The sequence below is a fragment of the Colossoma macropomum genome, unplaced genomic scaffold, assembly GCF_904425465.1.
Source record: "Colossoma macropomum unplaced genomic scaffold, Colossoma_macropomum, whole genome shotgun sequence".
Taxonomy (NCBI): domain Eukaryota; kingdom Metazoa; phylum Chordata; class Actinopteri; order Characiformes; family Serrasalmidae; genus Colossoma; species Colossoma macropomum.
This window is the reverse complement of record NW_023494803.1, coordinates 20,476,364-20,600,257: the sequence shown is the minus strand read 5'-3', so window position 1 is coordinate 20,600,257 and position 123,894 is coordinate 20,476,364. Positions and strand designations below refer to the sequence as shown.

Genomic DNA, 123,894 nt, shown 5'->3' with positions numbered 1-123,894 from the left:
CAGGATTTCTCCTGACAAATATCATCTGCAACGGATCATATTTCTTCCACTGTTCTTCGTTACGTTTTGTTTTGACATTGTAATAGTTACTCTTTGTTCACCCTCCCCTTTCAGTTTTTGCACCAATGTTGCATTGTCTGATATGCCCTGATCTGGAGGAGACCACTGTGGAATAATAGAGTCTCTTTCTGAGAATTTATGGGCCTCCTCATGTCGTTCTGAGGTCTGTGTTCTGGTAATATCTTCATATTTGTCCGTTCTTGTCTTTGCAGAAATTTGCATTACATCAAGCAACAGCAGGTTTGAACAGAGATGGAGTCAGTTCACACGTTTTCGTTGAATTCTGCTTCACACTAAAAACAAGGTATATCAAAACATAATATAATATAATATAAATACATTAGAATCCCATTATTTTTTGTTCAATATAAGTGTTTCGGAAATAACAAGAATTTATTAAATGCCAATCTGTATAAATTCTGATGATAGTAAATTCTCGTCGTTATCTGCCTCAAGATTTGATTACCACTTTTGAAATATTCCCAGTGTTTTGCAGCTTTCTCAGCTATTGTGGAAGGTTTTTACAAATTATTGAAAACCTATGTTGGAGTACTGGCATTACATTAAAATAACTGTACACCATTATCTGCAGTCAAATTGATTCCGTAGTAGTGAAAGCAGTTCTTCTAATTTGCTGGGATCTGAGCTCAGACCCGGTGATAAAACAGAACTTTTATGGCCAGTTGCACAACTTGAGAACCCGCTGCTAGTTTAATGATTGAAATCAGATTTTTGTTGTTTACTGTATTGATTTAACTAGACAAAATCTCCTTTCTCTTCTTACGTTCTTACACACTTTTTAAGGCATGACCTTTAGAACATCTGACGGTATCTTGTGGTGTAATGAATTAGCTAATCAATCCAAAAGAAAACCTTTTTTTGTAGCATCATTAAACCTTTTTGTACTAAACTGCTTAAGAAGTGATCAGTTATAAACAAAGGACTCTTGCCATGTAGGAGCTAACTTTACAGGTTATACTCTCTAATGTAAACTATACACACTACAATTGCTACTGCCTCATTTAAATATTTATCATATTTTTGTGGTCAGTGAGGAGGAAACTGACCATACAAATAAGCTGAAATATTGCCGTACATCTGGACTCTATAAAAAGTTAATGATCAAATATCAAGCATTTTGTTACAGTAAACAGATCAAAAATGGATTTAAAAGGCAGTGCAAACTTTTTAAGCAAGTCGTCTCTTTTACTACTTCCTAAACACTAAACACTCGCAATAAAAATGACTTATAGCGTACGGCTTTACTCGCTCTTGCATCACAGCCCTCTGTGGACGCGCACTTCATGCAGGGAAATGAAGTCAACAATTTATAAAGACTTCCAAAGGGACGCCACACATACATACACACCCACATAGACACAGAGTTCTGCTCATATTTACTCTTAAAAATAAAGGTTCCTTAATGGCTCTTGGCTTGGATGTACAGTTTGAGGAAAACATCTTGAATCGCTATAGCATTTATAAGGTTCTTTGCACTTTTTAAAAGGTTCTTCCTCTCATTGACAAAAATGGTTCTTTAAGGAACTTTAGGGAAAAGAGAACCGAAAGTGCTTGTTCTATGGCACCGCTCCAAAGAAGCCTTTTGGGCCCCTTCATTTTTAAGAGTGTAGAGCTTTTCATGGAGCTGATGGATTATGGAGCCTATAATGCAGTACGACTTCTTTGCCAGTGCTGGACATTACCCTCCCCTCCCTCTTCTAGCTGGAATTCAGAATCACCTGGAAACTTCCTGAATACTTGCTGGCGAAAAAACGAGACAAAACACAAACCCAATAATGATTCCGGAACCGTGGGTTGAGACAGACAGTCACTAAGGGTTCACTTTCATATGGATGTCTGGGAAAACAGATTAGCCGCAGGAGCCCGTTTTTTTTTTTTTTTTTTAATCAATAAACTTCTTTTTCTTTAATAAAATCATCTGTACAAAAAATGACAAGGTGATGAAAAGGGGTGAAATAAAAAAAACAAATGAGGATACAATGTGTGCTTAATTTTGGCTTTGAAATTTATATAGATATACATTTTTACATATACTACTAAATAATATTTCCAAAAGAGAAAAAAATACATAGCAGTTTAAAGATAATTTACAATTGAATTATGTACACTCTTTATATCTTACACACACACACACACACACACACACATATATATATGCACATAGTGCAATGTCAATGTTCGAACATGATTCCTGTATTTAAGACAACCGCTGTCAAGGACATTTAGTAGATTTCTGTTTGGTTTTTGTATGATGGCTTCATTTTCACCATACATTTTACAAAAAAAAATAAAAAATCTCAAAAAGGCAGGCACTTGAGATAAAGGTCATGCATGCAAATTAAGGCCAGCACCTTTTTGTTACCTTCCTTATAAAAACAAATTAAAAATAATCATCTATATTTATAGAGCACTTTTCATACCAGTGAAATTGTTGCTAATAATACCAAAACCTCATGATTTTTCTGTCTACATTTTTCTACATGTTTGAAAACGCCAGGTGCCCTTTATGTTTTTGTGTAAACACTTCATGACTAATGAACCAATAAGAATGGCACAAAATTACTTGGAATGAAATCTTCTGCATGACTGTGCATTGAAAGTTAACATTTTTAGTTGCAATAGTAATGTTAACTTTAATCTTTGTTCCTTGCTTTAGCAGCGTCCATCTCATCTTTGAAACATAATCCATAATAAATGGGATACAATAAATTAAAACAGATGTTGTTAGATCATTATGAGGATCATTATGAGGTGGTGGTAATTTTTGCATGTACAGAAAAGATGCTGAAACGTGGCGGTTCTGCAGGGTTGAAAGCACTTGGCCTGATAATTCAAAGCACGTACTGTTCTAGAAGTCTCCAAAAGGTTCTTAAGTAAAGCACCAGGACACAAAAAAAGAACAGTCAGCTCTTAAGAGCCAATAAACTCCTAAGCACAGCAACAGTCATAAAGACCACTTAAAGGCTACAGCTTATTCCAGGCTTCTGGGCTAAAAGGCTGAGTTCCACAAATGAAGATGCTACTTGTAACAGAAATTTTATTATGGTCTGGGTTGTTAATGCAGCCTCTGTGAGTCCAGTTAGAAGTAATTGCCACTGCGAGTATGCTACAGGAAAGTACGATGACCACCAAAAGTTTGGGGACACCTAGCTTTTAAATTTTTTTTTTTCCTTTCTCCATGCAGATGAGCTTTTAATTTGTAACAACATATTAAAGACTAACCAGGTTTATTCTGAGGAAAACAATGTCAGAAAAGGGATATCAATATTACTAGTATTTGAATAATCAACCAATTATTCCATGTACAGCACAGATTATTAAAAACTGGAGCCTTTTTTATCTCAGGCTTCATTAAAAATACCTTAAAACATTAGGTGGTAAAAAGTGTTCATCAGGCTGTTTCATGTCATAAGAGAGACCGGTTGGTCTGTGCATTTTGCCAACTAATTATTGCTTATTCAATGAAAATGTAAATTTTATTCTAGGGTTTTGCAAATTGAGTTTAATTAAATAATGGTGATAGCCATATCATATGTGTACAGTACTGTGCAAAACGCAAAGACCATCTTTTAATTTATATAATTTCCAGTTCCAAAATGGCCAGTACAGGTAATTCATTTTTGAGTATTTTTGAATATATCTAAATATTTCAATAATTAAATATATTTTTTCAGTATTTAGTGTGTTCACTCTTTGCCTGTATTAGAGTTTCCATTCTTTTCAGGAGACTTGCTTTCAGTTTTTACAAAGAAATCTGCAAGGATATTTTTCTACACCTCCAAAGTTCAGTCTTAGGAGTTGGTTGCACTTCCTGCTTCTCATGACCCCAGTAATCTCACGCATTCAGTGATGTTGAGGTCTGGACTTTGGAGTGGTCTGTCTGTTGTCCTGAGAACACCAGCAGCTTCTTTGTTTGTTTTGCAGATTTTCTTATCTCCCATTTTCTCTTAAACTTCAGTTTTAGAAACTCCTGTTTTTTCCTTTGACTTCCCTCTTCCTTATGCAAGTAGATTATTATTTATCTAATCTTCTCAGAAATATCTCCTGAAAATGAAGAATTTGCATTGAACAGCTGTTTTGAAATTCTTTGACTTTTGCACAGGACTGTATGTTTTTTGCTACCTAAGAAATAATATCCCATAATAAATATCATATAATATCATAATGTCATACCCCACACATTTTCTCACCTGGCTGTAGTCAGCACTGATCAGCACTCATTCCAGGTGTTCAAACCATCTTTGATCCACACAAGTTTCAATATGTGCAAACAATAGTTTGGAAACAACAACTGGTAAATCGTTATTAATGCAAAGCTTACTCTTAATATCAAGAGGAACACTTGATAAAAGCAAAATATGCTCAGAGTATTAGTATAAAACTGTTTTATTTAAAAAAAAATCCTTTGTAGGCATTTTTTCATACTTTTACAAATTCACACTGCTAAAGCTTTGACATGTATAGGGGTACAGCTGACCTTGAGTGGAACAGCTGATTAGTACTAAGGTTTAGAAAAATGATAAAGAGTCCGTCTTTTCTTATCCTGAGCATATCTTATCTTTCTAGATATAAGAGGGGGCAAGGCTCAAGGCGACGTCTCAGTACCTTCAGCCCATGGTTATAAAAAAAAGTCTCTTAAGCTGATGTTTGATGCCTATGTAAGCTTTATAGATAGGACTGTAACTCTTAGAATCATTGTGCTGGCTAAAATGCCTCTGGGGCAAAATCTCCATGCTTGGATTGCAGTTTTATTATGTTCAATAAACAGTGAACAGCGGTTAAACCTAGGCCACAGTATTATCCAGCTCTTTTCATGCCATTACCCTTAACAACACTGACAAACTGTAACAAACAATATTTTTTCAGACAAAAAGAATTTTCATCTGAGCGTCATTACCGAAATAAATGGAAAAGGCATGAGCGAGTCCTCAAACTGTACGGAGAAGGCCCGAACTCATGGTCATCATACGATGTGCCCACTGCCCGTTTGTTCTGGAATGCTAATTCTAGTTTATAATGCCACCATGGGCAATATGAGCCACTTTTGTTGGAATTCACAGAGAACCAATTCAGAACCGAAGCAGAGTAGTGAAGGGAAAATATATATATATATATATATATATATATATATATATATATATATAAAGCCATCTCTGGTATTGATTACAAATCTGCTTTGTATTTCCTTATAGAGGCAAAAAGTCAAGGATGTTGAACAAACAGTAAGTAGTAAAACATTCCTGCCTCCGACACATAGATAACATGAACATCTAAACAGAGAAGACTGCAGTATTCAGAGCCACCGCACACTGAAATGAGATCCACTAGTCACCCTTCATCTATAAATTCCAGTATGCTTAAAAAAAAAGCTGTGTGCAGATTTCAGTGATGCTGTTTTTTTTAGAAGTTGATACATCACCAAAAATCAGAATTCCCTTAACCCAAATGGGGTTGATCAGCTAAGACATTTGAATAGTTTTGCACTGGAGCTCAGAGGCTAACAAGTAATGGAAGCTTACAGCCCACCAGTTAGCATTGTTCAAGCTTAATGCCTAAATCATCACATGCCTACCTCAAACCATGTTGAGCAAAATCAGACAGACTTACTTATGTGGTTTCTTACACTGCATGACATACAGTTATCGACTAATTAGCATCTTGCAAACTGCAAGCAAAAACCATCACACTAGGCACTTGCCTCAAACTGTGTGACTGTCCATTTTTACACATAACAGTATGTTGTACAGTATCAGAAACTACATAATAAAGTCTACCTGAGAACGAATCAACATGGTTTAAGATGAGTAGAGGATCTTTTAGTCATGCAGTATAATTAGCGCTTGTAAGTTTCTATGAGATTAGCTTTATAGCTCCAGTCAGGCCAAGCACCAAATGGTCATTTAGTGGGGCAATGCCCCACCAACCAATTAAATCCATATGCTTGAGGCAAAAAAAGCATATAGAACGGAAATTAAACTTCGTACGCTGCACTGTTTACCTTGCACACCTGTTATAAAAGGCTCGATTAACATTGAAGGCATGCGTCACTTTGTACTGGCTGCATTTTAGGGATGTGCTGTATGTTGTGAGAAGATAAATTAACAGATTTCCTTGATTCTCACCTAAAGATCGCGAGGACCATTGCCATACAGATCTATCGTGGATTTTTTTTTTCTTTTGTGTAGATGCACTACCCCTGCACCCACATAGTTTTCAATGCCCCACTCAGTTTAGTTCTGGCGCTGAGCCTGACTCCAGTGCAAAACTAAAGAAGAAAACTTGTATAAGGCATCCAAACCCAGTTTAAATAGGTTCGCTCACCTTGATTCTACTTATTTGCTTTTTTTGTTTGTGTGTGGGTTCCAGCTCCGTGTCATCATCGTATACCTCTTAACAGGTATACAATGTGTGGAATGAGTTTGAGGGAGTATTTATTCTAATTTGAGATGTGGTGTAATGGTAAAAAAGGGTTTCTGCAGATAAAAAGGGGAAAGCAAACAGACCTCCACATACAGTTAGCCCTGGCGTGAGGGGTGTCACACAGAAAAGCTCCAGAATGCCAAGAATCATTTTGATTTTGGCTCTCTAACCTCTTTCACAGAGTAAGGTCTGAGGTCATAGAGTACAGTGAAGCCATCTATCTCTTACACATTTGGACATCATGCATAACACAGCCATTCAGTCGTCTTGCAGACGCCAAATGTGGTGTCAACAATGCTTATTTCGCTGCAGCGGGCCTAGTTTCCCACTTTCACAAACCTTGAGACTTACAACTGGCCTAACGTTGGCGGTCTTATGAATGAGATGTGAAACGACTAGCTTGTGCAGCTATGTGAAGTTCGTAACAACGTATGGTTTGTGAGTTTCCTATCGTGGGCCAGTCAAACACTGTCCCCTACGCTGAGAAAAGGAAGTGAGACATCCCCTCTGGGGAGCATCAGATGTGTGTGGGTTATCTTGATATAAAATTCAGAAACTGCCATACTCAATAAATCATCAAACGAGCCTCTTGATTATAAAAACAACTCAAGCTCCACATGGAAAAGCACACTGTGTAAGACAAGCTTCAGAAAGAGTCAAAACTGCCAGCTTTCAGTCAACCATTGCCACCTCTGATTAAGGCCGCTGGCTTTGTCTCTCTCTTTCTCACATATTTTTCAAAGCTGCTACCAAATTCTTACATTTTCCTCCCATCTTAAACTTGAGCCCACTGTCACGCAAAGTGCTTAGTCTCTCGCTGACAGACGTCTGAGCTGAAAATGGTTTGACTCTTTCGCAGGCCACTGCAAGAACACTTCAACGCTCTATCGTTCCGTTTACATTATCAGGATGCTGTGTCATTTCTGGAATTCTTGGCCTTTACTCCTTTTCCGATCAAGATGTTTACTCAGTATTGAGGAATTTAAGTCTCTTGTGAAGATTTTACCCATTAGTCCTCTGCCCACTGCTCAATTACTGTTCAAATGCCCTTCAGTATGCCCTTTTACTACACTCCTCCATTCTCACAAACACACACACACACACACACACACTTACCCACGGAAGACCTCTGTTAATAGTTCAGGCACTTCAGGCTACGTTCACATTACGAGCTATATTGCACAGCTTTGCTTTGATTTGACCGTTCTCAATACAGTCACAAGGTCATGTATTGGATATGTAGGACCACATATGAAAGTGGTTCAAATCTGATTTGAAAAGATCTGATTTGCATGTTCACACTGAACTGGGAACATGAGATCTATCTCACATTTAGGCAGATAGACAGCTTTGTGCTACTTGTGCCCTGTAATGTGAATGTAGCAGCCCTATTTGAAGTGGATTAGTTTAACCTGGGAAGGTACTATAATTTACGAAGTGCTTACGAACAAGATATATGATTTTAACCCTGTATTCATTTTGAATGGCCATAGTCTAGAGTTACTTCTATAATTTGAATGGCCATAGTCCAGAGTTGACTTCTGTAATTTGCTGAACCGGGAGCTCCTTCAGTAACAGTATTCCTTTTCTAAATAATCTCATGGTAAGGTAATAACAAACCATGCTAACAGACACAGCCTATGCATTAGTTACTGTTATTGTTAGCCATTACTTATTATTGTTAGCAATAGTGTTAAATACGTAACTCATATCTGAATGATGACCTTTCATTCCTTGCTATGGTAATTTGGGGAAATTGTGCAGATACTCAAATAAGTTCAAATCCTTTTACAAAAACACATCATATAACCTCCCGTGACAAAACTAATCCAGGTCGAATAGTGCTTTTGACTCCTTTCTTTGAGCCTGGCAGTGCTTGCGTTAGGCCTCAGGAGAGGCTGCTTTGGGTTCTGAGTCCTAAGGGGCCGCAAAGTCCAGCCCCGTTCTCACGCTGCTACCTGCAACCACACTGCTCCACCACCATGTCCTCATACTGCTTGTAAACCACATTGTTGCCGGAGTCTATATAGAGGATGCTGATGGGGCTGAGTTTGGAGGGTACGCAACAACTCGGTGGCGTCGACTCTGGGTCCATAGAGTTCATGAGGGTCTGGATGATGGCATGGTTGGTGGGCTCGAGGTGTGAGCGCAGGGGAAAGTCACAGGCACCCTCGCAGTGGTATGCCTCGTAGTCCAGTGGTGCAATGATCCAGTCATCCCAGCCCAGCTCCTTGAAGTTGACGTGCAGCGGCTTTCGGCTACACCGGGTCCTCCTCCTGCCACCTCCACCTCCTCCCCCTCCTTTTGTCCCACCCCCTGCCCCGCCTCCACCTCCTCCAGCCCCGCCACCACCACCCCCTGTTCCACTGGAGCGTCCCGCTAGAGCCGTCCTCCTCTTCCGTCGCCTCCTGGGCCGGCCGCTGCCCTCAAATGTTGGGCCTGGAAGGCTCCCATTCTGAACAGCCTTCATCTTTTCACGGATCTCCCTGAATAGATTCTCTTTCCTTCGGGTGTGGGAAAAGGCCACGAGCAAGGCCCTCTCTTGGCCCCCCTGGGCTTCCCCTCCTAGGCCCAGCAATGGAGGGTACACTGCCTCATTTGTTGATTCACAAACAACAGCGACGCTAAAACATACAAAGTTGCTGCCTCGAGCTGTCCTGCGCTTTTTGCGACTGGCCTTCACGGTAGCGAGGATGTCAAACACATCCCATGTGGCTGAGATGGTGTCCAGAATGTCAATAGTCCGTGAGGTGAGCAGTAGAGGCCTGTCCAAGGAGCCAGGACGGGGGCAGCTGTAGAGGAGGAGGCGGTACAGGCTTCCTCCCTGGGACAATAATCTCCCAACGTCAGGCGGGGGCCTCCGCAGAACCCGCAGCTCCGCCTCCACCAGCTCCTCCATCCTAGAGAGGCCAGAGAGGTCAAAGATATAGCGCTGATGGGACCCGTCCGAAGGCTTCTCTGCAAGCAAAAAAGAAAACAATGACATATATATAAAAAAAATTATATACAGGTACGATTAACAAAAAAATTATTTTAAAATGTTTTATTAAATATTTTAAGTAATTTAGGAACAAGAAAAACTTAATGATAATAATATACTGTTATTATCTTTTAAAATATAGTAGATAATTTCTTGCCCCAAAGTTGGAAAAAATTAAATTTATTATAACTGAAAATACATTTATTATAACTGACTTTTTGAGGCTATATACCTTATACATTATACATTATACTTAGCTTTCTTTTATAGAGTTTTGGAATTGTTTTATAATATCTGTAAACAAATAGTTTTTTATCTTATTGAAAATATCGATTCCAAAATTTTTATGCATGGATCACTGGGAGGGATTTAAATAATGAACCAGCATTAATTTGATTTCAGCGGCTTACAAGAGCCAGCTGTCCGGGGGTAGAGAATCTTACATTCCTCACCCTGTTGTGAGCAGTCTACCGCATGGCCTTTTTTTCTGTTGAGAATGCCATACAGACACTGTCAGCTCCTCTCCTCGATGAGAATAACATTCGGGGGCCTGAAATGGTTTCTCCAAACGTGAGGCACGCAGCGGCGGCCCAGACCAGGTGGAGAGTGTTTGGCTGACCTGTCGGTCTGCCTCGGCCCTTGGCAGAATCTGCTAATTATGCTGATTGAGTGAGAATAGGGCTTGGCAAGACGCTCCAAAAGCACACGGCCTCCAGCAAGCCCCCTTTCCTCCCCTTCTGCTGCGCTCCACCAGAGTGAGGCTGTAAATTTAAGAGGAGTGGTAGGTGGCCTGGGGACACAATTAGATTTTAGCACTTCCAAATTGTTGAGTGCTTCAAACTGCTGTGGCCATGAGTATAATTGACTTGTGTTCCTCAAGCATCTAAGTGTTATGATCATTTTGCTAATGGACTAAAGTGACACTTGCTTGACCATCTTATGCTACAGCTGGGTGATAATCAGAATTTTAACAGATTTCACAGACATTTTGATGATCATATCAATGCTGTTTTTTGGAATTCAGCATTGTTTGTGAGTTACATGCAGTTACATTGATTACGCTTATTGGAATGCAAATGCCAAATGCTTCAACACGCAGCAACACAATCATCTAATACTGATGCATCTATTCTATCAACTCTCAGCACTTAATTGATTATTTAATGTTTTATAATCATTCCTTGCCTGTATGAATTTTGCAATAGTATTTAATAGTGTACCGTTCTTACTCTTAATTACAATGGGGAAAACCCCTCCACTCCCTTTTCCTCTATTTAACAGGTAGGTCCAGATTTTTAAATCAATGCTGAACAGAAGAGACTGTTAAACAGCAGTGACTCTGTGTGCCAAAGAAGGAGATTCGTCCCAAGCTCATATCACGCTGTGCCATCCGTGACTGAAGCAATGCAGGAGCGAGCTTTGCTAAAAGGGACCAGATCCAGCAGTCAGAGTAAAACAAGCTTCGATGTTGACATTTTGACATCCAGCTCAAGCATAGAAGCCGGAATACCGCGCAACCTGAGACGAAGTGTGCGGTTTCATGGTTAAAAGATGAAGGAGATTCTTCTAATATGAGGGGCTAGCACGAGAACCCAAGGCCAAATCTGGCTATATCGTGTCTGCTGTGTATCACGAGACAGAGCTAAGAATAATGGGTAAAAGCATCTGCTGTTGGGGTCGGCCACACAGGCCGGGACAGGAACGGGGTGTCCGATGGGAGCTGCCTCTCGGACTCTTCTTTCACGCCTGGACAAAGGGCTGCTGCTGAAATGAAGCGGTGAACAGGAGTGGGGTAATGCATCCTCTTCTAAAGCTAATATCCGCTTGCCAGACAAAACAATGACATAACCTAAAAAATGACCTGAAGAGGCAGTCTGGGAATTAGCTTTCATTCCAATCTCCCCCACACTTTGATGCAGGTCTGTGACTTGTGGGCAAATTTGTCTTCAAGTTTTTCTCAAAGAAAAAAGGCTTGTGGAGATGTGTCAAACTGATGAGGCATATAATAATACAATTGCTGAAAGATTTCCAATCATTTCTAAGAAAGAAAGTATCATAAAATTAGTATTAATTAGTACATTTCAAGCTTTTATTATGATACCAAACTGTCATTCCTTTGCATTGCTCTTTTTCACCGTTAATCACTTAAACAACAATTACTACATGCTGTGAACACAGCTGGTCGCTTCATATTGGAGAAGTTTGAGAGTATGGGTTCTGCAGTGCAGTGATTTGAGCTGTCCATCTCCATTCCCTCATTAAACAAAGGACTCAGTACCCCCTAACTTTATTTGCTTACACGCTAGAACTGGGCTGCATTTCGTAAAAACCAGCACTTTTCTGGAACGTGAGTTTGGAATCAGATGTTTCTCTTTTTATCAGCAGCACCTGGAGAGGGAAGCTTTCCAAGCATTTAGCCAAGATGCCAGGAGAGCTTTATTTATCACACATGGTGCAAATTCGACACATTTGACTTCATGTTCCTGATGTGTTATTTGAAGTAGGCCGTTTTAAAAGCATTCCCATCTGGAAATGAACATTTCAATGAAACAGGCAACTATTTTTTACTCATAAAAATGTCAGAAAGTCGGCAAAACATTATGATACTATCTCCAACAAAGACATATTTGCGCTATCCTAATAAAAATCTGGCTTATTTGCACAAAATGTTGATACCACATATAGACCTACTGCATTATTTGGATTATTCGGCAGTATCCCTTACTGCTAGACCTGTTTCCTGTCCATAACGTACATTCTTTAAAAAGATGGTTCTTCAAGCGTTCTTTAGTAAGGGCAGTGGTTCTGTTTAGAGCCACTTCTAGAGTTCCTATATAGAACGATTCTTAAATGGTACTTAACATGGTGAAACAGTTCTTCAGGTTAATAGAGGATGTGCGGTATATGAAAATTGTTCTATGTAGCACCAAAAGGGGTTCTGCTGTTGTTATGATGTCAAGCTTGTAACAACAAAAGAACCCTTTTTGTGCTATATAGAAGCATATACAACAAATTCTTTATCAATCTGAAGAACAGTTTCACCATGGAAAGAACCATTTCAGCATGCCAACAGTTCTACATAGAACTCATAGTTCTGTATAGAACCATTGCCTTTAATAAAAACCCTTGAAGAACCAAATGCAACTGGCACATTTGCACATTTCCAGCACAGCGCTGAATTGACTTTTCCAGTGTTCATTTGTGTCCAATTGGATGTGAATGCTAAAGATGCAACTGAATGACTGAATAAATACTGTATTCAATAAAATACAGTATTGATTAAATTAGTTTTGCATTTAGTTCGGATATTTTGTCAGCCTATATGTTTCCCCAAAGCGTTCAACACTGTAGGTGCTAATTTAATACTGTAAAAATGAATTCAGTCCCTAAGTAATTAATAGGGTTAATAGAGAAGAACTGCACCAGGCTAGTTTTTAAATGACTTTAAAATGAAGTTACTGGACCAAGCCACGTCCACAGACATAGAACTTGTCCCTCACATCCCACTGAGCCACCCTCAGCTCTATCACCCACCTTGCCGCTGCTCTATGAAGCTGGTCACTGTGTTGGCGTGTCTCCTGAAGCGGGCCAGGCTGCCGTTGGCCCCTCGTCGGTCCAGCTCGGATAAAGTCCTGTACAGGGCCATCATGTATGCTGGGATATGGACGGAGGTCCCGTTCCGCAGAGGCTGCTCCCGCGCGAGGCGCGCATCCAGCGCCGCAGCCTCACAAACGCTCGCGAAGCACAGGGCGAAGCAGAGGAAGAAGGGAGCGCCACTCTTCCTGCGATTCATTTTCACTGCTCTCTGGGAGAAAGATTGGGGAAAAGTTGGACGTGCCGTGATGACTTTGGAAACTCCCCCTTTTTTTGCTCTTTAGATAGTGTTAATATTTTGACTCACAGTCCGCCTGTTGCGCCTCAGCGCCAACAGCGCCCCTACAGGCCAAACAAGAGAACTGCAACTCCTCCTGACTGACACTCAACGGCTTGTATTGACAAACAGCTGTTTTTCTCCCAAACAGGTCATACACACAGGGGGTGAGCAGTGAGGTTAGCTTTACACCTTCAAGAGTTCTCTAGTAAAGGGTAAAGCATGGGTTCTAGATAGAACTATTCATGCTTAAATGGTTCTTTGCATAGTGAAATTGTTCTTCAGATTGAATATGTTGTACATGGTTCTTTATATAACCTTTTTGAAAATGGTTCCATATATCACAAAATGGGCTTCTGCTATTGTTATGATGTCAAGCATATTTTTAAAATGGTTCTGTATAGAACCACATAGCTACAACACACTAGGAAATCCAGCAGCAAAACCAGCATATGTTGTGTTTTGGTGCTGGTATGCTGGTCAACCATCATGACCATGCTGGGTTTGCCGGCTAAACCGGAACCAGACTAGCACTAGATTAGTTTAGACCATGAAATGCTTGTTGGTCCGTTCTGGTGGTTTTTTTTTCAGCAGGGCATTTTCCATCAATCTGAGGAACCATTTCTCCATACAGAGTCATTTAAGCATGAAATGGTTCTAAATAGAACCACTGCCTTTACTAAAGAACGCTTTAAGAACCAATATCTTCCTAAGTTTCTTTTTAATTGCGTTTTTGAGAAAGGTCCCCAGAAAAGGTCTGTCAGATTCATGACGGTCCTAAACCGCAGAACTGTTGACTCCTTTGTGATCTCGAGTGTGTGTAGATTCTGGTCTTACCTAAGAACGAATCCTAGACAAGAAAACACTGGTGAATATCAGAGTCTTCGAGAGAACTGCGTAAGAGGGTTTTAAGAAGACATTTCTTCTTAAGAACGGTTGTTGAATGAGGCCTCGTGTTTTTTTAAGTGTGTGGGTTTAAGTTCCTTCTATAAATAACCGTGAAGATGCTGGAGAATGTCACTGAGGAGTTTGTCACTTTTTTCTGTCGCCTCATTTTTCATTAGTCGAACGGGGAACAGACAGTTTCTATAAATGCTGGAGTTACGTTTTGTCGTCGCCGCTGGCGCCATAGGCCCTGGTTTACTGTTCACGAGTCGCCATCTACCGTCGAGAAGGGACATTACACCTTCCAGCCGTGAAGCTTAATGATGATTGAAGGCGACGTGTCGATACAGAGTGAGTTTCCCTGTCTGGTCTCACTGTACTGAAATGATAGATTATGGTGAAGATTTGGTAATGTGAGAATCCATTAAAAGAGGAAGCTCCACCGATTTTTTAAAATTAAACGGTTAAAGGGGAATTCCACTGATTTTTCAAAATTTCCACATAACTAAATTGTCAAGATGTGAACAAAATCGTTCAGAGTGTCAGAACTGTTCACAGTGGCTGTGGAAACAGGCATTCAAACTGTAAAATGCCTCTAAAACTACTTTGAGTTATGTAGAATATTGTTACATGAAATGGTTACAAATATGTTTTTTGATGCCTGAGACTTTTATTTATTATAATTTTAAATAGGTTTTGGCCTAAAATGTATTTTCTCCAAAGAAAACTTATTTTTTGCACACTATTTTCCTATAACATATAAGAACTCTGAAGATATAAATAGATACACTGGCTGTTTTGGACAGTAGATAAAATGACTATATTTGCATAACCCCTGGTTTCTGACACCACCTCTGTAAAGAAATCCTAGTCAGTTTTTCTGTAATCAAATTAAATTTCACATCAAAACAGCTCAACAGTTGAATTAGACCTATGTAGAATTTTGGTAAAAAGGGATGGAATTCCCCTTTAAGCTACATACAGAGACTGAGAGGCAGTGATCTGCTGCTGCCACTGTTCAGGAAACGTGAAACTTGTATGATTGTCTTTTAATCCAAAAAAATCATGAATTTGAGGGACAAACTACACACAACAACTCATATTAGTTATGTTGAATTTAATTGTCAGCAGATATCACAGTAAGCATTGTCACACAGTTTACAAGCTTTCAACTTTCAGTTATACAGTGTTGGAAAGGTAGGACAAGAATCCAGTTACATCAAGCCGATCCAGACCAAAAAGTGAGGCATCCCTGCATTCCCAAAGCCCAGTATTCCCCCATTGAAATTTTCTTGGAAACCAGTGTTCCCATGTTTCAGTGCAATGCATACTCAATCATCTTCCTTTAACATGACAATAAGAGCAACATCAATACATCTGATGTACTGATGTACTGTCAATGTAACATGCTTGTTACTTGTTAGCTACCAAACTATGCCTCGATGATAAGGCGATGTAATTGGATATTAACAATGGCTATAAAGTAACCCCATGATTATGCTTCAGAGGCAATAATTGCAGTGTTGAGAAAGAGACCTAATATGTAAAGGTAATGTTTACTAAAAAAATACGTACAGGTAATGTTTACTAAAAAATATGTACAGGTAATGTTTACTAAAAAATATGTACAGGTAATGTTTACTAAAAAATATGAACAGGTAACGATTTACTCTATTTTACAATGGATTATTAAGGGGCACTCGTAAGCCGATTAATCTAATGGTAGATTAAATTTTCAACTGTCTCTGCTGCAGATTTCCCAGAGTGCGACATATTGACTGAGGAAAATTCTCAGCATAGATGTGCAGATGTTATAAAAATATAATATTTAATGGTTTCCTACAGGCATCTAGTATTTATTTGAGGATGAAATTTGAAGTTTTTTTCTTTGAATCATTGTACTTCAGATAAAGGTTAGATTTTTTTTGCTAATATTTTGTTTAAAAGATGAGAAGTATAAGCAATAAAGGATGTCTTTTTACCAGGAGTGACAATATTTGTGGAGGGCACTGTAGCTGCAACATCAACTTGGTGTAATTACAAAATGTCATCATATGATTATGATCTGAAGCAGCTCAAAAAAGTGGGTAAGCTATTTTTAGGATGGTTTAATTCAGTGGTCTCCAACTCTGGTCCTGGAGAGCCACTTTCCTGCAGAGTTTAGTTCCAACCTAAGCTGCCCCACATCTCACTTAACTCTAATACATCTGATCTGGCCAATCAGGGACTTGGGAAGAGATTGATTAGCTGGAACAGGTGTGGCAGATTGTGATAGGACTCTGCAGGAAGGTAGCTGTCCAGGACCAGAGCTGAAGACCACTGTCTATCAATGGCTTTGTCAGTGGATCTTGCGCTGCATTGGATAAAAATAAGAGGGGTCATAGAGTTAGCTCCATTGATTCCAGTGACAGGAAACACAGAAAACCAGGAGTGGTTGTCATCACTTGTCTTGCATACATGTAAAGATTTTTCACGACATAATCCTTATGCCTTTCTTTTCGTAATGGTTCCGGATGTACTCTGCAATCGCGTTCTCATCATTCATTTCTTTTTTCCAAAGCAAAATGTAACATTTTGGAGCAAAATGACAACCCAGGATGCCATAACCAGAAACCAAAATGGCCGAGGCTTCGATGGCTCTCTCATGCTTCCCATGTTCTTGTATGTATATGGGAATAAAAAGGATCCACACCACCAAATAGATGAGCATGCTAATCGTGATAAACCTGGCATTCTTATACAAATCTGGCAGTTTCCTTCCTTTGTACGCAAAGAAGAAACACATGATACAAAGGAGTGCAATGTACGCCTGTGTGGCCACAAACAATTCGGAGGATCCCTCATTACATCCAAGTATGACACGGCCTTCATTATTCTTACCAGTTCTGGAAGGTGGCCACAGTACTAGCCAAAACGCACACATGACTACCTGCACACTAACACAGGCCATCACCACTACAACAGGCTGATTGACACGCTTTAGCCAGACACCAAGCTTGAGCTTAAAGCTGAAGCCCACAGAGATCTGCAGCAGGTTGGCTAGGATGCAGGAGGCACATATGGTGAAGGACAAGCTGAAGATGGGCAGTCCTGCCCTGCAATTGACATCTGTAGGCTCCCCCAGGAAAAAGAAAGGGCTGATGAAGCAAGCCAGAACAGAAAAGAGTGCGGGGAAACAGAGCGAACCACCAGCAGCCCTCACGATAGGGGTGTGACTGTACATGACAAATAAAACAGTGACAATTAACGTGACAATCAAGCCTATAGTGGAGAATACAGCCAGAGTAATACTGAAGCCGTCTGTCCATTGCAGGAAGTCTGTCATGCACTGTGAATTATTTTGCGAGTCTTGACATGGTTGACAACTTATGCCTGTGGATTTTAGAAGTTAAGTTAGTTTCAGAGAAATAAAGTTAACATAAAGACTAGGTGCAGACTAGTGCATCGTTCCTGTTGTGCATGATTCTTGACATAAAATTCAGATTAATGCTATGGCAGGTTTAGTGACTTGTGGTAGCCAGGCACTATGTTAAACTTGAATCATTGACTCACCGTCATCAGAGAAAAAATTGGGTTCACAATGTTTACAACCCTTGCAGCATGGCTCATCTGGATTCAATGTATAAAGTTCATATCCTGGCTCACAAGATTTAGAGCAGTTGAATCGAGTTACCTAACAAAACATCACAGAGGGACACACATACACTTTAATTATAATTCATGGTAATTCACAACGTTCTTATCAAACAGCTGTCAATTAGTGTTTGAAGCATAATGTGGCAAATAAATCCATAAAAGCTCACGCTGTTATTCTCCGGGACCACATTAACAGAGATGTTGCTTTGCCCATACATCCCAATGGTGGTAAAATTCTTTGGTGTTTCAGTTTTCCATTCTAAAATGTCATATCCAATATTTACTTCTCCTTTTTCATTCAGAGTCATGTTTGCAATATTATCCATGTAGTAACTGGCGTGCTTGATGCTTTCTGTGAGCTGAAAAGGCAGACAGTATAGTTGTGTTTTAACTAATGGTTGTGGGAATTGAAGTAACACATTCTAGTCAAGCTGCAAGAAAAAAATATTAATAACAATAACAAAGCTGTTACAGCTAGTTATCTTTTGACTTTCATGAACAGTGTTGGGGTCTTTACTCACAAAAAGTCATCCATTACCAGTGACTAATTACTCCCAAACTGTACTGAGATTACTTTACCTGTTACTTCCTACATGGTTGAAAAAGAAAGTATGTGTGTGTGTGTGTGTATATATATATATTATTTTAAATTATTTATTTTAATTATTTTTTTGTGGGTACATATTCTAAAATTCTGCTCCTAAAAATGTAAAAAGTATTCTGAATACTGCCTTTACAAAATGTAACTTGTACCGAACACTGATGTTTAATTTCTGTATTTAATCATTTCAGTTATTTCCAATACTTGTATTCCGTTACATCCCAACCCTGCATGCAAGTAATGCATGTAAGGAAGTACTTATTAAGTCAGTGACTGTAATGTGATTGTAATGTGATTTAAATTGTAATGCATCACACTACTTTGTTAAAGGAAAAGGTAATTATCTTGTACAACATTACACTTAACTCTGTTCATAGGCCAGTATGAAAGTAGTTTTAAGAGGCATTTTAACAAAAGATTGATAACTTTCTGTCATTGGTAGCATTGTTGTAGCTGTGGAAGGTACATGGTAGCAGAGTAAATTAATGTAAATATGTATAATGTATATCAGTGTACACTTTTCTTACCATCCATGCTGGAAAATGTGTGCCATTGTATTTTTGCAGCAAACTTTTAAGGCCTTGTGCAATGACATTCACTGCCATGTAAACACTGTAAGGCTCGTAAGATTCATCTTCTTTGATGAAGTCCATAAGGCACTTCTTATTAATACAGTTCTGTCCACCAGCCTGATTTACCGGATTTGATGCAAATGAGGAACAGTTTTGGTCTTGTGGTCCAGTGGAACAGAAAGGATTCTTTGATAAAAGATTGTGGAAAAAACTGGCACTCATGTTTCTTTGGTTTATGAATTGATCCATGTACTCCATAAAGCCTGGCACCTCGTTTCTTTTACAAGTGATACCGAAGATCCTCCCACATTTTGAGAGATTCTCCAGTTCAAGGATATCCTTCGAGGTGGACCATGCATCACTTGCTATCCATGTCCTGTTTAGACCAGCCTTGATAGCTTTCTTCAGGATGATCTTCGCATTGGTTTCTTTGGTGAAGAGCACAATGGCTTCAGCACGAGTTTTTGCAAGTGCGTCCTCAAGCTCAGTGAACGTAGAGTTGTTCTGTGAGAAATCTGCCGGTAGGATTACTTTGAATTCCACACATATTTTGTACTTTTTGAAATAATCAGTAAGACTCTCAGCACCATATTTTCCATATTCATCCTCACTACCAATAATTCCCACAGGCACAAAGTTGAGCTTTTGCACTAGCTGGGCAATGGCATCGGTCTGGTGTTCATCACTTGGGACAGTGCGAAAGAAAGACGGAAACTTGGACCTACTACTCAACAGCTCGCTTGTCGATGCATAACTGATCTAGAATAAGGGACAAAAAGACAGCAAGTGAAGTGGTGACTAGTCACCTGAAACGTTAATGTCAGATCTACTCTCAAGCTCTAAAGTCATGTCTGGATGTAAGAACTAATCGTTACATGCATATTTATGTTGTTTGTACTAGAACAGTGGTCACAACGATGCATTTCAACAATCCAAAGTACATCCAAAATCATCTCTCTCAGTACAGTGGCCACCAGCTCTGCTTCTAAAGATGAACAACCCTGCAGAGTTTAGCTCCAAACCCAATCCTCCACACCTGTTCCACTAATAATGGTCTTCAGAAGTCCATGATAACATGAATGAGGTATGTTTCTAAGCTTAAGGTTATTATAGTCAGTTAAAACTATTCCTAAAACAAAAACTAGCAGTATGTATGCTAGTTTATATATGCTTGTGAACTGTAATAAAAAATAAAAATGACTGTTTTCAAAAACTAAATCAAAACTATACTGTCCAGTGCAAAATTAACTAAAATTAAATGAAATTACTGATACAAAACAGTATTCATTTTTTCAGTTCTAATGAACTAATAAAAACGTCAAATCTGTAACCCTGAGTGTGTTCAATTTGGAGTTGATGAGATCTGCAGGAAGGCAGAGTAGATGAGTGTGTAGTACACAGAAAAATGTTTGGAACTAATTTTGGACAATACTACACAAGAATGTAATGATTTGAGTATGTATAGTAAAATCAAATAGGAAATTTAAAACTGTCATTTCCAAGCAACTCTCATTTACTATCTTTTGTGGAAACCACTGTCAGCGATCTAAAACTGGCACCTGGATGCTTCCGATTTGGACACATCCCCACTTATAATGACTGAACCTGAAAAGCTTAGAAATTCTAAGGCTTGTGATTTTTGGGGTTTGCTTTGTTAGAGAGCTGGTGTGGAAGGCGTTGAGAAACTTCTATTGGACTTTATTTATCTATGCCTGACCAATCTTTGCTTAATAAAATTAAAGCAATTTTTAAAATGTTGAAAATCAATCAAATCCTGACCTCATAATCAAAACTCGTATTACATGCAAAAGTTTGCATCACTGGTCAAATGCCATGTTTTGTTGATTTTCTACCTGAAAACTGGTACAAACCCAGTTCCAAAAAGTGCTGGCAGTAGAGAAAATGCAAATAAGAGTAGAGAGTAGTGATTTATAAATCTTTACCTGTAGTGTAATGAAAACAGTACAAAGACCAGATATGTAATGCTTTGCTTTAGCAACTTCATTGTTTTCTGTAAAGTTTACAATCAAATTGTATATTTACAAAAAAACAAAATATAAGCAATAAACAAATTTTTCATAAGTTCATAAGGTTTAACATCGCTTATTGTGTTTTTGTAATGTTTTCAATTTGAAACAGGTCAAACAGAATTTACTAATCACTGCTTTCTGTTTTTATTAGCATTATACTATAAGAATTATGCTGATGAATTTAACATACTAGGAAAAAATAAAACATTATAAGCCAGATTCATAAAGGCACTGCCAAATTACCTGTAATGTTAAGAGTAAACGGTGTGATGGTATGTTAGTAAATAATGGTACTGTAATTATAATGAATTAAAAAAAGGCTTGAATTCTTACCAATCAGAAATGAAATCTTACATTTTAAAATATCTTTCCTACAATTAAAAGTTGAATTTTAAGATGTTTTAATTCGATTTTTATATACTTATCAATTGTTACAATAAAAATAACATCTACTGATAAAGAACTAGTTCTTTAGTTCTTGTTTCTTTCATCATCTCCCTTTTGGCAGTCAACCGGAGCTTCACTGCTCATACATATTAATGACTATACGTCTTTAATATGTATGACCTCATTTACATGTGGGTTTTGATTGGCTCTTGCTGAGGACACAGGTGAAAATATCACCACCACTGTGACTTTATAATTAGCTCTTATTTACCGTGCCACACATTTTGAGTGGTGTAGTGCTGTTACTGCCTTGTTCTATGAATCTGGCCCAGTACGCAGCCTGTGTAAATGTTATGGCCCAGTTCATAAATTTTGCATACTGAAATGGTTCTTTGCATGGTGAAAAGGTGACTTCAGATTGATTCTACATAGCACTAAGTGTTCTACTATTGTAACAATGTCAGGCTTGTAACAATTGAAGAACCCTTTTTGGTGCTATATACAACCTTTGTACCATTCAAAAGGTTCAATAAAATCAATCGGAAGAACATTCTAATGATGCAAAGAACCATTTAAACATGCAAAGGGTTCTGTGAGTGCTCATGGTTCTATATAGAACCACTGTCTTTACTGAAGAACCCTTGAAGAACTGTCTTTCTTAAGAGTGAAGTTTAAGATTCCCTGTAGAGGATGTGTTCACATATTTTCACTTAGAAAATCAGTGAAACATGTAATTTGACCATGCTCGCCTTACCCTTTTAAAAGAGTGTACAAAAATAACTGAAAAGATAGTTATGAGGCTTTCATGCAACAGCAGCAATGTATTGATGAGAAACGCAAGCACCTTTTTGGTTTATATGTTGTAACATGTTTCACATTTTCTTACCTGTGTCATCAAGGGCAGAGCGAGCAGACGAGCCACAGCAACCGAAACCTCCGAACTGCGATCACCAATAACAGCCTTGACAGTATTATTAAGATCATTAGAAAAAAGACACTTCATATCAGGAGAGTCTCCCTCCAGCAGATTTAAACTGACACGTAGCGCCGTGGAGACAGAAGAGCAGGTGTCGTAGATTTCATATCCAATTTTCACTTCAGGTAAGAGAGAGGAATTGTTTATCTGCTCAATGGTATAGATCATTGCTTGACTGTAAAGCAGCACTTGCATATCAAGGCTTGATCTGTAAAAGAAAAGATGGTGACGCTTTATTTTGAGTGGTCCTTTTAGATGAAACAAACACTCAACAGACTCTCAGTAACATGTCAAAAACATATGAGGGTTAGGATTAGATTTTGGGTTAGGTTAAGGTTAGGGTTAGGATTAAGGCTAGGGTTAGGATTAGGGTTAGGTTTTGGGTAAGTTTGGGTTTTCGCTTAATGGAAGTAACATATTAACTTCTACTTAATGTAGCAACAGAACATCTTCAAGATATTTACCTCAATGTATTCAAATGCTTCACTACTGCTACATCACTGATATGTTGTTGATGTGTTACTGATAATCTGTTAAGAGTTTATTAATCATCTACAAAGAACCACTCCAAATAAAGTGCTACAGAAAAGGTTGTTGTGTAGGCAGTTAGAAGTTGTTGCCTGTGAATTGCACTAAGAAATTTATTACTGTTTGCAAAAACATAGTAATTATTTGTGAATTAACTTAAATAAACTGCAAAACTGCATGGGTACACCAGTGATCATCTGAATGCCATTTGATTGAAACTTATCATTAATTAATGAGAATGCAGTTTTAGTTATTGAACTCCTTTATATCAAAGTACAAATTGAGCTCCATATGATACTTACAGATCACACATCCATGTTGTAGGCTTGACCGTGTTGTTTTCGATGACTTGGTTATGTATAGGGAAAAGTCCAGCGATAACAACATCCCCAGGCACAAAAACTCTTTGTAGACCCTCTCCTATCAAGCAAGACCCATTCCTAAACAGAAAGAGAAGTTTTATCAGCATTAAAACCAACATCTTTTCTGTAATTCGGAGGCACTTTCAGTGGTCAGCACAAGCGTGTGTGTCGAATTATAAATGGCAGTGCTTGAGGCGAGAACTTTGTTTTTGCTTAGATGATAGTTGATAGTATACACAGGAATAACTTTGCATATGGTTGCGTTTGGTATTTGCATGAGTAAAAGAGATGTCCAATTGTCAATGGCCTTAATATATGAAGAGGTAACTATGAATTTCGTTGAATTTTTTTTTTTCCCCTGTTGTTCAAGAGTAAGATCCTTCCGTAACTGTGATGCTGTTATTCTATTACAGCTGATAACAGCTCAAGGAGATTTGTAACACAGAACAAAGGCAACATTTTGAATATCAAGGATAATTCCTTCTAAAATGAAAGTGCTTTTAGTTGCCGTTGGTCAAAACTTGTCTCACTACTCCAATTTTTAAACATGCTTAAAAAGTTAAATGGACATTAAAAGTTCTACAAAAAAATGATGCATGGTTGTACGGTTTTTGCCAGTGATGTTCACATTTACTGGGTATTTACATTACAGACTCCAATAAAACAGTTAGCTAATCATCAGACTCATGTGTAACCTGTAGAGAGAGAGCAGCCAACTCAATTCAAATACATCATTTCCTCATGAATGATTAAAAAGTTACCTCAATACTTTTTTGTATTTTAGTTTACTTTCAGTAGTAGTTGTACTGATATAATAATTCATGTGGAAATGATGGACAGATTTAGTTACACACAGAGAAAAACCAACACATCGATTGATATGTTATTTTAAATCAGTAATGCGTTTTCCTTTTTTTCTTAGCAGTGGGCCACCCTAATAAAATCTCTGGGTTTCACCTGACCACCCCATTCTAAAAGTCCTAGCTATGCCCCTGTTCAGGTGGGTACACTGGCCTTCAGTGTAGACTACACGACAGAAAGTACTGTGTGTAACTCCTTATCTTGTTTGTGAGAATGTGTAGGAAAATTATTTTGGATAATAGCCCCAACTGTCTAGACTGCTCTTGGTCATGTGACTTCTGACTTTAGCCACTAGCTCAGAGCAATGGGAAATATGGAGTAACAGCAGATTTTTAGGGAGCTTTTGCTTTGCGTGCTCCACATTCACACAAATATCTAAATGAATTATTTTGGCTCAAAACTCACAGTGGCAGACATAGTAGATGTGGTTATTGGATTAGATTCACTGTATTTTTTTAAGTAATTCAGATATTTTCTGTATTAAAGCACTGAGTAGGCGGCTTGGGAACACACATTGGCTAAAAGGGTCTAAGTGCCTCCATTAAGCACATTCCACATTCGCATCTATTTTGTTCTTTATTGCCTTATTTTAAATGATAAATTACGTAGAAGTCAACAACTTTTTTACCTTTTTTAGTTCATGCCCCAGTCATACATCATATAATGTAATTCTTGTTTCTCCATTATGAAAATGTAATGTAATTTACTCAAAATATTGAGCTCATAAGAGACGATTTGACCAAAAATCACCATATTTTCAGTTTTTCCAAACCAAGGCATACAGTTTGTGTTATGTGGCAACCCCAGATAGCAAGCATATCACCAAAAACTGAAAGGTTTGTAAGAGAAATGTGTGTATATAGATTTAGGTGAGCCTGTTGGGGCTTTTCTCTAAATAATGACTCGATTTATAAGTATACAATTTTTTTAAATAATAAAAAAAATTCAAGAATTGAAACTTCTCAGCCCTGCAATGGACTGGCGACCTGTCCAGGTTGTATCCTGCCTTCCGCCTAATGATAGCTGGGGTAGGCTCCAGCTCCCCCCGCGACTCAGGAGGATAAGCGGTTTAGATGATGTGTGTGTGTGTGAAACTTCTCAGTAGGCCTTCTTAAACATCACCATACAGACTGGTTTGTTTTTTTTCTGATACTTTTGTTCTAAAACAAAATGCTGAAGCTTAAGATGGGAGCAACAGTATAGAAAAAATTAAACACATAAAAAATGATTAGTAACTTGAGGAGCCCCCCAAAAAGAACACGGGGAAAAAATGACATGGGTTTTCTATAGTGTGTAAAAAAAACTCTCCTGCCTGCAAAATGACTTTTTTCTCAAATGAGTCATCACAGGATACATATCTCGAAAATTTTCTTGGGATAATTTTCTCAGGATAATTATCTCAAGCTAATTTTCTTAGAATAATTTTCTGGATGTCTTCTTTTTGACACACAGGCTATTCTCTAAACACCTTGCACTTATAGCCACTAAGTTGCCCAGAAGGCTGTGGCTGCTCTTGAATGAAAAACAAGGCCTCAGATATATTTGTGTAACCAGTTTATATCAGAAATCACTCTCTGATATAACAGTGTCTGTTGGCAAGCACTGAAACAAAGTCTTTGTATTTGAGACCAAGTTCAAAACAAAGTGCAATAACGCTCAGTTTCCATTAGAATAGTTCCAATCACAGATACACAACTTCCAGCACCCCTGAAAAATGAACAGTGGGTTTGGGGAGATAACAGTGAGGGGAACGTGTATTGGTGCCATCTACAGGGTGGAGTGGGTAATGCGCTTAAGTCTCTATATAATCGAGATAATTCTCTCAGGATAATTGAGAAAAAAAATCTCAGCTCATTTTGCAGAGAGGAGGAGGTTTTCTTTACCCATTATAGAAAATCCAATGTCACCCCCCCCCATGTCCTTTCGGGGGCTCCGTAGTAACTGATTGTGAAAGAGTGGTTATGTTTGTGTTTGAGGAACCTGTAAATGTTGTCACCAGACTATCATATACACAAATCCAGAGTCATGGCGTTGGTTCCTAATTTTAGGCAGAACAAAAAAGCTAAAAGACATCTGTTAAATGAAATTATTAAGGCACTGCATTGAGTAATATCAATATAGGATTTATATACACTAAACTGCCGAAAGTATTCGCTCGTCTACCTTCACACGCATATGAACTTGAGTGACATTCCATTCTTAATCCACAGGGTTTAATATGATGTCGGCCCACCCTTTGCAGCTATAACAGCTTCAACTCTTTTGGGAAGGCTTTCCACAAGGTTTAGGAGTGTGTTTATGGGAATTTTTGACCATTCTTCCAGAAGCGCATTTGAGAGGTCAGACACTGATGTTGGATGAGAAGGTCTGGCTCGCAGTCTCCGCTCTAATTCATCCCAAAGGTGTTCTGTCAGGTTGAGATCAGGACTCTGTGCAGGCCAGTCTTCCACACCAAACTCGCTCATCCATGTCTTTATGGACCTTGCTTTGTGCACTGGTGCGCAGTCATGTTGGAACAGGAAGGGGCCGTCCCCAAACTGTTCCCACAAAGTTGGGAGCATGAAATTTTCCAAAATCTCTTGGTCTGCTGAAGCATTAAGAGTTCCTTTCACTGGAACTAAGGGGCCGAGCCATATCCTGAAAAACGACCCCATACCATAATCCCCCCTCTACCAAACTTTACACTTGGCACAATGCAGTCAGACAAGTACCGTTCTCCTGGCAACCGCCAAACCCAGACTCGTCCATCGGATTGCCAGACGGAGAAGTGATTTGTCACTCCAGAGAACACATCTCCACTGCTCTAGAGTCCAGTGGCGGCGTGATTTACAGCACGCCATTCGACGCTTTGCATTGCGCTTGGTGATGTAAAGCTTGGATGCAGCTGCTCGGCCATGGAAACCCATTCCATGAAGCTCTCTGTGCTGTTCTTGAGCTAATCTGAAGGCCACATGAAGTTTGGAGGTCTGTAGTGATTGACTCTGCAGAAAGTTGGCAATCTCTGCGCACTATGCCTCTCAGCATCCGCTGACCCCGCTCTGTCATTTTACGTGGCCGACCACTTCGTGGCTGAGTTGCTGTCGTTCCCAATCGCTTCCACTTTGTTATATCACTGACAGTTGACTGTGGAATATTTAGTAGCGAGGCAATTCCACCACTGGGCTTGTTGCACAGGTGGCATCCTATCACGGTACCACGCTGGAATTCACTGAGCTCCTGAGAGCGACCCATTCTTTCACAAATGTTTGTACAAGCAGTCTGCATGCCTAGGTGAGCTCCTCCTCCGCTCCGGGAGAGATCAGCTGACTGTAATGTGACTGTCACATGATCAGCTCAGAGGAGGCGGAGTCTGTTCACATTGCGGCTGTTGTGTTTGCTTTTCGCTGCAGGTCCGCTGAAGCAGAACAATGCGGTAAGTTTCACAGCGGCCTTCGGTCGAAGTTTTAGCAAATGAATCTCTGTAATTGTTCGCTAAACTTAAAACGCCTTTGTTAAATCTGTGGTTTGAGCGGTTTGTTTAGTCTCCTCCTCACAGACTGAACGACCTGCGATCTGTCCTACAGCCGGATACTGCTAATGTGAAACTAGGGCTCTGCAATAAATCCGCCTGAAACTGAAATCTTCCTTTACAGGGTGATCACTTTCTTCTTGCTTTGTCTGTGTCTCGTCCATGGGGAGCATCTAGAGATCGATCAAGTTGTGTCGTAAGATTTGTTTTTTAATTCCTCTGCATTCATTATTCATTACACTTTGAAGACCAGATGAGACCTGTAACCTATATCAATGCAAATCTCTGATCCTCAGTTCCCTTGTTATATTTTAGTGTTATATTACATACTATTATATTAATGTACTATTTTGTTTATTATATATTTTTAACACATTGGTTTGTTTTGTGTGATTGTCATTGGCTGTCCTTATGTGTGTCAGTGTGCCAGAAGGCTGGCTCCACGATGGTCGGGTCAGTCCTCAGGAGGAGGTGGAGCTCACATTTGCACTCAAGCAGCAGAATGTGGACAGGCTTCAGGAGCTGCTGGCACTAGTATCAGACCCAGATTCACAACACTATGGTATTGAGTCTGTGACTTATCATAGTCTAGTCTATACTGTAAATGAGAAAAGTCTCTCTGTCATGCTCACTTTCTTTCCTTGTCCTGCTTAGGGAAGTTCCTGACCTTGGAGGAAGTAGCTTCCCTGGTGCGGCCGTCTCAGCTGACCGAGAAAGTGGTGCAAACTTGGCTGCAGACTCATGGGGTCACACGCTGTCACACAGTCCTCACTCGAGACTTCCTCCAGTGTTCGATGACCGTTCAGTAAGCTCCCTACATTGAACATTGCTGACACTTTAGCCGTAGATTACAAACACATACACAAACTCTTAGTACTTCAGTCAGAAATGACATTACAAAAAAAAATTACAGAAGAAAAAAAAAACATTCTTAACTTTGAATGGAAGTTATTGGAACAAGTGTCTTTCCGAATACTGGACCATTTGTGTTGGTCCACTTATCATGAAATGCAACACAATATGTGTATGGGTGTGTGTGTGTGTGTGTGTATGTATGTATGTATGTACATATATATATATATATATATATATATATGCCGGTGTCCAGCACAAATCACCAAACTGGACTCCAGACCTTCGGGAAAGGAGTTAACACTCCTTAAATACACAAATAAACACTCATTAATAAAATTTATTGTCCCTAATGCTGTCTAATGTAGCTAATTTATGCCACATCATATACCATATACTAGAGTTTTGCCACATCAGTTAGCATTAATTAGTAATAAGTTAGCTTGATTTTCTTCTCTCTCTAAAAGATGCTAAGCTTTAAGTACTGTTAATCTGATGGTTTTGGTGGTCTGCCACGTCTTGCCTGTTTGTTTGGAGTCCCATTTCCTCTATAACGAACTCTTGTTTTTTTTCACATATTCTTCTTTGACTTTCCCCTCCCTTATGCAGATGGATTACCTTATACCTGATCTATCTTGTTTTTACTGGAGATTAAAAATTAAGACTGGTCTTTTTTGCACAACACTGTATATCAGTGCTAATCCAACACCACAGAAATTGTTTAAATTCATTATAAATATTAAGTCTGTGTTCCATTTATTGTCGTTTGGTCTGTTAAGTAAGGAATGTGATCTGTATTTCAGGGTGGCAGAGACGTTGCTTCCTGGTGCTGAATTTCACCGCTACAGAAGGGATGGTCAGACCCTCGTGAGGTCATCGTCTCAGTACTCAGCTCATGATGACGTGTCGCAACACCTGGATTTTGGTGGGTGAATACTGTTTGACAGACATGAGTGGATTTCTGAGCTGAGGATCGTTTTACTGGTCATTCCATGAAAACACATATTGCTTAATAAACAAAGGTTGACGGTGTGTTGTGCCAAAGTAACATAGAGCTCAGTTTGATTCACTTAAGTTGACGTTTGCTAAGTAATTTAAAGTTTATTTTTTTGCCTCTCTTTTTTAGTGGGTGGTGTGCTCCGTTTTCCACCTAGAGGAAAGGAAATCAGTAAAGGCTGGACAGGAGCTAGACAATCTGCAAGGAGTTTTCACTTGGGTGTAACCCCGGCAACCCTCAGGGCTCGGTACAACCTGACCGCAGCAGATGTTGGCACAGCTGCTAACAACAGCCAGGCAGTGGCACAGGTATCAAATTGTGCATAAAAACAGTGCTTTTCACTCAGTGTAGTGTATCTAATAGGGATGCGCTGATCATGAACTTTTATGGCCAGTTGATTTCTTTACAGCCAAATTGACTTTTTTAATTCATGTTTTATTTAATTAATATTTTATTAATATTTTATTAAAATAAATCACTGTGTTTTTTCCTGAACCTCACACTGTGTGGACTAAATGAACACATGAATCACACTAGCACATTTCCAGTGTTTGCTCTTTAATAGGCCAAACTGGCATTTTCAACATGAAAAGTAAATAATAAGTCAAGTGTATTGAATAGGAATGAATATATGAGTAATATGAATGAAGTGCTAGGACAAAAACCTGTTTAGCACTTTGAGTCATGCATCGTGTGTGTAGTTTTACCTGACTTAAATTATTTAGGTTATAAAATTGCAACACAATAAACGGACCAATTGTGTGTTTGGAGAAAAAAAAAATAAACTAGCTCCAGATGTCCAAATGATTTTAACAGAGGAAAAATTATTTTTGAAATTTGTTTACATTTTTCTACCAGACGTGGTGTCAGTACAGGTGTAAAATCTTTGGCCTCACAGTATTTTGATTAGATTATGATTCTCTGGGATTTTTTTCAGTGTATTATGAAATCAGATTTTTTGAACAGATCAGTTTAATTAGATTACTTTGGTTTGTTCTAGAGTTATTTTTAAGTAACTGATTAACTGATAACTGACCCAGCCAAAAATGAAATAACTAATAAAAAAATACACCACATATATTTTTTTATTTTTACATTTGAAAATAGCCAGAGATTTATTACTGGCCATTTTACTTTGGCCAAAAATAATGCATATTTTAGGATGTATTATTAGATTTAATTTGAAAAAATTCCTAAATCAATCAATGAGTTTGATTCACCACCTTCAGAACATTGCATTGATGCATATTTGCACCCTTTTATAACAGTGTTAAGATATATATGATATGTTGAGATTATTTAATTAAACTTGAGATCACACAGAACTTGTGTACTAAACCCTGCTGTAAACTTTCCCCTATAAACATGACAGTTCTTGGAGCAGTTCTACCACCCAGCAGACCTGGCGGAGTTCATGAGTTTATTTGCAAGAGGGTTCAAGCATCTGACAGAAGTGGAGCGAGTGGTGGGGACTCAAGGAGGAGGGAAAGCTGGACTGGAGGCCAGTTTGGATGTGGAGTATATCATGAGCACCGGAGCCAACATCTCCACCTGGGTCTTCACCAACCCAGGTAGGAAGCCCTTTTTAAAGTAGCTTTGTGAATTAGAGGGTAGTTCACCTGATTTACTTTTCAAATTGAACTTTCTCCTAATGTGCTTTTCAAATCCATCTCAAGTGGATTATTTAATAGCATGCTCAGTTTGTAGTAGGTCAGTCCCAAGAAAATTTCAGCTGCCTCTTACTTGCAACTTACTCCTGATCAGGAGACCTGATACTAATTTTTGTATGAACAGGAACTACAGACATCATTAGAACTTACAAGTATTTTAATTTGACAGGGTAATGTTTTGTTTTATTTTGTTTTTTTTTGTTTTAATTTCTTGGTTGCCCAGACCAAGATTAAGCCTAAGCCTAGACTAGTTGCAATTTTTAATTGTGAAACACGATTAGCTGTGCAGGTTAGTCAAAGGCTAGGCTTAATTTGTATCCACAAAATCAGCCCATTATATTATATTATATTATATTGATGTTGTGGTGCTGCTATTGTAAGCATGGTGGCCAGTGATGTAAAGCAAAGAGATCTGCTCCTATTAAACAGTGCAAACCTTTGGTTTGAGTTATCTGGCTAACTGAGAAATTGCTTTGCATAGTACTCCCGATTTACTATGGCAAAAAAAAATATCATGAGCTGCATTCTTTCAGGTCGTCACGAGTCACAGGAGCCGTTCCTACAGTGGATGTTGCTGCTCAGCAACATGTCAGCCGTGCCCTGGGTGCACACCATCAGTTACGGAGATGATGAGGACAGCCTATCCACCTCCTACATGAATCGCATCAACAACGAGTTCATGAAGGCTGGTGTCCGAGGCATCTCAATGCTTTTTGCGTCCGGTAACACAATTAAGCACTTTTCTTGGCTTTTAATTAGAAGTGGCATTTTAATGTTCTTGAAAATTCATTAAAAATTGAGACAGAGTATTCCCATGAGTACTGTATGTGGTCCATTAGGAAAAACACATTTTGTTAGGACTTGTTCTCATGCTAGATGCATCACTCTCCATGTGTATTCTACTGCAGGGGACAGTGGGGCTGGCTGTAGGCACTTGCCCAAAGAACAAAATGTGTTCAGGCCAAGCTTTCCTGCTTCCAGGTACGTATTACTGATAAGCCTGTGTTTGTTTATTTTTTTTTTGTGAACATGCCTTATGTAACTCAAAGAGGGCCCAGTAGTTAACTCTTGCACTTACTCTTACTCTTGAGTCCAATCAAGGTTTTTATGGTGCTGAGGAAACACTTTGCCTATAGTGCTTGTAGAGCAAATTTAATTAGCATACATGAGTGACATTGACCATTTCAGGGAACTGAAAAAGGGAATTGTTACTGAAAGCAGTCCACATTTTTGCAGTAGTACAGCAATATGTACACATTTTTATAACTGTTTTGAAAGGGTTTCTGGTTTAATGTATTTGTATGAAGAACATTTAGTCATTCTTTAGTATAATATAAAATGCAGCTCATCTTCTCCAACTCTATGTTTACAGTCCATACGTGACCACAGTGGGTGGGACTTCCTTCAAGAACCCCTTCAAAGTCACCTATGAGGTTACAGACTACATCAGTGGTGGTGGCTTCAGTAATGTATTTGCAATGCCAGATTATCAGGTAAATCTCCACACAAATGCCCTGAATCAAAGACCAAAATGAGGTTATTAGGTTAAAGTTACAGCGATATTATGACAACCAATGGATAAAAAACAATGGGGATTACTGTAGGGAAAATTACTTTTATTAAAGTTCTCTTTTACTGAGTGCTTTGATAGACAAGACTATAATAAACACCTGTGGTACATAAATACATGTCAATACATGAAGAAAGGTTAGGACCAAAAGATGTCCTTTATCTGCATCTGCCCAAGATTTCATATCTGTTTACTCTTGGAGGCAATGTTTTGTCTTACTTCAGTTCACATTTTGAGATTTGAATATTTATACAGTATAGGTACAATTGCAAATAGCGATGTACCAATTCGATTTTGATTCAGTTCAGTGCATCGAGATTGGAGCTGATGCTGTCATGTATTAACATATTGGATATCGTCTATATTAAACCCAGTTTGGTTCCAGTCCCTAACTTCTTTTATGCTCTCTATTTACGGCTTCTTAAACTGACATTGTTCACAACCTGCAGCAGTGAGGGATGTTTTCAGAAGTTAATAATAAGTGATGTAAATTTCTCCATTGTGAAACCATTTGAAGAAAGAAAATGAAAACTGTCTGCACTGCCATTGTTTAGAGCCACCTTTCGTCAAAGTATGGGCACATGAAAAATGAGGGAGCAGTTATTATGCTTTGAGTCATTTTCTTCTGCTTGTTGCGAGAGGCCCTCCACCAGAAACACATACAGAATACATGTCTGCTACATTTTTCACTTGTGACTGATTAAAAAGGATAGTACCTCAAGAAACATTCTGCTTTACTGGCGGCTGTGCCACTTCTGGTTTTAAACAGGAATTGCCAGTATCAAAACTGAGAGAAAGGAGCAGGTTACTGCTCACACATTAGAGCAGTATCAGAGTGTGTTCCGGACACTATGGTACAAGTATATGAAAGTCATTCAGTGGCCAGAAACAACAGTATACTCAGATTAGATTGGAGGGCAGTAAAACTGGATCGGGACATACCGAAACTCAAACCATCAATACAGACTATATACAGAGAGTATGCTGTATTATCGGGTGAGACAAAATATACATACAGTAAATATTGGCGACATGCATGAAAAAATGGTTTTGCATTTGTTGTTTGAAGGTTAGTGCTGTGAAGGCGTTTTTGAAAGGCAAGCAGTCACTTCCTCCAGAGTCCTACTACAATGCCAGCGGAAGAGCCTACCCTGACATGGCAGCACTGTCGGACAATTACTGGGTGGTCACCAACCTGGTTCCCATCCCATGGGTGTCTGGAACCTCGGTATGTGAAAATGCATCGGAAAAAGTTGTTTGTGTCTGTGTGAGAATAATGAATTGGGAAGTGCACTGTGTTTCCTTATGTTTTTGTACATTTTTGTCATTTTAATGATGAACTACAGCTGCCTGAGGAGGAAAGGTAATAATCGAAGCCTCTATGTTTGCTCCAGGCTTCCACTCCAGTGGTGGGGGGAATTCTCTCGCTCATCAATGACCAGCGGTTCCTGAAAGGTCTTCCTTCCCTTGGCTTCCTTAATCCTCGACTGTATAAACTCCAGGGCACTGGGCTTTTTGATGTAAGAGACTCAATCCGCCAAGTATGGTAGAAAAAATTTCTGGCTCTAAAATCTGGTTGGCTGAGCCATATTTGAAACTGTTGTAAAATGCTTGGTATACATTCAAGAGGTGTCAGAGTTCAAGCGTTAATAATGTGTTAACGTGATAGATTATTGATGGCACAGTTTTTTTTAATGCCATTAACACCTTTTCAAAGTTTGACCCTTCAAACCATCCATAGTTCCAGCCTGAAGCCCAGCTACTTGCATGCTGTTGCTATGACCAGGATTCTTGTGGATCCTTTAATTAAAAAAAATAATATTTAGTAATAATAGTCTTCAAATAGACATTGAAAATTTAAGGTCATAAAACATCTGAAAATGTCTTCTTTTTACTCTTAGAGGCATTTAATTTAGGGATGTCTCGACATAGTTTAATTGGCTAAAATAACCCTTATCCAGTTTTCATCCTTTGCTGCATTTCTCAGCATTACTTGACCGAAGGCTGTGCTGATTTATAGGATCCTTCGAATGTGGCAGAGAAATGCACACATTACTCTTTTGAATTCAAAGAACTGTTTTATCATTCAAGACTTTGTCACCCTCAGTCCTTCATGTGCAGCGCATAAAATAAATAATAAAATAAATAAATAAATCGATAAAAAAGGCTGCATGTGGTGAGATGCTGTAGCACTAGAGTTCGTAATAAATTAAACATTTATTTTAAGTTTTTTACATGAAACACGTCACGTTGCTTACATCAGTAAAGCAGTCCAGGCGGAAAAGCTACTTCTAACTTAAGCACAAATGGATGGAGCTAAATTGTTGTACGCTGAGTAGGCAAATGCATGTAATTGCATTGGTTTTTGTGACATTGCTTAAACAGTTAATTCAGAATGGGTTTTTGAAGCTTAGTTTCTGTATATGGACTGAGGAGTGAACGGTACATTTTTTGTTCTAGGCCTGTTTCCGCCTCTTTGTTAAAAAAAAAAAAAAGGGAGGAAAATATAGTTTTCCACTATATGGGCCCCTTAAAAAAAGACAGTTCACAGTTGTATGGCAGTTAATTGTCAGCTAAAATTTGATCATGACAGGCTTACTGAGAAGTTCATGTCCTCTGATTGACATTGTCTGTTTAAGCTTCTCCAAACCACTCTGATAGACTTTTTAAGACCAGCTTGGTTGTATTCAAAACAGCAGAGTGCATTTTAACTGCCTTTTTGTTTGTTCTTCTTAGGTAACGGAGGGGTGCCACCTGAGTTGTCTGGATGACAAGGTCGAGGGTCAGGGGTTCTGTGCTGCTCCAGCATGGGATCCAGTGACCGGATGGGGAACGCCCAATTACCCTGCTCTACTCGCTGCTCTGGGAAAGGACTAAAGGGTAGTCTTGTTAGAACACAACCTAGAGTTTCTTAAAGTTTCACCAATGTGCTTTTACCTTGAAAACTTCAAAGACTACAGTCACGTTTCAGTACAATTTCAGATGCTTTAAGCTTTACAGCTAGACAATGTGAGGAAATTAGTTTTAATTGGTTTTCATTTTATTGACTACATTTTATTGCCATTTTATTAGTTACAAAATGCATCTTTCAAGGTGAAATCTTGATTGGTGCCCATCTTGTAGATTTTTAAAGGTCTGTTTTTAAGGTACAGTTGGTAATTAAAAGTCAAGACTGATGGTACCCATGTGGTTCTGTACCAGCTGCTTTACAGATGATTGAGCTTAAGAATCAACTGTTTCATATTGTTTCTCTTTTACATAAATATAACAATGGACATGGGTTTGGATGTTCCCAAATCTCAGGCTGTTTGATTAATGTACTGACATGTAATGACTTCAGTTAACAGGAATATTGCACTAAACCAGTAATGCACTGAAATATCATATTCTGAACTTGATTTTATACCACAGCATATAACTAGTTAAAATAACCTGATGTTTCATTGATTATATGTATGCTTTTAGTCAACATGCTGTAAAAAATATTCATCGAAAAAAAGCAATCGAAATGCCTGCACAAGAATGCAGCGCTGCCTAATTTCTGTGCAATGACTTATTTAATAAATAAAGTATTTGGATCACTTCTCCACAGAGATGGTAAAACTGAAAGCCAGTCATTCGTATACCTGGAGAAATACAAGCTAAATTGCATTCATGTTAATTGAAAAACAAAGCCATTGTGTCCTTTTTTGCTTGTGGTTTATGCCTGAAAAGAATCCGAATCATGACCTGTTGTTCATGATCATGTGTTGTTTTACTGTTGTTATGTAGGGAAAAGGCTGCTTTGAGGAAGCTTACATGCAGATACAAGTGGATGGGGTCATTTTATTTTTTCATTTTGAAAGCTAGATTATGGAATGTGGCGCTCTTCAGTTATTGTCCTAGAGCAGGGATGCCCAACCTTGGTCCTGTAATACTCCCTTTTCCGCACATTTTAGTGCTTTACCTGCTCCAACCCATCCAGTTCAGGTCAGTGAGGGGATATTAATAAGCAGGTTTATTGGGAACAGGGAAAATATTACAACGTGCAGTTCGGTCTTCAGGACCAGGGTTGGGAAACACTGTCCTAGAGGACTACGCTTATGTAGTCTTTTATTTTCTTTCCTGAAAATGAAATTAATATGAATATTTGAATTACCTTAAGTTGCACCAGGTGTGCTAATAAAGCATTTTCAGTATGAGTGGTGTAGAATAATTGATGTCTTTCACAAAAAATGTTTTATTTTGACTTTTCTCAGGGGATGAAAATGAACATGTAATCTTGAAAAGTTTTAAAAAATAAAATGAGTGCTTCTTAATACCTTTATCTAATTCTTTGTTTTTTTTTTTAATATTATGGCAAAGTTCTATAAGTCACGATCATATTCATTATATTACTGTGATACTCTAAGTAAATGCATGATGGATGACTCTTTGAATCCAAATGTTTTAACCAACTGGAGCCTTCGTAATCTTTTGCTGGGTTGAGTTTCCCTCATTCAGAGTAATTTTCTTAAAAGTGCTGGTGTTTCTACTGATCATAGAAACAGACAATCTTGAAAGTTATGATTCTTTTGGAACTTGTGTTCAAAGCAGAGTTTTCAAAACGTGGTTTGTCAGTACGTTCTGCATTTTGCTTGCACCAGTCAGAATGACATGCACCTCTGCTGCTCTGTAATGCTGATTACTTATTGTGTAAAACCGACAAAATGTTAGTTTAAACTTCCATATAGTCCATGTAGCAAACTAATGAAGGAGCTATATTCCATGCACAGAAATTATAAGTATGTAATGAGTGAAACTAAATATGCTTACACGTAATATGCTGTACACATATATATGTGTGTATGCATATATGTATATATGTGTGTATACGTTATACATACATATATATATATATATATATATATATATATATACCTCACTGTTCTCGGACCAAAATGTCATATCTCCAAAACTCTAGAGAAGGAAGTTTACACACAATGTATAGGACCATGGGTACTTTCAAATTATGTCAAAACTGAAGAATGATAAAAATGGAGATACAAGGTTATGTTTTCCAACAGCTATATATATATATATATATATATATGTATACACACAATTTATGTGTATATATATATATATATACATATGCACACGTTATATATGTATATACGTGTATATACACATGCTAATTTTTTATTTATATATATCCCATACACATTTAATATATATATATATAAATAAATGTGTGCGGTGTAATTATATATATATATATGTACATAATGTGTGCGCACACACTTTTTTATTTACATATACACACAAGCACATGATATTGTAGTGAGTGTCACCAACTATCATCTAGACGGGTGTCAATTTAATAACCTTCATGATCAACAGTAATGTTTTTGAATGTAATTTCAAATTGTGCACCTTCAGTGTACAGGGAAGATTTTGTGTTATCTACAACTCTTGAATCAAGCTTATACTTATAAAACTACTTCGGGTTTTACATTAACATGTATAAACATCACTTATCAGTACAAATGAGAACCTATATATACACATACATTTATAAAAAATGTACTGCATAAAATGTTTCAGATATTAACACAGTACAGATTCGTATACTATTCTGTACAAGATCTTCAGAGAAAATGTGTAATACTAAGTTGTATGATAAGGTGTATGGACAAAAGGTAGGAAAAAAACAAAAAAAGCTTTTTGCACACTGTGGTGCAACTTGAAATTGGATAAAATTGGTTTAATAGGTTAAACACAAATCTAACATCTCTATTATCTACATGATTTCAAAATATTTGTACAGAACAGTTATACAAAATGAGATACCTGTGGAGGATACCTCTCACAACTGGAAAAAGTTTAATAGTATCTCCTTCTCCTTGAAGAAGAGCATTCACATATATCAAATCTCAGGGAAAAACATTTCAAGACAAAAGGTAACGTCTAAAAAGTGTACAATATGCACACTTAGAAGACAACTAAAAAAAGCAATTATTTCTCTTTGTGGACATGTAACAGATACACAGATGAAAAATTAGATTCTTTGGGCTCTGGATAATGAAAGTCTTGTCTGTGGATGAAGGTCCAGAAATGCACATCTTCAAAAGAAGACATTTTCTGGAAGTAATGCATTTAAGTCCAGTTTGTACCAAGTGTCATAAGGGCTAGTTGGGCGTCAGTTCATCATTCAAATACTTACTTTGATAAAACATCAGTAGATACTCTCTCTTACAAAAAAAAATCCTCTACAAACAACACACAAAGGGTGTTTTAAAGCATTGGGTGGTGCAGTCCAGGGTCCTTTTTTGAAATGTTCCTCCATCTAGTCCACTCACTGGTTGTTCTTAGCCTTAGCGTGTGTCAAAATGTGAGACTTCAGGTTGGTTGACTGAGCAAATTTCTTATTACAGCCGTCAAACGGACAAACATAGGGTCTATCTCCAGTGTGAATACGCACATGTGTGCGCAAGTTGAAGTCCAGTGAGAAGCGCTTGCCGCAGCCCTCAAATGTACACTAAAGAGGAGAAAGAGGAGGATTTGATTAGAACAGAAGTACTGGAGTTTACAGTCTCCTAAACAATACTTCTCAATGCCAGTTCTAGGGAATCCACAAAACCTATTATTTAGCACTTCCTGTATTCCAACACGCCAAATTCATCTCACCAACCAATAGGCTGTGACAAATCATGATCACGTGTTAGAGCATGGAAAACAGGTGGTGCAGCTCTAGGTGCAGGAGGCATGACTACTGGAACTGAGAACCACTGTTGTAAGTTACGTTTAAACATCTTGTTAAGAACAAACAAAACATAAATGACGTTGAAACAAACCAAAAACCCACCTGGAAAGGCTTTTCACCAGTATGAACCAACTGGTGTCTTTTAAGCTTGGAGCTTTCAACAAACGCTTTCCCGCACTCTGCGCAAACATGAACACGCGGTCCATGGGTGTGCAAGTGCTTCCTCATTGCAGAGTTGTCTCGGAACATTTTTGTACAACCCTGAAAGATGAGATGCAATTCCTTAGAGGAAGTCTGAATTAAACAGCTTGACACCAAATGCAGTTTCTTCTCTAAAATGTTTTCTATGCCAATATTTTACTTCTCAAACTCACATTTTCTATGATTTTCTCATCACATTTGCCACGTCTGCTCAACATTGCAATTTTGTTCTCTTACACAAAAATAACACAACAATAAACTAATCAATAGACAATAAAAAGGAAATACACTAAAATAATAATGAATATAAAGGACTCAAACTGAGGAAAAACCTGACATCATCTTCCACATAAATAAAAAAAAATCTGTGACAAACTTGGCTAATAAAAAATGCTCTTAAATTTACTTTTCATGATTCATTATATACTCACTTTGTGTGGGCATGCTATCGTCCTTGGAGAGTCATCTTCCTTCATTTTCCGTGGTTTCATCCTGTTACAGTAACATACAATGCTAGAAACATTACACTATACACTTTTACCATAACAGTCAATACACTGGACTAATGTTGGTTATACTGAATAACACAGACTGAAAAAGATAACAGCACATTACCGAGCAAACTCCGCCAGCTGTTTGGGGTCTGACAGGTCAATGCCAGGAATTCCACCAGGTGGAAGCTTTTTGCCCGTCATGTACTCTGAATAGTCTGGAGGGGAGTTTTCCCCAATGATCTGCTCCTCCACCACAGTCTCATGATCAATGTCCTTTTTATCATCTGTAACAAGGACAAGAGACAATGTTAGAGAAGACAAACAGGACAACAAACAATCGCTAGCGCGCTGCAGACTGACATATCCATCCATATCTAGCCTGGGTCCAAAGTCTGAACAAATCCAAAGATCAAGTGACGAGTCCTCCATCATTAGTAGTTTGTTACATCCATCACGAGAAAAACCTTATGTATTAAACAGGCCTATGTAACTCCCATTGTCCCTTAGAATGCTAACGTTAGCATTTGTGAATTAAACTAGCTAGTTTAAATCACTTTGGTGCAAAAATGACTGAGTAAGATTTTGTACTGATTTCATGATCTGCACATCAAAAACAAGTGCTAACTGGAAATAACGGAAGCTTTAACGAATCTACTCCGCGATGTGTGTTACTCAAAGGCAACTTAAATGCAGACACGACAGAATGGGGGATTTTCCGTTTAAAAACGTTACAGTAAATAGCGGCTTCACTCGAGCGTGTAAACAAGACCGACGTGCAACCTAATCCACAACCCAGGTGAAGAAAATCTCACAGAATACGAAATAACAAACATATAATACGTGAAAAAAATGTAAAGTGTGCTCGCAGATGACCAAGATTAATTAACACCAGCTAATTTGACGCTACCAAGTATCCCTGACGACCACGTCCCATCTGGATACATTAGCTAGCAATCTAGCTAACTAGCTAACAGCAATGACAGCTCTAACAGGTCGCAGAGACGCTCAAGTTCGGTAAATCGGTTTACAAACACAAACAAGCAAAGAAAACTGCATGAGAGAAGCCGAAGAGAATTAAAAAAGAGTCCGGTTTAACGTTCTGCCCTCGCCCACAGGGGCTCATCTCTCTCCTTCTCTCAGTCTGCCTGTCTCCGTGTGGCGGTCCCTCCCCTTCCTCCCCGAGCGGACTGCGCCATCGCGGCCTGTTCGCGCTGCAGCCCGCAGCTTCAGCCCAACCCGCCGCCATCTTTCCCCGGCTACACAAACGCCATTTTTCGGGCGGCCATAATGGTCCAGAGGAACATGGCGGCGCCCATCAACACTTAAAACATGGCTTCCCATCAAAACAAAAAACATTTTCCACCGATAAGATGTGCAAAAGTGTTTTATTTGGCGCAACGAACGACCGCTCTAACAGGCCAGCCTGCGCCTTGTGCAGTGCAGCACAGGGCCTCAACCGAGGCCCTTCTTTTCAACCGAGAACAATGCCAACTAACGTGAGCTACAACCAAGAGCAGAGGAACTTTGGACATTTAAAACTCACCCGAAGCCCACATAGTAACCGAAAACTCCCCTTCGAGCGTTTTTATTTGCACTTGCTTCTGCTCCCATTTCCGCCCGCTGGCCTCCGCGGCGCCCAGGAAGCTCTTTTTGACCACTTTCTTCCCGCTCCCGCCTCCTTTCTTCAGGCGACCCGTGTTCTTGCCACCGCCGGCCACGGTCACCAGCGTCTGCTCGATGTACTCCTCCTCCGCGGCCGGGACCGGGACGGGGATGAGGATCTGGTCCTCGAAACCGTCGTTGGCATGAAGCTCCGAGTCGTCGCAGCCCACCACCTCCTCTCGGGTCTGCACCAGAATTACCTCTGGTGGTGGAGATGGTTCGGGTCGTCTGTGACCAGCGGCTGCAGAGCGATCATGGGCTGGTGCTCGTCGTCGTCTCCACCGACCACCGTCGTCTCGATGGTCTCCACTTCGATTTCGTGCAGTTCGACGATCTCGGCCGGCATTTCCGAGCCGTCGGTTTCTATGTACAGTGTTTCGCCAGACGCCATACTGGATTGTTTTCGTGCAAAACTGTTCCAACTCCGACTTGACGAGTCGATGAAGCCACTTCCACTCTCCGGCTCTCCGGCGCCTCCCCCTCCGCTAAACAACACAGGCAGCGCTGCTGCTAGCTACTAGTAATCTCGCGAGATTTTCACATCGACCCACTTTAGCGCTGGAGTTCATCTAATCCCCCAAAATATAATCAGTGCGGAGCTCCTAATGGGAACTACTTTTTCTGATAAGACAAATTCATATTTTGATTAAATGAATTGGGTTTCTTATCTATGTTAAATATCTATAAAAATAAAACCAAAGCATAAGACAAATAGATTTATCCACTTGTCTTATGCTTTGGTTTATTTTATTTCCGTATTTATCCTAGATTCTGAGAATTAAAATAGAGGGGATTCAGCTGTTGTAGGCCATCAATTGTATAACCTTTATACGCACAGATATATTTATATGTCTATAATGAAGTCAGCACTCTCAGCACAACAAGAAATTGTGTAAATCTATTGCTTTGCTGAGGCTTTTAATTTGATTGAAATTTCAGATGGTATTCTTTCTTTTAATCATTCTGTTTTTGTTATTTTCTTTTTTCCAGTTTGAAATGTAGCTGCTGTTGAGCTCGACCGAACCACACTGCAGTGCTGTCATTAGAGATGGCACAAAGCCACTTTTTCTTTTCATATTACAATATTGAAATTTTGAGTATCAGCCAATACTGATCCGATACTTTTTCTTAAAAACTACTAGGCGGTAAAACAAGCTAGTTATAATTGAAACACTTCACTAAAGATGGGGACCTAAGGGTAGGCTATCAGGTCCACACTATTCAAACAACAGAAGAAACCACCCCAGAGGAAGACGTACACGGTTAACACAGCTAACAGCATCACACAATGTGAGTGTGTGCTATTTCAGCCCAGATGTGTTACGAGATTGGAGCAGATTCATTCCTTCCCTCCCATATTAGGTCTTGTATTTTTTGCTGATTGTAGCCTGACATCTTCATGCTGTCTCTAGCTGTTATTATACGAGCGGTAAAAAATAAATAAGGGATAGTGTGCTATATGGTAATGTGGGTCAGTATGTTTGGTATTGTGGCACAGCGGTATATCATTATATGGGGCACTTGAATGATAAAGCCACTATTTTATTCAACACAGTTGCAACACTGTTTACATTATTTCCTTTTTAAATGGTGAATGTCCCAGTAATAATCAGCTGAGCTCTCCAGGCCTGATTGGTCATAACAGCTGAATCCGCTCTAGTCTGTGACGTTTAGCCCAGAACAGACGGGCTGTGTCAGCCTGGAGCGAACTGAGAGCTGAAGAGCTACAAAATCACATTTTCCTGGTTTGTGTGAAAACAGCGTCATCCTGTGGTCGTAACACAAAACTGAGGCGCTCTTTTAATCAAAATCTAAGAAAAGCGTCGGAGAGTCACTAGTGATGCTACGGCCGTATTTCTGAATCACAAGATAAAGCAGGCGACTCCCATGTGGCTCAGACTTCCATAACGATCAGATTCAGTCTTTTGCAATATCATATCGTCTCGCAAAGTAATCAGTCCACCCTTTCTCTGCTTAAGCGTCCCTCCACTTTAAACGTTTCAGTGATCGCATGAGTTTCTAACGCGCTCCCACGCCTGAATATAAGTAGCCTCGCCTGTTCGGCCCACAAGCCTATCAACTGTTTCTTCTGGCTTTGTTCAGGCACACCTTTTTCTGCACCTTATCACTGAGGGCGTGCCCGAAACGAGTCGAGAGTGAGAGGCTCACCTGAGATCATTACGCCACTGCTGGAGGTGGAAATGGGGAAGGCAGGTGGACGAGGGGACTTTGAATGGGTCTACAACGAGCAACCGCATACATGGAGAAGGAAGGAAATATTAGGTGGGTAAACCATCCCAAGAGACCCCACAGACTAGAAATAAATATACTATAGTTAGAATAAAGTATCCTGGCAGGTGTTTCAGATTCTTCACACAGTCAAATTTGAATGAACTTGTCGTTTTAGGCTAGTTAATTTGGTCTCGTCTTCTAGGTATCATTGAATGTGAAAGTCTGGAGGTTCAGCTCTGTTTTTGCTAGTTTCACTGAAGTTCTGCATCAAGTCAGTACTGAGTCGCGCTGTCACCGTCTCTGTAGACTCTTCCGCGCACTGTCACACCGGAGCTCCAAACTTTACCGGACTGGACGGATTTCACTGAAATGTTACCTTTAGAACGATAAAAACTTAAAATCGACAGGTTCTGCGCAGCGTATTTACTGACAGAGCGCCTCAGTTTTAGCCGTCGTTTCCTGTTGTGGCAGGTCAGGTACAGCAAGTTTGCCTAAGAGCAGTGATCCTCACAGCGCGTGTGCTGTGGTGAATGTGGTGCTACACTGGCTAAGTCTGTAGCCTAATTTAGCACTTTATAGTCAACCTAACCTATATTCTGTAAAACGACATTTTATGTTGGTCAGATGGGTTAAGGTTTTAGCCATAGAGTACAATAATTTTTGAACATAAAATGAATAGGTTAATAATAGTCTAGTGATTTTTTTTTTTTGTATTTTCCTTTCAGGTGAATATTTCACAAGTTCGTAAAAACTGAGCTAACAAAGTACTCGGGGCTGAAATGTGCCTTATGATAATATGTAAGTTTCCGTTTCCAGTTTATTATAACATTCAACATTTATAAAAGTATCATATTAGGAAAATAAAGTGTCCTAATCTAAAGCTCTAGCCGAGCTTTAGATTAAGACACTTTATTTTCCTAATATGATATAATATATATAATCACAAGATAAAGCAGGCGACTCCCTAAATAGTTAGCTCCAAGCTAGCACACTAACTACAAGCTAATGTGGTACAATACAGTATGTTGCATTGCTACATCCCTACAAAGCACCCGTATGGAAAACAAATATACATTGAATGTAATTATGAAAACATTTGAAAAGATGTGAACATGGACATTTTTTTATGTTCCTTATTGTTTAGATTACATTTTAGAATAAAATAAAATATATTTGAAATGTACCTTACATATAAAAAAATATATGCCCATGTGTTTATTGTGCTTAATTATTTATTTTTAGCAGATGGGTGCTTTGCACACTTGAGCTAAATCAAAAGCTGTAGGGAACTGTAATATCCGCTCTTTCCAGCTCATTTCTCCTCCTGGCTTCGCCCCGTCTCATTTAAGCAGATAGATGTAATATAAATGAACAGCAGTTTTTCCAGCCTGGTCATTTTCTGTAAACTGATTCCAGGCAAACTGTACTTTGACATGTGGAACAATTGCTGAGTAGCCCAGGTGCACCTGACAGACTTAATGGGTTTTGCCTGGAAACAGAACTGTGACGGTAAACAGTCAGGGCCACAACATTTGGTGCTAATGTGTGAGGGTCAGTAGAACAGAAAGGCCTTTAAAGCTGTTGAAGAAGCACTATTTAAGTATGTCTGTGCCTTTTTTGTGAAATATGGGCTCAATTTTGAAGAAACATTCCCCTACATCAGAAAACCTCATCAGAACTGCTTTCATATGTGATCTACTGTATCACGTAAAGCTTAGTTTTCAAAACTGACACATGAAACTTTTCGGGCTCTTCAAATATTTATAACATTTTCTTTTATTATCCCTTAAGCTTTGCAGGAGAATGAAGGAGTCAATAGGGTTCTTGTTTATAAATGACACTGAGGGTGTGGAAGCTGTTTCCACCACAACCAATTTACACCCAGGATGACAGTAATTCACCTTGGGCTGCTTCATGGTGCTTGAAGGTCATTAATAGGCTGCCCAGTGTTGCCCTGCCATTCTCAGAGAACTTGTATATGTTTGAAGAAACCTTTATCTTACGGTTCAGCAAGGTCACTTTGATAGCATAATTAAGGGAGGAAGCCGTGGGAGGTTCCTTCTGCTCAAACGCTGATCATGAGATACTTTTGTCATACTTCAGGGGCTCATATGAATGTCATCATAAAAAGGATGGCTTAACATGTGACTGAAAAAGTTGCGTTAATCATTAACTTGCTCAATGAAAATGTGTGACTGGTTGAATGATCAGCACTAAGAATAAGTGTCTGAGTTTCTAGGATATGTTTCTTTCTTTCTTTCTGTGTGAAGTTCTTAGCTGCATGCTATCAGGGTGGACGTCATGACCATTATATTGTATTTGCAAGAGGCTGGTCAGTGATCCCTTTCATGAAGGTGTACGACATTTAGTTACTCATTACACAATGATTTGACTGATGCTTACCGTCTCTGGCACGTTGGCCAATCAGTAGGTTCTTCACAGCTTAAATCTATGGGATCAATTTAAACTTTTAAAAACACAGTGTTGCTTTGCATACACTGGGTGTGGATGTGGCTAAAGAAATGTCAGCGTTGCTATGACTCAGTTGATTGTGTACATGTTATCTCTCAAGAATCCACACTTTTTTGTCACTCCAGAATGGATGTGACAGATTAGACATAGAATTGATGCTAGTCATTTGCATTATCATGCAAATAATGGTAATTAATAAGCTAAATAATAGACTATTCAGAATTTACTCATAAGACTATTGAGTCGACACTGACCGTTACTCTTTTAACTCATTCTCAGTGTTATTAGCATCTTGAGTGAACTTTTCTTTTAGAAGGAGAAGTTGTCCACCATGTGATATGGACTTCCCCGTGTGGAAGATCAGGGGAAAATGAGCGCGGGTTAATTTCACTGCAGTCAGGCCTTGTGGTAGCAAAAGTATATTGAAGTCTTTCCACCTTACCATTAGTTTGCATAAAGACTGCATGCAAATTGGAAGGGTGGGGCAAATCAAGCCACATTTCCATGGTACCAGTTTTCTAAACGATGTATTTTATACATTAGACCCAAATCTGTCTGTAAGGTACCTACCATGAGTGTCTTTTTGACAAGAATAGTCTAAGGAACAACAAGTGTGCTAATTAAAAAGAAAGGTGCATGATCAGGAGGCCTTCCTGTCTCTTGGGAAGAGCATTAGACACTGCTCGACTTCCTGTGTACTCTGTTTCAGGTGGATGTTTATCACCCATTACCATCTAGTCGCCAGGTAACTGGAATCTGAAAAATATAAATAGATATTTTTGTCTAATTTTGGACATGCTGCTGCTTTATCAAAGTTTGCATCCAACATCTTAACGTTTATTCAGATATGCATAAATAAAGCACACTAAAGGCCAATTTTGAGACCCAGATTAGACTTAAGCAAAGGCAGAAAGGCCTTTTCAGTGGACAGTCACCATCAGCATTTCAGTTTGGTCCCATAGTAGGCCAAGTAAACCCTAAATCTTTCAGATATTAAGATTTCTACAAAGTTGATCAAAGAGGTGTGCTTACAGGTTTTGATAGATTTCTCCACAATTTGTGTGATAAAATAATACTATCTTGAAGATCTGTTGTTCATACTAAAACATGTTTTTTTTTTTAGACACATTGTTGGTAATATCATAAAATGCATGTGGGTAAATTTTGCCTTAGACATGAAGGGGTATTCTGGTCTGCACCTAGACCTCATCGGTCTGACAGAATTAATCATTCAGCTCACTACGATACCCAGCATGCATTATGCAAATACATCTCTCAATCATTGGGAATCCTTAAATCACTCAATAAATCCTTACTGCTAGCCACTGATCTAGAGGCTAATGAAAACATCTGTGGTGCTAGCTAGCAATAGTAATATAGCACAAACCTTACTTTTTTCATTAAAGGAATTATTAAGACAGCTTAAGAGAAAAAAAAAACAGCCTTTCAAACAGCCAATCAAAAAGCACTTGTAGTCTTAAAAACAGTAATTCCACCTTCAAGATACATCATCAGAGAGGGGGTTTCCTAGTTTACTATACAAGAAAATCTCATTTTAGAGACTTCTGCAGCACTACTGTATTAGGCGATACAATAGATGTAGCAATGGCTATGTTTTTCATTTTAGCAGGAGTGTGCTGGTGTATTATTTATGTAAAATACTTACTGTTACTTACTCTTACTGTTTTCTCTTAACAGCAAAGTACCCGCAGATCAAGACCTTGATGGGTCCCGACCCCCAGCTGAAGTGGGTTGTGTCAGGAATGGTTCTAACCCAGATATTAGCGTGTTACCTGGTCCGTGACCTGTCTTGGAAGTGGGTGGTCTTCTGGGCATATGCCTTTGGGGGCTGCATCAACCACTCCTTGACCTTAGCCATTCACGACATCTCTCACAATGTGGCCTTTGGGAACAAGCAGGCTCGCTGGAACCGCTGGTTCGCCATGTTCGCCAACCTTCCCATTGGTCTGCCTTACTCTGCCTCCTTCAAGAAGTACCACATCGACCACCATCGCTATCTGGGAGGAGACGGGCTGGACGTGGACATCCCTACGGACCTTGAGGGCTGGTTCTTCTGCACCCCGATAAGGAAGGTACTCTGGCTCTTCCTCCAACCCTTCTTCTATGCGCTGCGGCCTCTGGTGGTGAACCCAAAACCCGTGACCAGACTGGAGATGATGAACGCAGGTGTACAGTTTGCAGTGGACATTCTCATCTACTACCTCTGGGGACTCAAGCCCATAGTGTACCTCATCGCCGGGTCTATACTGTGTATGGGCCTACATCCCATCTCTGGACACTTCATTGCTGAACACTACATGTTCTTGAAGGGCCACGAGACCTACTCGTACTACGGCCCTCTGAATTTAATCACCTTCAACGTGGGATACCACATGGAACACCATGATTTCCCCAGCATTCCTGGTAGTAAATTACCTGAGGTGAGTGTTCATCTCCATGCACTTTCCCAATACTTTCCAGTGGTTTCCTCTTGGGGCCAGATGATCTTCTCCCAGACAGTGTGGGTGAGAGCAGATTAGATGTGGTCTGACTTTTGGAAAAGAGAGAAGAGGGTCATTCCAGAGCTTTTCAGGGGATTTAAGGTTGCTGTTGTAAGTTGTTGTAATTCAAAGCAGAATGTGCCTAGTGGGAAAGGACTGTTCAATACTGAGTGCATGGATTATCCATTAAACTGACAGCTTGATATTTCCTGGAAAATGTATAATTTTTGAATGAAGATGTCTGCTTTTAAAATACTCTGTTTTAATGTCAAGGACTTGCCATGAAATATATTCAATTCAACAAATATTCACTTAGTTTAACAAGCTAAGGCCTAAACTTCAGTTCCATTGATTTTCTCCTGTAAACAATGTGTAAAGGAAGCTTTTAAGGCACGTATTTGAACTGTGATACCTTAACCATGGTATTATTTCTGTTAATATTTAAGCAGTTATGAATAACCAAAGCCCGGATGCACCCCTAGAACACTTCCTTCAGCCGGTTTATTTTGCCAGTTTCATTTTTGTAAACTCTGATATCAGTGATCGCGATAAAAGAAAGAGACACCTGTTATTGGATTACATGACTTGACTGCAAATAGTTTCCTAAATGTGGTGTAACAGTACAAGTCTTTTCTCTCCTCATTGACAGGTGAAAAGAATTGCAGCGGAGTATTATGACTCACTACCGCAGCACACCTCCTGGATACGAGTGCTCTGGGACTTTGTTTTTGACGACAGCATCGGCCCCTATGCCAGAATCAAGCGAGAATACAAACTGGCCAAACAGGAATAAACCATACCCTAGCGCATTATTATCTCAGAGCCGCTATTTAAACAGAAAAGAAGATCTGGACAAGCCTGCTAAACTGGTAGCAACACGTGTCTAAACTTTTCAGCTCAAAAACCAGGATAACAAGTTAAGAACACACATGAACTTACACTTTTGGTCAGTATAACTGTCTAATTCATAGTCCAACTAATGTAGACTATGAATATATTCTAAGTAGGGCTGAGGTGAATTCTGCATTGAAACTCTAAAATGTCTTTTCATTGATGATGCCCTGCTGTTTTGACATGTAAAATATTTTCCAAGATCTACTGTTTTCTATTATGTTCCAGCTGTTGTGACCTGTGACTGTTTTGAATAATAATTTGACCAGATGTAGGTGAAAACAGGCGCCACTCCTGGATACTTTAAGGTGTGGTGGCTGAATTAAAAAATCGTCTCGTGAGTAGTTTAAGCAGAAGTATGAGTAGTGTTGTGTTTTTATTAACTTAGGAACCAAAAAGGGCAGTCCGTAAAGATGATGCGCTAAGGCCAAATTTATTCTGATACAAAGCTTTTAAAAGGGAATTCCAGCTAGTCAGAAGAGTTGAGAATGGTGGTGATAGGAGGCTGATGTCTGAACAGTTTAATGTCTAAGGTGGGGGGGGGTGGCAGTGAATGTTAAAGGTAAAGCCAACAGCAATCCCAATGTACAACAGTGCAAAATACACATACAGTTACATTTATATTGATATCTCAAGCTTTATATGTCAGTTTTAAAACACACATATCATATAGAGGTAGTATAGAGACTCCATTTTGTTGCCTGTTACAATGGCATTTTTATTACCACTGTGTCCCTAAAGTTCTTAGTCTGATCTGTAAATATCTTGGACAAAAACTTGATAATAATAAATATGATAATTAAGAAGGAAAAAGAAAGAACTATTAATAACTTATAGCACAAGTCAACAAATCATAGATCATAGTATAGTAAATCTTTACAGGGCAGGTTACACACTTTTTTCTGACAACCATCCCACAACCCACTGAACTTGCACCAATGCTCTAAAGGCTACCTCACAGAACGATATTAGGTGATATATGTTGCCTGATACTTGAAACGTTGTTTTATGACAGAAAGGTGATATGGGTTTGGACCATTGCAGGGCTACATGCAGGGAATTGTAAGGCAAAAGAAGGCCCAAATTATTATACATTTTTTTTGGATTTACCACTTTTTTATCGCTATCAACATACTCAGAAAAAAATCAACATAAAAAACTTTGTTGACAACAGAAAAGGCTGTTAACAAAACGGTGGATGTAACAGGCACAGTCTGGCTTTTATTTTGTTTGTTTTGTTGCAAAACAAATGTCTACCTATTGAAACTTAAGGGGCATGACCCAGTAAGGAATTTGGTACTTGCTAAGCACATGCATTTACATACACAAAGACAACACTGACCTGTTAAAACTTGTGAGGGGACATTAATTTAGCAAATGACATAGCTGTATTGTTTCAAACTTTTACCAGCGCAGCCAGCTCCTGGTGCAATCCATTAATATTAATGTACTTTGCTTTCAAGTTTAAACATGTTTTGTAAATTGAAACTCCATTAATTTATCATCCTGAATATAGACAAGCAGCTCCAAGGTTATCCTTGTCACATCTCCTGTCTAATCTCAGGGTAAATTAATGGAAAACTATGAACAACATGTGGATCTTCTTATCATCATAATTAGTATTGTGAATGTTTAATAATATAAAATGTTAAATAATATAATTTATGTGATCTGAAATGTTACGAGCAGACAAAAAGAACAAATTCACAAGATATAGATTCAGTGTTATTAGTTTTATTCAAAGGTCATTTCAATGTCAACTTTTAAAATGAGTAACCTAATAGGATATACTGTAGGACCCAACATTTCAACCAATTCTTTGAGCAAATGAAGAGTTTTCAAAAACTGCCATCTCATAGGGCTATAGCTACAATTACATCTCTCAGGAGTCATTCAAAGGGCAACCGCCATCAATTATCTCACACCAAGTCAAATTCAAGCTAAAAAATCCAGTGAACTTATACACCTGTATTGGCAAAAAAAACAAACTAGAAAACTCTGATGCGGTTTGGTGACAGTTCAGCACAAGAGTGTGCTCAATGTGCTTATCAAAAACCAAAGAATGAAGAAAGTAATAAAATATAAAAGGCTGACATAAATGGTGAGCATCTTTGTATCTCTTTCTCTCTGTGTACCACCAATAATAAAATTATTTTAACAATAATAGTAATGGTCAATGACACAATAAAACAGTATAAAACAAAAATATCTTCATCAAGTTCCAACTAGTCAACTTTCTCTTTTAAGACTTGAAAGACTGAGAGCAGCAAACTGCACAGTGGGCTGAGTCTTTTAATGTTCATACAGGAGAAAATAGAAAAATTCAGTGTGAAGGTCTGTCCACCCATCCATCCATCCATCCACCCATCCATGCATACAACCACTCACTCTCACTCACTTCCATTTCTCTGCTTTCTCTTGTCCCGTTCTGTAATGCTCCTCGTTGACGCAACATTTCTGCAACCTCATAGCAACGTTTCCTTGCCGTTGCAGCTATGTTGCGAGAACATTCCTTCAAAGCGCGCCGCAGGATCTTTTCTGAACTTCCCCAAGAACCTTCTGTCAGTGATGCTTGTAAACACTATGTAGTGCCCATCCGAGTGAGTTCTCGTCTAATGGCTAAAGAAAAGAAAGAAAGATACAGTGTTGAAACTGCACTAACCTCAAGGACCATGTATTCAGTTATGGCATTCATTCTCACCATCAATGATTTCATCTTTGACTTTATGCAGTTCACGCACAACCTCCTCCAAGATCTCCTATTCGGAAACAGAAAGGAAGAATGATGACTGTTCTGATTCTGGTACTGCTGAGCTGAAGGGTAATCCCCAATTCACAGCACTCAAATGTAGTGTTGCTGTCACATCCAAAGTGTAACTTTGGATCATTTATTTGGGTCCATTCTTCATGAAATGTTCATACACTATAAAGGGCAGCTGGAGTTTTTAAAAAGTGTAAAAAAAAACAAAAACTGGGAACTCTGAGAATGATTATATTACATAAATGTGTTCATTTTTATTTAATATAATCATCATGCTTGTTATATTAAAGTCTGCCAGTATTGTACTGCTCTTTTTAAGTTCTGGTTGGAAATAGAAGTGTTTAAATCTTGAACCACCCAACAGAAAATGGTCCAATTTGACTTTCAAACAGTCACACATTTATTTACAATGGGGAAAAATGTCACTCTAAGCCTTCTGGAAGTTTTAGACACATCGGTGACTGTGAATCCCATTGGTGGTCTATCAAGGTTTCAGTTAGAAATGGAAAACAGCAGCAGCTCTAAGCCACAGCTCTTTTAAGCTTCAAATGCCCCTGTGTAACCTTGGTTGGCCTAAAAATGTTTGTAAAATGGTAATATTGCCATTAGCTTAGTGCTACATAAATATAGAAATTACACAGCAATGCTAACAGAACTTAGATTTATTATATAGGTGTTTTTTCCTCAAATTTTGACTTTTTGAATTTTTATGGTCTACATTATAGGCCTTGGTCTCAAAGTTATGATTATCCACTGGCTGATAAAAGCAATTATTTTACAGTATAATTTTATATTTTATAACTTACCTGTTTCATTCTGTCAAAGTCTCCTGACTCTGCATCACTGGTGCTGCCAATAGGTCTCACCCTGCGTAATCAACAACAGGGTCATTTTGCCACAATACATAAAAGGAAATTTGATTCAGTAAAGCTCAGAGGCTAAGGTTACACCTGTCTTTTCACTGTGACCTTGCATATCTGCTCATGCCAGAATGCATTAACTGCCAGTTGTGTACGCTCTCTACAAATTTTAGCTGCTGTGAGGTCTGATGTGAATATCCACACACTGAAGAGGTCTGGCTTGCTTTGCTACCGGATCTCATTTACATCTGGGAAAAAAATCGATCCACTATCTGGACACTGTAAACAACTTTGTTGTTCTTATATCTATCCATACACACGGATGAGAACATTTGCTGAGACTTGGTGTCTCCTATAGTAGTATGCAAAAGTTTGGGCACCCCTGACTAAGCTACATATTTTGTTGATTTTTGAAATGAAAAGAAATGCACACAATGCATGCATAATACTATATATTTGATTAACTAAAAAAAGTAGGACTTGTGGCCTTCTAGCTGTAAAGTCAGAAAATGGAAGTAACAGTGACTCATTAGAACAAGTTAAGCAGGTCAGGAATTTTCATGAGAAACTGTCAGCTGATGATTCCAAAGTATAAAAAAAGTTTATAAAAGAAATGTTTTTTAGACCCTGTGCCATTTTTCTTCATCATACAGGAAAAATAAATCTGATCTTCTATCTGACCACAGATTTGCAAGTGTCATCCATAGTCACATTTTAAGCATTGACATGTCATTTACACAAAGATTTACATAAAGATTTATAAAGACACTTTATAAGTAGCTTTATTTAAATTAAAATGTATTTCCAGAACTGCACAGTTATGCTTTTTGTGATTATGCAATTATAGTGTCAAAATGAAAAAATGTAATTTATGCATTTGTACCTCATAATAAGGCATTTGAAACTGCATTATCGAGAGAACACCAGGCTAGAAAAGGCTCAAAAATCAAATGTGAAAATGGAAACAGAACCTTTCCTCTTTACAGTTACATATTCTAACCTGATTTTTGAAAATACATTCAACCTGATTGCATTTGCTTTTTCACACACTTTCACCTGTCACTCATCCCATCAGGCCAGGACCAATAGCACTGCCTTATTAGAGAGTGCAAATGCATATAATATAAATTGCATTTTAATTAACATTTTGACATCATTATTGCAATGTTATTATGTGAAGCATAAACACACATTTCTGGAAATACATTTAATTTAAATAAAGTCACTTGTAAAGCATCTCTGTGTGAATGAAATGTCAATATTAATATAGGGGCAAAAAGAAAATTAAAATGGCAGTATTGAATCTGGATTTTCAATCTGAGGCCAAAGTTGCATCATTGCTGTCTAAAAGAAAATGGAAAAGTTACTTGGAATAAAAAACTATTTACAGTAACAAACATCTCCTACAAAGTTACTATTTTGCAGATACTTGTTTATCTTTGGACATCAATGATATATGGGATATATGGGAAATTTAAATTAAAATATTTTATGTTACATTTTCATTTTAATGCTGCTACTGATTTTCTTCCATAAGAACGAGGCTGCTGTGGTTTTGACTAAATCTGATCATGAATGGCATTAAATCTTTACATTTTCCTTACAGACTACTCGCTCTACCAGTCTTTTTATTTGATTTTCAGCAGGGGTTTAGAGCGTGCAGTGACAGTTCATCAATATTTGCACACACTATCAGCGTCCTCAGTTGTACAGCTTCCATGCAAACCCACAGCCTAAAATTTATCAGTGCCAAAACCAGATAAGAGCTAGCTTTGTTCAGGCCTCTCCAGCCTCCTGCTGATTAGGTTTTATTTTCTTAAGCAGGCCATTGATAAGATCCAGCAGTAGTTACCGATGCATGTAGACAAACAATTACATGGCTAGCTTTGTGATGTGCACATTGATTCATATAAGCATAAAGCTGAAGCCTGAGACAGAATTCAGTTGGAGCCATTCTTTCTGGAAATTGTGGTATTCTTTAACAGTATGTTGAAGAGAAAATGAATTACTCACAGAGGGACATGAAAACAAACTAATTAATATGGAACAGTATGATTTCTATCCATGCTTTAACACGGACCTTGACCCAGCAGAGGATTTGTCTGAAGAGTTTGCTCGTTCCCATGGCTTCTTCACAGCATCTGTGAAGAAAATTCCAGTCAGTTGCAAACTTTTCACCAATGTGACTGTAGTTTAGGGAATGGGATGTACTAATGGAAAACATACAAGGTGAACCAACATATCTGACGGTAGGCTTCCTTTTCAGTAGGAAAAGGCTTCAGTTTAAGCAGGAATTCTGTTTTTTGATGTTCTGAAGCATTTCTAGCTGGAAACTCAAACGTTTGCCAAGAAGAGCTCAATCAATATTTCACCGTAATGTAAGAAAAAAGACTAATCATTTGGCCAAATTACCTTCTTCCAGTGCACTTCCAGTTAATTTTTGTGGTCAATACTCTAGACTGCCATTTTTTAAAAACACTGGCTTAGGTTACAAGTGGAAGTTAATGATGCACAGCAAAATCGGGGAGGTTTACACTGAAGTCTGTGGTATCTTTCAGATTGTTATTCATTATTTTTTAAGAACTATTCTGCTTAAGGGCCAACCCAAACCAGCAAACTTCAATAGTCATGTTTCTGCAGCTTTATACTCATCATCTCCCACAAGTTCTTAAATGTCCTACATTGTTTTATAACAATACTGCCTTTGTAGCCACTTTAAATATTTCCATGTGGTCTTTCTGACATTTTTTCCATCTAGCCAAATATCTAGCCAAAAAGAATACAATACTACATTCTCAGATAGGGTTCGATTCCCTGGCTGGGTGACCAGGGTCCTTTCTGTTCAGTACGGTTAGCTCAAGTGAATCTGACTCCATCGTTTGCAGTTATTACTTACAGAATAGCTAATAATTATAGCACTTTTTTCAGACTGCTTTCATTTCATACTCCTTTTTAAATGCATTCTTCCTCAAGCTTCTCCACTTGAGATTACCTAATGGGAACTCACATTTCTAGGCTCTGATAATGGCATTTTGTATTGACCAGGAAATACTGAAACAAGATAAGGGCTGAGTCTCATCCCACATTCCCATAACGCAAGCCTTAGGAAACTCAGTGGTGCACTGAGTTCTCTCGTCAAGGAGGTGTTTCTCAAAATCTGTGAACTCTGACAGGCCACTGGCAGATGTAGAACAGAGTTAGAACAGAGAACTGAGTTCTGCTGACCTGAACCACGTGAGGCAGGTGAGCCGTTGGACTCTTCCTACAAGAAAAACACACAGAAAAATTCACACATAAACTCAACAGTACAATCAGTGTGAGAGTGTGAGAATGTGATGAAAAGCTGATTTAAGCACATACATTTTGACCTTCTTCTGGCTTCTCTGAAGCTTTCCTCCTGAAGGCAAGACACAATATATGACAACATCTCTCTGACTGAAACACAATACTGTTCATCAGGTAAGGACAAGGGGTTTGAATCTCTTCTATGCGTCATGACAACTCAGATTTAACAACAATTCTATTGGATTTAGTTTTTTTGTTACACAGTAGTGAAATATAAACAATACAACAAACTTCTCCATTATTACATTTGAAAACAGCAAAATTAAATAATTAAAATGAATTGTCATTGTAGCCTTTTTTATGATATAATTGATTATAACTGATTCCAACTTTTTAAAATCAGTGCAGTTCAGTCATCACCTCTGTGCAATATATAGCCATAGTGAGTTAGCTCCAGAGTTCTAGCACCATTTGCAAATATGGGTAAAAAAAAGTCATGAAAAAAATGGCTCACTCTAACAGGAATCTCTACTCATCTGTGACTTCTTGCCATATGAGGTGACACAGGCCAAATTTCCAGTAGATGTGTTCACAGGAGCCTACTACACACAGCTCTAGACTTTTCGGGGCCCTAAGCAGGATTTTTAAACTCCCCCAAAATCTTGCTGGCTAATGTACTGTAAAACTGGAGGCTGACTTCACAACAATGACTACCAAAAGTTGGTCTCTGCCGCACATCAGCTTTTTCACACTCGCGTGTGGAGTCAAACTGCTTATTGTTCAGTCAGATCAGCTCATATTACCAACTATTGATGTAATGAAAGTGAAATGACTGACCTTTCAGCAAATGCTGGAACACACAGGTGTCTTTGGAATTGTTTTACCACACAAAAGTGGTAAGTCACCTAAGTCACCTAGGCTCATCTTCAGACTAAAATATATCCATACGTGCTGCTAAGGAGCTGAAATGCAGCTAGCAACGGTTGCTAAGCAGTGACTGGAGGGCTAATGAAAGTGTGGAGATGGGTCTGATTGGCTCAGTCCAGTCTAGTTGTGGCACGTCCAGTTGTGCCCCTGCTCTGTAGCACGGCGCACAGCATTTGTCGTGTATTTGTGCTGGAATGTATATATAGTACATAGTATGTTATTTTGAACAAAGCCCCACTCATTCATCAATACGGGAAGATTAGAGAATAAACCAATCAAATGACACAACAGTGAGTTGATCTTGAAGCTTAAAATGGCCATATCCATTGCTGAAGTTTAAAACAATCAGAGCCGTATTGAACCTGCACAGAAGATGAAACGTTTATTTTACTTTGGTCGCATTTTGAGGTCACAACACCTCCAAAACTACAATTTGACTGCAATTCCATGAAAACAAACTATTTGGAAGGTGTGCCAAAAAAGCCTTTTCTTTAATTGGCCACAAACATGGTTCGCTAAGCTTTCCTGGAATTTGACTGAAACTGGGTTCTATGGGAGTATCTTGCGGAATCTTCTGGGAGACAAAAACTGAGCTTTTTGGCAACAAACACTCAAGATGAGTCAAAAGATGGATGAATACACAGAAAAGAATGTAATCTTCCCTGTTAAGTATTGTGGAGGATCTGTGAGGTTTTGGGACTATTTTTTCTCTGAAGGCCCCAGAAACCTTGTTAGGATAAATGGCATTATGAATTTTGGATCCAAACACACATCTAAATCCTCACAAGAGTGGTTCAATGACCACATAATCAAGCTTTGGGGTGAGCAAAAGAGGAGAAGCCAAAAGAGAATACCTAGGACCCTGGAGGATCTGAAAAGATTATGTACTGGAGAGTGGTCTTAGATTTCTGCTTTGTAGTCTCCATCTAATCAAGCTTTGTAGGAGACTCGCTGCAGTTATGGCTCAAGTGTTAGATTTAGCTAATCAATCACATTTTTTCCAGACCTTTTAACCCATTTTTACCAAGAGTGCTACTAACTGTACATATGCACTTAAAAAAAGGAAGCTAAAGGTAATGGACTCAGTCTGACCTTCGTGCTAACAGAGCGTTCATCTCCTGCATGAGCCCCTCTCCTCCTCCTCCACTTCCTCCACTGGAGCGGTTGGCATCATTCTTGGCACTGCTCTCCTCTGGCTGCAAGGTTTAAAAAGGGAGTCAGCTTACAACAGAGGAGGTCAATATAATGTTACCTGTCTGTATATTGACAGAAACTGCAGTACGTTCACATGCACACACAGTGGACACGCCCTGTAAGAGTGCAAACAATACTAAAAGTCACATCTACTGATATAGCTGATGTTTAAGTTTCATAAGGGTAAAAATCTAAGTAAATGATTAATAAATATCTCTTGTATCACCTCTCTGTTGTACATAAATTGAACTAATTTGTTACATTTTTGAAATTTCTTTCATAATAGCAAATTTACATAAAAAATAGTCCCTAATAATATTCTTTCAATGGTGTCATAGTCTATGACCACCTCTCTCTCTGCTCTTATGACATATTCACAAGCTGTATTACAGCTTCTCAAGCCTCTGGAACTGAACTTTATACCTTGTATGTGATAAAACAAGCCCAAGCCTTCAACGAATGCAGTATTTTCTAACCAGACCAAGCAAGTCACTTGTGGTCACTCACCCGTTGAACTTTGCGGAGTTTGGCCCCAGCCAGAGCCGCAGCCAGGCCTGAGGGTGCAGGAACACCGCTACCTGGGAGAGGAGGTGGGGTAGGAGGAGGCGCAGTGGCCGGAGGAGGAGGTCCAGGCGGAGGAGGAGGAGCTGGAGGACCGGCCATAGGTGCAGCAGCAGGGGGATGAAGAGGGGGAGTGGAGGAGAGCATAGAGGGATGTCCTGGAGGAAGAGGGGGACCTGTTGGAGAAGAAGAGATACATGTCAAGTGTGGAACCATAACATGGAAAAAATAAGACTTTGATGTAGCATGAAAACGTTGTTAAAGTTTCAAAATTAACCACTCACTCTCCAGTCATGTGTGGAAGCTAAGCTGCAACAACAGCCTATTTTAAAGTTATTATTTTTGTGATGTCACAAAAACCAAGATATTTACATACATCTACCTCTTCAGCTTGCAACAGATTAGCCCCACCCAGTCAAGCTGAATTATAAAGAGTGTTCGCTTTTTGAACGAGGCACAATACATGGCAGCCAATCAGAACAGAGCTCATTCACATAGCAGTATTAAAGGCACAATAACAAAAAAAACCTGTTTAACAACAGGATGAAGAGAGGATGGAAAACAGTCATATAAAAATATTTGATTGTTTTTGGTACATAAACCCACACAAACATTAAGTGGACCCAAGGGAAAAAACAAAATATTGTCTATTAAAAATGGACAAAATTAATTTAGCTGCTAAAACTGTTTTTTACCATGCGTCCTCTTTTTCCAGGACATTTGGCTTTGCTTTCATTCTCCTAGTGTCCTCTATATTGAAAACTAAAATATGGTTACCCTATTTTAGCTATGCAACATGCTTTTTATAGTTTTATAGAAATCATTCGTTCATCATTTGTTTGATATTACTTAATAACTTAAAGGGCTTTGAGGCAAGCTTGTGATGATTTAGGCATGCAGTTTACACAGTGCTAATCGATTGACACAAGCTTTTATTACTTGTTAGCTACATTAGCATCATAGCTCCAGTGCAAAACTAAACAAGCAAACTTCAGACGCCAAACATGTCTTGGCGGATCGAATACATTTGTGGTAAGAGGAAAACTGTGTAAATTAGATTTTTGAAGAAATATTCCTTTGTTGAACTTGAATGCAACGGATTCAGAGCATACAGTTGAACAAAAACATCCAAAAGACCAGCAAAGACAACAGCTGAGTCTGACAGACCATCTTATAAAATCACACATCTTTTCAAATGTTTTAGGAGTAAATTAGCACTTCTTCATATTGTATTGCATAAGTGGGACAATAGCTCTTCATGAAAAGGAGTTGGTCCCCAGGAAGGAGGAAGGTTAGGAAACACACTGAAGACCCATCACACTCATTAACAGCATATAATGCAGATGAACCAGTATTTCCAACTGGGACCCAGTACAACGACTGTATTGTTTCAGACACATTCTTCAAGCAGCGTGTAAAATCTGTGTGTGTCATCAGTCCTGCCTGGCGCAACAGCTGTGTTCAGTGTGTGCATGCAGAAGGCCTGCTGAGGCCACACACACTCAAACAGTAAATGGTAGCAGAGCACAATTTATATTAAATCAAAGCGACTGGACTCTGAGGGGCTCCCCTTATTACAATATGTTCCAACAGAATGAACAGAATATATTGCAATCTATTTTCAGTTATATAACATTTTTGTATGGGCATCAGTTCAAAAGACAAAATCAAAAGATCAAACTGATGAAAAAAATCCAATAAGGCCCCTCTTATACATACTGAAACATCTTCAATGCCCCATTTCGGGGAAAAACAAATTTTCCTTATTTTTTGTAATAAAGGAGTTTGACTGTAGTATGCAAACACTGTTAAAGTTTAAAAATGCACTAGTCCCTCCACAGCCCAAATACTGAAATTGAGAGGCAAAAATGTCCTGTTTCAAATGAATTCATTCTGTTGTGTCATGGAAACCAACATGAAATTAAAACATGGTGAAGTGCAGCTGTCAAACTTGTGAGACAATTTTGACCAAAACAGAGTTAGTTTTGGTAAGAAATCTTTAATGTTAAGCAGCGTCTCATTGTTGTTCTGTTCAATTTTACTGTAGTGTGTTTGTGCGCTGCACTGTAAGAGCATGGAGACAGAATGCAAACACAAAGGCTGAGGAAAAGGCTGTTTATCGGTGCATCTTCTTTCTGCTTACCATGTAATATTATTGTTCTATTTTCTTTGAAAGATAAAGGTACATCATTTTCGTTATCAGGGAACTGGAGCCTGCTGCCTGTCATGTTTCATAGCTACCATGAACAAAAACTATACGACTTTATTCTGTTTGCATTTACATTATATATTTAGCAAATGTAATTATTCGTAATTTATCACATTTCTTCTTTACCAGCAAAAAAGTTATCCACCTCAAGCAAGCTCACAAACCTTTATGCAAAGTTTGCTGATTCTATTTAACGTTTGCCATTTTCATCAAGTCTGTTTATATGCTATATTGTGAATTAAGTTTTTAGCTGGAGCGCATCTGATTTGTGATAAGAACTGTGAGGAAAGGTATCTGATATGTGGTCAAACTGATTTTGTATATGCTCTGTAGCCACAAGCCTGTAAAGTTTGGCATGGCATTTGCTTGACATCAGTAAAACCATGGCCGCCATGGTCAGCTCGAGTTCAGAAATGCCCACAACCAATTTGGGCGAAAAGTGCTGCTGGTGTGAACGCAGGGTAAGGGATAAAGGTCGGGAAATGGAAATGTAAATATGAATTGTTTTTAATGAAGCATATGAAAATATTTAAATATAAAACATGACAGTTTTCAGAACATGAACCCAAACAAACTCGTAAGTAAACCGCAAATAAAATGTAGAACACGTCCCCCTTAATCATCTTCACTTACTACTACCAGTCGGGTGGACTCTGATACTTACTGGTAGCCAGAGAGACAGGAGGGGGTGTCGAGGGCCTCTCAGACACAGAGGTATAAGAGGGAAGCGTGGTGTCAGTGGGGGGCGTGGCCTGATACTGTGGCTGTTGGTGGAAGGAGGAGGTGAACTGCAGCTGGTGGGCGTGGCCTTGAACTTGACCAATGTGGGAAGGCAGGGAGACAGCCTCGGAGTAGGCAGGGTAGGAGGGCTCTGGTTGGTAGCAGTAGGGGTGAGGGGGAGGAGCCCCAGATGAGGAGGTGGTCTGACGAGGCGGACCCTGTGGGGGTGGAGACTGGAAGGGGTAGCAGTCCTCCGGCTGGCTGGAGGGATGCTGCTGTGGAAGGGGGGTGGGGTCAAAGTGGGCAGGTGCTTTGGGGCGGCCGTTATTGACAGGTGGCAAAGGGAGGGCCACGGGTAACACGGGCTGCTTGAGGGGCATGGGCATGACTACAGGGGGCGAAGAGGTGGGCAACGGGGCATACATGTGGGCAGAGGACCACGTGCCGTGTTTGGGATCTGGCTGACGGGAGGAGGTGGGGGGAGAGAGGGGGATCTGCCGCACATTGCGGGCCGGCACAGGAGTGCCCCCTGGCTGCACAGGGGAGAAGGCCGAGGCCAGGGAGGTGGAGAGCTGTGAAAGCTGCTGAGCCTTTTTCTGAGCGGAGGAGTCCACCGTGCGATAGCTGCTCTCACGCTCCTGAGAGGAAGAGGAGGAGCTAGAGGAAGGAGGGGAGGGGTTGAGGCGAGTGTAGGAAGGGGGGAGAGTGTTGGCGCGATACTGCCTGTACTCTGCCGGCGGGGCATCAGACTGAGAGGCAGACACTTTAAACTGAAGGGTGGAGACTGACACACAGTGAGAGAGAGAAAGAAGGGGAGGGATGGAAACAAGTGACAACAAAAAGAGAGAAAAGTGACAGTGAGGAAAATCAAAGTAGAGAAACTGAAATTCTGTCATGAAAAAAAGATGTGAAATGCGAGCAAAGATGTGCCACATGTATGGGGTTAATTTGTGCCAAAACGTAAGCAATATATTAAGCATCACAAGGTAAAAATACATGTTGCAAATACAAATAATAAGAATTATATCACTTTTCAAGAGACAGAAGACCCTTCTATGACCATTTGGAGTCATCTGATTCCTAATTCCTGTTTTCACTGGCATTCTGCAGTCTTTGTTTTGTTTTTTCACTAAAAGAAAAGTGGATGCTGCCACTGCATGTCTGATTTTTAAAGAAATCATCATATCTTATTTAAACTAATAAGATACACATCACCCTGCATTGTCCTAATATATTTTGAAGTGTACTAGGTTCAGTTGTTAGATGTAGCTATAACATCATTTGTTTTTATAGATTTAAGTTTACTAGTTTTCAAGCTAGGATAGCTTGACTAGAAGTGTTCACAAAAGGCTAGCAGTTTAATTAAGTAATCTACCTGAGTAGCTAGCTGAATGTGAATCCCTACGTTTCCAGGGCTTTTATTCACCCACTGAAAGTCTAGAAAGCTTTATGTTTCCAGGGCCATATGTCCTCTCAGGCACTGGTAGCCCTGTTTATCCTTCTGTTAGACACAGCCTTATATTCCCAGGACCCTATGTTCCCTCATTATAATTTTCTTGGAAACAACTCTATGTTTCCATGACCCCATGTTTCCACACCATGTTTCCTCAACATGATAGTAAGACACCCATCCCTGTGATGTACTTACAAAACGTATATAGTCTGATATTATACTATATGTTCACTAAATAATATCAGAAATTGTGTTTTTGTAGATGCGGCTTCCAAATGGATTCCCTTATTAAAACACACTCTGGTTGTACATTTCAGTGAGCAAGAATGAGAATCTGTTCAATGAGAAGCAGCATTTAAATGTCTTTGCTCATTATTTTATTTGACTTTCACAATATTAATAGCATTGCAAAACAGCAAAACATTACTAGGCAGTACCAGCCTGGACCTGAAGCCAGAGTTACAATCATATATATACATATATATATATATATATATATATATTTATATATATACATATATATACATATATATAGCATGTAAGGTCCTGATGATTTGATTCACTGCTCTATTACAGAAAAAGAGAAGTTCAGTAACCAACAACTATATCGTTTACATTTCTTTAAATTTAAATTATTAAATGGGTATGGTGGGTGTGGCTAAAGGTCAGAAGACCTGTCACTCTAAAATCAGTTGACCAATACACATTAAAGGCGAACACCTTCTTCATCCATTTATATAAATGTGTCAAAACTGAGAAGAAAAAAACGGTTAGTAGTAAAGTTTGATTTTGTTAATATTTGCAACATATATTCTTATGTTTTCATACTCAAAATTTTGCTCGCAGACTTTATTATTTCACACCTTTGGTACAAAATGAGCTCCATACATGTGTGTATGTGACATGTATTATGTTCCAGCTGGCAGACTGAACTTGCACAAGAATGTGTATGGAATTATGGAACAGGTCTGTCTGAGCTGGACTGATACATGAGTTAACATGAGCAGAGAGCTAGAGCAGAGAGATAGAGAGCGAGAGAGCAGAGTGAGTGAGTGACTGATGGTCTGAAGACCTTTGGGCTGGGGGACTGAATTCTGTCTACGTGAGTTTGTCGTGTTGTGTCTCTTCCACAAGTCTGCAGGGTTCACTCCTGGTGGAATGGGGTGTTTCGCTGATTGAAAGTGGCTATACGACTGAGTTACTGTGTGTGTTTGTGTGTATAAAGTGTTTACCTGCTGAGCCAGATGTTCGTCGCTCCCGTTCCAGCTGCATCTGATGCTGCTCCATCATCTGCCTATAGAAAAAACGACAAGAAATGTTACAAAAAGAATGAACCATGCAGAGCCTATTTACACAATGTCTTTTCGTGCATCTCATATCTGGATAATGTAAAGAAACGTACACAATTTATATTTTTGAAAATATAGTTTTGTTCTCTATGTTTTGGTCTTTCATCCACATCAAAACGAGGTCCTTGGAAACACAGACTAAGGCAAATGCTTTCCAAAGTGGAGACTGTTTCTGTGTGGTCCGTAATATCAAGTTTGATTATGTTTATTGAGCTTTACTTTTTCATTAAACCACCAGTCTACATACACTAGCATTGGATACATGCAAGATTAACATTTTTGTCATTTTACATATTATAATGTGTTTATTGATTTAACAATGATTTAAACATTACAAAAAGGTATTTTTAGATTTATTTTCAATAATTTCAGAATTTTAACAAAAAAATGATAAAACATGATAAATAATATACTGTAATTATACATGTATATATTTTTTTCCGCCTTGAGATTTGATTTTCACTTTTAAAATGTGATAAATGGATTTTTTTATTTTATCATAACTTCATTCTCATTATACAGCTTTCTCTTCTTCTTCTTCTTCTTCTTCTTTAGCACTGTTCATCAGTTTAAACACATCTAACATTTCTTTATTTTTATTACTAGCTTCCTAGTGTACTACTTATTATATGAAATCTGTGAAGCTGTGCAGAACATATTAGAATTATTAGAATTATTTTATGCAGCTATCAACCAACTGCAACCATATTACTATAACCTCAAACTAAAACCTACTGAGTGGTAATGCTACTGCCACCTGGTTTCTATCATTGTTCACCATCAGATTTCTGGTTCCCATCACCAGCAACATAATAATTTTGACTTTGTAAGTTTTTCTAGAACTGAACACTTCTCCCCAAACCACTCAGAATGACTTTGTTTACATCTTAATGATTTAATTATCAGTGGAATTTCCCTTTACTACTCATAGACACTTCAGTGAAAACATGCTTAAGGTGACCGGAAATTTCAAGACCCAGTATGGGACAGAGGGGTGGGTAGGACGGTGGTGGGCTATACAATATAGTTACATTAATTAGACTACATTTTTGTCTGACACCTTTTTATACATAACTGAATAAAGAATACCTTCTTTAAATGAACACAAACACCTATTAGGTACAGAGCTGTAATTTCTACTTACACTGCTTAGAAATGCTAACTTGACTGTAATATTTCACTTACTTGTGATTTGTCTAGATTTTATCTAGCCAATACACATATTACAAACAATCAATCTGACTGATGAGTATTTTATTGTGCATGATATGTACATGTATTGCTAGCATTAATGTCCACAGATAAACAGTTTTTAAACTGTCCAAAGCAATAATCAGCAACGGAGTGCACAGATTTGTGTGTACGCTTGTGTGTGCATGTGCTGGTGAGTGCGTACTTTTTACAGTCAAGCTCAGCAGATTGCAAAACATTTGGCTGAGCTGATGTTTCAAGCTTCAGTGATTCTCTAGTGCAATACCCCCTTTAACCACTAGAGGGCAAAGGGCGATCTGCAGACTGCCATGGGAGGAGGCCTATATTCCTAAGGCTTAGAACAGACTAACAAATGATACTTCATTGCTAAATGATGACAGGAGCATTTACTTACATGAGCTGAATCAAATCAGTATCAAATCATGAGTGATTGATGCAGGGGATTCCATTTAATTTTATTGCATAGTGCTTTTTATAACAGGCACTGTCACAAAGCAGATTTACAGATATCCAGGACCAGACCCCTACTGAGCAAGCCAATGCTAACAGTAACAGGAACCTTGACAGGATTAAAACTCAGATGGGGACGCTTTTTCCTCTGGTTGACACTGGAAAGGTGAATTTTGACCAATTGTTTTCTGAGTACTAGTTCTTTGCCCGTAAAGCAAAGCCAGGAGATGTCTGATCCAAGCTCAGACATTTTGCAGTCAGATGTAGGTGTCTGCAGGCTCTGTGTTAATCTGCAGTAATTAAAAGGACATATATGTAGAGAGTGGTGACCTAAGCCTGACTGAGGAACCAGACAGGGTCTGAATTGAAGCCAAAGTGAACATTACTGAAGACTGTTACATAGTATGAGACTTTCCGCTCACCTCCTCTGGGCATCTGTGTCATCTGTCACCGGTCCATTCTGCCGATGGCCACCTGGACCTGGAAGAGAAGACAAGGAAAATTCAGTCAATCTCTCAGACGTTTCTGAGATGAAGCACTTCATTGTTTTTTGTGTCCATGTATAAATACAGTATTGTGCAAAAGTCTTAGGTAGCTAAGCAAATTGTTTAATACAATTTATCTCAGTAATGTGTTTTTGCAAAAAAGTAAAAATACTGTAAAACATTATAATGCATACAAGTAAACATATAATACAATAAACATTAAGAAGAATTTCTGTCTTCAAAAAAGTAGTTAAGATATTGTCAGTACTTGTAAAACACTGACCAACCGCATGTTTTATAATAAAGAGAGCCAATTTAGTCCTGTTTAACTGAATTTAGTGGAACATAGTATGACAAATAGTGAATAAAAATCATTGTGCTCACAGTTTTTGACAGTAATTTTTAAAAGGCGGCACTACTGGTTCTTTTTTCTCTGTTGGAACTGATCAGATATCTGAAAAAAAATACTGTGACAATGTGTATCATGAAAATTTCCTGAGGTATCGCAATATTTGCAAAAGATTTTTCCCATATTGCCCACCTCTGACCCTAAATATAGTAGATCAGCCGAAACGTTTTTTGTTATCTGAAGTTTGTTTCTTTGGTTTTGCAATGATGCTGTGATGCTAACGTGGCTAACAAGCAAAAGAAGCTTAGGTTCTCCAGTTAGCATTGTGTAAGTCACATACCTAAATCATCACACTTTCCTTAAATTAAGTTAGGGTGTTAAAGTCTCAAAGAGATGGGAGGGATGTACCGATATGTGAGGGAACTGTAGGCTGCTGCAGATATCTAATATTTTTCATCTACATATCTGCTTGTGCAACATAAACATTTCTAAAAAGTCGAAATTGGGACAACATGTACCTCTGTTACACAGAGAAGTGTAACATTTATGTCTGTAAATATAAACAAATAAATGCTGGGAATTTTGTAGTCTCTTGTGGCCACAACTGATCTTGTAACAAGAACATCTGGTGAAAACCGTGAGAAATTTTGGGGTAAATGTGGTTACAATGTGAAAAAAGTTACCCAACACAAACTGGCCCTGTGTGAAAAAGTAACTGCTCCCTTAGTTACCCTATCAACCAATTAAACAAATTACTGCCATGCCCACTGAATCATCACTTAAATAAAACCTTTCCAGTGATGTGAAGTAGGCTTAAAGGTCACTATGCCGCAATCAAAAGAATCAAAAGAAATTCTGTAGGAGATGAGATAGAAATTTACTAAAATACATCAGTCTGGAAACAGTTACAAAGCCAATTTTAAAGTTCTGGGACTCAAACCACAGTGAGAGCCATTAAAGGAAGAACAAGGGTGATTATTCCTGGAAGTGGCCGGCCTATGAAGCAAGACAACAAGCCGAAGCACAAGAGCGAGTCCACCTCCAAATGGCTCACAAGAAACAAATTTAAGGTTTTGGAGTGGCCTATTCAAAGTCCTGAACTGATCCATTGAGATGTTGTGGCAGGACCTTAAACAGGCAGTTCTTCCTCAATATCGCCCTCCAAAGTGGCTGAATTAAACCAACTCAAGAGTGGGCAAAATTCCTCCACAGTGATGTGAAAGACTGACCTCTAGTTACAGTTGCAGCTGTTGCTGTTAAAGGGGCACACCAGTTATTAAGCTTAGGGGGATATTACTTTTTCACATGGGTGAAATAAGTGTTGCAAAACATTTTTCCTTTCAATAAATAAAATGATTATTTAAAAACAGTCTTGTGATTTGTCATGTTCTCCTTGTCTCATATTACATTTGGTATGAGGATCTGAAACCATTTAGTGTGGCAAATAAGCAAAAGCAGAGGAAATCAGGAGGGGGCACATACTTTTCCATGACACTGCAGATGTGTGTTTTGTGTGCAGAGAATAAACATCACCTCTCGCAAGGGAAAAACAGTCCTGTTAGCAAACCTTGGCCAATTTAGCTAATTTGTGGGCAGATTTTAGAGGGCGTACCCTTGCTTGTGGGAGATTCTGCCGGAATCCAGCACCAATTTTTGTTGTTGTGCCGTTACGAGATCACGTCTGGCCCTGTGAGACTATAAATTCTGCAAATTAATAAAATGCAGACATTTTATTACAGTATCCCAGCATCATCTAAACATGCTGCTCTTCTGGAGTATAAATCCAAATATTGGTGTGAAATATCGGTTAAATCTAAATAAATCTAGAAGTCCATAATTTTTTTTAAAACTTTTTAAAGGACTACATTTAGGGTAAGGGGAAGATTGTGTTAATCTGACTTTGCTTAACTATTCCTTTAATTCCAGTGTAATAATATGGATGAATCATATGCAGTCAGGTCCATTAGTATTTGGACAGTGACACAATTTCTGTACACCAGCACAATGGATTTGAAATGAAGCAACAAAGATGTGACTGAAGTGTAGACTTTCAGCTTCAAAGGGGTTTAACAAAAATATTGCACTGACTATATTGTGCACTATAACACTGTCTCCATTATGCTTCCTCCATGAATATTTCAACAGTCATTTGATAGAATGGCCACCATGATGAAGGTAAGGCAAAAGTCTATCATAGCCATTAAGTATGCCTGATGTGAGGCAGACTCCTCTTAGTGCTCTATCATAATTACTTCCCATCCCATATCCCATTCTACTCTGTTATCTGATGGATGGACTGAGTAAGCAATGTTTAGAACTGTAAGCACAGCTATCAGGTTCCTCAGATGCTGTGACAGGCAGGCGCCAGTTATGTGGTGCAGTCTCACATTAAGGAGGTGGAGAGCTGTAGCTGTATCTGTGTGGTTATCTATGTGGCATGGTGTAAGTAATATGGTTATTTATGGTTAGTGACGCTGGTGTGTGTGGGTGTATAGTGTGTGAGACTGTATGTCAGGGAGAGAAGAATCATGATATTTCTTAACTAGCTGTTCTGAAGTAACAGCTTGGTCACAAGGACGGCAGCATCTTCTATCCGAGGATGCACTGTGTACATATGTCCTGAGATGAACTAAATTACCTTGATCATTCAAAAATTGAAAAATCTAATTTACACAATTTTCCCCTTTCCCCATATGCAGAGATATATTTGCTCGATGTCACTTTAGGCTTTGAGATGGTTCCTACTACTATTTTTATGAATGCAATGTATTTTTGTTAATGTTTACAGACAACAGTATGCCGGTGTCAGAAACTTCAAACATCAGACAAATCCTGGCTGTTCCACTACAGTGAGAAAAGAATCATGGGCGTTGTTTTTCGAATGAACTACATTACATGACCAAAAGTATGTGGGAACTCTAATCGGTGTGGATATTCTGGCGACATCGATTACTAACAAGTGCATGAAATCAGGCATCCAGCCTTGCTTAGAACAGAATCTCCAAAGATAAACATCAGCAGCAGAATAATTCTCTGCTGCAAACTGCCTCTGCACATAACGTCAGTTTGTCAGGGGCTTCAGGGATCGTGTTTCCATGCTAAACACAGTGGGCGAGTAGCCATACACAAGCCTAAGGTCACCAGGCGCAATAACAAGTCGCAACTGTTGCGCCACTGGATTCTGGGGCAATGTATTTGTAGATGCAGTAGAGCAGTACCTCCTCGAATGTATAATGCCTGTTAAGTTTGGCTGAGGAGGAATAATGGTCTGAGGCGGTTCTTCATGGAGTGGGCCACTTAGTTCCAGTGAAGGGAAATCTTAATGTTACACTCTTAAAACTACACTCTTGGTTCTTCAAAGGTTCTTTAGTAAAAAAAATGGTTCTTTATAGAACCATGAACAATCAAAAATAACCATCTGCATGATTAAAGGGTTCTTTGCATCATGAAAACATTCTTCAGATTGCAGATTGCTTATATGGTTCTATATAGAACATTTTTGAAAAGGGTTCTATAAAACACCAAAAAGGGTTCTTCAACTGTTACAATGTCAAGCTTGTAATAATAGAAGAACCCTTTTTGGTGCTATATAGACCCCTTTTCAAAATGTTTCTATATAGATCCATCTACAGTATGTACAGTATGTATCTACAGCATCAATCGGAAGAACCCTTTCACGATGCAAAGAATCCTTTAACCCCATGGAAAGGGTTCTTCGAATGTTTATGGTTCTATGTAGAAGAACCCTTGAAGAATCACCTTTTTAAGAGTGTATGTCAAGACTGTAATAATAGAGGAATGCTTTTTGGTGCTATACAGAACCCTTTTCAAAAAGTTCTATATAGAACCATATACAGCATGTTCTCCATCAATCTGAAGAAACATCTCATGATGCAAAGAATCATTTAATCATGGAAAGGGTTCTTTGTTCATGGTTCTATATAGAACCATTTTCTTTACTTGAAAAAACATCTTTTTGAGGTGTGTATGTCAAGCCTATAACAATAAAGGAATGCATTTGAGTGCTATATAGAATCCTCTTCAAAAAGGTTCTATGTAGAACTATATCCAGCACCTTCTCCATCAATCTGAAGAACCATCTTAAGATGTAAAGAATCCTTTAATCATGGAAAGGCTTCTTTGAATGTTCATGATTCTATATAGCACTATTTTCTTTACTAAAGAACCCTTGAAGAACCATCTTTTTTATGAGTGTACACCATACAATGACATTCTAGAGAACCGTGTGCTTTCCACTTTGTGGCAGCAGTTTGGGCAAGGTCCTATCGTGTCAGAGCATGATAATGCCCATGCACAAAGCTAGTTCCATAAAGAAATGGTTTGCCAAATTTCATTTAGAAGAAACTGACTGGCTTGAACACCTTTCTGATGAACTGGAACATCGACTGCGAGCCAGGCCTCACTGTCCAACATCAGTGCCTAACCACACTAGTGCCCTTGTGGATGAATGGAAGTGAAACTCTGTTTTAAAATCTAGTAGAGGCTATTCTAGTGAAGATGTATCCTCTCAATATTAACACCCATACATCTGGAATGAGGTGTTCAACAAGCACATGTTCGGATGTCCTTTTGTTGTATGTAGTCTATTTCTTTAAAGTAATAGCACACTATATGCAAGACTCATTGGCTCATTAGCCACTACTGCATTTGTTTGAGTGAACGGTCCCTATAACCACATATATGACAAACCTAGGCAGTCCAGCCAGGGCCCTGCAGCAGTCACTATTCTGTAATGAACACAGTATGATCTAAACCACAGGCATTTAAACAGGAAACCACAGCAAAACAAGGGGCTGCAGCACTGCTGGCTGCCGTAAATAAAACTCCACAAGCCCCTCCTCATGCAATGCACAAAGTACTGGCAATGTCTGATACTGCAAAATCTGCAAAACCTGCAATATCTGATTCCAGGAATAAAATGTCAAGGCTAGTGACACACTACCTATCCCACACCTGTCTTCCAAATCAAAACAGAATTTAAAGCTCCCAGATCAACACTGCAAAATGCTAGCATGACATTATATTGTTATATATTGTCTTTGTGATACATGTTGTAATATGTTACAAACACATTGATGAATCCTTGATGTGACATCCACTATATGTCCAAAGGTCTGCAGACACCTGCTCATCTATTTTTTCTGCTGAAATCAAGGACATTAACTAGGAATTTGCCCCCCCCCACCACAAGATGTTGGAACTTTGCTGTGAGGATTTGATTGTAATCAGCCAGAGCTCCATCACTCCAGAAAACGTAGCTCCCCTGCTCCAAAGCCCAGTCCGGGGGCTTTGTGGCCCTCTGGCTGATACTTGGCATTGGGCATTGTGATTTAAGGCTTACGTGCAGCTGCTCCAGAATGTCCCATTCTATTGGCAATGCTTTTCTATGGAGATTATACAGCTTTGTGTGCAGAATCAAACATCTGTGTCAGTAATGAGTGTACCTTAAAGCTGAATTTGCTAATTGTCTACAAAATTTTGGACGTACAATGTAGTTAAGACTGGCCTGTATTATTTTAATTAAGATTATTTAAGACTGCTAGAACATGAATTCATCTAAACAGACCAAACATTAATATGAAGCATCTAAGGTGTCCAACTTGTTAAAGGCTCATTTGCATATTGCAGCCTTCTGTAATAATAGCACCACACAGGCCAATACCTGTAATAATGATTAAACAAACAATGCACTGGTAACATATTGTGCAGCCCTAATTCATACCAGAGACCGGCAAGTCGCAGTAAAGCACTAGCAGTATCTGATCTCTATCTTTAACTGGTCCAGTTCACAAGGAATTCATCTTTTAAGAAGCAGAAAAAAACCTATTACAACTTCTATGAGGTGAAAAAAATTACCTTTCGACAGTTCCGCTGCACAGCTGAATTCATTACATAACTGTCAAGATAATGATTTAGATGAATTTCAGAGTTGCGAATGTAACCGAGATGTACTGTTCTCTAAAATTAGTAACACTAACAACATAGAGCATTAATACTTTGCCCTCATAGCCAAACACAGCTTGGACACAGTGCATGGAATTCAGACACATATTTCACGGTTGAAAAACACTCATTACTTGATGACACGACGTGTGTGAGTGAGGTTGGAGGGGGGGGGGGGGGGGGGGTGGGGGTTGTGGGTGTATGGCATGGCAGGCAGCTGTCCACCTGAGCTCCTAAATTTAGCAGATGATCTCACATCATCTGTTTCCTGAGTCAAACTAACAACAGCACAGTCGACCACAAAAAACAGAATAAGAGATTGTTTATACATAAGAACACAATTATAACATGAAGTGCACACTCGACGAAATATACACTATGTTCAAAGATTTATAGAAACCTTCTGATACAGCATGTCTTTTGAAATCAAGGGTATTAATAAGGAGTTTACTCCTCTTCTGCTGCAGTAACATCCTCTACTCTTCTGGGAAGACTTTACATTACTAGAGCATTAGTGAGGTCTGCTCCAGAGGGCACCTATTCTATTGGCAATACTTTCCAATGCAGATTACACAAGCTTTGCAATTAAACACCCGTGTCTGAATTCACCCATTAGAAGTGATTTCTGGACATATAGTGCACCTGCTTCATAACACACAGCTAAACCAGTTCCACTTGCTCAGTTTGGTTTTATCTGCCAAAAGTGCTGCTTTGTTTGGTGACTAAAAATAAGTTGGTAAATATGCATCAGGGCATTGCAATGTATCAGTCTGAAATGGCAATTCAGTGGCACTAATTTTTACATCTTATTATTGATTATAATCCACTGTAAGTATATTAGGTGTACACTGAGATCCAAAAATCTGAGACCATTTTTTCACTATTTCTAGGTCACTACTTGAGCAGATTTGTGATGTTGACCATGTTAAGGCCTTTATAGAAAAAGTTCCATGCTGGCTTGAGTCCATGCTATCATTTAAGCCAAAGGGGGAGATGCTGTACCAAATAGTAAGAAATTCTACAATTCAGGTAAATATTTCAAATATAATTTGTAATGAAAAACTTTGTATTAAATTAGAAAGAAACACAAAGTGTTCAACAGGGTCTCCCCATTGTATATGCTCTATTTTTGGTAGTAAAATTCTCAGGCAAAAAAGCTTCATGTATTGTTTTTATTGTCTATATTTCACTACTGTGTAAACAGTTCCTCCAGTCACATTTATGGATTCAGTATTTTTTAAATGTTCAAAAATAACTACATCAAATCACTTCATTTGAGATTTCATGATGCGTTAAATCATTTTTAAAGAACTGTAAGCAAATCACTGAGATTTAAACCCTTACTGGAACATAATCACTAAAAGAGCTTTACAATCATATCTAAGTCACTGCCAACATTTTCACCTCTCAAACCTGCTACAGACCTGCTATTCATGATCACACATTTGCATAAGTGCTATAAAATGTCTCTAACTAGAGACCCCTGAAAAGGAAAACACCCATTTAATTTGGTATGACTTATAAACTCTCATTTGTGGATTAGTTTCTTATTCCCAACACAGCTAAGATCAGCAGATGGATGTTGCCTTTATTTTTCTACAAGTGGAGTGAAGGAGAAATTCACATGTTTCTGGTTACTGGAGAAATGCTATTCTGAGGGGAGTCATTAGGGGGTCGTCGGTGAGAACAGCTATTATTATACATCAAAACACCACCCACTGAACTTCAGTGGCCATGGTAAGATGAGAAAACTCTTGGGCGTTATTTCCGTTGGGTGTACTCGGCAGGAGAAGCTCATAAAACATATTTTTATGTGTCTGTCACACACACGGGCAGGATGACTCTGACCTGGATTGAGATTAAACCTTGTTTCATAATCATTTCTGTGCCTTGTCTGCATTTAAAGCGTCACAGGGTGATATGATCCAGCTATAAGGCCCAAACCACCGCTACCTGACTGTCTTCTGTATGCTCTGATTACAACTGAAAGAGGAACAGAGATGTGCTGATGTACAAAATAGACTATTCCCACTCCTTCACCTCAGTCAGCAACAAATCTATACTTTCACTTCCCTGTGTCCGTTTTCTAAATTTTTGAAATACTTCTGACAATCACATGAACTCAGGCAAAGTGGAAACATGCAATTGCAGGTGCTTTTCTGCAAAATCCCAGAACATTCAAATCTGTCAACTGCAGTTGAACAGACAGACACCTGTTCTTTGGTGTTTGCATCTGTAGCCTGATCGGCTAACTCAACATTAGCCGATCAGGCTACAGCCAGTGTGCTATAGTCCCAAACACCACAGAACAGGTTTAAATTGGCTTTCTGTCACTCCAACATCAGTCACTCAACATTTGCTCTCCCAGACATTAGTTTATCATCTATACTTGTTTCAAGAGAGCACCAGTTAGTCAGAATCAGTCTGTACTGTTTGGGTCTGTAGCACTTTGGCTAAGCCAACGACAGCTTAGTTAAGAGGCCTAACGTGTCACCCATCACTGACACTGCCTAAGGGCTTCTTTTTGCTAACTGGCAATAATGTAGGCCCACTATCAAAATGCTCTGCTATCGAACTGCTATGTACCCAGTCTAGCTGTACTCTCTAACTGCTCTGTACCAAGTCCACCTGCTGTTATTTTTTATTTTGTTGTTGTTGTTTTTTTATTAATTTATTTATTTATTTAGTTATTTTATTTCTTATTTACTTATTTTTACCTTCTTATTTACTTATTTAATTTCTTACATAGTTATTTGTTTTATGTGTGTTTGCTCTTCAATATTTATTGGTCATAATTATTTAATTGCAAAACTTAAACTGGAATGTGTTTATTTAGCCCTTCAGCCGTGGAACAGAAATCTGACACGTGAAATATAGTAATCATTTTATGTGGGTATTTACTATATTCAATAGCTTTTCTGTTTGTTCACTAAGAACAGGGAAACTTGTCAAAACTATTGTTTGTGATAACAGATCGTACACTACAGATGTGGCGCATAAGGATTTGGCTGAAACCAGCAGAGGGTATGACTTCGCTCCAAAGAATCCAGTGGCATGTTTATTGTTAGGAGTGTAGCAATGATGTGTTTTTAAAATGTAAGGGGTTAAAAATGGTTTTAAACTTGTTTTTGAAATTTCAACATGCTTTATGGGCTCCAGAGTGGTTCACCTGCATCAGTCTTGTCATTGAGATTCAGTAACCGGAAGTCACAGAGAGCCTAACTGGCCTTGCTCTCTCTGAGTATTAAGTGCTGGCACTATCATCAGGAGATTTTGACTTCAATGCCCAGTGATCCCACAACCATCCATAGCTGGGAGTTCAAGATAGCATAATTGGCCTCACTCCCTCTGGGTGTGTGGGATGGCACACTCTCCCCCCTCATCGCTCAGCATTATCCTAGCCAATGCAGGTATCTGTTAGTTGACATAACAGAGTTGGCAGTTAGCATTCTCCTATGAGCGTGTTGAGCTGTCCAATTGTGTTGCATTAGCAGCTGTTCAAAAGATGTGGTGGCTGACTTCACGTCTCTGAAGAAAACTTGAGCTAGTCTTCCCTCAGCTTGGTAGCATCGTGTGATAGGAGGAGACCTAGTTAGCGTGTGAAATTGGCAATAACTAAATTGTGAAGAAAATGAGGTGAAAATAAATAAATAAACAATAAAGATGTCTAGACAGCCACCTTTATGTTTACAGGGTCTTAAATGGGTAATATTTGCTGTGACATTCCACACATAAGATGGACATTGATGTAATAGTCTACATTGATGCAAAACAGCAAATACACATTCAATACAGTCTGCATTCTGTTAAGGAGCTGCTCCTCCTTGCAGAATTGTGTTACTTCTCATGATGTATTCCCCTCATTTCTGCTGGTAAATTCCCATGGCATTATTGTCAGTTAACAAATAGCTAGTGCATGAATAAATAAGGCCTAACCGAGTAATGCTGTGGATTTCATTGCTTAAATGCCAAATTTAAAGACTAACATGATTCTGCTAAGCATATTTATACAGATTACTGTGTCACAGAGAATATTAAGACATACTGGAAGCTCTACGGAATGCCTTACAAAAGCCAGATATGTTACTTGGCATGGAAGGAGGATGCCGAGGCAAGCCAGAGTATTTTAAACACAGGAATAAGCTGCTACAGGGTAGAGTGGTAATGGCCAGCAAGCTGTAACCGCAGGTTTAAGACCCATGCGCACAATGAATCATCTGGGCCATGGCAAAGGCAAAGAGTTAATGTATCCCCAGGGGGGTTGGAAGTGTTCATAAATCTCCTCAGAACTGATCGAGGGTCAGTGTCCCATCTGTCTGTGCTGAGCTCTACACACGCATTGAAAAGACCTGACCCAGAACCTAGGGGTTTATGAATATGGTCAATATATCATTAGACTGAAACATGAGTTTCCCCATCAACCACAAGAACCATTATTAGACTTCTGCTTCATTTGTGACATACATTATATTTTAAAGTATTACCTTCACATGCTAGATAGGTGTAGCCTTATTATACTCCTCCAATCTTTTCATCCAATCATTTAGCAGGATAGCCTCAAGTTCCACAAAAAAATCTGGACAAGCAAAAAATGCAACAGGGAAGGAAAGGAATGTCTTTCAACTAGAAGTGAGTCAAGCAACATTTAATGCCTCTAAAAGCTCCCTTACAGAAAGATAATATATGAATGCACAGCCTGATGCCTAAGACACTGTTTTATGATAGTTTTACAATAAGGTTTTGGCCTAGAATATATTTTAAACTTCATTCATGGCATAGAGGTACATGCAGAGTGTTGTAAGGAAGACATATGAAATTAAAAGCAAGTGGTGATGTGCATGGCAGGACAACATGGTTTCTCTACAGTCTACTCTACAAAGACTTTTATAATTTGAAAAAAATCAACATATTAACGTTTATACCTCACAATTCTATTCAGTCAAACAGAGTAAAGTTGGCATAAATGGGCTTTGGTAACACATATTGAGTTTTTCGCCTTCATTTTGCTAGCCTACATGTCTCCACTTGTACTGGGGAAGTGGTTGGTATTGTATTTGTATGGTCTAAAATTGCACAGTGTATTCCTGGCGGAAATATTCCAAGGCATAATGTTTAAATTGACCAACAACTTACTGTCCAACTGCCACAGTGTCAGCAACACTTACTGCCAGCTTGAGTCATTAGCGTGGCAGCGGTTAGGTTTATGTCACATGGCATCAGGCAGTATCGCATGTTGGTACTGGTGCATTTTTTAAGAGTATAAGTACAAGTAAATGAGCACGGTATTGGGCTGATACCCGAAACACCTATCGATACTGATGCATCCTTATTCTCTATAATGCAGCATTTCATATCAAAACATTCTGAATGAGATTGGATTATGCAGACCCTTTGAAAAATCGATGGAATGGAAACTGGTTAAACTGGTTAATTATCAGCAGCATTAAGGATGGGGTTTAAAGTTAGGCATTGGCAGTAGTTGCAGTATAAGTTGAATTTAAAGCTATTTAGCTGAATATCAGTAAAAGACGAGGTCAGCTATGCTTCCTCTACCTAAAACTTTAAAGAATGTAAAATTTTCACTCTCATGTTTACATCACGTGATGTCTCAAATCAAGGTGGAAGGAGACCTTGATGTGTTGCTAACCGTTCAGAAATAGCACTGACAAAACAAACTCATCACGAGTCTCTAGCAGGCTCGGTGCCAGAATCCATTCAACAGTTTCCAGAACTTCACCCCCCAACTGAGGGCACCACAATAGCACCTAACCGCCATTTCATCACATTGTTAACACCAACCTCTCTCAATCGCTGTCATTTCCAAAGCAACACCTCCCACCCCACTCCACCCCAACTCATAATACTTACTGCTGAGTTTTATAACTGCTGAGCTGACCCGTCGGACTGGCCCAGGGGAGAATGGTGGTCCTAGCATGGCGCCACAGCTAACGCCCCTTGTTGGGAACTTGTAATGAATCTTTTATGATCAGTCAGGCCGGGTTAGCTCTGCTAACCCTGGGCCTAATGGTTGGGTGATAATGGTCAGAACCCAGGTGAGCACAGCCAGGCAAACACCAACTCTTCTTTTCTTTGCATGCTGAGCTGAGCTGGGATTTCCAACACCCTCATCTCCAGCTCCCATCCCAAAAAAGCATGAGAGCATGTAAGATTGGCGCTCTGAGACTGGTCGGCTCCATGGATATTTTAGCCATGCTAGTCACCAATGGGGAGACGTCAGGGAAAACTGAGTTGTGACCAGACACCCCCCTATGAGCATATAAGTAGCAGCAGCCTGAAACTAGAGAAGCCCACATGCTTTTCTTAAGTAAGAGTCAGAGCTTCCACCTGCAAGCTCAAAGAAGCACGCTCGCCTGCTGCATCACAACAGCTTCTTAAATAAAGGTCTACAGTAGCTATGCACTTCTCTTACCCCAGAAACAAAGGCTGCTGTGGGATACTTGTGTAGGGAAGATGAGCATTCTAGTGCACTGCAGATGCATTATGACCAGGCTATGTGAGTTTTCCAGTAAAATCTCCATGTTTTCTGTATTTTACAGAAGGTCAGTGTCTGCAGATCTAAGATCATGTACTGGAACATAAACAGACAGACATTCTGTGATGTAAGTGGTGCCTTAAAATCATTTACAGCTTTAAAAACTAGTAGCAGAACTTTAAGATCTTTCCTGAAAGATATTGGTTGCCAAAGCAGTTCTTTCTAAATGGGAGTGATTAAGCTCTCTTTTGTTTTTGTTAAGATCTGTGCTGCTGCGTTTTGTATGAGTTGTAGAGGCTGTACTATTCTCTTACGGAAAACATGCCACATATTCAAAGGAATATTCCACAACTTCTGTCCTCTACACCTGAATTATGCAAACGATTATCACAGACAACAATTTGATGCATTTCCCTGTAGAAAAAAAATGAAAACCTGATGTCTTGAAACTCATCTATAGTAGTAGAGCTGTAAAACAATTAGCCCCTTAAAATATTAGACTTTTTACATATTTATTATTCAGTAACTACAGGGACTTCAGTGCAAACTGGCTGAGCTATTCTCAGGTTATAGAAGTGTGTAATAAAACTCTGGGCCTGCTGGTGAACTCTGGCCATTTAAGGGGTTAAAATAATTAATCGTCATTAATTGCACTCTTTGTGCAGTAAATCACAATTAATCATTTATTTTATTTATTAAAATATTTATTAATTTATTTTATTTGCTAAAATTTGACCCTAAAGAGAGATTTGTCCATTCAAAAAGCAGTGCATTCTCGTACAGATATATAAGGGGACTAAATTAGCCTCATCAGAATGCATTTATAAACTTTTATTACCTCAATAACATTATTTTCATCATGTGAATGCAGGTTTCACATCAACTAAACAACTAAACAACTAAACATCAAATGATTTCCACGGGGTGAACAGTTTCAATTTTCATCACCGACGTCCAGTGGCTGCTTATTCTAATCGATGAATGTATTGAAAAGGTTGTGTCCCTGGTCAAACTACAGGTTATTTTCATTTTCTAAGTGAAAATAAGCTGACACATCCTCTACATAGAACAATAACCACCTCTTGAGCCTCAATCACCAGTCTCTTCCTGGGTTTTTTTAAATGTGTTCTTGAGAAAGGTCCTAAGAAAAAGTCTACGTCTGAATCATGACGCGTTCTTAAACCGCAGAACTGTTTACACCTTTGTGCTCTTGACTGTGTGTAGATTCTGTTCTTACTTAAGAACAAATCCCAAATAAGAAAACACTGGTGAACATCAGAATCCTTGTAAAAACTGCGTAAGACGTTTTAAGAAGAAATTTCTTCATAAGAATCGTTGGTGAAAATGGTTAGTAAAACATAAAAAGTTGCATAAGCAAAAGTTAAGGCATATTTAATTGATTATGCTTTATTTTCCCAGTCTGTATCATTGTGAAAATGATATATTTATGTCTGTTACATATATAGGATGTGTTATTTTCATTTACAAATTCAACAAAACGTCTAATTTGACCATAGGTGTTCAAACTTTTACATATAACTGTATATCATTTTTTCCATATATATAATCATGGTGGAATTAACTTTTATCAAGAGAGCAATCATAGAAGCTTGCCATTTAAAAGCTGTATTTGAACAACAGAACAGCACACAGTGCATGAGCAGCTGGGCTTCAGCCTGCACTGCTAGGAAAATGCATTTATAGCATTAAATCAATTAGTGCTGTAAATAATCTAACATTATTAACACTGTCTGAATTCTTTGTATAGTTCCAAACATGTGACTATATAAATGCATATACAAAACTACACAACCATCACACTCTTACAGTACAGGTCTGAGGATGAGACAGACATGAAAGATTGTCCAACCAACACAGTCATTATGATGTTTTTTTTAACTTTTGACAAAAACTCTGCCCATTAAACTACAACAATAACGCAAAATCGTCCCTCTGGTTAACAGTTTTTCTGTTCTTTTATAAAAACAGGAAAACTAACTGAAATTAGTGTTGATTAGGTACAAGTCTTGGGTTACTCCTTTAATGCTCAGTGCTCTCTAATCATGAAGACAAACTTCCAAATAAAAGCCCAACTATTCGCAGTAAGTGCAAATTTAACACAAGCAGCATCCAATCAACTCCAGATGATTACTTAGGATTCTTTTACAAGTGTCAACACAGCACTCACCTGCGTCTTGTGAGCTGAGGACGTTGAGGGCGAAAAGCATGGCAGTGGAGAAGGTGCTGGCCTCCTCTTTGCTGGCGAAGTTGAGTCCATAGACTTGCCTGGCATCACGCCACTGGTGGAAGGTTGGTGTGGCCTGGTTATATTTCAGACCCTTCACTATGGAGTAGTTTATCACAACCTGAGGAAGAAGAGGTGACATGAAGAGACACTATTAGACTGAAGTATGTAACTGAGCTGCAGTATCCACACTGAAGAGATGGGAAAGGTCATATTATTAAATCCTGTCAACTCAGTGATAAAACAGTAGGCAGTTTTATTACTGTAGCCCATGTTGGCACTTTGTGCAATTGGTACAATTGCTGTGTGTCAATTGTATATAAAACACCCAACATACACACTTAGAATAGACTTTTTCACGTTAATGGATACTGTTGTCTCACATTACAACACAAAGTGGAAAGGGAAGTAGGGGTAGGCCAAACAATGAATATGATGATTATATAATGACTTTTATTTAATATTTCACATCCTGCACTGCATTACATCAAGTAAAACAGGACTAATTATGCTCTCTTTGTAATGAAACATGCAGTAGGTCAGTGTTCTCCTTAATATGCTCAGAAATGCATAGTGTGACATAATTTGTGAGGATAACAATAAAACATCACCTCTAAAGGGAAAATCTAGAATTTGTATTTTCATTTGGAAATTTGTATAAAACAGCTGAAAGAACATATGGTAGATGCTGAGCATTAACTAGCTGAAAAATTAAAGTAACACCTAACAATTGTTTCTAAACTTTTGAAATGCAGTGTACATCACTGCATTTCAAAAGTTTAGAAACAACTGTTATATTAATACTTGTTTTGCAATAGTAACTATTGCAGTGTAGATTGAGGGATGGCAAAATATAAACAAACAGATCCTTCAAAATTTTAAATCTTTTGGGAACAACAAGAAGTTATGGCACAGTAAAAATAATAGCAAATGTGTTTAAATAATGAACTCTGTTCATAGTCAAACGAGTTAAATTTTTCAGCTGCCTACAAATTGTTTAAAACCAATTGAATGTTGGCATCATTTTATAACCAATATATACATGCGTATGCATCAATATTAGTTTTATATTACTGAAAACATTTGTTTCAAACTTTTGAAGGGTGATTTCAAACTTGTGAACAGTAGTGAAAGTTTAATAAATATACAGCACTGCTCCTAAGACTGCCCTGCGATAGAGTGGCGAGCTGTCCAGGGTGTATCCTGCCTTCCGCCCAATGACAGCTGGGATAGGCTCCGGCACCCCACCGTGACCCAGAAGGATAAGCGGTTTAGATGATGTATGTATGTATGTATGCTCTTAAGACATGGGACAGTCTTGGCTGTCAAAGAAGTAGGATAACTACAAGTTATAAAAAACCAAAGCCTGTGATAAAAATAGTTTTTTTCTTGACCAAACTTGATTGTCATTTCAAAAAGGCCTGAAAGGTCACAGTTTGATATGACATACACTGGCATAGCAATATCGCTTCCCGCTAGTGTAAAACGGTGCAATATGTTAATATTTTGCATACTAACCTGCTGAAATCTTACATTATTGAGATGCCACTGTTTAATTTCTAAGACAGTAAGCATGCACTATAATTCCAAAGTTTGGAATCACTGTTCTCAATAATATAAAACTAATTTTTACAGGTACAAATATGACATGGTTCCATTATACAAATACTCTACAATTTTATAGGTTTCTAATAATCTACAGGAAAAAATAAAAAAAGAAGACGTTAGATGTATGCAGATGATTCCATGATAATTAAGATTACCCTTAAGAATGAAGTTATATATATCTTATTTGAAAAATTGTAAACAAATTTTGAGGCAGAAAACTTCTACAAGAGACAATTACAGTGCATTATTTATCACTTCAGAACTTTTTGATGTTCCCAAAAACATCTTAAAATACCTTCTGTTGTCTAGCTCATAATATTTCATACACAGTCATAGACAAAATTTTCTTTCCCCTTTCAGTTAAATTGCATTTTGTTGATTTTCTAAGTGAAAAGAAGTTGACATGTCCTCTACAGAGAGCAAACATCTGCACATTTTAATAAAGAATTACTGTTTATTTGCTGAACTTAACATATTGGGGAAAAAAATCACACGTAAAACAAGTTGTGTGCAAAATGTTATGAAACATTTTATATTTGATATTTTATTTTGTGTTAAATTGTTAAACTTGGCAAATAAAATGAAACATGCCATATATAAATCAGTTAATTGTAGAGGATGAAATAATACTTTTGCATACGACTGTACATGTATAAATTATTAAATAATAAAATAACAGCAAATATAAACGTGATTCCAAACTTTTTAACAGTTGTGTTTACTTGTAGTACTAATATATACTGTTTGTATAAGTTTACTTGTACTAATACTTGTAGTATTAGTATTTAGCATCAAAGTGTGACAAATACTTATTAATTTTCAAAGAAATGAAAAGTCAAGCAGTTCTGCCAACTGTTGCGTTCCAACACACTTATTCACCTGCATGACTGAATGTTCATTCTGACTCAGTTTGACTGCTCTCAGAGAGTAAAGACTCCAGAGATAGAGTGTGGTACTCTGGGTGGGAAGACTTTATTACATTCTGTCTTCCTGATGGGTCAGTCTCTGGAGTGAAGCGTGCCCAATATCTCACCTGCTGGTCCTGCAGTTTGACTCCCACCACGCGGAAGGTGTTGTTAGCCGTGTTGTGGTAGATGTTGATACGGCTGAATCCCTGCTGGCCCGGCTTGATGGGCACCCACTTCTTGCTGGTGTCATCGTAGATCATCACCGAGGCCCGGGCCTGGCAGATACTCTGTTCACTGTGGAGAAGAAGAGCAGAGGGGAAAGGTTAAAGGTTAATTATGCTGGGCAGTCTTCAGGGTCATGACATGGTTGGGGGCGGCCAGAGACCTAGGAACATACAGAAAATACAGAAAACACTGAAAAACTGCATATTCACAAATTTTTAAATCATTTTGAAGATCTTAGAATAAATTATGTTTTTTTGTACAAATAAATAACCAAAATGGGCTCTCAGATTAGGGATGTGCACAAGTACTTAAGTACTCAGTAAACTGTTGGAGATGCCAGTATTCGAACACTAAACCACTTTCGGGTACTCGTTCCACTTCATCACAGGAAGAGAGAGAAAAGACAGTAGAACTATATTTCTCTAATAAATAACATGTTGGCAAATAATCCACTGAGGAAAAAAGACCTTGTGCAAGACGGCAAGTCCTCATCAGTATGTGCTGCACCAATTAGCTGTAATTCTAGCTCACATCTGAAAAGCCAGCCTCCATTTCTCATCTAACATGAAAACTACAGACCTTCCTTTTTTTGAGTAATAAAACATGTTTCCATATGTACTCCTCTGCTTACTGCTATTTTTGTGCAGCTCACTTTGGCCATACATTAATTTTGGTATTCGTTAATGTTTGCTGATCCTCAAATATCAAAATTATTAGAATGCACACCCTATCCAGTATCTACTGCCTAGTGATACCACAGCCATCCATGATCAGTACTCCAAGAGAGCATCAATGGCCTCACACCCTTCTTGGAGAAGTGGGGAGGCTTTAGGATGGACTGCCCCTCCCCCCCAACATTCAGAACAATGGTAGCAAAAGCAGGTGTCTCCTCTAAGCGTGCTGAGCTGCCAGTGATGTTGAAAGAACGAAACCAGAGAAACAAAGAAAGACAGAAAAAAAGAATGAACTACCTGGAGACGCATCCCAGTTTATAAGTGTATTCTGTACTGGTTGTTAGGATTGTCATGATACCAGAATTCCAACTAATGCTATTGAAGCATCAAGTGTAATTATAATGCTAAATACCAAAATAATACTATGGCAAAAAGATGCCTGCCATAAACACTCAGTATTTATTGGACTGAACACAGAAAAATATTACAGCTTAATTAACATCTGTCATATCAACCTTCGTCGCTTTTTTACCAATTTTATCAATTTTCAATTTTAAAAAATTCTTTACATGTTAATTAATCTGTCTATGCAAGTCAAATAATGCTTAATTTCAGATGCCTATGAGTAGAATACAATGTCAGTCTGTTTAAATAAAGAACTGAAAGTACTGAAAGTACAGTATTGAATTGTTTACCATGTCGTAGTATTAAAAAACACTGATTTTTCGATCTATTATGCAACATTACTGGTTGTTTTTGGATGTTTTATTTGACCGTGTTTGTTCAGTGCAATGTGACTTCTCAACAGTCACTGATCCATAACATACATATGACATATGCTTCAGTCTTCTACAGTTAGCCGGGGGGAGGAGCAGTGAAACAGAGCAAAATAAACAAAGCACACAACTCCTAACTGTATGACAAGCCTTTCAAAAATGACCCCTCCTCTGCTGGGCCAATGGAATGGTAATGTAATTATACCACTGAAAGACACTGAGCAGGGGGTGTGTCAGTTATCAATGCTAATTATACAGTATGATACAAAGCAGGCAACGGGTGAGCTAAGCAGGACTGCAGCTGTGTTGATAGGCTGATAAGAGGCCACAGTTAGTAATTAGAGCCATGAGCCGGTAGACGTCTTTAAATAGTCATGTTTTGTCTATATGTTGACAGGGTGTTCAATTAGCAGAAAAAAAGAACAGGAAAGCATTTAGCACACAGGCTAAACTTAGCCTTCTCAGTGGACTTTCACTTCAGTGTGAGGCTCAGCTGTGTTTAAAGAGCTGCAGAGCTGTGAAGTTTGAGGTCTGAAAATCACAATGCTTCACGCCGCAGAGAGAGGACTTTTGATGGGCATTACATGGGTTGTGGGATTGTAAATGTCATGTCAGGGTTTTACGGTGAGCTTTTTGCTGAGATTTTAAATGATTTTCAATACACAGAAGCACACAGAAAAATCTATGAGCACAAACCTATAATGAACTTTTTCTTTATCAGTCAGAGGATGTTAAATTCAGCAATCACATTTTTTCTACACTGTCCAAGCCCTGAAGGATTACCTGAAGTCATTAGTCATTTAACATATATTATATATATTATGTCCTTTCATCTATCTTTCTGTCTGTTATATAGTCAACACAATGCATGTCTTTGTCCCAGGAGTTCTTACTAGTTTGGCCTGTAAGCACGTCTGCTGGGCAGCCATTTCTTACTGTATCATCTTGATAGTTTTACACTGATTTGATTTTAGATTGATTGATCTTTAGAATGATTTACATCTTTAGATTGATTGATCAGACTAACTCTCACGAGACAAGTGTAAGTGTGCAAATGCTTTCCCCAGCATTTTACTGTAAGATAGCCCTGATGCCATGACTGTTAGAGCATGCCTATTAACTATGCAAAACGCACTTCACTATTAAACATACGGTTTAGCAACTGTTTTGGTAGCCCATTTAAATATAGCAGGAAAATCAACGTACCTGGCTTCAATTTGATGGAGCTGTATTGGCTAATGATGCTTGGCAATACCCTGCAAACCTGCAGCTAAGCTCAGTTTCTGTGATGACGCTACACAGCGAGTAGTGAAACAAACTTTTTTGAGAGTATTAAAACCTGTTAGATTAGGACCACAGCAAATACAAGAAACATTAGTCTCTAACTAGCAATTCTTAACTAAACCATGAAACTTAATAGCTTTGCAAGTTATTTAGCTGGTTGGTTGTATGTTCTTGTGGCATATTCAAATAGCCAACTTGTTAATTTTCTCATCATGCCCTGTAAAAAATAGCAGCATTCAATTTTACCAGTAGTGTGCATCATTGAAAAAAAATGTTCACGCATAATAAATAATGCATATTGACGTGGTAGGTGACTCAAGTCAAAATTTGTTCTCGCACAGGTGATGCTAAATCACAATTTTGTTTGCATTTTTACAAACAAGTATGAGCAAATGTGAGCCTTGTGCTTGCACTGTAGAACCCTGTATGTGCACGCATTGTGAAGTGCGGCTGTGCCCCTGTGGTTTTGCAAGTTGATTGGTTGAGATCTACAAAAAGTTCATATTCATGAAGATGACATATGAACTAGACTAAAAATAAGACATCAACTATTCCAATGGGATACTAGATTTTAATAATACTGGAAGTAACAAAGGGGGAAAATGAGTCAAATGCAGAACAGAAGGTTGAAGGTTAATGATTAGAACTGCTTTTCCTTGTTAATGTTTGAAGGAACTAAGCAAGTGGGTTTCCTCACACAGTGAACACTTTCTATTGTCAAAAGGCAGCAGCGGTTGGTGATCCATCATCAGGAGCTAATCTCCTTTGAAAGGTTGTGAAATCATCCAGATTGAAGTTGTCACGATACCTAAATTCCAGTAGTCGGTACTAGTACCAGTGAAATTTGATGATTCTTAGTACCAATTATGAACTGCATTATTAAAACCTACATCAACCAGCCATTCAAAGGCTAAACCAGTCACTTAAAACCAGAGCACATCGACTAAACATTCTAAAGTATTCACCAACATAGTAGTGTCGGCAGTTGTCTTTAAAATGTCCAGACAAAAAGAACTGGCATGGCCAATAATACAAAATTAATGGGGAGGAACATTCTACAAGATGATACTGGGATTATACAGGCATCGGCATACGGCTGCTAAAAAAAACATTAGCATGGGACAGATGTTTAAATTTGACCGATGTTGCAAACTGACTTTATTTGCTGTACTCCAGAAGGGCCAAACCGTTTTACTGGGTTACCGAAGGTTATACTGGGTTACTGTACAAAAATGTTTGCATTTTATTAATTTTACTGCATTTGTAATCCTACAGAAATTAAGTTTACATTTCACTGTAATGCTAATCCAAGTGGATTTAGATTACATCAGCATCGGTATGTGCATCAGCAGATTGTTTATGTGTGTGACATCACATCTTAAGCAACATGTCCAAGGTCAGCATTCTCAAACAAAAATAAAAGCAATACATCTTTGGAGTTTTGCATAAGGACTCCACAATATCCTATAGCACCATTCAATAGCAATAGTTTTCAAGCTATTTCCATAGGCCTGTGACACTTTTTTACTACTAGACAGCAGCTCAAACAATAAGAAAACAAACCACTCTGAACACGCAGTTAAAAGAACACTCAAAAAAGTGTGGAAATTGAAAGCTTCAGCCTCTGTTTAGTGACGCAAGTCAAGTTGTTTTTCTGGTGTTTATGCTGAGTATTTTACTTGCAGCGGTACAGATTTAACTTTCAGTGTGGTCTAAACTTGGCCACCAAGCCTTAATACATTTGACATCCCTAATTTAAACTATACCAGAAAAATTAAAAAGTAAAGCTTACCACTATAAACATACAGTCACTGTCATATCAAAACCTTGTAACATTATTTCATTACACCGTTTCATCACCTTCCATAAACAACATTTATTATTGGTTGTTCATTATTTGAACACAGGAGCTGCCCTTTACATTCTGTGAAAATGTCACGATGAGTGGACCAATAGAAGAGCTCCAAAACTACCTGTATTGAATTTTTCTTCACATTACCTTAAGAACATTTTTGCCTCCTCCTGTAAAGTTACTATTTTAGAGATACATGTTTTTATTGGACGATCTGAAGTTACCATTCTGAAGACAGAAGGTTTGTTATGACAGTACAATATGACAACATGCAACATTCAGTATAGAAGCTGTACTTGCACTATGATTTCAGTTTTAAAGCTGTCATCCACTTCTAAGGTGCTTGAAGTCTGGATATTATTATCATCCAGATGCTCAGTGAAAACAGTTCTCACGAGGTGGAGCTGCTCCCTGTGATGTTCTAAGTTAAGCAGAGTGAAACATCCACCCTGCCTTTTCCCGCCACAAACCCACCACCACACCCGTCTCCAACAGAGCTCCAACTGAGCCACCCGGAGTCAACCTCGTCATTTCAGCCTGAGTGGATCACGCCCAACACCACCTCAAATCTGGTACACTGCATCTATACCCAAACCATTGATGGGAACTATTACTGACTCAAAAAAATACAGACAAAAAAAAGCATTAACAGACTTACCCTTTAAGTGACATTGTATCCAAAAAGCATACACAAGCTCTAAACGTCAGTGCAGCAGGGCCTACATGGACAATAATGCCTGGCAGTCTACTGCTTGAATAGAAGCTAGACTACAATAGAAAAAACCCACCAAAGTAGAAACAGGAAGCCCAAAGGAGTCTGCAGGAAATCTGTTGAGTATGTGAAAGTGTTAGCATTGCACTTTTAAAAACAAATGCAATTAGATTACTACATACCATTACAGACTACATGACAGAATATATGGTGTTAAACTGTATTTTCACAATCCAGTATTTGAGTTTTAATATACTTTTTCACATGTACAAGTATGTAGTCAATCAGACCCACCTGGGGGTTTGTACACCACATTGGCAACCCCAAAACCACCAGACTCTTTCAAACCTCAATCTGAGAGACACTGTAAGAGCATGCAAGTTTAGTGCATATCTCACTTTGAAAGCTCTGAAAGTGGTTCTGAGGCTGGAGGTGCCTGTGCTGAGAATGGTTTTATTGAGTTTCCTTTCAAAAGGAATTTTATGTGAATGTGACAACAAAAATGCAGTTCTAGAAAATACTACTTTCCATGCATAGTTTTGACAGTTTACACCCACATTAAGAAAGTAACAGGAGTAAAACAAATTTAATGGTGCTTAGTGCTAACCAGGGCCAATACGGGAATTGTGTCTAATGCTAATATCAATATTTTTCATGTACATATCTGCCAAAGCAATGTAGAAACTGGAACTGCATCTCCTTGGAATAGTATTATGAAGAAACATTGTATTTATTCGTAGAAGTTTACAAATTCAGTAAAATAAATAAAATGCAGACATTCTAGCCCAGCAGCCCGGCCTCACCTAAACATTCTGCTCTTCTGGTGCACAATAAATACTTCGTCAAATATTGTATACATTTTTTAAGCAGATATCTGCAGAAAGTGATATGAATCTCATATCACTGTGCATCCCTTAGTTAGTAATCTGACTAATCAAACTTCAAACTGCAGCTACAAAACTATTCATGGAAACTGGTATAAATTTACACTTGCACAGAGTTACAGACAACATAAGGTTTCCGAAAGGCTTAAAGTCAGCAAAAAATCTACATCTATCATTATATGTGTAAAATGGACCATCATGACTTACTGATGAGATGTAAGCATTTTGTAAGCATTTCTAACAATCAGAATCAGTATTGTTACAAGCTGAATGCTCACAAACTTTCTGTCACTTAAGTTAACAGACACCTTGTAGGGTAGCCTTGTGCTGAGTAATGAAGGCACTTCTGATTCCTTAGACCAGCTTCAGTTTTGGTCCAGGAGGCCCGGTGTCCAGCACAGTTTGGTTAAACAAAGCTACTAAATCTGACAATTAGCAGGAGTTGAACCAGTTGTGTTTGAGCAGGGAAATCAACAAATTGTGGAATGGAAGAAATCTGGCATTAGATGGCTGTGCCTCCTAAGAGACATTCATGACAGTAATAGTATTAATGCAATACGTACTTATAATCCGTAAACTAGAGAGCTGCATGGGCATGGGGATAGCAGTAACGCCACAGATTTCTGAGGTAATCTGCAGGTATGAGGACAAAACCTGAATGGGGACAAGAATGTGGATAAACTCTCAGGAATTCCTGTGGGAATAGTGAGGAAGTGGCCACTTTTAATAGCAACTAAAGTCAATTCATTCTGTATGCATGTAATTTGAATGTAAAGCTCCACATATGTACCTTTGGGACACCGATAGCCTGACAGACTGGATAGGGTTTTCTACCATTTCAAAAAGATGAATTTCAGATTTGAATTCATCTTTCTGATAAACCTCATCAGCTAAGCACAATACCCAGAATGAACAAACCCTAGATTGTTTCATTTGCTGTTTAGTTGGTAATATATGGAACCCTGCTGGTGACATTCCATATAAATAAAGATAATGCGTGGCCACAACTTAGTAAGGCACGGAAACGAGATAATCAAGTTGTGGCCATGACTTAGTAAGGTGTAGGAACAAGATACTAATGCATGGCCATGACTTAGTAAGGTGTGGGAATGAGGTAATTAAGCCTTGACCACAGCTTAATAAGGCATGACTTAATTATCTCTCTCACTACTCAATTACTAAATTGTGGCCACGCATTAGGATCTCGTTCCTACACATTAATACGTCATGGCCATGCATTATTTTATTTATACAGGATGTCACCAGCAGGGCATTGTAGTAATATGAGATCATTTGACCGAATAATAAGCGACGTGACTGTGTTGATCCAGACAATAAAGTCTAGGAAACTGTTAAACTATTAAGTGTAAGGACAAATTAAAAATGTAAAAATTCTATTATAAATAATACACATTTCTGTATATAGGGACAACAGGGGAATATGTTGGGAAAGGTAGTGACACTGTCAGGGCACGTGGGTATGTGGCGGGGGTGGTGTTGGGTAATGGGGCGTTGGGGAGGGGAAGGTGTTAAAACAGATGGGGATAGGTTGGGGGCGGTGTTAGGGATGTCGGGAACAGTTGGGGTGGAGAAAGAATTTCAACCACATGCAGCTCTCTACTGTAATTCCATATAGTGAACCATTAAGCATGCTTGATTTGCAGGTGCCACATAAGCATAAACACAAACTTTATATTTAACCTGAAGTTACAGATTTTCAGAATTTATTCGTTTTGCCATTCATTAAATTATCAATTGAGCACTGTATTCATGTGTGAGAAAATTAACTAACACATGTCCTGTATTCTTTTTATGACTTAAACATAAACTAGTGGCAACGTCAGCTATCTATCGAAATTCTCACTTCTTCAATCTGCCATCTATCTGCTCAGCTTACGATGAAGCCTATTTGTGGAGTCAGTCTGAGGTTAGAGAGGCAGCGCGGCATGCAGCCTGTGCGGCTTCCTCTCTACCCTCCAGGTTTCAGTTCCTCCAGGCCACTCTGAAATAAAGCATACACACCTCCTCCTCTCTGCTGACAACTCTCAATCATCACATGCTGCGATCTGACAGCTCCTAGCTTCCAGAAACTCGGTACATTTATAGACACAAAGCCTGCTTCCTCTGCTTGCTCCTGCTCCTTTAGTCTGATTAAGTGAAAGCAATGTAACACTGACTGTGCTGCCTGTTTTTTACGGAATAAACATTATGCGCAAAAGCTCTGTAGAGCTGTGAGACAACTAGTAACACATCTAGTAATAGCTGGCTATAAATACCAGCACTACCAGAAAAGCACTGCTCAAAACATGACCTCAGCTTCTTTGCAGTCAACACAGAAAGCCCAAGACTAAAACAGAAATCAAGTCATCTGAGAACATAAATACTGTGCACATAAACACACCTAAAGGTTTTCAAAAGACTTAAAAGTCAACAGCAACCTACACCTATCATCAGGCTCCAAATGGGCTCTCATGACTAATCAATGTGTTGTAAATTAAGCTTTACACAATTTGTGAAGACAGAGTAAGTCTGAATCAGTAGCGTTACATGCTGTAAGGCCACAAACTATTAATTCAGAATTCTGAATACAATCACAAGAAACAGCAGCACAAATTAGACTTTATCCTCCTCTTAAAATAGCACTTTAAAGCTCACAAAAATTTTATTTCCCCTTACGGTCCAACAGATACTGAATTTTCCTGACAGTCCTAGTAACGTTATTCAGCATAGCACAATGACCACCACATTATGATACCACTACTAACGATGATCATTAAAAAAAATGGTCCACTGAAAAATAAGTGTGGGGGGAAAACTGTGTTCATTTGATTTTTCAGTGAATACTTCTTTTAAAATCAGGTCCACACTTTGTATAGCAAATGACAGCATTAAATAGAGGCTAACCGATATGAACATTTTATAGCTGATATTGATTATAAAGGGTCCCCATTCAACATTTTTCTTGTATTTTATTACTTTTTTCTCCTATGGTCAGAATTCATTCTATGACAACCATTTTCCAACCTCTCTTTATCCCTTACAATTCAACAGGCTGTTTTTGTTACTGTTTCTTTAAGACCGACCTCTGATGTGATTGGCTGCCCTGTTTTGTGCCTCACTCAAAAATCAGTCTGGGCTGAAACACTCCTTATAGCTTCTACGTGAATGGGTGGAGCTAATCGGCTGTAGGTGGATAAATGTAATTGTGTTGGTTTTTGTGACATCACAAAAACAGTGAGTTCAAAATGGGCTGTTTTCTGCAGCTTAGTTTCTATAATGCATCAAACCGCTTCATCTCAAAACAAATAGAAAATTTATCAGCCACTACATTTTTATGTTTATACTTTAGAATTTTTTATACTTTAATACTTTAGTATTAAATTACTTATTATTATTACTTAGTACACTTTCATACTAAGTATACTTCCATACTTTACTGACGGATATCATTGTCAGTTCTCAACAGTCACACTTCCTGAATCAGTAGAAACTAACAGTCTTGAATAATAAAAGCATTGTAACACTGGGGTGAAGCTACCCGTAATTCTTTGAGGTTTTGGTTTATGTTAAAGTTCAGGTTTGGGTTGCATTTATTATTCTAACAATGACAGTATTTTGTGGTCATATTCACCAGGGTAGCCTGTATTGTTATATAGTTAATCTGGGGGTGACTCTTATGTTATGCCACATTTTATGTTTTTTTTTTCTTACGAATATGTTAAATTCAGTACATGAACAGTAATTGTGCATTAAAATGTGCAGAAGTTTGCTCTCTGTTGAGGATGTGTAAACGTTTTCCACATACAAAATCAATAAAACATAATTTGACAAGGGGTGCCTAAACTTTTGCATACGACTGCGTATTTTCAGGTTCAATATAATGTTTGACTCTGAGCTTAATGATTGATTCAGTTTAATTCCAAATATTTCAAATTATTTACCACTCACTTTGTTTAGGCTCATAAACACTAAATTTATTTCAAAGCAAATGTAGCATGTCCTTCTGCAAAATAGTGATCTTATAAAACAGTACAATATAAACAATGCGAAAAAAGCTACAGGCAATGCAAAAAAAGATACACCCAAATGTTGCGTTTTGATCAATGATGAGTGAAAATGGAAAACTAGAGACCCCCAAAAGAGACTGATGAGCGCATCGGCAATACAGTTTTGAATTTATATATGCTGTTTCGAAAATTATTATTATTTCCGAATGCTGTATTAATAGGAGTGTGTGCATTTATGTCGATGGACAAGTCACACAAAGAAGGCCACACTGTTACAAGGCCAAGAGTCTGAGTCCTTACAGACCTTTGCTCCCCTACACTAATGCTTTCACTCCTAACACTTCCACAGCAGGCCAGGCTTTTCCCCACTCAGACCTTCTAGCGATTACCACATTAGCTGAGTGCTCTTTGCACTTTGTCTTGTTTAGTTTATCTACAAAGGGTTCTGGTTAAGGGGGATGCTGTATTGAGGCTAGTCGGAGTCATGCAATCTCACATTAAGCCTAAACTGGTAGATCCATAGGAATGTGTCAGCGTTGCCATAGAAACAGCTGGAGGAGGGGCAGGGTGAGGTCAGTGTTGCTAGGCGATGCCGTGGCGAGGGCTATTGTTGCCAGTCAGCGTATGAAGTGGCCAGGTCAGTGGAACATGCCCGAACAGCCCAGCCTTAGGCTAGTACCCTGTCTGACCACAGCACACAGCTACGTTGCATAATATCCATTATTGGATTGGGCAGGCCTTTTGTAATCAAAAATAGCTTTACAGGCACAAATCGCATGGCCGCTTAAATCCCAATTACATTATGTTAGGTGTCCAGCACTGTGGCGGCTAAACACTTCTATGGATCACTGAGCTCACACATAAAAATATATGACAGTATATATAATGTAATACATAATAGATCATTTGTAATATGTAATTAATATGGATGGGCATTTCAGACAAATTTGATACAAAAATATTTGGATTACAGTAACGTCCAGCATTACTGATCAATACAGCCACTTCACATTAAACACCAGAGCCCTGATTTCATACGATGACATTTAAAAAGCCCACCAAAATGATTGCTAAGATAATCAGCCAGCATCTAAACAGTGTACATATGCACTACAAAACTGCCCTGAATGGAGTGTTAAATTTGATAAATTGCATAATCAAATCTAGGGGAACTTTGTACATTTTGTAAAGCGTTAGCGTGCTGTAAAAATCACTCTGATACGGGACTCACAGGTGTTTGACATTACACACAATGGCATATCAATATACGCATACAGATTTTTGACTGTTTGAGATTATTAATAAATAAAATACTACCAGACATTTTTGAACAATGACATATATATATATTGAAAGCAAAGAGTTCAGGATCAGGGCACAGGGTCAGGGGTGGGGTGGTTCATGGTTTTTATCCATTTCTACAGGTTTACTGTCACCATTCTATTAGGACTACATTGACAAGCACGCTCACGGCTCTTAAATATAAGAAGGTGCAATGTTACACAGAAGCTAATGTGCTTATCAAAATTTCTAATTTATTATATGACTTTTTAATTTTTCATGACTAGAAATTTCTTGCTCATCGTTAGCAATTAATAAAATGCCAGCTGCCCTCTTACATTGTGTGAATATTTCATAATGAATGGACCAAAAAAATGCTCCAAAATAACTCCGAAAAAAATCTCATTACATTGACAGCAAGAATGTAAAGTTGCAAAAGAATTACTATTATTATAACTAGAAAGTTAAATATATAAAAGTATTGTTATTGTCTCTACCTTCAAGTCACATGGCACTGGTTTACAGTTAAAAAAACACATGATCTCTGGTCTGTACTCTCCCTTTGGCCCATGATTGGAAAAACTCTAGAGAAATAAATAAATAAATACATAAATGAAAGCGGACTCAGATACTTCCATCCTATATACTGTATCACTTCCTGTCGACAAATCCATGCAACATCTTCGGCCTTAATCCCATTAAGGAGGATTGAACATGTACATACGCCACCAAATCCACCTCACAAAACTTCCATACTAAGGAATCCCAACGGAAAATAATCCCTCCATATGCTGCTCAGAGGGCAAACGCAGGCAGACATGAAATTATGGTTAGCGCTATTTTTACCTCTTGGCAAAAACAAGGCAAACTGAGTCTTGTGAAATTCAGTAAAAGAGATAAAGTATGAAAATTTCCCTGTTATTAGTCAGCGATGGAGCAGGAGTTTGTGGCAGGAATATACAGTGTGTTTTTTAGCTTGTAGGCCAGTAATCATTTTTGGGAGGAGAGCTAAGCTAAATCACTGGCTAGCTGTGAGGGAAGAATGCAGAGCTGGGCAGGGAGCTGGATTACAGGCAGATTTCCTGAGTGATCATTAACTCCTTCCAGTCCTCACTTTAAATTAACCAGGACCTAACCAGCCCTGCACCACAGCAATCTTCACACATGCACAGAGAGCAGCTAATTGAAAACTGATGCTAATACGAGTCATGAGGGAATATTTTAACTGTTTTCGAGAAGCTCCCCTTGGCCAAGGAACAATGGTGATGACGTCAAACTAAAGGGAATTCAGTGCACTGCAGCAGTAATTATACTGAGGCTGTTGTATATGCAGCTATTAGTCCATTGATTTATTGATTAGCTAAAAGTACCACAGCTAACAAGCTTTAACCAACTCAGATAGCTGTCCTGGAACAATCATAACAGCGTTGCAGCCTATTTTATCAACAGTGCAGACGCAGGTCATAAAACATCCAATCTGTGAGGTTTTTAATGTGGTCTACAATAGTCACCACAATGCTTTTTCTCAAACGGAATCAGGTCCAGTCCTCATTAAGAGGTCATTACTGCTTATGTTTGTTTCGAGCTAAAGGTTAATGGCATTTTTTTCACAGCAATCTAAGTCTCACTTTACAGAGACTCCAGTGCTGTTGAGTCTAATCTCTATCCCATCTATAATGTATGGTTGATTAACACAGACAGTAATTTCAATGAACAGAAAACCAGCTGATCTGAAATATACTTGTAATAGAAACCAATGGGCAGTTGCTGAATTCCATTAAACATTTAAGAGACATTTTTGTAGAACACTTTCATGAATTCTTCAATCAAAGATAAATTAAGCTTTACATCTGTATAATTTATTCTTTCAGAGATGCACTAGTTTTCCAAAAGGAAGGAATTGGTGGTAATAGTTACTAGTTGTAATTACCAGTGTAGTGATGTGGGTGGAGTGTTTTTCTCAGGCTCCTGCCTGATTACATATGGATACCAGAAAACCGTAGGGAAAGCAAATGTAACCAGAACCGTCTTTTACTGGGCTGCTCCAGTGTTGAAAAGTTGGATGAAACTTCATAAGAACAGTTTGGTAAGACATTCTGTTGCATTCGTCTCATGCCATGACCTGTAATATTAGAGCAAGACTGCCCAAAGTGTGGCCTGCGGGCCAAAATTGGCCCAAAGGGATGTTTGCCCATCAAAAACTTCCCCTAACTCCAACCTCTCTTTCAATGAGAGAACAAGCACATTTTATACTATATATTATAGCTGCATGATATGGACACAAAATGAGTACAGATTCAGGACAGACCCACAAAATTACAAAAAAGCACCTTTCACTTCTGTGCAAAATAAAACCTAACAGCTACTTTAGAACTTTTTTAGACTTTTTTATTTTAGAACTTTTTTAGAATTTTCATTTTTTGTTTGCAGCTTTTTTTCCATAGAACAGATGAATTTTAGAAATCTCTCTCTCTCTCTATTTGTTCAAATAAATATATATAGAAAAATAGAATGATGTATCTTCAAAATAGTAACTTTACAGGTTAATATATACGTTAATAGAAAGAGGTTTTAATTCAAGTAAATTTTTGGAGCACTTCTATTGCTCCATTCATCTAGAGATTTTTATACAATGTATAGGGCCAAATGTTCAAATGATGTAGAAAAATAAAAATCAACAAAAATGGAGATAGATGTTTTCCTTTGGACAGCAGCATACTTTTTTTATTCCATAAAAGCTCATTATGGTAATGCAGGTATGTTGTGACAGTAGCCATTACTGCCTCACACATTTTACACGCAACACTGGGAGTGAGAATAATCATCACGTCTATGTATTTTCACAAGCTAGTAGTTCAGGATAGACTATTATTGAGCTGTACACTTGTGTGTTTTGTAACTGGCCATTCATCCAAATGGTTAAGTTGCAGGCCAGCACAAGAAGGCACTAACGCTACTTTCCCACCAATCTAATTACATCATTCTGGCACTTCACATACGAGGTAATCTGATCCATTCTCTCATCATGGCCCTTAACGTTGTGTTTGGCATGTAAACATGTATCACAATGACAATATAAATAAGATTTACCTAGTAGTCAAAGTATATGAAGAGTTTCATTCCAAAACACTGTATATCCAATTTCAACTTTATGGATATGAACAAGACTTTCAAAAGAATAACAGCTGATTTTAATGAAAAATGCAAAAAAAAAATGCTCTAATAAAGGTGGTATCAATCATGATATAACACTGATATTTCTTGTATGTGTAAAGCCCACTTCCAAAAACATACATAACGGAAAAAAATCCTTCAGTGTGGTCTTTTGTAACAAAACCCTTCACATATAAATTATCAAATTCTTCTTTTCCTTTTAAAAAAGTGTTTTAGGGAGTAAATGTAATGTTACAAAGCAAAATTTTAACATTTAACTTCAAACCTACCTACTTTTTTTAAATGTGTATATTGTTTTCTCTCTTTGGCCCTTGGCACACCACAAACACTGCACTTTGGCCCCCAAGACAAAAAGTTTGGAGTTCTGTGTTGGAGTGTAATGGCTGTAGTTTCAGATTCGTGCTTTCTAGTCACAAATGTCAAATGTTTATTTATGGAATTCAACAATTGCCCCTTGGTTTCTATTAGAAGTGGGCTTAGAATCAAGACGTTCTTTTTCTGCAGAGAACGGCATCCAAAAGACTGTCCATGGTAATCAACTGGACAATACAGGTGTGGCAGACAGAGACAGAACCTCAGATGCTCTTCCACTCAGGTGCAGAGTGTTGGATATCATCTGTGCGCTAAGCTAACCATAACTGTTGTGCGTGGGTTTGATTTTGTTGTAGCCCCGTTTTGAAAATCACCTGCCCCTTTACAACAAACACAACGATCTATGGTTGGTTATTTTACATAACAAAGTAAGCTGTTCTTGGCAATGTTAAAGGATCTAAGCCACCATTGTCAGAGTGTCTGGCTTGTAAGACTGGGCTGAAAAACACCGGAAAATTCCTTTAAAAGGTCTTTACTGCATATGCTTGTTGAGAGCATCTAAAGTCAGCATTTTCTTTTCTAAGCACTTCTCACATTGTTTTATAGTCTCACCTTAAAATTCTCTATAAAGTCAGATCCTTTAAGCCATTGGCATTTTAAAAGTCATTTATAAGCTCTCACAGTTGTAAAATAAGAAGTGTCTCTACCGGTGTCTCAATAACAAAACACTGGGGATCATACTGGATCGCAGCTATTTCTTACAGACTTTCAAGACAGTCCATGTGAGCACTCTCCAATACACTGAATCTCAACCCCTAAGCATACCACAGAGCAGCACTTAACGTCATTGTAAAGTGACTTAATGCACCCCAAAAAAATTCTACATTACTGATGTTAATAGCACAACTCTAATACCACGACACCGAAGAGCAGCACTGCTGCACTGCCTTAATGGCTTTGTAATTACTGTGCTTATGAGCTTAGCTAAACATTTCATCCCCAGAAAGGTCGCTATTTTTTGTAATACTGGATTTAATCTAAGCATTCACTCTGGAATGAACTGTTCCTTTCAGTGCTGTTCAATGTGCAGTTTCACAAAGGACATCTTTACTAATGAAAAGACATTCAAAGATGAAAAGACAGTCAAAATTCAGCAACTATGAAACTATGGAACACACACACACACACACACACACACACACACACACATCACCTGAACCGCTTATCCTTCTGGGTCGCGGTGGGGTGCTGCAGCCTATCCCAGCTGTCATGGGCGGAATGCAGGATACACCCTGGACAGGTCGCCAGTCCATTGCAGGGCAGACAGACAGACATACACATTCACACACACTCACACATAGGGGCAATGAAGCATGTCCAATTGGCCTGACTGCATGTCTTTGGACTGTGGGAGGAAACCAGAGTACCCGGAGGAAACCCACACAGACACTATGAAACAGTAACATATTTATATTTATGGCTTAGTGTTAGCCTCAGTGTATATATGTACGTGTGTGTCTGTGTGTGTGTATATATATATATATATACACATATATATATATATATATAATATATACACACACACATACACACACACACATACACACACACACACACACACGCATATATGATTATTTGCATTATGATTGATTTGCATATGATTAAGGGCATTTTGCCCTTATACATTACAGGTTTTTTACAACAATGTTTATCTGTATTGTCACTGTCAAATGAATAAACATAAACAAACAGACTTCTGTAAAATCACGGCATAACATATAAAATATCAAACAGTGAACTGAAACAAATGTAGCCATGCATGACTTAAAGTGCTAATAAGGGATGCACCATAATATTAGAATCACATTGGTATCAGAAGATATTGATGATGATTAGATTCAACCAATAGTTCAAGCCAATATTCGATGATGTATTTACTGTTCTCCAGAAGACCAGAATATTTAGAAGACAACAGACCACTGTGATAAAATATGTGCATTTTATACATATTACTGCTTTTATAACCCTCTTACATTTGTCTGTTATGATAATGCAGGCAGATTTAGTATCAGTTTCTACATTTTATTAAGGTTTATGTATATAAAATGAACAATACAGGCTAACGGCATCGGTCCACAATTTCCGTCTCTAGTGCTAATATAATGGTAATGTGCTCGTTTTGAAAACATGACTGTTTAAATTCAGGTTAATTCACTGATACATTATTCTGTAAAAGTGTTAAATGAAAAGTCTGCATAGGCTGTAAACCAGTGTAAAAATGGCATAACTACAATAACAGTGTTTCATATTGTCTGTTAAGAGATTTCTGTTTATCCCCTAATCATGTAACTACGGCTCTTTAAGGTGACTATTAGCTCTGAGTGAAACTGCATAATGACTCTGTTGTACTGGTAGCAGACGTGTCTTGTGTTCTGTTGCTGGAGGTAACACGGGCCGCTCTGCTCATCTTTCCAACAGAAGCACTGATCCGAGAGCATTCGCCCCGAGCTGTTCTTTCTTCAGTAACAGCCTGAATTAAACATGGGCCTTTACAGATCTTGCTAAAGATTCACTGAACAACCATGAACTTCCATATTCATTATTAAAGAGCAATGCTGTAGTGATAAGTAAGCACCATATACATAAGTGCCAGGGTGAGACACTATCAGCAGCAATGTTAGATCAGAAGCACTGAGTGTGCTGAGAAGCCATGCTGTAATCCATGTATGGCTGTTACGATTAATCAGTTCAAAAAAGCATTAATTAAAATGTATCTTCTAAATGAAAAGGCAATGATTTGTTGTTTTTTCATTGGTCTCTCTTACAGTGAAAAATAAAATCTGATGGACAAACCTATTTATAACCCTTTTTGTCCATCTAGTGTATATAGTGAAATCCAAATCATATCGGTAGCAATAATTAGATCATTTGCTTTAAAGAAAAAGGACCAAAATTAACAGTAATGGACAGACAACTGATATTTGAAACTGATCTGAAAGAGAAGAATGTTTAGGTGACACTAAGCTACTGTTCCAAAATATCTACATTTTATTACTTTTACTGTATTTACAACTCTATAAAAAATGTTATATTTTTCTTTCATGGTAATCCAGGTGGATTTATTTCCAGTTTCTACATTTATGTATCAACATGAGCATGAAAAATATAGGATATCAGCACTGGCCCAAAATTCACATATCAATGCATTCCTTATATCTACAGTCATATGCAAAAGTGTGGCCAAATTACATGTTTTGCTGATTTTCTAAGTGAAACTAAGCCAAAAGATCCTCTACCGACGACACACTTCTGCACATTTTAATGCAATTACGGATGATTTGCTGAATTTGGGACATCAAATGTGGCCTGTGTAAAAATGATGGCACGTTTTATTTGTGCTCCATTACGCTGAACTTTGCAAATAAACAGAAATTGTGTGCAAATATTTGCAGAAAGATACCATATTTAAGTTTGCTCCCCATAGGGCAGTGGTCACCATCCCTGGTCCTGGAGATCTACCTTTCTGCAGAGTCTAGTTTCATCCACAATCTGCCACACCTACTCCAGCTATTTAACTTCTTCCTGAAGTCCTCTGCTGTGTCCAAAACCAAAACTTATACAAAATACAAAACTTAAATAAATATCTTCAGAAGTACATTCATTAGTACAACATGTATATTATAGTAGTGTGCAGTTTTGGACGCAGCCCTGGATCGGCTGAATCACATGCGTTAGTTTTAAGTTGAAGAGGATCAGCTTGTTAGATGCAAGTTGAAACTATTTTTTTTAGCTATTTTAGAATCTTTAAAAGGCTATGCATGGCCTGTTATTTGCCAGATTTCCGTCCAGGTGTCGAATTAAATTCAATTGGATAACTAAAATGTTGCAAAAAATATATATAAATTGGTCTCTACGTTCATAAAAACACTTCTGAGAAAAATGGGCCCCGTCTACTGAGAAATCTTTAAGGTTGAGCAGCTTCATGTTGCTGTTTTAATTTCAAAACTCAAGTATCTTGTTAAATACTTTAACAAGAGCATAAAGACAGATTGCAATTGCAAACTTAATGGCTCAGGAAATGTCCATTAATGAGCTGCAGGCAAATTTTATCTGTTTACAGCCTAATATCACCATTTTGTTGTTCTCTTTGATAAGATGAAGGTATATTTTAATGTCTTCATCGGTGCACCAGAACCTGACTGCTTCTGTCATGCTTGGAAACATATGACTTTTCCTGTCTGCAGAATAATCATCATCAGTTTGCAGTTCATTATTTATCAGGCAAATGTGTTTTCATCATAATTTATCACATTTTGTTTTACCCACAAAAAATGTATCCTCCTCAGGTGAGCTTGTACATGAAATTTGGCTATTTCATTCCAAATTTGCTGTTTCCAGACAGCCTTTTTTAGTCCATGGCAAAAGGTATGCATAAATATTTGTGGATGGAAACATAGCTGCTGTTGTACAAGTGCATTTTTATCAAGTCAAGTCAAATTTATTTATAAAGCACACTTAAAACCAGCGTTTAAAAAAAGCATTGGCCAAAATGCTGCACAACAAATTCAAAAGTTCAAACAGAGTCAATATTTTATTACTGCTTGGACTTTAATCTTTCTTATTACTTAATAAAATAATCAGTAGATCACTCAGTTTTTAGCATAATGAGTACTGACAGCACTAAATAGAAAGCTAGTAATATTGAAAAGACCCTACATTAATCCAAATGTATTAAAATATTCAGCTATTGAACATAAGACAGGTTACATGCACTCTGAGCAAAAACAACATGGAAACAAACTGACCTGCTTTTGCCGACATGCAAGTGCAACCCAGAGTCACTGTAACTCTGGGGTAGGTAGAACTGAAGAGAATGAAAGCGGGCATCCATTTCACTACAGCATCCGTAACTACAGCATCCGTAACACTGGTCAGTGTTCCTCACCAGCAGATGTGTATCCTTCTATAATCTAGGTTAAAGTCAGGATTCAACACACGTTCAGTACGTCATAATCCCTTCACTCCACTCCAAAAGCCACATCTATATAAAGCTATATGTTTTCATAATCTCAGTAAAATGAGTGATCAGCTGTGGGAGTAGAAAATCTGGAGTAGAGCAGCGCGAGCGGGTCAGTGATGAGCGAGCGGCACTGCTGGATAACAGGGGTGTCATGAGATCGAGTTGCTCCCGTGAGGGGATGGCCTGTTAGTGGACATGCCCTGTGTCCGACCCTGAGGGGGATTACCTCATCACATACCCATCCCCCCCACTCAGCTGTGATAGAGAGAGAGAAAGAGGGAGAGAGAGAGAGAAAGCACCCTGAACCTGTTATTGACACAGTGACAGTCAGGCCTCCACACGCCACATGCAAAAGTTTAGGGACACATAGCTTTTCATCTTTTTTTCAGCTTTTCATTTTTTTTTTACATAAATGAGCGTTTTTTTTATATATTTGCAATTTACGCATGTAAATATTTGTAATAATAATTGTGATATTACTATTTTGGGAATAATTCCAAACCCCACCCCTTTTATCCCTTTGTTGTGATGTCAGCGCTCACTGCCACTCAAACCTTTCAGCTCTTACCCATTATGACCTACATTTAGACACTTCTTCCTTTGCTTAATTTCACGTTTTGCATGTTCATTTAGTTTTTTTAGTTTTTAAAATAATCATAAGGTGTTATATTTTTTTTACTGAAAAAAAAAAAAATTAAACCATGATGTCAAAAGAAAATTTTAACACCAAAAATTACATGAATCAATTTGTCGTAAAAACACAAGTTATTTGAAGTTTTTACTCTTTTTTTTCAAGTGATGCCCTTGTTTCTGGGCGGTGTCCCTGTGCGATTTTATGGAAACTGCTTAGATATGAAAGTTCTCTTGGCAGTTTCTGTTAATTGGGTCAGTTTTTTGTATTTTTACACACTCTGTATTGTCTGTATCACGATGCCAACATCACTAACATCTTGTGAATAACGTGAATCAGGATCTGAAGAGCTGTCATGCTGTGTTTCTCTGTGCAGCATCAGCGATTCTAGGGCTTTGTCTGTAGAAAATACCTTCTTAGCCATATTTTTGTTTTTCTGTTTTTGTTTTTGGTTATTTTCCCTTTCCTCTCTCAAAGTTGTCCAAAGACACTCACTCTTTCTCTGAATCAGAAACTCTGATTGACTGATGTAATCTAACCGTAGCCAATCTGTGCACCCATTCTCCAGCACTGTGCATGGACACGCACATCTCCACTTTTAAATCTCCAAATCACATGCTCTGCTTGGCTGTGGCTCGCTAACCAAAGCTTACCAAAAGCAGAATGTGGACCACGCATCACATGACGTCACAAAAAAAGACAGTGGATAGTGGACGATCTGTATACAAAACAACTGAAGAAGCATCATACTAAGCGCATGTATGTCTTCTATAAATTTATGCTGAATGTTTATGTAGGAAGTAAATGACCCACAATGACAAACATGGGCAAGCATTTTAGTGCTATATCTGTCATTTCAAGGGAAAAAACCACATCTCTAGCTCACATCACTGAGGAGCAGAGAAACTTAAAAGATATCATGGTATTCCATCTCACCGGCCAGACAGCCGGTTCTAAAGGGTTAAACCTCCAAATCATTATTTAGGCAAAACCTGTCTAAATTGCACTTTGATTAACATGAAGCTGAGGGGTTCCAAAAACACTCAAACCCCCCTCTCCCAGACTTTATACTTGTGGTTCTGTGTACTTGCGTGCATGTTTATGTGCGTTCACATACTCAAGCGTGTTCCATTTCTCAAACATGCAAAAGTATAGTACGCAAAGGGAACATTCAAGGTGCCAGTATTCAAATACTGAAATCACTATTTGCATACTCGTAACATTTAATCACAGGAAGATGTAGAAAATATTCAGGCTAAGTATTTTATATTATACCGTGCTACTGTGCCAAAACACAACTGCCTGAATGTGAGCGCGTTACTGAGGATGTGTTGTTAAGGATGTGGCTGGGAAAGCAGAGATAGCACAGCTGTATCACTAACTGGGCTAGCTACTTTAGCTGACGTTAGCTAAATCCAGAAACAATGAAAAGCTATTTCTCTGACTAATAGCATGGTGTCCAGTGAGGAGAAAATACCTTAAGTAGAACACAAGAAGTCCTCACCTGTGCCCAACGTGGCAACTGTTGATCTGTTAGCTCATCAGCTTATCTTGTTACTCATCCAGCACGAAAACCTACCAATGTCCCCTTTTTTCAAATAATTAAACAGGTTCCTCTGTGTGCTGCTACATTTTTGTTTTGGCAACATCAGTGCTGTCACCTAAAAAGGTAAACCTACAGCCCTACATTATTTCAGCCTCTTTTTTTGTATTGTTTTTCCTTCCCTGCACTTAACCAGATATCCATTTATGACCTCTTACGGAAAATCAAATATCAAAATTAGCTGCAATGCACATCCTTTTATTGTACCTTTATAATGCTGAAAGCTCTAATATTCTGAAAATGGAAACAAGAGCACATTTTCAGCCTGTCCCAAAAAAATGTGCTGTATGGAGACATCACTGCATTGTGTCAAATTCTGAATTTGTGAAAAATTACACCCCTACTAGGTATATATCCCACAGTTCAACACTGTGAAAGAATGTTAACATCTGCAGCTGATACCATGTGATACCATGTGACGCCACGCTAATGAACAAATGTTTCAAACTGGCAGTGAATACAAATCCTCACTAGCATCTCTTTGCAACTAAACATCCCACAAAAATATCATATATTCACTCACCAAGTACTTTATTAGGAGCCTGTACACCTACACATTCATGCAATTATCTAATCAGCCAATCGTGTAACAGAAGTGCAGCGCATAAAATTGTGCAGATATGGGTCAGACGCTTCAGATAATGCACGCATCTGTTGTATTTGCATATGTGAACCTTATTAGTTGTGTACTTGAGTCTGATCCACATCTGAACCATGGAGAATCCGCCTGTGACAAGTTTTGCAAAGCAGAGAAGGAGCGGAGCGGATCTTGATAGTTGGAAAGCTCTGACACCAAATCATACATAAGACCAACTAGACAGACTCAAGAAACTAGAACTTACTGCATGAATGAGGGGGAGTCCAACGGGTTTCATTCTTCCTACTTAGCCCATGTGAACAATAACAATCATCAGTAAGTGCCACGAACATCAACAACCTCCAAGCAAAGAGACACAGCATTATACTTCTACATTAAACTTCCTACCAAGCCACAGCGCTGAGGGGCACATGTCGTCTACTTCTCAAGTGCTTTCAGCAAGCCTTAGAAATATAGAATGTTCTACATATGCAAGTGAGTTTATCTTTATCATCAAGCTGAATATTTTTACATATAAAAATTGTACATATAAATATTATCTCCATTTCTTGCGATTTTTAGTTTTCTGCATGATCTGAGCTCTGCAGATGTCTTTTACATTGTGTAAAAATTTCATGACGGTTGGACCAATAGAAATGCTCTAAAATCGCTTCAAATAAAATCTCTTTACTTTAAGTTACATTATAAGTAAAGAATGTTTACGCTATCTCCTTTAAAGTTTCCGTTATTTTTATCTTTGGATTGCACTGTTATTCTACTGTACAGCCCGCGTTTGCGCCCCTGATCACTTTTACTCTTTTTTGATTGGTTAACTTGTGAAATGTGACAAAAATGTGGCAGAAGCCACAGAATCCGTATCCTGCCATCGGACATAACGCGTTCTGGGTGGAACTGGTTAGCAGCTGTACTGTGTTATAGAGTAGTTTGTAGCTACTGTGATTAATGCAGATGATGTTACTGCACTGTACGTGATCTGTAGCATGTGTTAGAGAACATCAGCTCAGACTGTCGCGCATGCATGTGCCCTGCTGCCTTTGTGATTAAATGTGCAGCAAGTTCAGTCTTCCGCCTCTCTGTGGTCTAACCAGCACACCTGAGTGAACCACACTTAATAGAATTCTTTAAAAAATTCACTGCATTACTTATTCATGATTCTCAATTTTCCAGTTATAAACACAATTAAGGTAAAGATAAATAAAAATGTCATTAGAATTCCGCTTACATATTTATTCATTGATGTTCTTTAAACACATCTTAAGGTTATCATTAATAGTGTTTGATATGATATGATGCCAATTGCTACTGAAAAAAACAATACACAAACAAAACTGCACTGATTTAAATAAGCACTGCTAATAATATACCAGGATGCTATGAGCTCCAAGCTGTTTAATGGTTAAGCACAACATGCCACCAGCATGGCAGAATGTGCTAACTATACTGGGTGCTATTATTGATGTTGCACACTTCCATGCGTGTACCACGGCTAATAAAGTGGGGAGTGAGTGTATATTACATGGTCATATTAGCTTGGCTTGAGAAGATCTGAGGTGTTAGTCTCTGACCTCACAATGATTACAGTTCTTTATGAAATGATTCAATATGGCATAAAATGTAAAATTTCTCTATGGCTTAATTATTTTGCTGTTCGACTGTTAAAATACACTGAATACATAAACATGACCGTACACAGTACACAGTACGCTGTAATGTAAAATTATCTTAACAAAAAATTAGTGCACTCTCTATTGAATAGCTTTATATTTGATTACAACAATTTTTAAATTAATGCAGTTGATACGCCAATTTCAGACCGATTGGTGATGCTTTTCTACACGCCTGCCTGGAAACATTATAAATAGAGCAGCAGGCATGCTGAAACTCAGTGTGGAGACACAGTCAGGAAGTGTGATTTTGTGCGATTCATTCTTTTTGTCTCTGGCCTGCTGTGAGTTACTGTGGGGGAGAGGGAGAGAGAAAGAGAAAGAGAGAAAGAGAGAGAGAGAGAGAGAGAGAGAGAGAGAGAGAAAAGAGAGAGTAGTAGAGTCATCCTCTTAATTAGAGTTCTCCAACATGAAGAATCATACACAGTAATGATGAGACTGATGAGAGATGCCGACAGCAGTAGTTTGAGCACACACACACACACACACACACACACACACACACACACACACAGGCATAACTGGTATGAATTTTGGGCCTTTCTTAACCTGAAGCTGATACAGTGTGGCCTAAATGAACACAAGAAACCCATTAGCACATTTCCATTGCTTTCTACAAGCCAAAGTCACAACATAAATAAAATGATTTGCTCTTTAATGAGCCTAACTGGCATTTTAATTTATTTAAATTCTTAAATGAAGAATTTGTATTTATATAATATGAATCAAATAAAGTGCTACATACACTGAAATGAAGAGGAAATTTGGCACAAGGAGTGCATAACTATGCTATGACATTGTGGTACATGTGTAGCAGCAGCATTCAAATACAGATCAAGTTATTTAACTCATAAAACTGCAACACAGATCAGCCAAAATAAAAATAATAACGATGGCCACTGTGTGACTGAAATAAAAGAGTTTGATGTACAGTCCATATATGTGAACCAGGAATGCACCGATACCATTTTTTTCAGATCGAGTACGAGTACATGCTTTATAATACAGGCCGATACTGAGTGACAAAAATGAGTAGTGCAGTTAAATAATTAAAATCTAGATGATTTTAAATTAAGTGCATTAGCTAACGTTGGCTATGGTACATTAGCTACCTTGGATCAAGTGGCGCTGCAATGGAGAAGAGCAGGTTTTGTTTCACATCTGAAAAGTGCTTCTGTACAGCAGTAAATAAAGTTTTATAGTTCTGTTCTCGTGCTCCTCATCCATCTCTATTAACAACAGTCTCTGTAGCACAGTGACAGCAGAAATCACATCCGAGGCTTAATCCGAGGAGCTCACTTGTCAAGTTTACATCTTGTTGGAGTCTTCTGTTTGGCCGTTTGAGCAGTAGCTGAATGTCCTCTAAAGTCAGACATACACTGTGTGGTTTTAGAAATCTTGTTCTTTGGTGACTCACATGCGGACAAAGCCTATGATCATAGTGACATGCTGAGGTCTTACTGATGCGCTACGTGAATCGCAGCCCCTATAGACAGTTCTGTCTAAGGACAATTATCAATAAAGCTGCTTCATTCAAAATAAGCTGTGTGCATGAGTACCGTGGAAATTGTGCTACAGCGGCTTTACTAACTTGAACCATAGTGTGCACAATAAAAAAGAAAAAAGTAAATGTGTCTCTTCCATATTTTGCACAATATTATTGGTAATAGCAACAAAATGCTGCTTGCTACAAAAAGTTCAGAGAGCTGGCTGGAACCTTGGACCCCCATGTCTATGATTGGTCTGATGACTTTTCTGAGCCTATAGTTAAAAAAGGTAAACTTCATCACATCATTAGTTCATTTGCATAAAGGCGCGAACATTTTTTGTTCCGCTTGTCACGTATCGCTAAATCGTGGTTACAAATCGAGTACTCCCATCGGAAATGATCGGTCATCTGTCGTCTGTCGCCTGCTAGTGTGAACGTATGGTTAGCTGTCGCTGAGCCATAACCATGGTTAGCTTTTCTAAAGCTTTTTTTCTGGTTCTGATTTTCCCTTCTATCTATCAGCGCCACCTATTGGTGAGCTCCCACACCACTAATTAGTGAGCTCTGTAAAATATTTATTATTTATTTAGCCATTCTGATGTAGAATAAAATATGACACATCATAATTTTGAAAACCTGGCATCATTTTTAAATACAGCGATGTTCCTTATTACCATTATACCACCCAACCCTGCAATGGGGTCTTAACATTCCCAGCATGGAATATTACACAGGCTAAACACACCAGCACTTATCTGATGCATAATAAGGACAAAGAACATGCAGCCCAGGTGTTGAGCTAGAAAGCAGTTTCCATGGCGAGAAGAAAAGTGGGCTCATGACCGCTTGCCCACCCACCCTTTCCCCCCGTAGTAAGAATAGCAGGTGTTGGTCACAGTCACAAATCCTTATCCTTAAAGGCAAACACCTCTATTTGTGAAAGTGTGTGCAACCCGAATGGCCCTTGGAGACAGGCTGACAGGAAAGGAGAGATATTAGCAGCTCTTTAAAAGAAGTGCAGCTTCAGCAGAGCTTACCAAGGTCAGGGATAGTTGAACCTTCACTGTTTTGACAACATTGCTTTCCAAGACAAAAGTTACCTTGAGTGTAGTAAAATGCAATTGATACATCTTTTTCAGAGGTGTAACTTAATTTAACAAGGGTCTTACTGGCAGAAATGGCCCTTGCACCATAAGGCTGATCTTCAGACTCGACTGGGAACCCAAAAAAAGAGGCAGGAACGTCCTGACTCAACCCCATTCCTGCCACATGGCTGCAGCTGGCGCGGATAACCTGGAGACTTTCCTAATTCTGCCAGCTACAACAACATATTTCCATTTCCTGCAAAGTCTCCCAACTGAAAACTACCCCTTTTTCCAACTTTGAGGCTCTTCTCCTTCAAACATCAACATGTAAAGCTGCTAAAATGATGGCAGTCCATATGCACCCTTAATACACTGTGGTTTTATACCACAGTTTGTGCTGGAAATATTATCCTGTGGGACAGACAACATTATGTGTTTATCGCACAGTGGCATCAGGGATGTGGGAAGCGTCCACAGTAATGGAAGCTCTGATATGACATTTGTTCATGTGCAGAAAACCACCCTACTTTGAACCCTAGAGTTAATATTCTGTTATTTATTTTAAGATTATTATACAGTAACTTCTATGAACTACTACCAAGGTTGTGTGATATGGACAAACTACCAAACTGCAAAGATATTGCTACATATTGTCACTGCTGTTTTCATTAAAATACTTTAAAACAGACCCTGGTGAATCCTTGATGTGGTGGTTAAAGACTGGACTGCATCAATTTGGCCAAAATTGCATTACGTTTGTTGGATTATGTAAATGCCTTGAGTAATCACAGCACTGAATGAAGAGCCAAGCAGAACATCCACTTCTCAAAGAATGCAATAAAAACTGCTTCAATCTTAAACCTAATTTTTTTTCAGTCTATTTGCAATATGCAGCTTTTCACCATATAGGTATTGCATAAGCCAATGTTGCCATAACAGTTCATCCTTAGAAGTCTCATTTATCCCCACAGATAACAAAGCACAATGTAATTTAATATGAACTATTACTCACTCACAGCTCACTGAACTAAGCAGAGAAATTCTGCTGGAGGTGTGAATGCAAAACTCTTAACTGATACCACAGGAGAACATGAGATTTATATGTAATACCATCACACACGGGCTCAAAAAGAAGGCCTGGCCCAATGTTTAGGTGTCAAATGCAAAATCAACATTATACTGGTGAAGATATGATGATAATAGTAGATAATTCTCTTACATCCTCAGAATTTTGCATTACTCTTTCAATAATTTCATAATCATCAGATTAATCTGCTTGGGGAAGGTAACCGAAGCACAACCGACATTACAAAATGTTCTTCCACATGTTATGTGCAATTCCACAATTCCACCAGAGAGGTCTCTAAATCCTCAAATCTTACATAGTGTAGGTTTAAGAAAAAGTTATTGCTACGATGCCACAGCCATCCATAGCTGGGAGTCCAAAAAAGCAAAACTGGCCTCACTCTCTCTGGGTGGGTAGGATGACCCTCCCTCTCCCCTCATCACTCAGTATAGTGCTAGCCAACGCAGGAGTCTGTTAGCAGACATAACAGAATTAGCATTTAGCGTTCTCCTCCAAGCATGCTGAAACTTAAAGGACACACATGCTAGCATTCACTCTCTCAGCTTAGTAGCATCATTTGATGGGGGTGTTGCTAGCAGGTGAAATTGAGCATGACTAATTTGGAAAACTGGCTAAAAATAATAATAATATATATTTTTAATGCCCTGCGATGGACCGGCGACCTGTCCAGGGTGTATCCTGCCTTTCGCCCAATGACAGCTGGGACAGGCTCCAGCACCCCACCGCGACCCAGAAAGATAAGCGGTTTAGATGATGTATGTATATGTATGTATGTATATTTTTAATTATTCAGGAGTGTACAGTCTTGTTTTGCAGAAAAGAAGTTTTTTTAAGTGTTTGCCATGTGTTTCTCATTTGTTGACCTCAAAACAAACAGAAAATGGTTGGCAAATGCAATTGTAATTAAATGCATAGCTTACTATATAATTAAATATGCAATTACATAATTAGATATGAATAGTATAGCAAAATGAAAGAAATTACTTTTCAATAAATATCAAAAAACAATATACTGTGTAGCTCTAGTAACTACTATGAAGCGAATCACAGTACAGTGCACAGTCATATGCAAATATTTGGACACCTCTGCTCAAACAAACATAACATGTTTTTCTGATTTTCTAAGTGACATTAAAAACACATGCTCTACAGAGAACACAGTTCTGCACATTTTAATGCACAACCACTGTTCAGTTACTGAACTTCACATAAAAATGTGGAAATAAAGGTACTGTGCAGGTCCAACTGTGTACCTTAAATAAGTTTTTCCTAGTTTTTCCTAGATATGTGTATCTTTTCATAACCTAATGCTTAAAAACAGAACAACAGAGTAAAAAGCCTTGAGACGAAACAGGGGTGTGTGGAGTCAATACAGCTTAGAAAATATCATTTCAATGGATTATGGTACAATTATGTTCCCTAACTAAAGTTACTAACCTGTACCACCTCAGTAACAAGAGGGGTACTGCCCCGGTGACAGTATCATACCTTTTTTTTCTGACATTGTATGCAGTGTACAATAACCATAACCTTTTGTATGAGGTTATGGCACATTTTACGTCCTGTGTTACTTTTTTCCAACATGTTAAACTCAGCAACTAAATAGAAACTGTGCAGAAAACGCCATATTTACATTTTTTTCGCTGTAGATGTACTTATTAGTACTTATTTCCATTTACATCAGTTGCATAAGACTGTAGTTATGAGACTGAGGAACTGAAGTGAGGACCCACATACAGGTCCTTGCAGTTTAAGGGGTTAAGTTGGAGAGCTTTAATATACTACAGAATCTGCAGCAAGTCCAAGTCTGCGGATGTCTAAGGCACTGATAAAGTGGTGGGAACTTGCCCCAGAACGAGATAGCCTTGTTTGTGTTGTGGCTCAGTGTGTGAAGACTAATCAGCTCATTCCTCCGAGAGAACAGCTGGTGGGACAAATCAGCATGCTCAGCTAACACGCTCACTACACTGCGTGAGCTAGCGGTGCCATAAAGAAGCAGCCGTGAAACTTCTCCATTAGAAACAAGGAGCTGCTATAGAGATCAGCCGAGAGGCGTCCCAAAGGAGAACAAGAGCGCTAGCCAGAGGGCACAGGAGACTCTTACCCGTAGTCGTCAAAAGAATACATAGCTGGAGGTCCGCTGGAGACAGGAGGGTGAAACCGGATCCCCTCAGCGGCGGATGAAAGACGGAGGAGAGTGAGAAGGTGGATCAGAGGGAAAGGAGAGAGTGCATATTTTACACTTCATCTTCTACAGTTAGCTAGCTACAACATGGAGAGCACTCATGCCTATAGAGGAGTGTCAGAAAAGAAGAGAGGAGGGAGATATGAGGGAGGGAGAGAGAGAGAGAGAGAGAGAGAGAGAGAGAGAGAGAGAGAGAGAGAGAGAGAGACAGAATCATAAGCATGTGACAGCTCCTGCCCAGTCACCTTGTCCCTCTCACAACCATTCTTATCCACTCAAAGGATTGGAGGGCGGTCTTTGCCTGGGAGGAGGCTGGAATATTGCTTACGCTGAGCTACCACATGATCCTTTTAACTTCCACACACGCTTAAGCCTGCAAACACAGCCTGCTAGAAGCAATATGCCAGAGAAGAGATTCCTGAGGTTTTAGAGAAAAAGTCACGTTCCTGGCAGTAATGGAAAGCACCATTACACAGAATTGTCTTCATAATCTACAGTGCAATTTTGAGTATCAGTTATAAACTAGAAGAGCACTTTATACTACGTACACCCCATGCATTTGTTTACCCAACTAAAGCAGTAAACCTTATTTTATTAAAGGGCCCAAATTCCCCTCACTTCTTTGAAATAAAGGAGTTTGAAGTAATACGTAAACATAAGGTTTATCAATCCATTCAGTCTATTCATGAAAACTAAGCTGCAAACAGCTTGTAGTAGTCAATGTGAAGTAGTGTGCTTTTGGAATGAGATGCAATACAGGGTAGCCAATCAGAACAGAGCTCATTATCCTATATCTTTATCTTATATCACCATAGTAATAAAAAATGCCTTCTAGAGAGAGGTTGGAAAGTGGTCAAGTACAAATGAATCATGAGCACTTTTGGTACAAAAAACATACCAATGTTATAAGCGGACCTCTAGGGGCAAAAATAAAATACAAGCAAATGTACTTTATGGACGCTTTAAGCCAAAAAAATCACTGACGACTTGAAAGCACTGGAGTCCAGCTCCACCACACCTGACTCACTCACCATTACTTCCAACACAAAATGTGTTAAAAAAGAAAGAAATAACATGTCTGTTACATGTCTATGACGGGGGAAACACGGAAATTGGGTGAACTATTGCTTTAAATTGACATATGTAATGTACATGACCTGAGATTGGTTGCCCTGTATGCAGTAACAACACTACTTACCACCACTTCAATGTGAAGGGGTGGGCTAAACTATAGCAGGCTGAAAAGCATTCATATTTAACTGTGGACATGGTTGTGACTTCACAACCATGATGAATTCAAACAATCTGTCAGCACAGGCTGTATTTATTCATAGCTTACAAAGGCACTAGATCACCAGGTTAAGTGTGGTAGAGGTATGATGGGGCAGAATCACTCAGTGCTGGACTCCCCTGATCTATATAATCAGCCTCCTGGGTGATTCAGATCTAGCAGAACGAATCACGACAGCCGTGTGGCTCAGGAAAATGAGGCAACCGGACAGACAATCTGATCAGGAAGTAGATGCCTTTGCTGTTGAACTGACAAGCAATAAAATTAAACGGATGCATTATTAGTAGTCAAATTATCTCAGGATAACGTGTTTGGTGGTAAAAGATCTCAAGCCTAGAGCAGTTCTTGCACATTTTTGTGTTTTGCCTTCTCATATACATCCACATCATACACATCCATGTGTATACTTCTGTCCAAAAACAACAAATATCTCCATTTTTTCCCTATTTTCATTTACATTAACCTAAATTAAAAGGTAAAAATGTTTCTGCACTCTCCTGTAAAGTTTAAGTGGAGATATTTGTTTTTCTTTGGACAGCAATGACATATCTTAGAAAAAAAGTAAAGGGATCTACCTTGGCTACAGATGACCACATCAGACGCATCAGGCGACAGTGACCAGAGACATTGACACCCTAGTTTAAATACACTAGAGGCTGCGTGCTTTGATGTCTGCACTGTGTTCACCAATCCCAGTCAGGGGAGGTCTCACAACAACCAACGGGGTGATTTGAAGTCCTGTTTAGCAGCCACTGCACACTGCACTGTATGAGATCAAACCACCACGTTGTTCTGGCTCATTTTGCTTTAAAACACTGTTTTTTGTTTGAAGTATACAGTTGGCTGTATTCCAGGACCACTGGAATTAGATCTAGCATGACACCACTTTTTCTTTTCAAATACTGAAACCTTGAGTATCGGCCAACCCCAATCTGATACTTCATCTTTAAATATTCATCCACTTTTAAACTAGCACTTCACTTAAGATCATCAGAGGTAGACTATCATGCTCCAGCATTCTAGTACCCCACTGAAAGAAATATACAGCTAACAAGCTCATGTCAGACAATGAGTGTGGGCTATTTCAGGATAGATTTGTTACAGGGTTCGATCAGATTCCTTCCTTTCTTCCTCTGATATTTAGCATATTCTGATAACATCACCCAACACCAATTCTAACTGGAACAGACGAAAAAGGCTGTGTTTACAATCTTCTGGTTCATAAATAAATGTCACTTTGTAATGCTTAGATGACTCTTAAAGCATTCGCAGCTCAGAAATCAAGCTAAAAACTGAGCATCTCTCAGCACACAGAGAAAAACACCAGACTTCTAGGAATAAATGTAGCAGTGGTAATGACCGGTTAAGACTGAGGTGTTGCTTGACATCCAGACAGCAGTCTGATCAGCTTTGCACATGCTTACCATGTGGTAAAGCCTTTAGTGACTTGGGCTCTTGTGGTGTTTCCGGCACAGACCTCAGGAGACCTTTACCTACACCTGTGCCACACACACTGACACACACACTGATACACACACACTGATACACACACACACTGAGACACACACACACACTGATACACACACACAAACATACAAACACACACAGGACCCTTCACTTCCATGAGTCCATGAGTCAGCCCAGTGAAAGCTCTCACAATCAGTCCACATTAGGAACTCTACAGAGCTGGCTGAGTGCATATGGCCAACAAGGGAACGAATGCAAAGGTTCATCTTGACATGATGGAGAGCTGAAGCTAAAAATAACTCATACTAGGAAATGCCTCGGGTTGTGTAAATTATTCCATCTAACTCATTCCTGTGTCTTATTGCTATGTCAGTTGGCGTGGCTAACTATTTAAGACTTCCTTTTGGCCATGAGAGAAAGCCATAAAGGCCAACCTACTGTAGGAGAAGCTGGAGCGCTCAAAGGAAACACGCAGGACTATTCACTCACTCTACACTCAGTGCTGGCACATACACGCTCCATATTTAGTTCAGGCTATAAAAGCTTGTTAAGCCATTTCTGAAGACACATATAGATTGACACATGGCACAGAGAGCCTATATATTACACTTCTGTCACAGGCCTTCTATAGGCCTATGCACTGATTCCTGATATGAACACATTCTACATGCACCATTTGTTAAATACAAGCAAAAAAAGTAATACATTATTTAAAAATCCATTTAGCACTGTAAATATTTTACAATGTAAGGTGCTGGATCTCGCCTTTTTGGATTTTTAGATAAGACTATATAACACAAACACATGCTATTAGCACTTGGTGTAACTGTGCCCAGATTTACATTCAGGATGCACAATGATACAAGGATCATCTCAGTACTGGCAGATAACTGCTTTAAAAAATCATTGGCCAGACTTGACCAATATTTCAAATATAACAGCATATTAATTGTACTCCAGATGAAAATGTTTAGATAATGATGGGTTACTGTGCTAAAATGTCTTGGTTCATTTTACTGTATTTGTAATTCTCTATTAATAAATGCTATTTTTCTCTGAAATGCTAATCTAGGTAGCTCTAGTCCCACTTTCTTCAGTTTATGTAGCAGCATCTGTGTGAGCATTGGCAGATATCTACATAAAAATCAGCCCAAACAGCCCAGTATTCCTATGGCAATATAGCGGTGGATCCCCAGTGTTGACTCTTCTGATGATCTGGAATCCCTCATTGTGTCTTTTTTTTCATGATTTCTGTTCTTTTGTACTAAATGCATACGGATATATTAGGTCACATTATCACGTAATGTTTCAGTTTCAATGGATATTGCTACCACTATAATAGTGGTTGGGAGAAAAAGATAAATACAGCATAGTATTATGATGTTTTAGGTTAAAAAAATAATAGGTACTGATATACTGCGGCCCAAAATTGAAGCCTACTCGTAGATACGATACCAAAATGCAAACAGATAATGTTTTTAGGAAGGCATGATTAGCAGTCAAAAGTAACATATTACAATAAAAAGCTATATATTACAATATCATACTGCTATACTTTGCAGCAAAATCATGTTGTGTATATACAAAAAGTACTGTAATATTATTGTATTGTGAGGCCTCTAGTGATTCGCGCTAGAGATGCACCTCTATGGGAACATTTCGAGAATATTTCTCATGTACATATCTGCTTATGCTGATACCTAAACATTTATATAATGTAGAAACTGGAACTAAACCCAGCTGGATTAGCAATTAGAGAAATATAATATTTCTTTCTAAAGGATTACAAATGCAGTAAAATGAACAAAATGCTTTTAACGTAGTGACATTCTGCTTTTCTGGAATATCAGTCAAAGCTAAACGTCTGCAGATAATTTCCATGCAATTATTCGCCAGTGCTGATATGAGTCTGATAGCACCCGTACAGAAATCTGATATGGTAATATACGTATTTCAAATGTATGTCAGATATTAGCATGTATGTGTTTTCCTTATATCCAGGTTATATTAGTCACATATGGACATATATGTGACATATACACCGAATTATTTGGAATTGGCCATTTTGAAACGTTGTCCATATATGACCATATACCAACACATGTGTAATACATATAATTGAACAATGTAAGACAGAAAACATTCATATGTAGATATGTGGCGTATATTACTTCTATATGATCTTCTTTGTCTCTCCCACATACTTCCTAATGAAGTAAAAATGAGTGTTATAGCTACATACATAAACACTAAAAGCATGCACATTATCAGATGTGCAATAAAATCATTAAAAGTTGAAATTAATGAAAACATTTAAATAATACTAACAAAACAAATAATGGTAGCAATTATAACTGTACAGCTATGTGTTTAAATATATATGTATGATTCATATATTATGTATATATGCCAAATATTTGGCACATATACAGATTTACATAATATTTACACTGATCAGTCATAACATTATGACCACCTCCTTGTTTCTACACTCATTGTCCACTTTATCAGCTCCACTTACTATATAGGTGCACTTTGTAGTTCTACAGTTACAGACTGTAGTCCATCTGTTTCTCTGCATACTTTGTTAGCCCCCTTTAACCCTTTTCTTCAGTGGTCAGGACCCCCATGGACCCTCACAGAGAAGGTACTATTTGGGTGATTGATCATTCTCAGCACTGCAGTAACACTGATGTGGTGGTGGTGTGTTAGTGTGTGTTGTGCTGGTACGAGTGGATCAGACACAGCAGTGCTGCTGGAGTTTTTAAACACTGTGTCCACTCACTGTCCACTCTATTAGACACTCCTACCTTGTCAGTCCACCTTGTAGATGTAAAGTCAGAGACGATAGCTCATCTGCTGCTGCACAGTTTGTGTTGGTCATCCTCTAGTCCTTCATCAGTGGTCACAGGATGCTGCCCACAGGATGCTGCTGGCTGGATATTTTTGGTTGGTGGACTATTCTCAGTCCAGCAGAGACACTGAGGTGTTTAAAAACTCCAGCAGCACTGCTGTGTCTGACCCACTCAGACCAGAGCAACACACACTAACACACCACCACCACATCAGTGTCACTGCAGTGCTGAGAATGATCCACCACCCAAATAGTACCTGCTCTGTGAGGGTCCATGGGGGTCCTGACCACTGAAGAAAAGGGTTAAAGGGGGCTGACAAAGTATGCAGAGAAACAGATGGACTACAGTCTGTATAGTAGAACTACGAAGTGCACTAATATAGTAAGTGGAACTGATAAAATGGACAATGAGTGTAGAAACAAGGAGGTGGTCATAATGTTATGCCTGATCAGTATATATGTACATATACTTTAAAACATATGCCTGACTCTTATGATACCTGTGCATATATGGCCATATATCAGCTTTTCGTTTGGGTATCGTGTAGCTCTAGCTTCCCACCTCTAATTACAATGACATATTCTATCCCTTCTCATCATCTTAAAGCGCTCTTAAACTGCTGGTTCCGTTCTAGAGATTCATCCCCATGTGCAGCGGCCTCCGCCTCAACATCTCAAACGTTTCGCATCTGCTCGACATCTGAAGCACTAACTCAGTATTATGTCAGGAAAACTGCGCCGTTCAGATCCTGTCGTTCCAGTCACAACATCTGAGACGAATCTCGCGTCCAAATCTTTCCTCTACAGTCAGTGTGAGCGCTGCACTGGAGCTGCTCCTCCTTTCCGACCTGTCCATCTCCTCCTCTGTCTGATTCCAGACCCAATGGAGAGTAAACGGATATGACTGAAACACAGCAGCCGAGACACGCTGAGATACGACGAGCTTTCAGCAAAGACGAGGCTGAATTCAGCTACCTATTCGAATTATCCCGTTCCACCTTAAATGGTGCAGCAGCTACATTCTGGCGCCTCTTGTGCGAATTGATCCGTTCCACCTTAAATAGTGCAGCAGTTACAGTCTGGCGCCTGAGCAGCCTGAGGCGCCAGAATGTAGCTGCTGCACCATTTAAGGTGGAACGGGATAATTCGAACAAGACGCTGGCGAATGAATCAACTTCAGCAAAGCCAGCAATCACAGAATATCATCTTTGTCCGCTGACTCTCGTTCACACCCTGATTCCTCTGACCATTTTACGCCGTCAGCACAACAGACGACAGGTGACGAGTAGAGTGGGCGATTTCACAGGCCCACCGACAGCACGAATAAAGGATAATAATGAAAAATAATAATAATGCGCATTAAACAGCGATGTCATTCTCAATCAGAGGCACGTCACGAGGCTGAAAGTGCACCTTTTCATTATTAAAATTCAACCAGCTGCCGCTGTTTTTCTTTCACGTTTTGTAATGTCACGTTTGCTCTCCTGCTTACCTCATTTTACCGTTTTCTCCAGCACGAATGAATGAATTCACGAAGCGGAGGCGGCGCGGTGTGTCTCCGGACAATCAGCGGCGCATTTACTCTCAGCACGGCCCGATTTTCAGATGTGGAGAATCACAAAACATAAAGATTTCAGAAAAAAGCGTTCAGATTTAGATGGATGATGAAGCGACGCGACACCGGTCCGCGGATGGTGGGCAGCGCAGCTTTCTCAAAGGCTCGGCCAGCTGAGGGGCGTTTACATGTGGCGACTTGTGCTCATATGAAACTGAAATTAATTCCATGTTCAGACGAACATCGTTGTGGATTTTTACGAGTGGCGAACGCGCTCCAGAGATGCCATTTTTCCTCCCTCGTGATGTGAGCAGTGTGAGGGGAGCGTTCTCTAAACACTGTCCGTAAACCCCCGCCCTCTGGTGGCCAGCTTCAAGTACTGCAACTGACTTGACTGGCACGTTGAGTGGTAGAGGAGCTAAAACCACACACTAGAGGTGGGCGATATGGCAAAAATGTACATCACGATACTTCAAAAAGTTTGTCACGATATATATTTTCTCTAAAATGCAATAAACTGAAATATAATGATTACGTTCCACATTTCACATAATGCACTGCACTATATCCAATAAAAAAGGACTATGCTCTCTTTGTACTCAAACGTGCAGTTGGTAAGTGTTTTTAAGTAGTGACGATATCCGCGATATGCTCAGAAAAGCATACAGGGATGCAATTTATCACGATAACGATATATATTGTCATACTGCCCAGCTCTACCATGTACTCAGGTGGTCCTGCTACAATCAAATGAAAACTCAAGCTGAAGTAAAAGTAGCCACCAAAAACAACTTAGGAGTGAGTAAAAATTATGTCCAAAAATTATTTACTTAGCACCTTATAGAACTGCAATGAACTCATCTCCTTCAGAATAGAATTCAGAATAGAATTCTTTGGCAATAATTTAGCTTGTAACGTTTGGAGAAAGAAGGGTTTCATGTATGATTCCAAGAACACCATATATACACCTGCTGACTGTGTTTTATGAAGTAAAGTATGAAGGTGGGAGCTGCTTCTCTGCAAACAGTACTGGGCCATTAAACATCACCAAAGGAAACATGAATGGAGTGACGTACTGGAACTTCATCGGTCAAGAAATTGAATCTTGGCAACAACCACAAAATAAAGTCCAAATAACTCAGGCCTGCTAAAACAGAAGGGGGGTGTGCTTGTATGGCCTAGCACAT

At 38.7% G+C, this 123,894-nt stretch overlaps 6 protein-coding genes across 11 annotated transcripts; 2 read left to right on the top strand and 4 right to left on the bottom strand.

Moving 5' to 3' along the window:
- Positions 1-6,590: 6,590 nt before the first annotated feature.
- On the bottom strand, positions 6,591-13,334 carry gdf7 (growth differentiation factor 7). The gene is made up of 2 exons (XM_036593824.1): positions 13,016-13,334; positions 6,591-9,459 (listed from the first exon to the last, which is right to left on the bottom strand). The coding sequence occupies exons 1-2, from the start codon at positions 13,272-13,274 to the stop codon at positions 8,456-8,458; spliced, it is 1,263 nt and encodes a 420-aa protein (XP_036449717.1). The 5' UTR covers positions 13,275-13,334; the 3' UTR covers positions 6,591-8,455.
- Positions 13,335-16,449: 3,115 nt separating this feature from the next.
- Positions 16,450-23,497, bottom strand: LOC118823951 (G-protein coupled receptor family C group 6 member A-like). The gene is made up of 6 exons (XM_036593823.1): positions 23,270-23,497; positions 22,350-22,647; positions 19,002-19,805; positions 18,041-18,232; positions 17,790-17,910; positions 16,450-17,609 (listed from the first exon to the last, which is right to left on the bottom strand). The coding sequence occupies exons 1-6, from the start codon at positions 23,446-23,448 to the stop codon at positions 16,708-16,710; spliced, it is 2,496 nt and encodes an 831-aa protein (XP_036449716.1). The 5' UTR covers positions 23,449-23,497; the 3' UTR covers positions 16,450-16,707.
- Positions 23,498-27,503: 4,006 nt separating this feature from the next.
- Positions 27,504-37,093, top strand: tpp1 (tripeptidyl peptidase I). Its single transcript, XM_036593196.1, has 13 exons — positions 27,504-27,602; positions 27,823-27,894; positions 28,121-28,260; positions 28,353-28,503; positions 29,354-29,475; positions 29,677-29,855; positions 30,920-31,118; positions 31,751-31,939; positions 32,126-32,198; positions 32,590-32,710; positions 33,857-34,015; positions 34,182-34,307; positions 35,524-37,093. Exons 1-13 carry the CDS (start codon positions 27,598-27,600, stop codon positions 35,662-35,664), a joined length of 1,677 nt encoding a protein of 558 aa, XP_036449089.1. The 5' UTR covers positions 27,504-27,597; the 3' UTR covers positions 35,665-37,093.
- A 1,404-nt stretch (positions 37,094-38,497) lies between these two features.
- On the bottom strand, positions 38,498-42,476 carry yy1a (YY1 transcription factor a). The gene is given in 6 exon segments (XM_036592548.1): positions 38,498-39,286; positions 39,614-39,772; positions 40,144-40,204; positions 40,328-40,490; positions 41,750-42,073; positions 42,076-42,476. Coding segments are annotated over 6 exon segments (1,074 nt in total). The 5' UTR covers positions 42,260-42,476; the 3' UTR covers positions 38,498-39,103.
- A 207-nt stretch (positions 42,477-42,683) lies between these two features.
- degs2 (delta(4)-desaturase, sphingolipid 2) lies at positions 42,684-51,499 on the top strand. The gene is made up of 3 exons (XM_036592550.1): positions 42,684-44,151; positions 48,271-49,013; positions 49,723-51,499. Exons 1-3 carry the CDS (start codon positions 44,070-44,072, stop codon positions 49,864-49,866), a joined length of 969 nt encoding a protein of 322 aa, XP_036448443.1. The 5' UTR covers positions 42,684-44,069; the 3' UTR covers positions 49,867-51,499.
- evla (Enah/Vasp-like a) lies at positions 48,997-123,032 on the bottom strand. 6 transcript variants are annotated; one of them, XR_005008512.1, is made up of 15 exons: positions 115,460-115,732; positions 85,123-85,291; positions 82,425-82,602; positions 67,368-67,425; positions 65,167-65,228; positions 62,426-63,265; positions 59,499-59,728; positions 58,890-58,993; positions 56,946-56,982; positions 56,811-56,847; positions 55,666-55,726; positions 53,532-53,592; positions 52,666-52,723; positions 52,363-52,583; positions 48,997-49,123 (listed from the first exon to the last, which is right to left on the bottom strand). XR_005008512.1 is itself a non-coding variant. In XM_036592545.1 (14 exons), the coding sequence occupies exons 1-14, from the start codon at positions 122,647-122,649 to the stop codon at positions 52,546-52,548; spliced, it is 1,938 nt and encodes a 645-aa protein (XP_036448438.1). In that variant the 5' UTR covers positions 122,650-123,032; the 3' UTR covers positions 51,679-52,545. The 6 variants fall into 6 exon arrangements, 5 of the variants coding, with proteins under 5 accessions (XP_036448438.1, XP_036448436.1, XP_036448437.1 ...); XM_036592545.1 differs by lacking the exons at positions 48,997-49,123; positions 115,460-115,732 and adding an exon at positions 122,645-123,032 and having other exon boundaries at positions 51,679-52,583; XM_036592543.1 differs by lacking the exon at positions 48,997-49,123 and having other exon boundaries at positions 51,679-52,583.
- Between the last annotated feature and the right edge of the window lie 862 nt (positions 123,033-123,894).

What these genes read in the sequence shown, in the direction of transcription:
- gdf7 (XM_036593824.1), bottom strand. Translation starts at nt 13,274, where the DNA reads ATGAATCGCAGGAAGAGTGGCGCTCCCTTCTTCCTCTGCTTCGCCCTG. An exon ending in CTTCATAGAGCAGCGGCAAG is followed by an intron (nt 9,460 to 13,015) that starts GTGGGTGATAGA and finishes TTTTGCTTGCAG; the next exon opens with AGAAGCCTTCGGACGGGTCC.
- LOC118823951 (XM_036593823.1), bottom strand. Translation starts at nt 23,448, where the DNA reads ATGTTGGTTTTAATGCTGATAAAACTTCTCTTTCTGTTTAGGAATGGG. An exon ending in CACATTTTCCAGCATGGATG is followed by an intron (nt 18,233 to 19,001) that starts GTAAGAAAAGTG and finishes CTGCCTTTTCAG; the next exon opens with CTCACAGAAAGCATCAAGCA. An exon ending in TGGTCCCGGAGAATAACAGC is followed by an intron (nt 17,911 to 18,040) that starts GTGAGCTTTTAT and finishes ATGTTTTGTTAG; the next exon opens with GTAACTCGATTCAACTGCTC.
- degs2 (XM_036592550.1), top strand. Translation starts at nt 44,070, where the DNA reads ATGGGGAAGGCAGGTGGACGAGGGGACTTTGAATGGGTCTACAACGAG. An exon ending in GAGAAGGAAGGAAATATTAG is followed by an intron (nt 44,152 to 48,270) that starts GTGGGTAAACCA and finishes TTCTCTTAACAG; the next exon opens with CAAAGTACCCGCAGATCAAG. An exon ending in CTGGTAGTAAATTACCTGAG is followed by an intron (nt 49,014 to 49,722) that starts GTGAGTGTTCAT and finishes CCTCATTGACAG; the next exon opens with GTGAAAAGAATTGCAGCGGA.
- evla (XM_036592543.1), bottom strand. Translation starts at nt 115,482, where the DNA reads ATGTATTCTTTTGACGACTACGG. An exon ending in AGCCAGAAGAAGGTCAAAAT is followed by an intron (nt 56,848 to 56,945) that starts GTATGTGCTTAA and finishes TTTTTCTTGTAG; the next exon opens with GAAGAGTCCAACGGCTCACC. An exon ending in ACTTTGACAGAATGAAACAG is followed by an intron (nt 52,724 to 53,531) that starts GTAAGTTATAAA and finishes GTTTCCGAATAG; the next exon opens with GAGATCTTGGAGGAGGTTGT.
- tpp1 (XM_036593196.1), top strand. An exon ending in GTCGCAACACCTGGATTTTG is followed by an intron (nt 29,476 to 29,676) that starts GTGGGTGAATAC and finishes TCTCTTTTTTAG; the next exon opens with TGGGTGGTGTGCTCCGTTTT. An exon ending in CTGGGTCTTCACCAACCCAG is followed by an intron (nt 31,119 to 31,750) that starts GTAGGAAGCCCT and finishes GCATTCTTTCAG; the next exon opens with GTCGTCACGAGTCACAGGAG.